The 143,513-nt window shown below is 45.6% G+C and overlaps 3 protein-coding genes and 1 pseudogene across 9 annotated transcripts; 1 reads left to right on the forward strand and 3 right to left on the reverse strand.

Moving 5' to 3' along the window:
- Positions 1–524: 524 nt before the first annotated feature.
- On the reverse strand, positions 525–55,177 carry UBE3B (ubiquitin protein ligase E3B). Of its 5 annotated transcripts, none has more exons than XM_081037817.1 (28): positions 55,033–55,177; positions 51,469–51,559; positions 50,006–50,187; positions 49,739–49,859; positions 48,237–48,296; positions 47,732–47,836; positions 45,348–45,444; positions 44,011–44,096; positions 43,047–43,129; positions 35,950–36,055; positions 35,544–35,664; positions 34,368–34,545; positions 32,648–32,811; positions 31,147–31,314; positions 27,635–27,806; positions 25,718–25,836; positions 24,966–25,080; positions 24,136–24,235; positions 19,421–19,540; positions 14,979–15,155; positions 14,742–14,852; positions 12,219–12,356; positions 11,835–11,900; positions 9,793–9,851; positions 7,233–7,415; positions 6,675–6,786; positions 3,728–3,820; positions 525–2,714 (listed from the first exon to the last, which is right to left on the reverse strand). In XM_081037817.1, exons 3-28 carry the CDS (start codon positions 50,164–50,166, stop codon positions 2,523–2,525), a joined length of 3,207 nt encoding a protein of 1,068 aa, XP_080893943.1. In that variant the 5' UTR covers positions 50,167–50,187; positions 51,469–51,559; positions 55,033–55,177; the 3' UTR covers positions 525–2,522. The 5 variants fall into 5 exon arrangements, with proteins under 5 accessions (XP_080893943.1, XP_080893944.1, XP_080893942.1 ...); XM_081037818.1 differs by having other exon boundaries at positions 51,457–51,559; positions 55,033–55,169; XM_081037816.1 differs by having other exon boundaries at positions 51,457–51,559; positions 55,018–55,169.
- Positions 55,178–55,444: 267 nt separating this feature from the next.
- On the forward strand, positions 55,445–80,809 carry KCTD10 (potassium channel tetramerization domain containing 10). 2 transcript variants are annotated; one of them, XM_081036550.1, is made up of 7 exons: positions 55,445–55,554; positions 61,322–61,535; positions 69,465–69,634; positions 71,621–71,710; positions 72,009–72,061; positions 73,334–73,529; positions 77,437–80,809. In XM_081036550.1, exons 1-7 carry the CDS (start codon positions 55,552–55,554, stop codon positions 77,659–77,661), a joined length of 951 nt encoding a protein of 316 aa, XP_080892676.1. In that variant the 5' UTR covers positions 55,445–55,551; the 3' UTR covers positions 77,662–80,809. The 2 variants fall into 2 exon arrangements, with proteins under 2 accessions (XP_080892676.1, XP_080892677.1); XM_081036551.1 differs by having other exon boundaries at positions 55,481–55,554; positions 71,624–71,710.
- MYO1H (myosin IH) lies at positions 79,831–118,513 on the reverse strand. The gene is made up of 21 exons (XM_081036549.1): positions 118,446–118,513; positions 117,672–117,791; positions 112,350–112,441; positions 111,668–111,762; positions 106,924–106,970; positions 104,000–104,080; positions 103,415–103,520; positions 102,574–102,691; positions 97,509–97,622; positions 90,813–90,889; positions 89,397–89,465; positions 87,943–88,027; positions 87,095–87,254; positions 86,432–86,515; positions 85,581–85,674; positions 85,326–85,381; positions 84,184–84,319; positions 83,722–83,792; positions 83,481–83,578; positions 82,321–82,420; positions 79,831–81,228 (listed from the first exon to the last, which is right to left on the reverse strand). The coding sequence occupies exons 2-21, from the start codon at positions 117,741–117,743 to the stop codon at positions 81,205–81,207; spliced, it is 1,779 nt and encodes a 592-aa protein (XP_080892675.1). The 5' UTR covers positions 117,744–117,791; positions 118,446–118,513; the 3' UTR covers positions 79,831–81,204.
- LOC308492424 (chromatin modification-related protein MEAF6-like) lies at positions 93,407–93,966 on the reverse strand (annotated as a pseudogene). The gene has a single exon. The product of its transcript is annotated as a chromatin modification-related protein MEAF6-like (transcript).
- Positions 118,514–143,513: the final 25,000 nt, after the last annotated feature.

Below are 143,513 nucleotides of genomic sequence, written 5' to 3' on the forward strand. Positions count from 1 at the left end.
CGCTGGAAAAATGAAGGGGTGTGAGATGCGTTTCTCTGCTGAGTGTAAAGCTGGGCTTGTTTAACAGAATGGCAGAGCTACGTCCTGCATCGCAGAGGGAGAAGAACTGAGTACGCCCAGACGTAGCTGTAGGATTTTGTTTCATATACTTCTGAATTGTCCGGATTCTTTTCAATGAGCACCTCTCACTTTCTACACTACTGTGTAATACACGTGATCCAGGGGAAGGCTGCCTCTGGGAAGCGGGTGAGATGGACGGGAGCATGGATGGCGCAGACGGTGACTTCGTTTTAGCTCAAATGTGTGACTTCTTAAGACAAAACCGGAAGCAACTATGACACACTGTCAACTGCTGTTAGCCCTGTGTAGGCACTGGGACTTGGGCGCCTGTTATATTATCCTCTAGCTGCTTTGCACTGTGGGAACCTATGTGCTTGAGCCCCAGCCGCCCCGTCCGGAGTGACCCAGGCACGTGGTCGGGAAAGGCTCCTTTGCAGGATGAAAAGCAGAACACAGCCCTCAGGTGCTGTAGTACAAATTTAATAAAGCCTTTGATCACGTTTTAATCCATAAGTTATCTATGAAAACAAAAAAAGCAACTTTGTAGAGCCATCAAGAGCCATTGAGGTGTCACTGAACACCAGCTATAAAAGTACAGATTTAGTGTTTTAAGATAGTGCAATATTTCCAGCTGTTGAAGAAAAAAATTTAAATGAAATTACAAACGACCCCTCCTCATCAAAAAAAAACAAAGTTGATGTCAGTGCTTAGAAGCCGCTCCTCCCCCAACCCCACACACACAGGCAATAAAAATCAGGATGGGAACAAACTTCTTTGGGCAGGTTGACAACTACGCAGGCCCTAGCATAGGTGCACGAGCCTGCTCAGCGTACACACACGTTCAGAAGAGATCGTCAAAGGGACTGAGCATTTGAAGAAGGTGGCAAATCCATAGAATCAGAGGTTACCAACAAACCTTAAGTCAGATCAAATTCCTGTCTCTCTTTAAATTCCTGGCCATCTTTCCATAAAAGTAAAACACACAGTCTGTTCTCCAGAAGCCAGGGGCTCTAACACAGCCAGGCTTGGACCCACACAGGACACTGGCATCCAGCAGAAACCCTCCGAAGGAAGCTAGACGACAGGTCTTGTCTGCTTTGCCGCTGGAAGGTGTTATGGTGCTTGGAAGAGAGCTGGAAGCCCTAAGCCACTCCACAAGCCGAGGAGGGACCCGACACTCCTGGCTTCGGTTCTGGCTTCAGTCTCAGTGGTGGGGACGCACGTGGGGCAGGACGGGGTGGGCGAGGGTGGATGGTTGTCAACACAGACTACCAAGGCCTTTGCCTCAATTCCCTGGTTCCAGCGGTAAAGTTCTCATGATAAAAGTCAAGGATGAAGACAGAAGAGCACAATGGGTTGGAAGAGAAAACAAACAACAAAAAACCCAACCACAAAGAAAACCAACCCAGAGGGTACATTAAGTGTCCTCAGCCTCCAGAGCTGAGTCAGTCAGTGCGAAGGGCTCCCGGGTGCCCTGTGCTCAGGAAGGAGGGGTGCAAGACCCAAGCTTCTTGGGATTTTACAACCTACGGGGTAAAGCCACTGCCCAGATGAGACAAGGACCTTCGGCTAGTGTTTGTTTCTTCCTAGACAGCAAGCGAGCCACACAAGCAGGGGAAAGGCAGCTGCTTCTAGGGAATCGGCAGGCTATGGTGACAGCCAGCGCCTTCTAGAAATGGAGCTGCTCTCAGGGTTAACAGGTTTTTTTCTCAGAAGCCCAGGATGGATGCCAAGGTGAATGCACAAGACAGAACAGCCCATAGGAGGCTCCTTGGCAGCTCGGCCTGCTGAGGACTCAGCATCGGAGGTGAGAGAGGGGAAGGGGGTCTGCTGCCGTGTGGAACGCGTGGCTTCCAGGTGGGAGCAGCGCCCCAAACTTCCTGTGCTCCGCGGCCTCCCGGCAGGCGCCTCTGCTTCCAGGGGGACCAGGTGGGCCTGGCTGGGTGGACTAGAGGCAGAGACTTTGTTGGGTGCATAGAGGCTTGGCAAGGCCTTACCTGAGTAGAGTTTTCAGAAATGGAAGGAGAGCGTTGCACGCGGAATAGGCTTCATGCACTCAGGCCCGTGTCGCGAAAACCACTCTGGAGCCTTGAGTGCCTGGCACAGTTCACTCAGAAAGTTAAGGAAAGAGAAGACTCACAAAAAGACCAGACTATCAAAAAGAGAAGCCCCTCTGCAATCACAGGCCTGGGCTTCAGGCCACTGGGAAGTGGGAAAACAGGACCAATGCTGGCGGAGCCTGGAGGTTTATTCCCAACGTCCCCTTCCCCTTCGTGTCACCTGGAGAATGTTGGGTAGCATCGTCTCGTACGTCCAAAGGTTTTGAGGCCACAGGGGAGTCTCATGGCTATAGTGGTTGGGGCTGCATGTCACCTGTCTGTCACCTGGAACGCTGCCCTCCTGGAGCCGAGGGTCCCGGCAGGCCAGTCCCTGAGGGCGGGCAGTCCCACCGGGGTCGGGAGCTAGGACAGCTCGAAGCCCGTGTTCATGCTGATGGCGTAGCGCAGCTTCTCCCGGAGGACGCTTTTCTTGCTGTAGTTGGGCAACTTGAGCAGGTTGAAGCAGGTGGAGGAGGTGGGCAGACGGCCGCCTGGCTCCCGCTTGCGGATGGTGAAAAAGCCTCGGAGAACGCTGCCCAGGGTGTCCCCCGTGTCCTGCGGGCACAGACCACGGCCTCGGCTCGGGGGGTGCCCGGCTCGGGAGCCGACAGGGACCAGAACAGGTGGCCCGGGAGAGGACCCGGCAGCCCCTGGGCGCTGGGCAGAGTGTGGCACGTGGCCCTGGCATGGCTGGGCCTGGGAGTGCGGGCACCGCTACCCGAGGCTGGCCCTCCAATGGAGGACAAGTGGCCTCGAGAGCTGAGTACACAGAAGCGACCCCCACTCCTTGAGCCCTGCATGGGAATCCTGTTAGCGCTCGGAAATGGGGCTTTCTGGTTAGCTGCCAATTACGGCTGGTTAACTACTTCTCAGAGCCAGGATACTGTAGAAATACTTTGGGTACCAAAGCATGTCTGGGCGCAGCCTAACACTGATTTCCTCCGACTGCCAGCCAGTGCTGTGGCTCGTGGCAGACTGTAACTTGGGGCAGCCTTCCTTAAACAAGGGGGCTAGTGTCAGACAAGGGCGGTTCGGAGCCCAGACTGTAGCATCCTGAAAGGCAGACACACTCAGAGGCCACTGGGGTATTTTCCGGGGGGCGGGGGAGACGCTTTTAACAGCAACCCTATTTGAGCAGCCCCTCCACCACCACGGAGCTCAGTAACAGCCCCTACACATTCATTCTGCCTTTGCAGAGGCGGAAATGAAGCAACCTTCCCAGATGTGCAGCCAGCAGTGGAGGAGCTGCCATGCCAGCCTGTGGCTGACCAGGCCTAGGCCCATGTCCCCACCCCTCTCCCACACGACCTCTCAGACCTGGAGCCGTGGCCAGTCCAGCAGCTACTAAAAAGTGCCCCCAGCTGCTGTTGTCTGAGGGGGTAAAGAGGAAGGGACTGGGAAAGCTGAGGCCCAGAGCAGCCCCAGTCCATCCACGGGCGCCCTGTGCAAGGCCAGCCTGCTCTCCAGCCCGAGACTGAGGCCCCTGCCCAGGTGGTGAGGAGCGCAGCTGCCTGCCCTGCGGTGGGCTCAGCAGGCAACGGGGCGGCCGACTCCCCCACTAGTGGTACCTGATCATCTGACACTTCGACACAGCGGATGGAGAAAGGCGGCTTGAGGTAGGCGAATCCCAGGAGTGGGGGCCTGGAGCAGCTGGTCACAAACTGCAACACAAGGCAGGGTCAGGGGACAGCGTGAGGATTGCGCCCCCTCAGAAATGTGCCCCTACAGTCAGCTGCGCTCTTCTGCCTTCTCCAGTCACTGTCTCATTAACTGCTGTTCAGCCAGCAGCACAGGTGACAGAGGGCGCATTTGGCCCAAGAACTGGGACACATCTCCCATCTCTCCTAAGGGTGCTGCTCCCTGGGGCTCAAACACATGAAATCCACACCAGCGGACACGACTGGCGGACACTGTGTGGCTGGAGTTCAGGGACAACCAACCTCCCCACCAGGGGCCGGGTGTCCGGCAGGACTGGCATGCAGGCAGTGGAGTCACTACGGAATGAGAGCCTTCCTTAGAGAGACGCTGTGCAATGAGGGCACCGGAGAGGAGGTGAGGGAGGAGCTCAGCGCGGCACAGACGAGAGGGCCGTGCCAAGGGCCGAGGGTCCTGGAGCCGGGCTGCAGGAAGCCACGGGGAGGATCACATGACAAGTGCCCAGGCCCGCTTTGCACCTGGCTTCCTGCTCGGCTTCTCAGCCATGCGGGGAGCATGTGCAGGCGCACTCACCTGAGCCCCCGGCCTGCTGGTTTGCAGAGCAGTCTGAGCCCGGCCCCTGGGGGCCCTGCTGTGACAGGCTAACCTGCTCTCAGCACACAGACAAAATTCAGGCCTCGGGGACAGAGGCGGAGGGGCAGACCAAGCACTGGGCACACCACAGAGGGCCTAAGGGCAGCCAGCCACACTCTCCTGCTACTCTCAGAATTCCCTGCATCTTCCAGATGGCAGCCCGTATCACTTCCCCAAATGTGCTGCTAGCTCGTGCCTGGGCAGAGACACTGAACTAACCTGGAAAGCCAAACGATAACTCGCGTAGGGAAGTCCTAAGAAACCATTCACTTCCTTTAGTTCAACATTGGCCCAAACTGCTCTTCCTTCTCTAGGGGATATAGGCACCTGCTACTTACACTACACCGCTGGCTTCAAAAATCTGTGGCAAGTTGCATGTTTGGGTCTTTAAAATACACACTGCTGTTTAAACGATGTGATAAAATGGTTGTGAGAGTCCTGAGACCATCCAAAAACATGTTATATCCAAAGCCATGCTTCAAAACCAGTTTTTACAAAGAGTATTGATGAGATGTATTACTCCCCTAATGGATTTTCTTCCCCACCATAAAAACCATCGCAGCACTTCCGATTTAGAAACTGCCGAGTTTCCACACTGTGCCGACTGCTCTGCGAACCCAAGCTCATCTCATCGCTCCACAGGGCTGAGTGACTGACCTGTTTTCAGGGTAAGGAGACAAACCCCGAGGCATCTGTGCACATCCCCCTTCAGCCTGCTCAGACCGCTGCCTGCTGCAAGCTGGGGCTGGTGCGAGGAGGGAAGGGGGCTCACACCGTCCTGGGGCAGGAGGAACGGAGGGCACGGGACGCCCCCAGATGCTCTGCTATCCTTCCACGTAAAGCAAGCACAGCCACATCCACTCCTGTACAACAGGTCTGTCTGTGGCTTCCACCTGGCCCTGGGGCCTGTCTGCAGCCACAGCCACAGGAAAGGGCAGGCCCATGGCAGGAACTGCAGGTTTGGGACAGGCTCTCCAAAGGCACGCGCGTGTCCACACACACGTGTGCACACACACTGCATGGGGCCAGGACTGCATGCTTAGGAGACACTGGCTTTCCTCTCTTTCTAGGAGAGGCAGGGGTGAGCAGTTGGTTTTACAGCTCACCAGAGACTGTTCTGCCTACAAAGACACTAACAGAAAATCTGACCTGACTTCCTGAAGAGCCAACAACTGGAATTACGTCCGCCTGCCCACCCCGAGCCCCCCGAGACGATGAGTGCGTGTCTGCATCTGTGGGCTGCAGCGAGGGCTCCCTCCAGGGGAACGGACCCTCCTCGGAACGGCAAACCAAGGGAAAAGAAAACCAAGCCCGCTGCCATTTCAACTGGTGGCGATACTGTCCCTGCTGCCTCAACAACTGAGGTCACATGAGACCATTCTAGAAACCCCAGCGTCCAAAGGAAAATATTTCAAGGCACTTAAATTTACCCCCAGAATAAGGCAAAATGTTCATGATGAAATATCAAATAGAACAGGGGGCAAAGCGATATTCCATTTTTATAAAAACATACACATCCTATTTAACACACAGACAAATGTGTGTCATCCAGGCTCCTGTAAAACACTCTGCCGATGTCAGTAAGAAAAAAACAACACAGCGGCATAGGGGGAGCATTTTGAACATTACAATTTTAAAGACACCAGTACTAGCGGACCTGGTTACTGTCAGCCACTCTGTTTGCAAAAAACATACGTGAAGATCCGCCTACTTGATCATGTGCATTCTATTGGGACGTTTTGTGTGTGTGTGTGTTCCTGCACGTTCACACTGCTGAGACAGGGTACACAGAGGCTGTCCGTGGGGAGTAGGAATGGAGGGTGTGCATATCCTACACTGTAGGAACAGAGATTGTTTTCAAGTTTGCCTGTCTATATTTTCTTAATAAACACCCTCACTTGGGTAACGAAAGGAAAGTTAAAAAACAAGATGTCAGCAAGGCCAGCACCGGCGAGGGGCAGATGGCGTGCCGAGCGCAATACGCACGCCTGCCCGCCCCACGGGCCTGTCCCTGCAGAGGGGACGCAGCAGGCTCACGGGCTTATCGGACGCGGCCCTGTCTCGTCTCGAGCCCCTTAGGTCATAGCCCTGCCTATGGGACAGGATGTGCTGACGACAGGAGGTCCTCTTGATAACTGTACTGGTTTCCAGTGTCAGCTGTTACATCTAGCTTTATGAGAACATCTACGTACATGTGAACGCAGGCATAGGTAACATAGGAAATACCTTCAGAAACATTGCTCTCTCGTCGGGCGTGAAGTCGGAGGCCAGAATGTCCCAGAGCCAGGTGATTACCCTGTGACTTCCATGAAAACCACCGTAGTACACCGTGTGCTTCCTGAAAACAACGCAGACAACAGGCTCAGCCACCCATTCTGCTGGGCGCCTACAGACACTGACAGGCAAGGAGCTTGGACGAGCGGCACTGACGACTGACTACTCTTTAAGCCACAAGCGCATGCCTTCACAAGCGCGTGTCCAGGAAACGAAATGGGCAGAGGTCAAGAGCTGGCCCTGCAGCTCCCAGGCAGAAGCCAACAGGAGATCCTGCAATACTATTTCCTGCGCCTCCAGAGAGCCCTGCAGTCCTCAAGACGTGCTTCCACTCCTTAGTCTCCAGGCAGACAGGGGCGGAGCTTTTACTCCAAAGCCATTCCCCCAGTGAGGAGGATGCACTCGGAGGTGGGCTCCTGAAACAACTCTCCACAAGGGACCCACCAAGGCAGCGGTGTGCTTTCTTGGAGGCCTAAGAATGTCACCCTCTCCCCGTCACTTGCTCCTTACTTTAAATCTTCCAGATCAATCTCAGCATTGTCCCCGGAAATGAGACGCTGTAGCTCAGGGGTTGAGAACATCCGGATCCAGTCGGGCTTGATAATGGAACGGAACCCGCTAATGAGGGCAGCTGTCTGGTTTTTGATTTGAGTGTGCATTCGAAAATGTGCCATCAGATGGATGTAGCTAATTCTGTTGCCAACAAAAGAAAACGATGGAAATTAACAGGGCAGGGCAGGCTGTTCCCAATGGACTGAGAGATGAGTCCAGTCATTTCTGAACCATTTTAACAAAAACAGAAATAGTACCAGAAGACTTCACCAGAACAACGGAGATGACGCCGATGACAGCTCTCCTGAATGGTACACTGTGTGCCACTGTGGGTGCGTTAAACATTCAAGGGCAGTACCTCATTCACTCCCAAACAAAAAACGATAAACAGAAACCAGTGGGTAATATACATCAGGAGGACACCCCACTGTGTCAAGAAGCCAAGTGAGACATTCTCCAGGTAGGAGAGGGCCCTTCTTGGTACAAAGGGTACTTTTTGGACTTGAATTTAATTTCATCCGTCTGGAATATACCAATTAGGATATAATTCAGTCCTCCAATAAGCTTTAAGGCATAGAGTAACTGTTTCATGTTGAAACTTCGATCAAACCCTTGCTCACCTGGACCGAGAGTCTAGGCCACGAAAAGGCAAGCCTGCAGCAAGTTTTAACCAAACACAGTCGGCTTATGTTTAGGTTCAACTGCGAAGTCAGAGCGCTGACAACAGTTTCGGGTAGAAACTGCTTCTATGAACACAGTGATCGTCTCTACAACTGTGGGATCTGAACAAGTGAAATAGGATCCGAGAGGCTTGCTAGCATCGCTGGTTTCTTAGCAAACCATTTACTCAGAGATGAAAAAACTTGAGCTCGGCCCAGATGCAACTGTTAAAATTCCCAATTAGTACTGTCCAAATACACCTGTGTAGCCCCACAATGCTCAGCTCTGAGTCACTGACCTTGAACAGATCCCTGTTTTTAAAAATTATCCAGCAGTGAACTTGCACATGAATACACTTAAATATGGCTTTTTCTATTATTGTTACTCCTTTCCTGTATTCTTTGAAACAAGTTACTAATACTGTTTCATTTTGCTGAGACACAGAGGAAGTGGGAGATCAAATCTTACTCCTAAGGAGGGGGAAACTGGCACTGCTAGGCCTTGGAAGGTAGTTTGCAGAACCGAACACCCCTGCCCTTGTACTGAAGTTTTACGCTAAGAGCACGTACAAGTTTGTGAAATACTTTCCACATAGGTGCTTTGCAGGCAGGGCAGGAATCACAGTCCCGACACACGCTGCACTGGGTCACGGCCTCTGGCAGTTGTACACACAGCTCCTACCATCACCCCTGCGCCATCAGCCTGGGGAAAACCCTTCCCCCGCCTGAAGGTGGCAAGCAGGATGTGACATGTGACATATCCGATGATGGTGACGATCACTGCTCTCATGTATTAAGGCCCCGCTTTGAGCCAGACATGCTGGAATGCATTATACATGTGTTATCTCACGTGAAGTCCTCTGAAAGGGTGGTGACAGGGCAGGAGGCGAGGAAGGAACAGGATCCACCCAGGTTCTCTGATGCCCCCGGGCAGTTACTCCCACCCTGTGTTCTGTTCTTTCTCAGTTGTCAAACTAACACCCCGTGGCCACGAGTCAAAGGGGTGTATTTCAATCACAATGAGAAGCGGGTCTGTTCTTCAGTCTAGATAAGAGCTCCCAAACGTGCAGGCTGACTGAACCACCCGAGTGCTCGGGAACACTGGGCTGGAACGGACAACTGGTCCGAATGACTCACCAGAAGGGACTGACCTCTCCCTTGTCACTGAAGAGTGACATTCAGATTAACAGTTCAGATGCTCAGCTGAGCCTGGCGGCAGGAGAAGACTGACCAACAAAAGGGTCAATATCCACTCTTCATGCCAGCTTTCCCCGTTAGGTGAGAACAGCACCGGGTGGAGACGGTGCATTCAGGGGTTTTGCTTCTAGGGAGCCAAGTTTGACATTTATGATAGATTCCTAAAAGCCTGTTATCTGTGACAAAAGATGCCGGGCCTCAAAATCTCCCCTGTCTGAGGACCTGTCTGCTGCATTTGAATTCATTACTGTGTGTTCTCAAGAACAGTGTTTTATCCAACTGCCACATGCTATCATTCCCAAATGATCTGCCCCTCCAACGTGTCTTTCCGCCTCTGTGCCCTCTGGCTTCAGGACCGCATGCCTGAATGGCTCAGAATCCATCTGTCTGAATATGGAGCCGTCATTAAATTCCTAGGAACGCCACGGCCTGGGTGCCTCTGACCTTAGAAGTGCTACTGCAAAAAATAAATTGTCAATTCTTATTTTGCAAATCGAATTTAATACGATTTTAGCCTATGAACTGTAACCAGTAAATTCCATTATGATATTTATGGCCTCTTTCTACTTCAATCTATCTTAATAAATTCTCAAAGTAAGCCGGGAGAGCCAGAATGAAGTCTTTTCAAGTGGTGACCTTAAAAATCGAATTGCTATACTCACTTATTTTCATTTGTAACAGGAATGGTCTTCCCTCCAGGAATCAGTTCATGGCAAACAAGCTGGGAGAGAAGATGGGGAGCAATTACTCGAGAGGATGCTAGTGGGGGAATAAAGCTTCCTGGAGATGAAAGGGCCTGACGCCAATGTCCATGATAATGGCAATTAAGATGAGACATGTTTGGAAACAATCCTTTTCACAAAAAGCCAGGGCTCAATTATCAGCAAGCAGATGCTGCATGATCAATATAAAAGGTTTCTTCTCATCTGATCCTTGTTCAAACATTTGTATTAAGGCTTCAGGATGTTGTGAAGGGGAATGTGTTAACATTTAAGAACACAATAGGATATTTACAAGCACACTCTGGAATACTATGCAGCTCTTTAAAAAATATATAATGAAAATTTATATCATGGACACCTGAAACCTATGTAATTTTCTTAACAATTGTCACCCCAACAACTTTAATGAAAAAAGAAAATTTATATTATTGAAAAGCAGGAGAAAAAGCATGCATAGTATGGTATGATTTCTACAAAAAAGAAAAACAAGTTACACGCATGCCCAGGGAGAAAAATCTTGAAGGACACAGGCCACCTGGTAACAGTGGCACTCTGCAGTCACCAGCGCTAGAGGTGGTTTTCATTTTCATGCTCCTTGTATGGATGAGTATTTGGTTAGGAGTGTGCATTATTTTTATAGTCGGGAGAGAAAATTAAGAAAGTCAGAAGGGAGATTCAAAATCTGATTAAAGATTTATTTGAAAACTATAGAATCAACTGCTTTCCTCAACTTCAAGAACTTCACTGTACACCTGAAACTTATATAAAGTAATACTGAATGTCAACTGGAACTGAAAAAAGAAAATAATGAAAAAAAGAACTTCTGTGGGTCACCTAAAATTCAAAGAATGCGTAATTTTAATAGAAATTCTATTAACGTAGAAAAAATTCTATTAACGTAGAAATTCTATTAACGTAGAAAGTTCGAAAAACAGTGACCGCTAGTCCCACTGCTGTCGGCATCTTGGGGCGCGCCAGAGATCTGAAAGCGCGAAGGGCCCTTGGGAATCATGGGCCTGATGTTTCCCATAAACGGCTCTAGGAAAACACCTTGTCTGTGAACCGTTATGTAGGGACTCATTCTGTGAGATGGCATTCTCTTTCTCTGAAAGAGGAGGTCTGTGATCAAATGAGTTGGGAAAAGTTGAGGTGAACATAAGCCAGGTTTCTTTCTCCCAGGCTTCTCGGACCCCTTACACACCAGAGTAGGTCTTCAAAGGGAGGGCAAGACATGCAGACGTTTACAGAGCGTCTGGTGACACGGGCCCAGCAAGGACTCATGTTTGGTCAATGGGACTTTTTTGAGATAAGGAAAGTGTAGCCTGGGGAGACCGTGTGAGCTCTCTGCGGCGACACAGGCAGGGCTCCTCCCAGAAGCCTGTCCGCAATACTAAGCTCATGGCATGGTTTCTGCACAGCAGCCCTCCAACGACGTGCAGAGAGAGGCTCATGCAGGTAGGGACACAGCTGGAAGGGACTGAGGGCAGTTCTGAGAAAAGCTGAAAGGAAAAACGTGGGGAGCAAACACCCGTGACCACGATTCCAAGGGTCTTTTCTTTCTGCTCTGCTCTTTATAGCGAGTGGGAACCAGGACAAGATTCTGTTAGAGGCACTTCGTCTCAGTGGCTTCTTCCTTCTCTCTAAGTCACAATCCTCCGTGTGTGACTGACAGCTAATCCTCACCATAGTAACGAAAAGCAATATTCCAGCAGGAATGACCCAGAGTGCCACCTCGGCAAAGTGAGGGGAGAGAAAGCAAAGGCCATGTCAACTGGGAATGGAAGGGGGAACGCCCTGACCTCACTCCTGCCTGGCAAGGTGGGAGAATGGAGATGGGCGAGGGGGACGGAGGAAGAGAGGCCGGCCAGCCAGGCAGCCCGCCAGGTTTGTGGACCTCCTGGGTGAAGCAGCAAGAGCAGGGCAGACCTCAGGAAGCCCACGGAGGGCGAGGAAGGAGAGCTCAGCCACACAGGCTGACTTACCTGACCCATGACGTCCTCATCGTATGACAGCGTCAGGCCCAGGTCAGCGATGTCCCCGTCATAACGCTAGTACAACAGAAAAGGGAAAAGTGTGGGGACCCAGGAGGGCCATCTCCTTGAAGACTCACACTCCTGTCCTACGAGGCCTGCTTGGGGAGTAATGGCTGTGGCTGCCGTGCAGCTTGACGCACAGGAAAAGGCCCCTCATCACCTCGAGGAAGGAGGCCGGGAGCATCAGGCCTGAGCGGCAGTGCCCCGAGGAAGCCACGCGGGGGCCTCTTTCCACAGCAGGACCTCTCATTCCACCACACACTCTGCTGGGCTTCCTTCCTCTCTGAGCTCACACCAGCGCTCAGCACAGCCCTCCCGCCTTTCCCCACTGACCTTAATGGAAGTGAGGTTTTTGTAGAACTCGGAGTCCAGCGACGGCAGTTCATCCACGGAGCTGTAGAAGACGCTGTGGTGGTGCCCGAGCAGCTGGCTCAGGAAGAAGGATGCGAAGGGCACGTCCACCACAATTCCCTGGGTGAGGGGACAGACAGAAGCTTGCCACCCATCCAGCCAGGATCCCGGGTCAGTGACCGCCATCAGAGGCCGCTCAGGCTGCCCGCCCCACCCCCGAGGGTGCCAAGGGCATTTCCAGGCACTTCCTAAAGTTTCAACCTAGAGAACAACACCTCCCCAGCACTTAACAATAGAGTGTCTCCTGGGGACATTACAGCACAGCGGTTAAGAGCATAGGCTTTGGAGCTGCACCGCTCAGGGATCAAATCCATGGGGCCTCAGCTTTTCCATCTGTAAATGGGGAACAGCACAGCCTGTCAGTTGTATATAAAGGAGCACAGTGTGGAGTAGCATGGCGGACAGGCTCTTACCTGGAGGCAGGATGGGGGAAACTTCCTGGAGGACAAAACATCTAAACTAGACCTAAGGAGCAAAGGCCTTCAGTGCAAGGCCCACAGGCAAGCTCCAGGGACAACACATCCGTGTGAGAGGGAAGGGAGGTGAGCAGCGAGGCCAGAGAGGCAGGCAGGGCCAGGTCAGGAAGGGCCGCAGAAGCCCAGGAGTCTAGATTCCACTGTGAGGGCAGCAGGGAGCGCTGGGAAGGCTCTAAGCAGGAAAGTGTCACATCGGTACTGTATGTGGGGAATGAACCAGAGGAGGCAGGCAGGAAGCCACTGCCTAATGCCAGGGAGAACTGCCGGCAGACTGGATTAGGGCAGGGGCTGAAGGATGGACAGTGGTGTGTCACACTCAGCAAGGGCCTGTCACGGAGGATCGGGGGACAGGGGGGTTACACGAGTCCATGAGTGCTGCTCCTCATACGGGGCCCACTATGTCCTAACTTCTTCCATCCATACTATTATTGTTGGGGACAGAGGAGACAAATGGGGCCCAGGAAACGGGAGGGCATTCAAAAAGCCAGGAGATCATGCTTTCCAGCGGGCCCAGACGCCTCTGGGTCTCATCACAGCTGAGTGCTTCAAGGGAAAACACAGCACATGCCTAGGTAGGTCCTCATGAGATTTTTTAAATGGGAATCAATTGAGAAGTCTCCATTTTGCAGATGTGAAAACAAGCAAAGAAAATGAGCCCAGGCTACCCAGCCAGTCCCGAGCAGGAGGACTGAAGGGTGTCTGGGCAGGGACTCAGACGGGGCTCCTGACTCCTGCGGCCAGGGACTGAGGCCGTGGACAGAGGCGGCCCACAGAGAGAATGATGGGTTACGTGGAGTCAGAGGATGTTGGCCCCACAGGGCCTCCTTCCCTCAACTTGCCCCAACTCTTCGCCTTTGGAAGGCATCCTGGCTCCTCTCAGGTCTGTGATGGCCTGTGAGAGGAGAGCTGCTCAGGTGCTTCATTCACTTCCTGGCTACCTGGGCCCGAGGGAGGTCCCCGGCTGCTCTTGAGCCTACTGTGACTGGGCTCCAGAGCTCCTGCTGCAGCTGTCCTTCCTTCCCGAGGAGCCGGACTTTCAGGGTATGGGGGGAGGGTCAAGTGCCACCAGGAGGGCGTTCTACCAGCTCAGCCCAGTGGAGAGGGACTGGAGCTACGTGGGCCTCACCGGAGCCTGCAGAAATCCACCTGGCCCTGACCCCACAGAGACTGAGAAGGGGAAGTTCAGACACCTTTCTTCTTAACAACAGTGAGGATGGCACTCCACTTCCCCCCTGAGCAGGTCCAGGCACCACTGGACGTGTTCCCCTATATTACCTCATTACCATCTGCAGTAACCAAATGACGTATTATCCCCACTTGACTGATGAGAACCTAAAGAAGGGACCTAAAGAAGGAAAGCGACTTCCACGCATAGTCACGTAGCTAGCCAGGGAGGACCAGTCTGGGTCAGTTGCTACGGCCTATGTCCAACCTTCATGTTCTAGTCTGCAGGCATCTCCCAGGCACCTCTGGCTCACTTCCAAGCACTTAGATAACAAAGGATTTTAAAACAACTGCAACTACTACCAAACCCCACAGAACGCCGCCCTCATACCACCTGGACTCCACTTGGAGATCTGGCTCTGGCACATTACCCCTCACCCCTCAGGAAAGCAGAAGGCTGGTTTGGGGCTCAGGCTGGCCTGCGGTCAAATTTGGATTCTACCCACTGAACTAGCAATGGGACTCCGGGTCCCATCATGACTTCTGGAAGCCTCAGTTCCCGCATCCTGACATACACAGCACAGCAGCAGCACCCCAGGATGACTGAGAGGATTAAATGAAACAGCACACGGACAGCACCGCGTGTTTTGTACAGTAATCTTGCTTCCTGTACCTCTTTCCGTGACTTGATCCTAGTAATAGTAGTTCACATGACTGGGCCTGATCGCGTACATGCATACGAAGCCCAGCGGTATTTCTCACATCTTATTTTCCATGCCAGTTCAAGGCTCTGGAACTCGCCTACCTCATATACAGCTTTCCCCAGCATCTTGCCCACAAACTCGAAGAGCTGCAGGTAATTCTCATGAATGTAAGATGTGGGCGAAGGGTAGAGCCTCTCATCCCCACTGGTTGTCTGCAAGGCAAAAAGACGGAGAGGTGGAGGTTAAAAGCCCTGTAATGAGCAAGCCCAGTCTGTCACCTTTCATTTGTCACCCCAAATCTGGCTACTGTCAGGCCCGCTCACGCTCCCCTTAAATACCTTGAACAGGTTGAGTGCTGGGTCAAATACCCTCTTGATGATCTCTTCCAAGAACTCCTTGAAAACACCGTCCTGATCAATTCCTGCCTCGTCCACCCCGAGGTCATTGACGAACTTCACACGGATCACGCCTTTCATGGCATGCTGGGAAAGCTGCCGCAGCTGCTCGTAGCCATCCTGCCAAGGGCAGAGTTACAGCCCATTAGGAACTCAAGGCCTTCTGCATAACTCAGAGCTCCCCTCAAGGCCCCTTCTCTCGTGAGCAGCTTTCCCAGTGTAAGAAACGTGCAAGTCAGGACGCATGGGTACATGAGAAGAGTCGTTCTCACCCGCTTCAAACGAGAGCCTGTTAAAAGGGAAATTCCTTTTGGGGGACGTGACTTTACCACTGTGTGGCAAGGGGGGGCTTCCCTCAAGAGGAAGCAGGGCAGCGAGACAGGCAATTAGATAAGATGAGTCAGACAAGCTCTTGGCCATCAGACAAAGGACAGAAGAAACCAAGACAAGATCGCACCTCTATTTTAATGCTAAGCGTATCTTTCAGCTTAGGTAAAAATCAATCGATCAATCAATCAATCAATCAATCAATCTTAGAGTGCTAGAAAATGAAAAATAAAAATACTCTCCACCCTCAATTCGTGGTATCTTTCCCCAGAACCTGAAAGGCGTTGTGAGTCATGCTGAACAATTTAAATTATATCCTGCAGGCAATGGGGAGCCACAGAAGACTTTAGGCAAGGAGCAACATGGCTGGCTTTCTGCTGGCAGCAGAGCAGACGGATGGCAGGGGACGGGGCAGAAAGCAGGAAGACGGGGCGCAGGAGTGATGCTGGGCCTGGACGAGGGCAGGAGCAGACAGAAGAAGCCTCAGCATGCTTCTGGCTCACATTCAGCTCCCTTAAGACGTGCAGCCGGTCAGCACGTCTCCCCTACCCAGAGCTCTCGGACACAACTTCTGAGTTCTCCCGCTAATCGTCCTCCGTAGTTTGCCTCTTGATTCTAATCTGGTGAGGTCTTCCTGGCTCCCGATTCTGTCTGTCATCTAAAGTATTTCTGGCATGTGGACACTGATAAGCAAGCTGCTAAGGTTTTTATTTCAGTGACTGTAAAACAGTGCAGAACAGGACAGGTCCCAGGCAGGAGGCCTTTGGGCTGCCACGATGCCCATTCGGCAGGGTGAAACCTACGTCTTTAGATACTGTCACATAACATCCTGCTGAAGCCACCCCACATCTGCCCCTCAGTCACAACTGCGGTGCTCTCAGATGTTTCGCTGACAGACACCATCTCCGTCGCATCCACCCATTTGCCACTCTGGCCCCTTGTCACAGAGCAAATGAGGCCAGTCTGGTAAGACCTGTTTTGGGAACCCTTGCTGCCCTGCTGTCACTCACATTTCCCTTGTGATCCAAAAAACTGTCTATGGTGGTTCCCAATCTTATTCAGAGTTAGGCTCTAGAGTTAGAGAGCATGGAAAAACGACATGTGCAGTCCAGTTAGTCAGCTGAAGGAACAGGAACTCCATTGTGAGAGCACAATCCTGAAAAGTGCTTTTATGCACATGAAGTTTGAGAATCCTTTCGTTGAAAACAAGGGAGAAACAGGAAGTCACCATGCAGCTGCTGTAGCATTTAAACCATTCTGCCTAAATTGAAGATAATTATCTTGGCACTGACTCGGGGGCCAGTGGAGAATACAAACGTGTTCCCGCTTGCCTGCAGGATTTCCTCCATGCTGCTTTAACAGGAGGCCTTCTGAATCGTAACCCATCAGCAAAGTGTTTGGGTTTCGCAGATTCCGTGAGAAGGTGTATGTGAAAGCACTTAGCACACAGCAGGCGCCCAGGAAAGTGTGTTGGACTCAAATCTCAACTTGGCTTCATCAGCCCCACATCAGCCTCTTCCTTGAAAAGTTGTAGAGACGTTGCCGCTGCCTCCTCTGGCATATTTCCTGTTGCGCTCTCCCCCCACCCCCACGGCACTCTGGACACTGGTGTCGTTACCGGAGGATTAGCTCTGTGCCCCTTACGAGGGTGAGCGGGAGGAGGGCACGCCTCTTCTCCACTGCATGGCAACGAGCAGACGCAGAACGCTGACCCAGGGACAGGAGAGCTGGCTTTGTTTCCAATGACTTCAAGACCCGATATCCAAGTGACCTGACTGAGGAGCTGAATTTGTTTGGCCTCAGGTCTGCCACTGACAGGGTGAGGGGCAAGGGTTAGGCAAGGGTGCGTGTAAGGTTCCTTCCAGTCCTGAAATGCCCGAGTTCCAGCCCCAGGTCACACCCTGTGAGGGCAAGTCCTCCTGCAGGAGAACACCCGGTCACCTGATACAGAAGCACTGCCTTCATTCAATACATGCTATTAAAAAGGAAACAGGAAAAAGAGCGTTGGATATCTAAGTCTAATATCAACTTTTTGATGCCCCCTTGTGTCCAAATCAAGCAAAGGCCACTGGACTCCCATGTTTTAATCAAACCACCAGATCATAACAACACTATGGTAACGGAATAAATGACCCTCTCCCTCTAATTCAATAGGGACACCAGTGATCAATTTCACAATGAGACATTTCTAGTGGGACGTAAAGAGGAAACAGACTTTGCCTAAAACTTAAGACAGATATCCCTCCTTTGACGTCCCTGAGCGATGTGTTTAAAACAGCTGGCTCGGGCAGCCAGGATGCCACGTGACTTTCCCATAAGCAACGACACTTGGGGAGGGAGTCGGCTGGGGACTCCATCCCTCTCAGGAGACAGCGGAGTCCCTGCCACCCCAGACTTCCTGTGAGTGTTGGTCACATCAGAGGGGGAGGATGGGTGGTGGGACGGAGGAATTTAAGAGACAAGAGAGGTGCAGCTGGGGAAAGTGCTGGAGAAGCGAGTATGGACAACACGACGGGGCTTTTTCCGCTTCGAGTCAAAGTGAAAGTCCCCAACCAGTGACCCATAGGTTGAATTTGGTGGGAAGACAGCAGTTACCTGACCTTCCAGGTACTTTACAAAATATCATTAGTTCCCAACATCAAAAGATCTGGGGAATTCACACAAAACCCTGAATGTAGCCTTCTCTTAAAAAAACGAGAGAATCCTGGAGCCCAAACCTCCGCTGAGTGCTTTGAGGGAGCACGTGTTCTCCACCTGCCCACTCTCTACTGCTCCCCGACACGAAAGCTCGATGTCAGTTGTCATGTACCGACTCACTTGTGGGGCTCTTTCTCTTAAGGAGATCACCTAGACTGAGGGCTGTGTTTGCAAAGCAGAGGAGAGCAGTGGAAGTGAGGGACATTTCTATCTGTTCAGTGTGTACACAAGGTGCCCCTGCGCTGCAGCCCTCTCAGCCAGCTTTCCTCACTCCCATGCCCTGCAAGGTCCCTGTGGGCACTTACGAGGCTTGTCCCTGCTTTTACCAATGTCAAAAAATATCATCATCTACCGCATGCTGCCTTTCCCGGCAGACCTCAGCGTCCATCACCAGCGGTCAGGGAAACTAAACGAGGGCTCCGGGAAGGAGTGTGAACGCCGCCAGGGAGAAACGTCAGCATGTAGGGAGGAAGCGCTGCAGCCACTGCTGTCTGCTGGTGGCTGGCTCTGTGGCCATGGCCTGTCCTGGGATGCCATGACTGCCCTGCGCGGCACGACCTACTAGGAAGGAACTGTGGCTGGAGCGTGATAACACGTCTGACGCGCAAGCGCGGGCAAATCAGTCAGGCCAAGGGTCTCCTGGGAATGGGTCCCTGGGGCTCAGTCACCAATCCCACCGCTGGCAGGACCTGCACATGCAGGCAGGCTGTGCACAGCACAACCGTGGGGGGGCGGGCCACGCACAGGCAGACATCGCAGGTACAGACACTTACGATGACAATGTCCAGCAGACAGCACTCAGGGTCTTGTTCCCACAAAATCAATGTCTACTGACATATGGAGGCAAAGTGTTCTGAGGACAGGCACTTATTTCGAACTCGCATGAAGTCGCCACACCGTGATAACCTGGGACACTGGCTTTGTTTGGCTAAGGTGGGCCACTTCCTTTTTATCTCCTAAGCTTCTGACTGCAAAGAACTGCCAGCTCTGTGACAAATGCCTTTCCCAGTAGGGCTCTGTGACACCTACATTCCAGCCTCCACAGTCACAGCTGGGCGTCTGGGCAAAGTGCCTGCCGGGAGATGTCTGCACGTGGCACTTCCTGTCCTCATTTCAAAGAGGCACGAAGTGTCTGATGCTCTAGCCCAGGGACCCTCGTGGAGCACCGCAGGTCTGAGGCACTGAGGACACATTTAATCAGGCAGCTCAGACCAGGAAACGAGACAAGTGGCCGCTCTCCTGCTCCCACAGCCTGGATGTCAGTGCCAGTAGGTCAAGGAGTGACAAGAAGAGTTCAGAGGCAACAGGTCATCCACTAAAACCCCACATTTCCCAGAGCACATTTCTTTGGGCTCTCTCACCTCCAGCATCCGGGAGCGGCGGATAGTAATGTGAGTGACGTGCGGGGAGGCGGAGCTGGTTTCCACGAGCCCCAGTTTCTCCTTCTCCTTGGTAACCATGTTTCGGAACAGGAGAACTCTCTGAAATGAGCAAAGGTGAGACCAAAACAGGGTCAACAACGGATGATTCCCTCAAACACACTGTACGAAAGGAACGAAATTTACGTCACATGAACTGCAACCAGAATGGGACACTTCGATACGTGCTGCAGGTTAGAAGAGACTTGGGGGACAGTAAACATTCCCCCAAACACTCTTGGGAATTAAAAATATAACCGAATACATGCCAAAGAATAAAGGTTCCAGAACGAGTCGTCTGGCTGCAGCTAGAGGCCAGCAAAGAACAGCCTAGGAGCAATCAGTCAATAATGCACCATGAAAACCTGGTGGCAAGACAAGTTTACAGAGGCGGCTTTACACAGCCGCGCCTGTTTTACAGGAAATCAATATTATAAATTTAAAAAACAGAAACATTTCTAGGGCAATCTTTTTCACTGTCAGAAATTTTTGAAATGATCCTACAGAATAAAGGTTCCTGACCTTTTATCTGCCTCCTGTGTGCCCTCCAGCACACCGTGGTCCCACTGGTAATATTTCTCAATTACTGTTTGAAAAGAACCTTCTCTCTCCTTTCTCAAGATTCTGATAAGCTCCTTTAGGCAAGCACTGACCCTTTCCCCCATGCTGGGTTTGAGCCTCACGGCTCTAATAAGTGCACTCAAATAACGTCAGCTGAATGAATACATAAATCCAACCACAGCAGTTTTTCTTTTTTTTAAAAAAAATGGGAATCCCCTCAAAAGTCAAGAGCTTTGTTAAACACAAATAAGAACAGTAACAAGAACAACAGTAATACTAAGGATTAACTATGTACAAAGAGAGAGTGCATTTCATTGGATCATCTGTGTTAACTTATGAAGGAAACATGCTTACAACAGAAAAAGCAACTGCCAACAGCTCCCTAAGGAGAGATGTGTTTGGTGTAAGGGCTACTTTCATCAAAGCAGCTCGATGTGGCTGGTTCATGAGTCTAGAAATAGGGCTGAAGTGCTCTGCAAAGCGCTTGGGGCTCCAGGGCCATGTGGACAGGACAGCGCAGAGGACGAGAGCGGAGGAAGAGAGAGGAGGCAGGCGACGTGGGAGGAGCGCACTCCCGCCTCTCCCTTCTATGGCGGGGGAACTGGAGGCAGTCAGAACAGGTATTTACCTTGTGTGGGGCCATGTAGCATGACGGTTTCCGGGGACCCCACATCGTTAGCATGACCAGCTGAACAGGGGGTGTCTTTTTATGGAACGTGAAGCAGAAGATGAGCTTCACATCCGGGTTCACCCAGTATGGGGCAGAGAGAGCATACACAAAAGCAGAGCTGCAGAGGTGCCCATGAGTATGTGCCCGTGTTTCCCCGAAAATAAGACTGGGTCTTATATTAATTTTCGCTCCAAAAGATGCATTAGGGCGTACTTTCAGGGGATGTCTTAGTTTTTCATGTACAACAATCTATGTTTATTCAAATAGTCATGTCATCTTCTTCTGGAACATCATCATCACGTACTAAATGCATCCATCTGGCTGATGATCTTAACTGGGGCTTATTTTCGGAATAGGTCTTATTTTTGGGGAAACACGGTAGCCTCGCAGGAATCAAGGAAAGACTGGATGGGGCTCTGGATTTCCAGGGTGCGTGGAAGGTGGTTAACTTAACCAGCTCTCAAGGGGCGGTAAGACCTCAGCAACAGCAGACGACATCTGGTTAAGGATCATTATCCCCATTTTGCAGATACAGAAAAGGACTCACCCAAGGTCACACAGCGGGTGGGCAGACTCAAACCCACAGCCCACGCACAGAACACCACACCACACAGCTGCTGCCCAGCCCACATGGCACTAAGCCTTCTAGGCCAAAACGAGAGAGAGAAGCTATAAGTCCCAATTGGGAGATGAATGTGTACAAGCGAAACGTAAGAAGAGTGCAGAGGAAGCAGTGTTGTGTGCGTGAACTCGGCAGAGTTGGGGCTTTGAAAAGTGTTAAGGAAAACGAGAAAGGCACCCGCTTGAGTGAGATCAAGAACAAGGGAGAGAGTCAGCCTTTAGGGACCGAGAGCAGAGTGGTAACAGGGAAGGAAGCAGGACTGGGGAGACCCTTTACCCTCCAGCACGAATGAATCATGGCAGAAGGTGGCACGCCCCCCGTGAAGCGCAGCCCGAGACAGGCGACAAGTGTGCCCTTGTGGCTCTAACGCATCAGACCTCAGACACCCTCCCCGACCTCCTGGTGCCATCACAGGGAGCAGGACGGGCCAGGAGACGAGGAAGGGCCCTATTTTCCCAAGGGAGGGACCAGAAAGATTTTATGAGCCAAGGACAGAAAGCCTTGATGGCAATCTTAAGCAAAAGGAAAAAATGGTGAGGGTTAGAATACACTCTGGACTCACAAATCATGCAAACTACTCTCCAGAGGTTCCCACTTTCCCATTCACAGTACCCCTAAAGGCTCAGCAGTATTTTCACGGCACTCCTTGGTCAAAAGCAATACTTAACAGTTCCATTTACTTGGTAGTTAGTTCCTAACAACGTAATAAGTATTTATGTGCTAAGAACGTAATAATCGTATTGTAAAAAAAATACATTGAAAAAAAGATTTTTAAATTTCATTTTTTAAAACCCAGCTTAGAAAATATGACATCATAAAAAAAAAAAAAAGCTGAAACTGTGAACCCTAGCTAGTAGTACTTTCATAACAGCATCCAACAGATTTCACTGTGTTCCCCTCAAAAACTCAAAATATCCCAAGGCACCCCAGCACACCGTTTGTGAGCTATGGATACACGGAGAGGAGATTCCAGACTATCACGATACGGGAATGCTACGGTCCAGGCTGAACTCATGGACACACAGGTCCAGGACGTGGCGCTGTGCTTTAAGTCAGACTCCACCAAACTGGACTAGACCCAAGGGACGAAGGGCTGGAAACCACCTCAATGAGGAATAGTTGGAGAAGGGAAGGTTGCTACCCTTAGAAACAGACTCAGAAGGCAAACGAGAGATGTCTGCAAATTTCAGATTAGAGATTCCATCTTCAGTGGCCAAAGGGCAGAAGTTACAGAGAAGTATAATAAATCAGCTTACGCCGAGCCAGAATTTCCATCATTGGGAAGAGTAAAGCAACGGAATGGCCTGTTTTGCAAAGCTGCGTGTTCTCTATCTGAGGCAAGGTCAGGGAGACAGCTGAAGGGGCTCCCTCAAGGAGGGCACGTGTGATGAAGTCATCTCCACGAGGCCCCTCATTTCTGAGCGGCTCTGCTGTCAAGTATAATAAGAATTTAAACAGCCATATCCATTTGCGAATCACTGCTGGAGGGTATAGAATGGCAATTTTAAGTATTAACGTCAAGGTCGAAACAAGATCAGAGAGCAGTGAGGGGGAGCAAGATCTCTGAAAAGTGAGATTTAATTTACAAACATGTGACTTACGCTTTTCTAGAAATGTCTATTTTGTCAAAAGACAAAAAGAAAGGAAAGGGCACATGTAGACCTATAAGAGCGTCTTCCCAAGGAGCACAGAATGGCCCCGGTACCGTGCTACAAACAGGGACGTGAGCTGTCTCTCATGTCCCTTGGATCTGTGACATAACGCCCTGCTGGTTTGCTCCCTCTGATGACTCCTTCTCTTCTTGCGCTGGCCCGTCAAGGGCCAGGTCCTGCAGGGTTCTGGCCTCGGTGCCCTGATCTTCTGACTCCGTCTGGTTCCCGGAGCACCTCATCCATGGCCATAAATGCAGTTAGGAGATTTAGGTCCCGTCTCCAGGACAGGCCTCTCTCCTGAGCCCCACAGCCACGCAGCCAATGGCCCCGAGGAGTTGCGGGCACCTCCCATGCTGGCTACTCAAAGCTGACCTCGCCAGCACTTCCCAGACCTGCTCTGGCCCTGCTCCTATGTCAGGGAATGGCTCTCCCAGGCACCTGGGCACCCAAGCCAGAAACATGAGCATCATCTGAATTCCTCCGAGTGTCATCTTTCTCCAAGGCCTGTTAGTGCCATCTCCTTAAAAGTCTCTTGACCTTATCATCTTTCTGCTTCCTTGACCCCACCCGAGACCAGGCCGGATGGCTGTGACACCTCTGCCTCTAGCCACTGCCCCACACTACAGCCAGAAGAACTTTCTCGAGTAGAGCTCTGACCAGGTGCCTCCAAAGCTGAAAGCTCTCCACTGGCTTTGGACAACATGCAAGGTCCTACCGTTGGTTGACAAGGTCCTTGCTGTTTCAACTCCTAAAACCTCCTCAGCTTCTTGACGTCTGCCTTCTAGTCTCTCCAGCCAAACGATACATCTAGCTCTCCAGTAGTACCCACTGCGATCTCTCACCCGAGGCCCTTAAACATGGCCCACTTTTGCCTACGCTCCTGGCCCCCTTCCCTGGGCTCCTATAGCTTCCACCCCTGTAGCATACATACACCCCGCTCTGTCAGAACTGCCCATTCATATTGTCTTCAATCTCTGTACCCCAACGCTTAGCTTACTACCCAACACAGGTAAGAGCCAATCACTGTTTGCATTGGCTGAATGAATGATCTCATGTCTTCATTTCCAATTGCTAGGACAGGGATGGAAAGTCAGGAACCACGTGGGGGAACAGAGACACACACACAAGGAGCCCAGCTCTGAGTGCGACTCACGTTTTTGTGAGGAATGACATGAGGGATGTACTGCAGGCTCAGCTGTGCCCGTTTTCTGTCCTTGTCCAGTTCCTGGAACAGCACACTAGGTTTGAGATCCCTTAAAAAAAAAGGACATGGGTTTGGGATAATGAAAACAAGAACACTACTGTCTAGTGCAGGGTTGGCAAACGATAGCCTGAGGGTCAAATCGTGCCTGCTGACTGTTTTTGTAAAGTTTCAATGGCCCACAACCACACTAAGTCATTACAAAGTGTCTCTGCTTTCACGCTACAACGGCAGAATCAAGTAGTTGCAACAGAGATCGTCCAGTCTGCAAAGCCTAAAATGTTTACCGTCTGGCCCATTACAGAGAAAGTCTGCCAGTCCCTACGCTAGTGCCATCACTTCAAGAGTTACATTAGAGTTGACATGTCACTGATAACAGAATTTGAACATGACCTTACGTTCAGTTGTTGCCGGACGATCCCCCCGACCCTATCTCTCAAAAAGACCTAGCTGTAGTTGTCATCCTAATTCTGCTGGTAGAAAACTGCCATTTATGTGTCATCATCTGTTCAGTACAGGTGCAAACTCTTCTTCCTGGCCTGGCCCAGAAACATTTGCTAAGTGTGACCTGGCTTTGTTGCCATGAGCTCTAAGCATCTTCCCGGTACGCCTATCTTAACAGGAGCGACTTAACAGGACACGTCCTGTCCTGACAGGGGCTTCGTGAACAGCAGCTTTCCTCAGGGGGATGAAAGGGGAGGAGGAAGGAGAGGGACGAACTCCTGTCCGCCGAGCACTCGGGCACCCCTGCTCCCAAAATGCCTTCCCAGCCCTGTGCTCACTTCCGCAGCCAGTGGTCCTCAGGGGCAAAGCGCCGCCGGCAGTCCCGCTCATACAGCACCATCAGCCACCCATGGACAGACTGGAACAGCTCCAGAGTCTCGCCCTTGGCATTCTCTGTGGGGTAAACACCGGAGAGTCACACGCATGGAGCTGACTAGAACTGGAGGAGAGCTCTTGTCTCTTCCCATCATCATCAAGTCCCAACAAGGTCTTCATGTCCCTCACTCTGAAGTTTACATGGAACCAACAGGACCGAAAGGCACCCTGGGTATGTTCTAAGTGTCTGTAGGAACTGAGAATCCCTCAGACACAGCCCCTCACGCTGCCTCCCCCTAGTACCTTATTTAAGGACCTTTAGATTCTAAGAAACTTGGTACTGAATCCACAACTGGAAACACTTCAGGGGGTGGCCTCTAATCTGAAGTGTGACCTGGCCCAGGCTTTATCTTCATGGAAATCAGCTCAAAGAATCAAAAGGAGATTCAGGGAGAAAGTAATCATCATGAATAACCTTTGACACATACATGTACAACTTGAAAAACACATGGGAGGACAAGACTTCTTTAAACATACCCCTAACTTAAAGAGGTCACAGATAGAAACTGAAGAAATAAAACTTCTACTTATGTGAAGAAATGTGCGTGTTCGGTGAATGCTGCCAGACAATAAGGCTAAGAATGAGTTGAGGGGATAGACCCTGGCTCCCCTGCTTGCAACATCAGTTGAACGATGGCTGCCATCTTTACCTTACCTACAATTCCATCCCAGATCATCTTAAACACGAAGGAATTCAGGAAAGAGGAGATGGTGACCAGCTCTTCCAGTTTGAATGAAATCTGTTCTTCATAAACTTCAATGTCATCAAGGATCCTAAATCAGACAGAAAATTGTACACAATTTCCCGATGAGAAAAGGGAAAGAAAGCGAGATCTGCACCTCTTACTAGACAAAATAAGGTTAAGGATAAGTGATATCTTTTAGATACTTACTGGAAAAGTTACAGATAAAATGCTATCATGTCTAGGATTTGCTTCAAAGAGATGAGTGCAGGTAGGGGGTTTAGATGAAGCAAGACTGGCTATGAGTTGATAACTGCTGAAGCTGGTGATGGGCATATTAGAGCTCATTATGCTGTATTCTCTCTACTTTCTATTGATTTGAAATTGTCCATAGTAAAAAGTAAAAAAATACAATTAAGGAAAGACCAGTAAGCGCTACTCTCCATTTTTCTCATTCATACGGATTTGTGACACTTTAGTTCATGCCTGAATCATGCCTGAGTATCAAGGGATCTTGACTGGCACTCTGCGTCTGCATCTACAACAGATACTAGTGGCACTTAGTAGGTGCTCGGCAAGTATTTATGAGTGAATGAATAATGTCTGGAAGAATATATGAATAAATGAACCATGTAAAATACGTCTGTACCTGAAAATCTCCTAAAAATGCTCCATTCACTTTAGAATATGACTCACTCTTGGGTTACCCTTGACCCAGAAATTCAGGGTCACACCCCTGCTCTTTCTTCTAACTGCTCACTGAGCTCTTCCCTCTGTGATTCTTACCCAATCTGCCACCTACATGTCCCCGATCTCCTCCTAACAATGTCGTCTGGCCTAAACATAACTGCCTGAGGTCCACTCTAATAATTCTTTACTGACCTTTTGGGAAAAATGTAGAATTAAAAGAATATCAAATACACAAGTAGACACATAAGCTACCGTGTTTCCCCGAAAATAAGACCTATCCTGAAAATAAGCCCCAGTTATGATTGTCAGCCAGACGGACGCAATTAGTACATTATAACGATGTTCCAGAAGACGACATGACTGTATTTGAATAAATGTAGATTGTTGTACACGAAAAAAATAACACATCCCCTGAAAATAAGCCCTAATGGAGCAAAACTTAACATAAGACCCGGTCTTATTTTTGGGGAAACACGGTGGAAGAACAAATAGACTGCATGGGACTAACATTTGTTAATTGGCACTGTTCTAAGCACTTGACATTCCGTTTCTCATTTACTTCCTATCAGATTGGTAATGTTACCTCTATGCTCCTAATGAGAACACTGATGCTCAGAGAGGTTAAGCAACTCGTCCGTAACCATGATAAAAGTAAGAGCCAGCACAGACCGAGCTCTTCCTATGTGCCAGAGGCTATGCCGGGCACTTTATGTGCATTACCTCATCCAATCCTTGCCATGTAGCGAAGAGGTAGGTGCTGTTGTTGTTCCCATCGATAGACAGATGAGGAAACAGGCTGAGAGGCAGAGCCTCTTGCCTCTGGCCCAGTGTCTCAGTAAGTGGCTAAGCCAGGTTTTGTACCCTGGCTCCCTGTCTCTGGAATTTTCTAGTACGAGCTAGCACAGTGCATAAAATGGCTGAGGTGATTTGAACCCAGCTCCAGGAGAGCCCAAAGCCCACATTCAGTGGTACTGACCCTAAAAGGATTCAGCTCCCCGAAAAGGACGGGAACTAACAATTGCTGAACCCCTACTATATGCTGCCCACTTTGTAAACGTTTTCTCGTCTAATTCTTCTAATGACCCTGCCCCACAGGACCAAACGTGAGCAGTAATCACATCAGCAATTGCTTCCTGACTGATATTATAGTCTGGTCTCCACCTCTAGCGAAGGCCTTCAGGCCACAGCAGCCGACCTACGTGATGAGGTGCCGGGAGCAGTCACAGAACAGCATCAGCATGGCCAAGAGCTGCTTAGACTCTTCAGTGTCATTGTTGAGGCATTCCAAGAAGAGCTTTAACCCTCCGTGGGGCCCCAGCTCACAGATAAACGCCCACAGTTTGGGCAGCAGGTCATCAAGGTAAGTGAGACCTGGAAAAGGATAGAGAAACCCAAGCTTCAGGTGGGGGCTCCATCTCGTCCCGATTCCCCTATCTGTTGGGAAAACAAAACACTTACACCTACTAGGGAACATTAGATGTGTGTGAAAGAAGGTATAGTTACTAAGACAATCATTATCAGCATGAGGACAAGAACAACAGCTAACATTTAATGGTGCTTACTATGTGCCAGACACTATTCTGAGTACTTCGCATGCATTTTCTCCTTTCCACCTTGCGAAACCCAATGTTATCTCCATCTTAGGAAAAGGAAACTAAAGACCAGAGACGTTAAGTGGCTCAAAGTCACACAGCCAGTAAGTGTAAGAGCCAAGAATAGAACTCAGGCCTGTCTGACTCAGCATTTATGGTTTAAATCAGAGATCAGCAAATTATTTCTGGAAAGGGCTAGAGAATTGGTATTTTTAGGCTTTGTGGTCCAATCTGTCACAACTACTCAATGCTACCATTGTAGCACAAAAGCAGCCATAGATAATATGTAAATGAATGGATGTGGCTTTCTTACCACAAAACTTTATTTGCAAAAGCAAGTGTTGGGCTGGATACAGGGCCGTATCCAAACCACGGGGCCGTAGTTTGTCATCCTGTACGTGAAACTATCTTGCAGGCTCACCCACATTTAGCAAAGCTTTTCTCTCATCTACTTCCATGATTCTATTTATGTTAAAAATGGGAAAGCAATGAGTGACTGTAGCAGATACTGTCCAGTACAAAAATTTAACCCTGCGCAAAGCAGAGGACATTCTGAGTCTGCTTCCTGGTGGCTACAAGGCTCAGACATACAGATTACATCACTATTTTAAGTCTATTAATGCAGCTCTTGGCTTAGAAAGCCTGGCTCTGAAGTTCCATGTGTCACTGAACATACGATACACTGTGTTCCTCAAATTATTCCTCAGAAAAGGGGGAGTCACCTTATATTTGATTCCCTATAATTCCTCTCATTTGATAGAATTACTTCATTTCGAACAAAGAACTGTTGGGGGAAGATGTATTAGCCTGGGATGGAGGCAGGATGACAGACTCAATCAAGGCTACTTAAGGATGCCGAGAGGCTGAACTGAAAAGAACTGTAAAGGGGGCAAAGAAATGTGTAACATCATTTAGTTAGCATCCCTAAAGGTTTCTGACCTCACATTTTCACGGGTGGAAGGATGTGGTTATAAAATACAGCAATTTCACAATTTAAATATGGGTTAAAAGAGAAACAAAAGGCAGTTACATTGTAGAGGTCTCAAATAAGCTCCCACGGGACGAAAGAAGAAAAGCGACTACCCTCACTCTATGAAAGGGCACTCACTGTGTGCACAGAAACACTCATTCAGGGCATCGTACTCATTCAGCCAGTTCAGTAAGGGCTGAAGCCAGAGCAGCTGAGAGAGCAATGACGATGTCACACTCTGGAGAGCTGTCAGAGGAGCGGCCCGGGGCTCCAGGACCGTCATGTACACATGAGGCACAGAAACAAGACGCTTTGTAAATTTTGAAAGTAGAAACAAACAGCAGTGTTTTAAAACTGAGTGTATTTTCTGTAATCTCATGTGTTCATAGCTAAACTGATTGGATAGGATACATACAGTTCAAGAGTAGTTTATCTTCCGTCTTAAAAGTATACACACTTTCAAGCTGGCCAACTAACTTCTTTTTGGGTTTTTTCATTGGGACAATGGGGGATGCTTACATTTGTGGTCAGCTTAAAAAGTTGGACACAGGGAAAAGCATCTCATTCAATGTGCTTCCCAAACCTTCCTGTTGGGTGCTGGGGCGCTGAGGCTTGGTATGGGCCCCTTCTCATCTCCCTCAGCACTCTCCTCAGGGAACCTGCTCTAGGCGAAGGTTTTGCACACCATCCCCCCTGATCAAGCCTCCCCAGTCTAGTCATGTGCCTGCTTGGCATCTCTGCTGCAGGTCCAGCAGGCACTTTACACTCATGACAGCCGGAACAGAACTCTCGATGCCCCACAAGCCCCGCCCCCCGCTGCTCAGCCCCAGCTCAGCAAATAGCACCACCATCCACACAGCGGCTTGGGCCAAAAATCTGGCATATCTTTGAAACGTTTAGGCCTCACTCCTCTAAATCCAATCTATTGGTGAGGCCTGTAAGACCCTACCTCTGAAACATATCTTAAATCCTCCTGCTTCCATCATGACACCAGCTCAACTGTTCTCAACCAGGAATGCTTCTGTCCCCCAGGGGCATTTGGCAATGTTTGGAGACATGTATGGCTGCCACAACTGGGGGAGAGAGGAAGGGGCTACTGGCATCTATAAGTACGGTGCCAGGGGCTACCAAACATCCTACAGTGGACAGGGCAGCTTTCACAACAAAGAACCATCTGGCCCAAAATGTCAACAGTGCTGAGGTTCAGAAACCCTGTTCTCGTCCAAGCCAACCTTGTCTCTCATTACGTTCACTGTCACAGTGCCCAATATTATGTTAAATATATTTTCCCCTTGCTTATTATTGGTCTCTCCACTACTAGAACACGATGCCCTTGGGAACATAGGCCTTGGCTGTCTTATTCACCTCTGTAGCCTCAGTGCCTGACACACATAAGTGCTCTGTGAATATGTGAAGATGAAAAAATAAGTGTGAAACAGAAAGGCAGCAGCAATTTATGATTTAAAAAAATATAAAATGCAGCACAGAAGTTCTTACTCCTCTACGTAGCACAGTTTCATGGCCTGCAGACTTCTTGTCCTCATAATTCCAATTCATACTAACAACTCCTGCACTGCAACTACACAGGCCCCGAAGCCCAATTCTCTGCTCAGAGGGGACTTTCTTCCTTGCTCAGCTAAAAAGGAAAATGTTGGGCGTACCCATGCAATGACATATGCAGACGACAAAAATGAGGTTTCTGAAGAATTTCTGACATGACAAAATGCTTATAAAGTGACCATGGAAAGGGCAGGAGAAAACTATGTATGTCAATCTAAACAGATACACGGAATACACTCAGGCGCAGGGAGTCGTGTCTGAGTTGTGGGACTAAGAGTGGTTGAAGTTTTCTTTTTTCCGCTTGTCTTTTTCAGTTTTCTACACAGTAAAAAAACACCCAGTGACTTTTTAAGGGCAAACCGTACTTCATAACGACAGTAAAAGCCAGGTCACAGGAACAAAGTAGAAGTGCTAGGATTGAGGTAAGCGTGAGCTGTTTAACTGAAGTGTAGCGACCTCAAAGAATGGCTCCAAAATACCCTCCTTCAAAACCTATTTTCCGAGTCAAGAAAGTCAGAGAAAAACCCAACTTGTTCCAAGAAAAACTGCCTGCCACGTGAGATGGAAGAAGAGGCCTCGGGACTCGAACCTGTGAGTATCTGCAGGCGGATCTGGGTCAGAGTGGTCAGCGAGGTCTGGTACAGGACACAGATGTTGCAAACCTTCTGGACCTCCGCAGAGTCCACGCGTTTACCCCCGACAGGCTTGAGGATGTTGCGCACCGACGCCGATTTCTGAAATGCACGCTTTAGGAGATCTGGCATGGAGAGAAGGAACGGTGAGCAGGAGGTCAGTCACTTGCCAAGTTCCACCCTGAGAAGGGAAGAGCACTTCAGTAAAGCTCCTAACTCAGAGCCAGAGCCAGACAGTGGGGCTGCTGCTTGGGGCCAGCCATCCCGTTGGGGTAAATTAGAAACACATGAACAATAGGTTTGCAGGTGAAACCCAAAGATGGCTTCAGAGTATCCGAAAATTTCTCAGAACAAGTCAGGCATACCCAATTCTTACCCGGGATCCTTTGTACACTTAACTTCAGAACCCAGAGGTAAAAATTCTGAGGACCGTATTAGGGAAAGAGAGGCAAAGGTGGAGAACTTGGTCGACTCCCAACTGCCTGTGCTTTTAGAAGTAGGGGTGTCAACCTCAAGTACTGATATTTGCCTTGGGGTTGTACACTAATTTTGTTTCAAACCTTTCCATTTATATCCTGCTGAAGTTACATTTGCTGAGCCCACGCACACTGACAGCCACCAGACAGAGCTTTGCAGCACACTGGGTAGCAGAGGGAAAGCCGCCCTGAACCTGGAACTCAGCCGTGGGCAGGTAACCCCACTGAATTATGTGTTAGCAGCAGTTCTTCAACTTTTATCAGAACGGGCGACAAGAAACCTTTCCAATGCGGACACTGCTAAGGTGCTAGTCTGGCCAGTGAGCCAGCGTCCCCGTTATCAGGAGCCCCACATGGGAGGTTTCTTTTACGATTACGAAGTCAGAAAAGCTCTACTTCATCTAAGAAACAGGTCTTCTTCCTGTTTATGAAAAGCAAGAAAGAGAGGCGGACGGATGGCTCAGTTGGTTAGAGCGCGAGTTCTCAACAACAAGGTTGCTGGTTCAACAAGGCTGAACATGGCAACTGGACTTGGAGCTGAGCTGCGCCCTCCACAGCTAGATTGAAGGACAACGACTTGGAGCTGATGGGCCCTGGAGAAAAACACTGTGCCCCAATATTCCCCAATAAAATTTACAAAAAGAAAAGTAAGAAAGAGTCCCAAACCCCTTTTAATTTTGGCTACTAGAAATTCAGAGCCAAAGGGAAGTTCAGAAGTGACTACAGCGGCTATCATGGACATTCTCTATACACGACCTTGATTTTGTTCATCTACTTCTTTTTCCCATATCCTTCTTTTCTATTCCTAAGGATTTTCTGTCACTGTTTTGTTAAGTGTAAACTTGATCCAAGTGGTCTCAAAATGTTTGTGGGAGAAGTTAGAGCATCACACGAACAGAGGGGGCAGGCACTCAGGAACACAGAGGAGCTGCACTCCAGCTCAGCAGCAGAGCCACGGGCCAGGCCTGCCCCAGCCACTCACTTTTCATGGGAAGCACGTTCTGTGGGGATGCCGGCTGCACGTGGGCCGGCTCCTGGTTCTCCAGCAGCTTCTTGCTCAGGATGTCACTGAAGAAGATCCGGATGAGAGGCACCCCCCACAGGAACTGCAGCTGTTTGGTGATCAAGGGCATTGACTCGTTAAGGCTAGGAGAGAGCAGAAGACCAGGCATGTCAGTTCCACCTGACGGACGGCTAGGGACAGCCCATCTGGCTCCCTCAGGGGCCTTCCACTCAACATAGTAAATAATAATGACAATAATAGGGATCCACAAATTGCTGCTGAGTCCTGGATGTGTAAGGCACTGTCCCTCTACCCAGACGTCCTGTACTACCAATAGCATTACTGCTCTTCCTGGGTCCCCGGGAGATGACATGTCAGTCATCTCCCAGACACCCTCTATCAGCTCATCATCCTAACTCCATCCTGTCTACCACTCAGTTGACAGAAGCCATCTCATGCCCAAGGTGTTGCCCTCCTCTTCACTGCCAGCCTGCAGGCCTGGCCCACGAATCTCGTTGATTCACCAGCCTCCTGAGTCTCCCTGCCTTCAAGCGCTCCTTTCTCTACTCCACGCCACACCCCCAGTATCAGAATCACACCCTGAAATCCGCCTTCATCACCTCGCTACTCGAGACCCTGTAATGGCTCCCACAGTCTTCTAGCATCAATCACAGTGCTAAGAGCCATCACCCCCTGGACATGGGCCAAGGCTGTGGCGGGCTCTGCCATTGCATTCCGTCCTTTGAGACAACCCCGGTCAGAGGGACTGTGAGAATTCTCTCCATGTTTCAGACGAGGAGAGCAAGGTGAAGCAAGGTCCGAGAAGAGGAGTGATGAGACCAGCCAATTCACCAAGCTATTCGGCCCCATCATCTTCCCACGACATCCCTCTGGACTCCCCCCGCCCCCTAACATACCTGCTCTGTCCTCCTCAGGCCGGGACAGGGCCTCAGCGGGCAACCTGCCTGTCTTTTTAACTGGATGTCACTCAGGTACAAGGTAAAGGGAGAAAATTAGGGATTTCCTTCCCTGACTCTCACTTTTCTGCCTCAAGGGTACCTGCCAAGGACCGCGGCCTCAGGCAGATATCTGAACGGGAAAAGAGCTGGGCGTCACAGCTGCCTGAGCTCCAGAGGGCTGCATCATCTCAGCCCAGGGTACATGTCTTTAAATTTGTCGTGCCATTTTACTTACTGTCTATCTTTTAGGCTAGTGTTCGCTTTTGAAAAATTTTGAGTTCTTAATTTAAAAATTTTAAGTTTATATCCCACCTCTTGAAAAGGATCTGGTCCTTTTCTGGTCCCTAGAATCATATTTTATTACCTCCAACATGTGGCAGTCCAGGCAACCAACAAAAAGTAACATTGAAGAAGAAAAGATCGTATTGATAGATAAGAGTTATAACTTACTAAAGGAAAAGAACAAAATACAAAATAATATGATCTCACTTTTGCAAGAAAAGGGAAAGGTAGGAAAAAGACTGAACGGACGTGCACACAGGTTGTCTTTGGGTAACAGTATTATGGGATGGTTTTTATTCCCTTTTGGTCTCATCGATATTTTACACATTGAATACGTGTTACTATTGCAATAAGAAAGAAAACGACCTAAGCTGGGAGAAAGAAAAAGGAAGAAGGGAGAGGACGTGCGAGAGAGGCAGGAGGAGGCAGGAAGCGCAGTGATTTGCCCCAGGACTCACCCATAGTCCACGGACTGGGAGAACCAGCCAAGCACAGGGTGCCAGTGGGTCAGGTTGGATTTCTTCTGCGACACATACTTCTGACAGTAGCACAGCATCTGGGTGAGCAGACCCACAAACCCATCCGTCTCGTCCTCTAGCACTCGGGGGCTGAGGGAGCCCAGCTGCAGGAGGTTACCTACGGAGAGAGAAGGCTGAGTGCGCTGAGCCCACACAGACGCGCTTTATCACCTCCCTCCCTGCTCTCTGCCTGGCGCTCAGGCAGCCACGTCTATCTGCAGGAAGAGGACCCACGTAGAGGGGCACCTGTCAGTGCGGGGGCTGCAGTGCGGTACTCGGCGAAGGCCGACCTGGCTTCCAATCCTGGCTGCCACGGACCAGCTGTGTGAACCCTACTCACCTTTCCCATCTGTCCCCTCATCTACAAGACTGGAATACTGTTCCCCACTCTTGACGTGGACCGTAGGAAGCAACATGTAAAATGTCTGGCACACAGAGGTATGTGATGTTTAGCTAGTATTATACTTTAATAGTATGCTAAGATTTTGAAACCAAGGGTCAATGTAAGAAAGGACCTTTTGAAGAACATCTGAAGGTCCTGGGAAATTACTGTTATTCAGTGTTCACCAAAGTTATTTAATGTGTCTTGTGTAAGGACTCTTACCATAAACTCCCTAAAACTTTAGCCCCAAGACCCCTTTTCTATGTAAAATAAAATAATTAGGCAATGAGAATTATGTGCCTCTGCTGTTTTCAAATGCTGCTACCCACAAACTCTTTCGTCTACAGTGAAAATGCAGTAAAACAGAAACAGATGATGCAGGCCCTGCCCTGCTCTAAGCCCTACCCAACTGCGCCCGCCCTCCTGTCTTGAGATGAGAATTATCCAGGCAACTCATCACATTTTCACTTTCCCTTGGCTGCCAAGAAGCTAAGGGCGGAAATTTAACATTCCTTTACAGACACTCAACTAGTCTGCCAGGTTGATATATTTTCTACGTGATTTTCCATTTTACGTGTCTGTTTTAATTGTCTTTCTGATGACACGTCTTTTATGATAAGCATTTCTAATTGTTACTAAAAACACCTCGTGATCTCCAGAATGGTGAAAAGCAAAAACACTGGGGCTTTTCCTGATGCCCAGAACACAATCAAATTCCAGCCACAGATACTCACCCATGAGACAAAGCGTATGGCATCCTTCTAAACTTTCACATACGTCACGGCATCGATCTTTATCTCTTAAAAATGTGATGAATTTACGAAGCATGTCATGAGATTCTAAAACAGTGAGGCGCTGCAAACAATTGCAGACTGTTAAAGCGGAAGCTGACCGGAAGAATTTCCCATTAGCCCGAACTTATCACCTGCAGGTCACCCCCTGGTAGCCACACATGCTACCGATTTCCGAGAAGAAAATGAACAAAGATGAGAACCAATTTCTCTGAGCTACTAACAAGTGTGTCTACAGTGGCTACTGATTTCGAACAAAAATCAGAAATAGAGATTAACAGAGAAAAGATTTTACATTCCAATTTCTAAGAAGAAAGGCAAAAATGGAATTGGGGGGAACTCAACTTACCTCAGGAGTCACTGTGCTGAGATGAGTCACAAGAGCAGGCACGGACATGATGTGGATGAGGAATGGCCGAATCAGATTGTCTGAAAACTGGGCAGTAACCACAGGGCTAGACACAGAAAGATCACCTTATTCAGGCAAGTTTGCATGTGAAGCTGGAACAAAAGAACAACCCTACCGACACCCCCAAATCCCTAGAAATTATGCTTCCCAGGACTTCTAGAAAAACTAAAGCCAGAAAGTGGAGCTATCCACTAGGGGGATGTTGATTCGATGACAAGTGCTATGAAAAACCTGTTTTCTAGTTTTACTCACATGAGAGAATGTTTAAGCTATAATAAACTTAAAGAAACAAAAAGGCAGAGTACGAAGCTATACACATGGGAGAGGACCGAGCGGGTAGTGACTGGGGGGGTTGAGGGGGACGGGGCATTTGGAATGCTGCTGTTCTATTTCTCAAATGGGGTGGAGTGTTTACTGTAACTCACCAATAACCTATACTTCAATTAAGCAATTCATTTTAAATACGAGTATATAGACAGTTGACAATGAACAATGTGGAGGTTGGGGCACTGAACTCCCACTCCTGCAGTTAAAAATCTGCATGTAACTTTTTTTAAATTAAAAAAATAATTTTAGTAATTTTTTTTTTACTTTTCATTCCAAAACAAAACAATCTCCAGCTACATAGTAAGTCACTTTTAAAATCCAAAGAACTTTGTCGTAAGAAAAGGTAATTGGGCAATAGTTGTCAGGAAAGTTGAATACAATAACAAAGTATGCAGGCAGCAGATACCACAGAAATCCGATATGATTTATAGCCGTTCAAGCAAACACAAGAAAACTCTGGTTCGGTTTTCTATAAACTATCAAAAGGATAACAAAAGGACCTTCTATCTCAAATTAATCAGGTTTTGAACGGCACCTTTTCAACATAATGCAGACACATAAAAAACAAAGACAAAATACGTCCTGTTTTAAAACATTTCTTTTTAGTCTATATGTACTTTGAATAATCATGTCGTATTAAGTTTTGCTGCAACTGTCAGTATTCAAAGTAAATCTATCCTGGCGAAGTTTCTAAGAAGTCCATAGCAGCAGCAGTATGGATATAATACTAGTCATTTCTAAATAATAATCATTTCACTATTTCCAGAGGAAATCTGTGCGTAACTTTTGACTCCCCAAAACTTCACTATAGTCATCCCCCAGAATCCGTGGGGATCGGTTCCAGGACTCCCTGCAGACACCAAAATCCATGGATGCTAAAGCCCCTTATATAAAATGGTGTAGAACAATGTGTACATAGAACAATACATATGGGCATTTCCAAATGCGGATTAAAAACATGTTGTTTTGGATCTGCAGTTGGTTAAATCCACAGATACAAAATCTGCGGATATGGAAAGCCAACTGCATTTACTGAAAACAACTGGGACAAAGTTTGTCTGGGTGCGGTGTGGATTTCTAGTCGTCTCTCCTGTGATGAGTCAATCTTCCTTGATTGATGAAACTCTGGGGGGAGGGGATTCACGACAGTAGAGCTCCTTTTGGAAGTTGTCTTTAGGCCGATGAGGGGAGTTCAGAGAAAGCCTCTCTGCATATGCTGTTTTCCAAGTGCCTTCAGCTCAAAATAATCCTTATGCCAAAGAGGTCTATTTTAGGGTGGCATATTCTGCCCCCCTCCAACACTGGCTTTATGAGAAAGAAGGCCAAGAAGAAGAAAGTTTTGAAAACCTGAAATTCTGAAAATGTCTTCATTCTTCATACTTAATTAAGTATTTGAGAAATTCCTAGGTCAAAAATATATTTTCCTCACAATGTTGAAGTATTACTATTTCTTGAAGCTTCAGAATGTGTGTGGGGTTTGTCAAGACCTCATCATAAGGGTAGGGAACCTCAAAAGTTCAGAATCTGGAGGTGTTTTCTCTTGGCTGATCTGTGTTTTCTAGAGAAGCGTCCAGGGTCTTCTTTGGCTGAAGGGGAGAAGATGACTAAAGAATCTCATTATTCAACATTTAATGTCAGTGAATCCCTCTGTTGAGTGTAGATTCTCACCCTTCCTATCAGCGGTGCCTGGTATCCTAGAGCTCATACCCACCATGTTTCAATGTTTTCAGAAGGTAAACATTTGCCTTATGCCAAGGAGGTTACATGGGCTGGGAGGGACACCAGGGAGTCTAGGAAGCCTAACTGTTGTTGATGTAAATTTCAATGACTCGGCCAATTTCCAGCTTTACTCAGTGTTTCGGGTTCCCCGTATTTTCAGGGCCGGGACAAAGAACTGGCTTGCTACTATCCCTGCACGCTATTTGCTTCCAGCCTCCGCTGGCCTGTTAGATCAATTAACATTCATGTGCTTTAGTTTCCAAAACGTCTTCTCTCTACTGCTAATGCTCTTTTACGTTTTCCATGATGTTGTGAGATTTTGAAAATCTATTTATTCCCTATTGTCATTTTAGTTGAGTTTTCAGGAGTTTAACATGCACATTGAGAGTATCATTTAAATTGCAACTTCTCATCAACTACTTGAATGACATTTCTGCCTTTTTGTCTCTCTGCTAAAATATTTCTGTTCCTGAAATTGCAAATATCAATAATAGTACAAAAATTCTGATCAACTATGGTAGAGTGAAGGTTTTGATTTTATTTAAAAGCAGTCCTAAAAACTGGAAATGACATACCAAAAAACCATACACACAGAAAATCAGACACCAGTTTGAATGAAAATGGAATTAGCCACAACTCCCAAAAGAATACTGTAAAGAATAGCTCAGGAAAAAAAAAAAGGGAAATAATCCATGTATGAGTGGACCCACATAGTTCAAATCCATGTTGTTCAAGGCGCAACTGTATTATAATATTAGTGTTTAAATATGTATATATAAACACATAAATGTGTATAAATTTTAAAAAGACCACAACAGTTAAAAAATGTTAACAATGTTATCTCTGGGTTGTAGAATCATGAGAAACATTTTTGTGCCTTATACTTTTGTTTTTTCCAGGTTTTCTACAATAAGCATGTACTGCTTCCATAATCCAAAAAAGAGATAAACATTAATTAAATAAGATAATGACCCCTACTTCACACCGTAGTGAAAAATTAACTCAAAATTGATCACAGACCTAAACGCTCGTTTCATAACTAAAACTGTAAAACTCTTAGAAGAAAACACAGGAGAAAACACAGGAATGCAGGGGAAAAAAAGGTGGAACAACTTATAGGAGGAAAATGGTCTCTTCTAGCTAATGTGCTCTAATAGCAATGTGATTAGTATTTAGACGATCAGAATTTATATTATAAACTTTTATTTTCAAGAGTACTATTCCTGGGGCAAGAAAATTTTAATAAGGTTGACATGCTCAAAATATCAGTGCCATCATCAACAACTTGGCTAGAGAGGAGGCTGGCCAATCAAGCTAAACTCACTGAGTTGAGCTGGACAAAAGAATTCTCTGAAAAAGAATTATTTTCTGCAGGTTGGGAAGAGGTTTAAATCGGGAATATACAATTCTCTAGACAAAGGAAGAGCACACCACAACAGAAGCCACTGAAATTGTAGCTCATCACTTCCCATTTCCAAGGGGACAACTCCATCATCATAGGGTTTTCTCTGGGGGCTCTCACAGGAACCCAAGGATTCCACCCTGAGCCATACCCGCAAACAACACAGCTTGACCAATTGGAATGGGGCACTGGACGATGCCACAGGATGCAGGGTTGCCTTGCAGGGCCAGTCTTAACAGACCACACATACACACCAAATACTGTTCCCTCAATTTCTTAGTATCTATTTCCCAAGCATGAGGTCATCAAAATCTTTCTTTAGCCGATGTGTAGTGGTGGCACTAAACCTCCTCGGGTGACAAATTCTACAAACACACTGCTAGTTGTACATTCAATAGGGCACAAATCCACTCTCAAACACAGCAGGGGGACGGATGTAAAAGAAAGGTTTAATGTATAGTCCCAGCTTCCAGAGAGCTCATCCTGCAACTAGGGAGCTGACGAGCACAAAGGGAAAAACAGAAACTGGGGCTGGCAGGTACATGTACCTGGGCAAACAAGGGGCCCAGAAAATAAACGGAACAGGGCAAGTGTGGGAAAGTTCCCATGTGCCATTAATTTAAAAAATATAGAATGTTCTTAGAATACAAAAAGGTGTCCAATATGTGAAGCAAGTATAAAGAATGAGGAGTAACAACTGTGGACTCTGGAGTCAGATGGCCTGGGTTTAATTCCTGGTCCTGCCACTCTCTGCTGTGTGACCAAGGACAAGAGGCTTAACCTCTCTGGGCTTTAGTTTCCTCTTCTATAAAATGGAGAGAGGTAAGAGAATGTGGTGAGGGGTCAGTTAATGCATGTAGAAGTCTTAAAATGTGTGGCCATGAATGTTAGCCATTTGTAGGATTTGGTGACCATGTCTAAATGTATCACTTGTGATTTTATACACTTTTAATAGTATATCTGTGTGACAAAGCCACTTAATGTCTTGTTTTAAAAGGTCTGGTCATGTTCAATTACATACAAATATTCAGAGGCAGGGAAAGGGGCACTGTTTAAGGAAAAGACTTTAGAACAACCTGGCCGTAAGTGAGTCAATGGATTCTACATATATAGAGGAAAAAAACCTGTAACAATGGATGCTGTTATATTCTTAAAGGAGAAGAAATGTGGTAGAAATGATCAGATGTGACCCTCTTGGTGAATCACACTGAATTACAACCACATCACGGCAGGGAAGGGGTGCTGGAACGGAAAAAAAGACTTGTGTTCTCAGGCAACGAGGAGGAGGCAGAGCTGCTCTTGTGCTGCAGAGCTTAAGCATCTGCGTGTGGACCGTTCCTTGGCTCTGACAGAGGAGAGTGGGCAATGCTGCTGGAATAAGCAGGAACAAGCAGGTGACTCAGGAAAGGGAGATTCAGTAAACCTGCTACGAGGAAAACCCATTTGTACCCAGATGTTATGACTCATTAAATACACCTCTATGTAACTTCTCTCAAAGTGTGAAACGAAGGTACGATTGTTTACTAACTTGTTCTCCTATAGCTAATTACTGCGTAACTGGTTGGATCCTACTCCTCTGTGATGAGGGTCTATCCTTCAGAGGTTCGCTGTCCAATACAGTAGCCACTGGCCACGTATGGCTTCTCAGCCCTTAAAATGTGGCTAGTCCAAATTCAGATACGCTGTGTGAAAATATATACCAATTCTTGAAGACTCAGTATCAAAAGTGAATTAATAAATTTAAAAAATTTTAATTAAAATAATCATTTAATTGATTACATGTAAACATGATAAATATTTTCAATATATTGGTTTAAATAAAATGTTAAACTTAATTTTCCCTTTCTTTCAATTTTCCCCCCCTTCTTCCACCTCGCACCCCCCTCCCCACTCTGGTTCAAGCCGTTGTCTCTCAGTCTAGTTGTGTAGGATACAGCTCCCTGGCCCATGCTGGTATTATGAGCTTGGGCTCCCCCCCCCGGCTGTGAGTTGGTCACCTGTCGTTGGTCGGCAGCTCACGGCAGCTCTCACCAGCTGCCGGCCACTCCCAGTGGCTGCCGGCTGCTTCTGGCAGCACACAGCAGCCCATGGAGGTTCACGCCAACCTCCGGGTGCTCACGGCAGCCCAGCTCCAGGGAGAGCCGTTGTTCACAATCTGAGCTGTAGAGGGTGCAGCTCACTGGCCCATGTGGGAATCGAACCAGCGACCTCGGCATTAGGAGCAACTGCCTGAGCCACGGGGCCAACCCTTCTTCTAACTTTTTCGTGTAGGTCTCATTATATTTCTATTGAACAATGCTGCGCTAGACCAGCCTTGTCCAACGGAACCTTCTGTGATGATGGAAACATTCCATATTTTCAATCCAACACAGTTGCCATTAATCACGTGTGGCCCCTAAGCACTTGAAACGCGGCTAATGCAACCAAGGAACTGAATTCTTAATTTTACTTAATTTTAATACATTTCTGTTTAAACAGCCCCATGTGGCCAGTGGCTAATCAAAAGCACAGTTTAGACCAGGGGCTGGCAAACTGGCCCACAGGCCAAATTCTGGCCACTGTCAATTTTTATAAATAAAATTTCACTGCAACACAGCCCGACTCATTTGTGTATTGTCTATGGCTGCTTTGTGCTGCGATGGCAGGGTAGTTGTGACAGAAAGCTGCAGGGCCCACGGAACTGAAAATATTAGCCAGCTGGCCCTTCACTGAAAAAGTCTGCCAATCCATGCTCTAGACCGTCATTTTCCAAACTGGTATTCCACAGAAAGCGATTCCATGGGCTATGAAGAGATGTGCCCCACCATCTAAACATGGACGAAGGTATTCCATGTTCCGATGTGTCTGAGCCCATATCAGGTTACACAGACCCCAAGGGTCTTGCTACTGAGGGACTTGCCCGAGCTTTCCGCCGTGAGGTGCTCTGTGGATTAGCGGGAGAGGGCAGAGCAGGGAGCTTTACCCAGCTGACAGTGACTCTCCTTCTTTCCCATTATTATTCTCTTGGAGATGAAGATTATCAAGTTATCCTATTAACATTTCCCCGAGTGTTCCTCTCAACAACTGAAGAATGTTCTGGACCCATTAACAAGCATAGCTTTTTATATTTGGTGACTTTCAGAATTGCGGGTATAATTTCTATTAGGAAATATTTAGCTTCTTATGTACATCTCTTACTGATGGCAGATACCACATCTTTTCTGGTCTTCCACATACACCCATGTTCATAACACTAGTCCGTCCTTTTACCTTGCCCTTTGCTAGCCCTCCGCCAGCTCTTGGGTTTCCTTTATTTTATCAACTAAAAGCTCAAAAGGAGAAAGGATCTGATCTTGGACCTTGGCTGACTGAAAGCAAATCATTTTGAATAGCTTCCCTCACTTCATGATGCAAAAATATCCAGGGGTACAGACGGAAGATGGGACAAAGAACAGTCACAGATGAGTCCCTTTCCCCAAGAACACCACTTGCTGTAAATTCTGACCAAGTGGGCAAACCCATACCCAACGTGAATAACAAAAGGAAAGACAAGCAAGAGGAGGAAGCCCTCAGAAGCATGCCAACCTCTCAACTATGGTCTCCGACTTACCGCAACGCGAGAGAAAAGGCTGCAGTTAAAGTGCCTTTGGACAGACAGGGCCGGGGTCTCGCCAGGCCACGGGTTAACAGAACCTGAAAAGAACATTTTACCTGTCAGGGAACGATGCCAACTTTTTATTCATTGGTATGTTAAAAAAAAAAAAAAGAGTGCTTCAGATAAAAAACTGCATTGGAATGTTTTATAAAACGACAGGAGAGAAAGTAATGGGCACAGAGATTCATTTTACCACTCTCTCTCTGCTTTACATGGTACATTTAATGTTTTAAAATGATAAAACAGTTTAAAAGATGAGCAGCTGATAAAAATACCAGACTTAAAATTTCAAGACAGCCTATTATTTTAAAAAGAGTTAGGGCCTCGGGCAGAAGCTTCCTCACTGTGATGAGCTGTTGACAACAGCACCTTTGGCTGTCACGCCACCTCCCAGGGTTGTTGTGTGGAGAAAACAAAGCCCAATCAGGAAAGAACCCATCTCAGTGCCAGGCAGAAAAGAGGGCTAAATCAATGTTAACTTCTCAAATTTAAGAATTCTAAAGTACTTTGAAACTGCTTCTGACCATTCCGGGGCTGTGTGACCTGGCACAAAAGGTGCACCGTGGACGGAAGGCAGTCTGAGGACAGAGCTAGACAGAGAATTCCAGACACCAACCAAGAAGGAACCTGAGGGAACAAACCCTGAGGCCTCCTTCCCGAGTTTAAAGTTCAAGAGACTGGATTATACCTGTAGCCAAAACTACAGCACATTAAAGGGACCCCAGTGCCACTGTCCTCCCCTTACACAAACCGCAAGTGACCCGAGGCAAAGAAAGGGAGGAGAGGACACGAAGCATCAAACTTTTCCTGCGAACACTGTTTCTGTGAGGAGGGCACAAAATATCCCAACACCGAACATGCAAATCCAAGTTCAGATATGGAGAAATGAGGTCATGTGTTAGGGGTTGGGGTCACAGACCTGTAGCACCGAATAGAACCCATGCTGGTTGAGATGTCCCATTATATTTGCACAAATGTGGTTCATGGCTGGTCGAAGACTCTCACCTAAACGAAGAAAAAGTCTGAGAAAAACAGGATCTCTGGCCAGAACATGACTGGCTGAGGTGGAACAGAAAATCATGCCCCAGGCCCAAGGCCCCAGGAAACGAGATCCTCTCTGGCTTGACTTCCTGCTCTCCTCAGCTCTGGTAGCAGAGTGCGGGGAGGTGCTGCATATCCTGAGTTCTATCTCTCCTGGAAGGCCCGGCTCAAGTGTCACCTCTCAGGTGACGGGCCCTATCGTTCCCCTGGCCAGAAGTAACATCCCCGGCCTCTGAGCTCCTGAGCACCTTAGCCAACCCCCTCTGAGGGCCTGGCACTTTCTATTCTCTGCCGCTGCCTCCTCTTCCCACAGGGACACAAGCTCCCTAGCAGGGCTCAGAACTTCTCACGGTTTAAATCCTCCCCGAGTCCAGGATAAGGTCTTCAAACCTCCTTCCTGTCCTGGAACCTTTGCACATGTAGTTTCCTCTGCTTTCAAAGTTTTGTCCCTCGTCATCAGTCTGTGAACTCTTACCCTCCCTCCAACTGAGCTCAGACATCACTTCTTCAGGAAGGCCTGAGCCCCAGACGGAGCAAGGCCATACCCACCCCCACTGAACACTCTCATTTCTCTTGTTCTCTTCCTTCCGAGCACCGGATACTGGAGACTTCTCTTTAATGTCTGTCTCCCACACCAGACTGAGTTCTGTGAGGAAGGGCAGGCACGTCACAGTAGTTCAGCACGTAAAGACCCTGGAGGGCAGTGACCTTTTCTGTATCTCCAATGCCTGCACATATCTGGCACACAGTAGGCTGCTTGTTAAATGGATGTAGTGAATATATGACGAGCATAAGGCTAAGTACAACACTCCGGGAAGGAGGTAGCCTTACAATACAAATTTTATGGCCAAAATAGAATTCTTTTCTGCCTAATGATTTGCCAAATGAAATGACAAGACTTAATAAGCAAATAGTATGACTCGGAGCTGAGGGGCTATGGGAGTTACAAAAATGAGCTCAGAGGAACTGTGCCTTGAAACATAAATTCCAAGACGAGAGAGAGTATAATATAACACAGAATACTGAATATATTCTGGACACTGAATATATTCTGGACACTACAGTGCCATCTGATGGGAAGTGCCAAGGGCACCTTCATTTGTGTGGTCTCAGGGCATTCCCAGAGGCTTGTGGTAGCAAACATGCTTCTTAAAAAGGCAAAAAGATCCCCAAGCTCTGCTACTTAGGGAAGACTCTGAAGCAAGTCCCACAGACCTTTTCCCCGGAGAATTTTCCATGTTGAAGTGTCTGTGAAGGTGACCAGCATTGTGAGGTACAATGTGACGAGTTTGGAGTCTTGTAAGATTTCAGGCTGGAAACAAAGAAGACAGTAAGAGTAAGACACACACCCTCCAGTCGCAGACACTGAAGCAACCACTTCCTAACTTTTCTGCGTTCACTCAGGCTCAAACACATGAGTCAGGGTTATAAGTAAGTCCCTGTTCTTTTTCTCTTGGGGAATGACCCCTGCAGGAGTTAAATGACAGGGACTTCTGCACACTAGTAACTGACCATGGCTTCTGCAATACTGCGCCTGTAGACTTGAGAATTCCTGGAAAACAAGACGGCCAGCACTGGCTTGCTGGTTTTATCTGCATTTATGAATATATGCATGGACATACACTGGAGCCCTAGTGGAGCATACCAGGGACTCTGGGCTCAGACTTCCGGCTTTAACCACTTACTACCGTGTTTCCCCCAAAATAAGACCAGGTCTTATAATAGTTTTTGCTCCAAAAGATGCATTCAGGCTTATGTTCAGATGTCCTCCTGAAAAATCTGCTAGGACCTATTTTCCGGGTAGGGCTTATTTTCAGGGAAACATGGTAGCTGTGTGATCTTGGGTAAGTTTCTTAACGTCTGTACCTAAGTGTCCTCACCTGTTGACTAGGGATAGAAACACTGTTTTCTTCACAGGGTTGTGGTGAGGAACAAACAGACTCGTGTATATAAAGCACTAAGAACAGTGCCTGGCACACAGGAAGTCTATGTAATACTGACTATTGTGATCACGGTTATTGGTCGTTGCACAAGGGCAGGTTGGGAAAAGGCCTGACTCCTCTCTAGGCTCAGACACCTTCTCGCACATACACCTGGAAGGGACCCTGGAGGCCACCTTGTTCAAATCCCTAAGCTCACAGAGAATAAGAGAGGGGAAGGGACTTGTCCAAGGCCACATGGGAAATCAGCCGCAAAATCGGGACTAAATTCCTATCTTCCAGGCTCCAGATCCAGTGTTCTTTTCTCTTAATGTGTGTTTCTTCATATAAAATTAAAATGTAATTTTGTTTTCAAAGTAGGACAGTCTCTTCTCAAAGAGAAACCTGCTGTGAAATGCAGATACAGAGAGCAGGTAAAAGAGGCTCTGTCTGGCTGAAGAGAAGGTAGGGGAAGAACCTGCCCATCTGCCCTGAGGCATTTTGGTGGAACCCCAGCGCTCCAAACACCGGGTGAGAAGATCGCCTTTCTGTGGCACATGCCCCACCTGACAAGCTGGGCATGGCTTGCTGCCTCACCAGCACTTCCAGCCATGGCTGGGAATGGATCGCAGGCAGCTCTGCTGGTACTCACTCCACTGCTCAGCTGCTACCGTGTGTCCCTGAAAATAAGACCTAGCCGGACAATCAGCTCTAATGTGTCTTTTGGAGCAAAAATTAATGAGACCCAGTTTTATATTACATTATATTAAATAAGACCGGGTCTTATGTTATAGAACAATAAGACCAGGTCTCATATTAATTTTTGCTCCAAAAGATGCATTAGAGCTGATCGTCCGGCTAGGTCTTATTTTTAGGGAAAGAGTACCTGAGTCCTTACCAAGCCTCTGCCCCTGAAACTTCTCTTTCCCTATGTGTGAAGTGGGAGTGGCTGCTGTTTGCATCTCCTCACGCCTCTGCCCACCTTCTCATAAAACAAGGGTGGGCACAGGACCAGGTTGGGCCAGTGGCAATACACCATCCATCCCTCTCCCCACTGTGACCAGTTAAGGGTTGAGACCAGGATCCCACTGGGCCTTTGTGAGTCCCTTCAGATTTCTGAACTAGTTGGGGAGCCCTCTCTTTACTCTGTGGTCAAAACAGAGTAAGGATGTGAGGCCAGAACCGCTGGCTGCCATGACTACAGCAGAAGAGGATGAGGTGACTTGAAAAGGCACTAGAGATGAGAGAAAAGAATGACGGGGACAATCTAGAAGCCCGTGGCTCTAGTCATCCCAAGCTGCCATGTTCCAGAATACGTTCTATGACAAAATAGTCTCTTTCTTGCTTACCTTGTATTACTAACTACACTCATGTTGGGTTTCTGTACTTATAAAAGGAGGCCTGATGGTATAATGACATAAACTATAAGGTATCCCTAACATAAGTATGGGAGGGAAGACACCAGCTTCCCTGTCATTGAGATTATGGCAAGCACAGGTCAATGTTCAAAATTGTAAATCAAAGTATGTCACTCTATCTCTCACAGAATAGGGGCCCTAATAACTCTTTATTAAACTCTGACTGATAGATCTCCGAAGGTATAACCTATGAGGGGATCATGAGGCCTCTGAAAACATATACTACAGTGCCCAAATGGAAAGGGTGTATTTGTTTGTTTACCTTGAGCTGCTCGAGAAACTCACAGCAATACCACAGAATGTCCTTGATCTGTTTAATCCATAAGAGGGTGAGGTCCTTGGAAAGAGCCAGGGACACGTACCACACCTACAAGGAGAGAGAGAGAGAAATACAATGGGCAGTTATGGGGCTCAAGTTACATATGTTCTAGCTACTGGAATGGGGCCAATGAGCTAGGCCCAGTACCAGGTAAGGCAGTGAGGACGAATGGATGAACAAGCAGCCGACAGGGCTTATTTTAACACCAAACCCAAAGATGAAGTAGCCTACGAAGGAAATTTACCACCAAGTAACAGGCAAGGGCAGAACATAGCTTCTTGGGTAATGAAGAAACTAGGCAATCCGTTGTACTTGTTCATGTTTTCGATCTATTACTTATTTCCATGTGTGTGTGAATTAACAAAGTCGCAGCATTCAACAGGAACTTTCAGAGCCAAATAGGTGGGTTTGGAGCATGTGGGAGACTTCCAGCTCCCATCTCACATACCTTAGGTTCATTCTCAGCATCCATGCTGCTAAGGATACAGCGACACAACTTCTCAAATCTCTGCAAAGAGGTAGAATGGGGGTTATAAATTCCCACAAAACAGGAAAGAAGCAAAATGTTTGGTGGGCACCATATGTAGGCATTACACCAGGGAGACTCAAATGTTTAATCATTTTAAATTCCTCTTACAGATGTGGAAACAGAGGATCAGACAAGCTAAAAAAAAAGGCTCTCAAACTGGTGGCCCACAGGCTGGATGAGCCCTACAGATGTTTTCAGAAACTGGTATATTTCATATAAAAGTCCAGATTGGGGTTCCTTTTGAAAAACAAAATCGATCTGGCAAACTGAGCTTGGATTCCTGGGGACTAGCAGTTGTCTCCTAAATCATGCTCTTCTATTTCCCACTTTGGAAGCATCAGGGATGCTGACTTTTGCCTCACAGGCCATGGAATCATCCCTTTTATCTTGAAATACAAAAGGAAGAAAAGTAGAAGCTGGAAACCAGGTTATACTCTGGCAATATGGACCCTTTAAAATCCACCCTATAAAGGCAATATCCACCTTTAAAAGGGGTGTGGCCCTGGGCGCCTGCAGCTCTCATCTATAAATCCACCCTACAAAGGCAACATCCACCTTTAAAAGGGGTGTGGCCCTGGGCACCTGCCCCATCTTTGGAGCTGCAGTTTCCTCCTCTGTAAGCAGGGGTCACCTCACCAAACCTGCCCACCCTCATCTCTGTGACCGTGTGTTCACTGCCAGTGTACTCCTCCCTCTCCTGCTAGGCTCCGAGCTCTCCTGCGTGGAGACCCTACCCATCTTGTTTCCTTCTGGGTCCTCAGTGCCCTGCAGAGGGTCTGGCACAGCATAAAATTTGACAAACACTTAACCCCTGATCACCCGGCACTCCTCAATGGTACTGTCTGTACCATTACAGATAACTAGCTGCTTCCCAGAATTGTATTTTCTGGGCTAATCATTCTCATCCCCAAAGTACAATCAGCATGTTTTGTTTGGTTTTCAGGATTTAAAAGAAAGGTCAAATTAGATAACCAACTTTTACAAATTAGAAAACCGAGCATAAAGATCTCTAGCATCTCTTTAAAAAACACCACCACTGGCCGAACGTGAGTGGAGGTCACTGGCTTTGGATGGGCACGCCAGACCCCATCACTCCCGGATGTCCTCGCCACGGCTGTCAGTTATGACTGGTATTAAGTTTTGTCTCATAAATGGCTTCTTTCACTCATTTACTTAAACTGCCTGGCTTTTGTATACATCTGAGTCCAATATCATAGTTGATGTGAAAAGAATCATGCGCATGCCCAGAAGCACTGGGCATACTCCCTACAAAACAGGCCCTAAGGAGACAAAAGGGGCAGGATGTGGGAGAACCTATCTCAGAGATGCTGTAAGGACTAAATGACTGAATGTTTATAAAATACTTATAAAAAGACCTGGCAGACAGTAAGTACAATGTATGTTTGTCATTATTATTTTACCTCATTATCCTCCTTAATTCTGAACAAGAACAGCAGTTTCCTGGCAATCTTAAAAATACAAAGTGCACTTCTTTTACTGGACCCAGAGTCGTCTGCTTTAAAAAACTCATCGATCTCTCTCCTGGAGAGGGAAGGGTAAAAAAAGACATTATATTAGGAGCTCCCAGCAGCTGGAAAGCTTTTTAAGAACTGCAAAAGAAAACACTATCTTTTCTTGCTATGAATTGGAAGCAAGAGAAAATGTGCTGAGGCGTTCCTGGCACCCACCTGATTTCTCTCTGCAGTCGACTCCGACAGAGGAAACTCCGGACACGGGCCTGAATCCCAATGGCTGCCCGCTCCCGTTCCTTCTGCACCAGCCTTTCCTCTCGAGCCTGACGGGCCCTGTCGATGAACCATGCTCTCGAGGTCTGAGAGACGGTGAACATGTTTGCAAACTTGCATAAACCCTGCAAGGAAAATGGCGGGTAGCTGGTATAGATCATTATATGAAAAACACACACACAAAGGGGCTCAAGAGCAAAGGCGGGGACGTGGGCGGCAGCAGAGAGCTACTCAGGGCCCTCCAGCACCTTCCAAAGTGCTAATAGCTCTCCTGGCACAAGTCCCAACTTCCTATCAGCTCTTTCCATGCGACTCACCCAGACCAGTGATGCTGTTTCCTGTATTAAATAATTACATTTTCTTCAGAGAAAGAACACACCGCCTGGCATAGGGTACGGGTTCTGTAATTGTTTAATGAATGAACAAAGCATGACTCGATCCCATCCATAAAGCTGTAATGTAAGCCAGGCATCCTCTGAGTCAAAGGTTCTAGATATTTGAATTTTCTGGAGCAGTCCACAATCTTTAGGAAGCCTACACCAAGCAGGCCATTTTTATTTTGCCAACTAAAGACTTAAGGGAAAAAACCAAACATGAACATCTACCGTCACTGTTATTTTACTCATTCGTTCACTCGACAAATATTTACTAGCACCTACCTTTGCCAGCACAAAAAAAGCTTTCCATTTTTTAAAGAGTCATTTTAACACTAAAAAAGGCACAGGTCCATGATTCCTGAATGCAAGACGATCCATTAAATAAATACATTTGGTTTTACGTGTAACTGATTCCGTGGTCCTTACTGTTTCCACCCCACCAAGGACCGATGACGATTTTAGGGCAGAACTGCTCCCAGCCATTGTCTGGCACTTTTTGGACGCAGGCTCTAAATTATCCATCACATTTTATCACCAGTACATGTCTTTTCCCAAAGGGATGGCTTTGGCTAGCGGCCTAGAGTGCACAGTACTGGTTCATGGAATCTTCCCTTCTGAGATGATTTCTTCAGATGCCTGATAACTTTGTCCTTCTAGCCAAAACACATAGGCAGCCTAGCTGACAAAAGCACTGAAATGAATTATTCATCCATCCAGACTTCTGGAAAACAATCTCTTTACTAGGTTACTTCACTCAAAGCAGCACCCATATGGAAACATCATGCGGGCTCTTCCCATTTTGACATATTGAGGGATCTCTGTGGCCCCTTTTCCACACTGCTTCACATCGACTAAACACAAGGCTTTTTCCATCAAGTGGGTCTCTCATCAATAATTCTCGAAACAAATTATCAAAGTCCACCTGACAACAGGAGGGAAAGATGACTGAAGGGGAAAAGGTAGCAGTCTTCTGAATCATTCACTCTTTCTGCCCCAGCAGAAGTCCAGAGAGCTCACCTGAGGACCTACCTATGCCACAGAAATGCCAGGTAATCATTAATGATCTTGCACAGGACTCATGGCCAAGGGCAGCTTTTTGCTTCAGAGGAGTTTGTCTTTTCTGGCAAAAGCAGAAGAAAAAAAAAATCCAGATTTAGGGTTAAGTTTTATAGGTAGAACATCATATATCTTCCTGAGTAAAAGCAATAAATACAGTGTCTCTGGCTTTAAAAAGACAGCACTGGGTCTCTTTAGTTACTGTCTGGTCTAAGTGTTAGACTCGATCTCCCCAGCCCACACGGTTTAAAGGGAATAGGTTGAAAATACAGGGGACCCTTGAACAACACAGGTTTGATCTCTGTGGGTCCACTTATACACAGATTTTTTTCAACGAATACTGTAAATGTATCTTCTCTTCTTTACGATTTTCTTAACATTTTCTTTTCTCTAGCTTACTTTATTGTAAGATCTCAGTATATTATGTGTAATATACAAAATGTGTGTTAATTGTTTACATTATCAGTAAAGCCTCCAGTCAACAGTAGGCTATTAGTAGTTAAGTTTTTGGGGAATCAAAAGTTATACGTGGATTTTCAACTGCACAATGGGGGTGGTGCCCCTAACCCCCATGCTGTTCAAGAGTCAACTGTAATCCTAAAGACATTATTGAATGAAAGTTTTACATGCTTTGTGATGGTAAGCAAGAATAACAGACAAGGTGAAACGTTAAGCCACTGAAAATAATGGTTGACATTTTTAACAATATGGAAAAATATTTACACCTAAGAAAGGAAAAAAGGGCTGGCTATGAACCAATATGATCCCAATTACATAATGAAAATGAAAAATGCATATGCACACATAGATACAAAACTGCAAAAAAAAAAAAATACACCAACATGTTAAGTAAGAGTAGTTGTTTTAAGAGAGTGGAATTGTGGGAAACTTTGTTTCTCTAACTGGTGGTCTCACAGTGGCCCATGCGAGGATGGAACCGGCTCCCTTGGTCTTATTAGCACCACGCTCTAATCAGTGAGCAACCAGCCGCCCCTCTAACTGGTGGTCTCTATCTTCTAAGTTTTTCACAGAAAGCACCCGGAGAGGCAACATGGTTCTTAGAGGCACTTGTGCTCTGGAACCAGTACCCAGCTCTGCCACGTACTGTAGGCTCTCTGAGCCTTTCTGTCTTCTTGTTAATTGGCTCAGAGGATGGTTATGAGGACGAAATGAGATAATGTGCATCAAGTACCTACTGAGGTGGCTGGCAGAGCACACAGTCAGTAAGTCTGAGGTGTTATTTTTCTAGACACAAGGATTTTATTTTTAAAGTCTTTGGCAGAGGTTCCTATCCGCACAGCCACTAAGGTTCTATAGGTAGGAAAAAATGTGGGGACCCTTATATTCCTTACCCATTAGCTTTTTTTTCCCTATCCCTAAAGACACTAAGATTCACCAGTCCTGTCACTTGGGCTATGAACCCCTGGCTCTGTTCAGATTGGATAATAGCTTCAAGCTCCTGAGAACTGCAAAAGAGCGGGGCCCCAAGCCACGTACACAATGCTATGCTCTTTCTTTAACAAGTAGACGGTCCCTCATTTATGGGGATGGAGAAGAGGGAGCCTATTCTCAGTGGAAAAATAAGAGGCTGCACGTAAACGGTGACTAAGTACCTGTAAGAATTAGACTATAGTGAGTCCTCAGTTAACACTGTCTATAGGTTCTTGGAACTGGGGCAAAATGACATATAAGGAAACCAGTTTTACCACAGGCTAATTGAGTTAAGTTCCCATGGCATCTCATCAATGTTATAATGAAATGATTTTGAACAAAGTGTTATTCAAGAAGCTGCTGTATCTCAAACTTTCACTTCTCCCAGGTGGCCTCTCAGGATAAGATCCTTCCTTGAGATTACCATCCCCTCAGCGATGCTATGTGTTGGCTTCTGTTTCCACCATATGATAGTCTATACTTTGCAGTTTTTCTAACTCTTTCTTAGTCACTGTCTCCACCTGTACTGTGTTTACTACAATCCATCAATAAAACAAAACACATCGTGAAGTATTTACTAAGTGCTTACTCTGCTAAATGCCATGGAGAATCAAAAAAAAAAAAAAAGGCTGTTATGTAACAGACAAAGCCTTGGATCAGACAACGTAGTCCTTGGTTCTTTTCAGTTCTGATTCTACCTCATTTGGCCAAGTTACTTACCCTCTCTAGACCTCAGTTTCCTTATCTGTAATGTACCTCCCTCCTAGGAATTCTAAAAGGAGCACATGAAACATTTGCTCTCATATCTCAATTAAGTCCTCATGGCACTAATTTGCATTAAATGGGAAAATCCTAATAAGGAGGATCTGAAAACGCAAAGCACATAAGTGAGCTTTACTGTACTGTCCTTAAGAAGCTTACAATCATTAGGGGAAACACAGTGACATACGTGGGAAGGACAGGAAACAAGGGATCCGTGATAACCAAGATCATATGAAAAGCCAAACGAAAACACGTTGTTTGAGTGCCCACTATGGGCCGGGTCCTTTCTAAATGATCTCCTCTAACAAGAACAGCAACCCTGTGAGATTATTTAGGCTCTCCCACAGCCCAGGTAGACCATTAGCAAGCGTCAGGGGCAAGGGTTCCACACCAAGAGACAGGGCTCAGACTCGCCTCCACTTCTACATTCGCCTGAGACCTGCTCAAAATCAGCCTTTTCTGGAGAAGGCCGACTCCACGGAGAACGATGAAAGAGCAAGAGAATCCAAAAAGCATCGTTCAAAGGTGAAGTACCATAAATACCGAGCCCCCGAGGATTCTCCCTACAGGTGGGAACAGCTGGCAGCTAGGTTTCATGACCACCACCCTCTAGGAGCGTGTTATGACCAACCCCACCTTCCGAGGGGGAAAATGAGAGGGAGAGACGGGACACGACTTGTCAGAGGTCGCCAGGCTCCCGACTTTGAACTCAGTTCTGATTCCAAAGCTATTATTTATTTGTAAGTGAAACACACAAGACCCAGAGACTCCCTCACTCACAAACAGCAAAGAAAAGCTGCGAAGGCAAGGCGGCCGTGGGGCTAAGTTAGAGCCAAACGATAAAAAAAAGCCTTTCTTTAGTTGTGTCATCAACACCAGAGGCCCTGACTGAGCTGGGTCAAGCACGGGACTGAACCTTGGCATTACACAACACACTCTGCGAGCCGGGCTAATGACTCCACTTTACAGACGAGGAAACTGAGGCTGAGAGGTGAGGGAGCCCATCCGAGGTCTCACAGCCAGAACGCAGGATTCCAACCCCGGCTTCGCGGATTCCTAAGACCCCGCCTCTTTCCTCGGCATCAACAATAACAAATCTTTTCCACCCCAGCGTTAGTCTGTTTATAAAGGCCCCAGAGAGGAAAAGAGACGGAAAACGCTACGGAGAGACACCCTTCCCCCCGCACCCCTCCCCGAAACGCGAAAGCCAGACGCCACTGAAGCAGCCCCTCCGACCAGGGGAAGCAGCGACCCGGCCCCAAGGCCACCTCCCTTAAAGTCCCCGGCCCCACCACTCGGTGAACCCACGACCCTGTTCCCACTCGCTACCCGCAGGCCGTAGACCTTTATCCGCTCGAGGCCCCCGCGCTCGGGGTCGGAGCCGCAGCTATTGTCGTCTCAGCCCAATACCTCTGAGCTCTGCCAGAGCCGGGGCAGCGATAGAGACCCGACCGCCATCTTGCCCCGGGGTGTTCGTTCTCAGCGCTCCGCCGGGAAGCAACTATCCAGTTCCGGGCACCGATAGTTCCCCAGAGCTTCTCCACCCGGGAACGACAATATCCCTGTAGCTTGTCGTCCTCTCTGGAAGCTGAAAAAGCGGAGCATTCAGGAGCGGGATAAACGCCTGCTCCAGCAGAGAGGAGATGCAACCCACTCCAGCCAAGCCGGTTGGAAGGGATGCGCCGACGTCTAGCAGTACAACGGATCTTTTAGGAAGGCGCCCTCTGCGGGGCGGAAGTGGGGTAGGGACAGAGGAAGTTCCTGCCCCGGCCCCGCCCCCGCCCCCCCACTGGCTCACGCGAGCTGGGTGTTTCCTGCCTCCGTCAGTCCGGGTTTGGAGACTCCAGCGTCCTCCGACTTTTCATGGTAAGGAGGGCGGTGCCCACCGATGGGGGCTTTGGGCGGCGGAGAGAGCGGGGCAGAGGCAGAGTAGAGGGGGAAGGGACCGACCGGAGGGGGTGCGATCGGGGCTGTCGCGATAGACGATAGGCGGTTGGGGGATTGGATGGGGGCGAGGCCGGGGTGGGGGTAGGGCTGTGGGGGGAGACTTGCGGGGTCCCTGGCTGTCGGGCACAGAGGCAGAGGCCTTTGGGTTTGGGGAGTAGGTAGGTGTGTGGGTGGCAGCGGGGTGTCCCTGTGTCGGACATGGGAATTGGGAATTGGGAAGAGAACAAAGAGATGTCACTGAAGACGGACGTTTGGGGTGGAAAATGAGATGGGGGGGAGCTGTGCAGGAGGAGAGGTAGGTCACGAGAGAGCCGAGTGGCATTCCTCGGGACGGAAAGTTTGGGAAGCTGTTGCAGAAGTCGCCGGATTTCGGGGAAGTGGCGCAGGGGGCCCCCCAGGTGGGTCGGCACCCACGGGCGCGTGGAGGAAGAGCAGAGCGAGTGGGCAGGCGGGTGCGCGTGGCCTGCTTGGGGCTCCCCGAAGGCAGGGATGCCAGAGGCCTGAGTTCGGGGCCTTGCGCCGCGGAGCCCCGCGTCTTCCCTGGCGCCTTGGTACCTGCCTATATGGTCACTTCCGTCGCGGCTGGAGGTGGCCACACCTTAGGAGCTGGGGATGGCTCACCTGCAGTCTCCTAGCTGGGGGAAGTTACTGTGCGCCTGGGATCCTTCATGGGTCTGTGTCTTGAACTTTGTCCTGGGGTGGGAATGAGCAACGTTCAGCCCAGACCCTCTTTTTTTTTTTTTTTTTTTTTTTTTTTTAAACTAGTTTGCCCATGTCTCTTCCCTGGAAAGTGCAATCTCAAAGGAAGATCAGTCCCAAGGACACTCCTGAAGAAAAATGAGTCAGCCAGTGCCTGACTTTGGTCTGCTCCATTTTGTGTAAAATACGGACCACCAGTGGTTCTCAGATTCGGGTCCCCAGACCTTGTGAGAAATGGCCAAATGCTCAGCCCCTACCACAGACTGCTGAGTCAGCAATCTGTTTTAACAAGCCCTGCCGGGGATTGGAGCCGTGATTTCTTGATTTTTGTCTATGTGATGGAAAGGGCATGAGCTTGGGAGTCAGAATGCCCAAATAGTTCTGATTCTTAATTTTCTCCCCTAAAAAGTGGGATTGGTGACGTTTTCCTCACTAGACCATTGAGAGAAATAGGTCAATCGTGTGCTAAACACAGGAAGAGAATGTAATTTGGTAGGACACTTGGCTATCGCCGTACTAGTCCTCTAGGTTTTGCGTGCAAAATCATGCTACACTTATGTGGATAATTGAATTTAGTTTGATTGAAATGGACTGGCAGACTTTTTTATAATTAGCCTCAAGGCAGTGACTCTTAGATCTAACTGGTTAAAGAAACAGCTTTGTGGCTTTCAGCGCTGGCCACACATTAGAATCATTTGAAGAACTTTTCAAACAGTAGTTTCGGAGCTGCCACGCCTCTCTCTCCCCCTCCCCAAATTTGATTACTGGTTCTGGGGTGAAGCCCAGGCATTAGTACTTTTCAGACATGCCCAGATGATTCTAGTACAGCCAAGGCTGGAGAATCTTGGTCTTAAGGAAAGCTTGAGGAGCAGAAGGCAACCTACACTAAGAACCAGGTGCCAAGTACTGTAACATTCATTCCCTGGGGGTTATTATGAAGATCGTGACTTTACCTTCGTTTTGCAAGTTAGGAAACTGAGACTGGGTTAAATCACTAGTGTGAGCATCACACAGGAAGTAGTGGAACTGAACTGTAGTCCAGGTTTGCCAAACTCAATCGAACATTCCACGCACATATTTCCCCCACTACACACACAACGGAGACAGTTCCACAGAGTTGTATAGAAAACATCTAGGGGTGAGGGATTTGGTACCTTTCTTCCTATTGTACTTGTCTGGGTCTCCTTTCAAGTCAACAGTTTTCCCCCATCGGCTGACTTTTATTTTTTAAGCGTATATATAGTTGCTTCCTGTCTGTGGCTTGGAAGCTGTGAAGTAGAGGCTTGCTTTTGTTTGTGGTGCTGTGGTTTGTTTTTCATGTTTTTCATGTATGGTCCGGAATCCACTGCGCCAATAGAGCAAGAAGTGAGGGAGCGTCTCCAAGACCATGAAGTTAATTCCATGTTTCCCTGAAAATAAGACCTACCGGGACAATCAGCTTTAATGCATCTTTTGGAGCAAAAATTAATATAAGACCCAGTCTTATTTTACTATAACATAAGACCGGGTATAATATAATATAATATAACATAATATAATGTAATATAATACCGGCTATAATATAATGTAATATAATATAGGACTGGGTCTTATGTTAATTTTTGCTCTAAAAGACGTATTAGAGCTGATTGTCTGGCTAGGTCTTATTTTCGGGGAAACACGGTTGTAGCCTAATAAAAGCACACAGAACTCTTTAGAACAGTGGGTTGCAATTCTGGCTGCGCGTTGGAATTACTTGGAGGAATTTTTAAAATTCTGTTGCCCATGCCACACCCCCAGACCAGTTATGTGAAAATGTCCATGGGTAGGAGAACCCCGGCATCAGTATTATTTTAAGCTCTCCAGGGAATTTGATGTGCCACCAATTGGAGAGCCACTGTTTAGAATCAGCAACAGTATACTCAGGGGAGATGGAAAAGAGAGATGCCTTGCTTATCCATCTAACTAGAATAAACTTCTTTTCTGATTGAATGGAATCGGTAACCAATACCTCCAGTATTAATTACCTTACTGTTTCTTGTCACCAATTTCGTTCGCTCCTACCTCTCCTCCCCAACCGCATTAAAAATTAAATCAAACCTTTGAAACAAGCTAAAAAGCAGGATCCCTGTAGCGATGGCTGGAGCACCCTCTGTAGAGAGGTTTGCTGTGAGAGGCTTATTGTCTTCTGCTTTGTGTCCTCAGCTCACTGTAACTTGGGCTCCGGGACACGAACACAGCCAGAACCTTTTTTTCAAGGGCCTCTGAGTATTAATATGACTGACCTTTGGAGGAGTGGGCTCCGGAGAGGATCAGAGCTTTCTTTGTCTATTCTGGAGTCTCTAGCTAGATTAGGATGGTTTCTGCCTTTCTCTCTTAGTAATGCAGTCAGAAGTCTAGAGAGCTGGAAGCAGTCTCCAAAGAGAAGATGCTTTGAGACTTTGAGCGCATTCACAAGTAGTCATCGTTTGAGTGTCTCATGCTTGAGTGTTTGCTCTGAGCCAGGGGCTGTGCTCAGTGCTCTGTGGCATCCCTGGAGGGTGTGGGGAGACACCACCATTGTCCCCATTTGATAGGCTGGACTGGACTCAGAATGACGACTCACCCAGGCTCCCACAGCTGATACATGGCAAGGCTGGGGGCCTCAATTCAGGCCTGCGGTCCAAACCCAAGCCCATAACCACGCATTGCCTTCCATCTTTTTTCAGAGTTTTTTTTTTTGTACTTAAAGAAAGCAGTGGGGTCCTCCTTTCTCAATGTATATGTCATAGCTCTGTATATGCTAAGCATGACCACTGATAAAATCAGGGGCTCAAGACCCAGCAGGACTTGGCCACGCCCTTCAACTTGCTCTGTCACCGAGCCACGTCTGTCACAAACCCACTTGGGGAAGTGCCTGAACTATGAGCCACGGTATCTGAATGCACAAAATAGAAATCATGATGGTTGTCTTCCAGCGTTGTCTGGATTTGCAGTGGTTGTGGATGGTAGTAGAAATGAAAGCAGCAGTGTCTTTTTGGAGGGAGGACTGGGAAAGGGGCATGGAGGAACTTCCTAGAGCCACAGAAATAGTCTCTCTCGGATTGGAGTGGGGGGCTACAAAGATGCATCTATTGACCAAAACTCAGACAGTACACAGAAAATACACCTTATTGTACGCAAATTATCTTTTCAAAGGCATGGGAGAGCAAAAAAAGTACGTGAAGTATCCTTGATGACTTGTTTTGCCTGTGTTATCGTAAGCACCTTACGAAATGTAAGAGCATTTTCCCAAAGCATTTATTTTGGTATAAATTTAGATCTGAAAAGAATGCTTAAAAGGGGATTTCCATTTTGGAACAAAATTCCTTAATGAACTCCTTGCGCCCCTCTTCCCCCCCCTTCAAAGTTTTTAGAAGCTCTCTATTCCCATAAACTACTTCTGTCATCCCATGAATGGAGTTTTTCTGAGGGGAATGGTTGGTGATAATTGTTGGTGTCTGGTCTCTGGGGACTGATTTCAGAGGAAAGCAAGAAGGGAGGGGTCACCACTTCCTCTGAGCCTCTTACATGTTTGGCATCAGGCACAGAGACTCCAGGTGAGCTCAGCCTGAGCTTTTGAAAACTTACCTTCTTGTGCCTTTTTTTTTTTTTTACTGGATGAGGCAGAGACCCCTGGTCTTCTCAGGAGGCCATTCTTTCTCTGTTACTCTACAAGGCTCTAACGTGAGACTCCCAGTGGGTGATCTCCAGGCCACACTCTTTTGGGGCCACTGAGATCAAGAGGGTTGCCCATTGCCTCTGCTCTTATGGACTGAAGGTAGGTTGCCACCCATTAGTCCCTTATCCCATTGAAAAAACTAACGTGTGTTTTAACAACTATAGATGTAAGACGTAGTCATTGTGGAGATCTAGAAAAGACTTTTGTGCTGTCACTGCCCTCCAGCCAGAACCACCAGTCAGACAAAGCTGGGTGTTTTTCCTTGATGCCTTAAGGGAGAACTGTGGGGCCTCTCAGAGCATTTGAGCTGCTGTCTCACATTCAATAAAGATTCAGCCCACTATTGGGCATCTTCTCCAGCTGTAGAAATCTGCCTATTCATTCAAGAAATGTTTTCTTGGGGGTGGCGGTTAGCTCAGTTGGTTAGAGCGTGGTGCTCATAACACCAAGGTTGCCGGTTCGATCCCCGCATGGGCCACTGTGAGCTGCGCCCTCCTTAAAAAAAGAAAAAATGTTTTCTTTGAGTGCACATATGCCAGGTGCTAGTCTCCTTTCCTGCGCCTGTTTAAATCACACTACATCCATTCCTTTGATATGTATATGAGAGTTAGCTGCTACCAGGACTGTCATCAGATCTTGCCCTTTAGGGTAGCGCTAATACAGAAGTCTCTAGTTTTACTCTAATTGCTGCCAAGAGTTTTTATGTTTGTTGTTTAGTTCTCAGAATACTTTCTATGGGAAGTATTAGGAGAGGTAGTTAGGAATCCTACTTAACTTCATAAAAGCTTATTTCGTCTGTAATTCAGCGGAAAGGTGGCACATTTAGCTGTCCTATGGTACAGGACAATAAGGAAACAGACCTGGGGGCAGTGCCTTAGGCTGCTTTAGGATATAACCAGGGCGTTCGTTTGCACAGGTAGTGGGCATACTGGAAGTCCTCGTAACACAGGAGTTAGTGGCAAACTTGTACCCACAGGGTCAGCAGGAGAGGTCAGTATATGAGGCTATCTGGGTGGTTTGGGCTAGATTGGTGAATACATACGTGCGCCTCACCAGACACCCTGGCTTTCACCAGTCGTGGCCCTGCTGGCCAAGTTGTCCTCTGATTTTAAGAGAAGCCAGAAATCCAGATTTTTCTGTGAACTCTCCTGAGTTGTCAACGTTGGGAGTGAAGTTTTTTTTTTAAATGCAGTATATGCTTGACCTAAGCAAAACACATCTGAAAGCTAGATTCAGCCCAGTGGCAGAAAGCAGTAAACCAGACCTGGTGCTGTGACCCCAGTGACCTTGTGTCTTTTCCACTGGCAGGAAGAGATGTCAGGAGAAAGTGTGGTGAGCTCAGCGGTGCCAGCGGCTGCTACCCGCACCACGTCCTTCAAGGGCACGAGCCCCAGCTCCAAGTACGTGAAGCTGAATGTGGGCGGTGCCCTCTACTACACCACCATGCAGACACTGACCAAGCAGGACACCATGCTGAAAGCCATGTTCAGCGGGCGCATGGAGGTGCTCACCGACAGTGAAGGTAAGGTCACCCTCCAGGCACAGGGCACATGCTGGTGGTCGACAGCTTCATTCTGATGCACGAGACCAACACAGAATGTGCACTGGCCACACAGCTACAGATTTCTGGTTGTTCTCAGTGCCATCATTGTGTGTAGGGAACCCTGAGAGTGAGTAACAGGGAGGCTGGATCTAGTAGTCAAGGAGAGCTTCCTGGAGGAAGTGACATTTAAGCTGAGACCTGAAGACAAGTGGGAATCAGGCTGGACAGGGACTCACAGTCCTGACTTAGTTGTAGATTTGCTGTGTGACTTTGAGAAAGTCACTTCCCCACTCCAAACCTCAGCTCTGTAAGATGGAGGCGAGACTAGCTACCCTAGCTGATTCCCTTCCTGTTCTTGTAGTGATAATTCTATGACTTCATAGTGATAATTCTGACTCAAGTGTGAGTCAGAAGTGCTTTCTCTGGACCCTCGTCCTGGGATGGGGTCCTGACAAAGACGCACAGCCCTGGATTTGAGTCACAGCTCTCCCTTTAGTAGCTGGTGATCCTAATCAAGTTGTTTAAGCTGTTGAGAACTCATATTCCCCATCTGGTGAAACGGGCGTAGTGATACCTGCCTCGTGGGGCTTGTTGGCACGTAGTAGGTATTCAATATATGTATATTTAGTGCATTTTTCTTCTTTATGGAAAGTCATGTTAGTAAAAGGCAAAGAATTGTTTAAATTATCTTACTTTCCATAACTACTTCCTACCCACCTGGAACAGTCAGAGTACCTGGCAAGGGGGAACGTCTTTACCTGGCTAGGTTTGCCGGGCAGGTCACATGAGGTTTAAAAACAGCCTCATCCTTCATTCCTTGGCCTGAGATTGCTTAAGACCAGGTCAGACCACAGCCTGGCTTGATCCTATGTACCTGTTTCTGAGGCGGGCCTCTGCTAATGTCCCTGCCATTCCAGGGACAGTGGTTCCTGAGAAAATGGGCACTTTTTGACACAGCAGGTGGGTTTGGAGGCCCTAAGCCTGGTGGTCCTAAGAGGGCCAAAGCTTGTGCTGTCACTAGTTGGGGTGCCTGACTCTGTGTCCTGGAGATGGCTGGGCTATAGGGCTGCAGTTCTGCTTCTCTGGGCTTCCCGTGATCGCGGCCTTCCAGAACTGCCGTCTGTGCCTTACTCAGAAAAAAAACCCAAGATTTTTACGAGTGGGAGGAGCCCCTTTGCTGTGCCACACCCAGCCTTGCCTGGAGTATTTGTGGAAATGAGACAATAGCACCCCAGCTGCAGAAGGAAACAGACTTTATCTGAGAACCCAGGATTGTTGTGGCTTTTCTTCTGCCCTCCCCAGCCTCTGGTGGGGCTCAGGAAAAGCGCTGAGTTGCTTCAAACGCAAAGAGGAAGCCTCGTCTCCTTGGAAGCCCTCGCCTTGGTGGCCTAATGCTCCTCAAGTTCCCCCGTCACCCAAGTGGGGGACACATGAGAGTGGCACCAGGGGGCCTGCTGAGGACTCTGAACTCTGCTGGCGGATGTCCTTCCCCAGGGCTTCCTGGAAAACCCAGCATCTCCGAGGAAGCTGTGCTGTCGCTGACACTCCAAACCTCGCTGTTTTCATTTCCCGGGAGCTCCAGCCCTGTCCACGTCCTTATGAAAGGCTCACCATATGGCATTTTATGGGTGTTATTTCATTTCTGCCTCACCTGAACTCTTTGAGGGGTGAGTGCTGTCCCGTGGTTACAGTTTGATAAGTGAGAAATCCACATCCCGTGTGAGATGCTTTTTCAACAGCTATTGCACCCAGGACTTGCTGGCTCTTAACGTCTGCTGTCCGTGGTGTGATGCGGGCCGAGCCCCCAGGCCAGGCCGCCTGAGTGTGGCAGCCTTAGAGACCAACCACTGGCTTCGTGCTGAAGCCCCTGTGAGGGCCCGGGCTGCCAGCCTGGCTGTCTGGTCGTCCAGCCAGCGCCGCGCCGGGCAGAGCCACCTTATTGGTGAGCACTCTGCATGGCCTGACCTGTGGCCTCCATGAGGTGTATAAATTGGGACAGTTTCCTGCATCTCACAGCTTCACCCAGGGCCTCAGGCCAGAAGGCTGTCAACTGCAGAGAAGTTTGCCACAAACAGGTGGAAACACCAGGTGTGGCTCAACCAGGAGAGTGAATGTAGCAGCAGAGCCTGCTGGCTTAAGAACAGTGTGTGTATTCTGTTGCTAGAAGTCGCTAAAGGTCACCTGAGAAACTGGTTGTTTCTGGGGAGGGGGCCAGAGGTCCGGGGTGGCTGGTTGACTCTTACACTCCATACCGTTTTGCCCATTTGAGTTTTGTACCGGGTGCATGGAATTCCTACACAGAGGAGGACTTGGGCATCGGAGTGAGATGGGCCCGGCTTTGAGTCCTGCTCTGTCACATGGTAACCGTCACAGCTAACATTTGTGGAGCGATTTCTATATATTGAGCCTTGTGCTAATTGCCACTTATTTGCTGGTCACTGGTAATGTGACAATGTGTGAGCGGCCTTTTTTCCTCTGAGCCTGTTTCCTCCCTTCAAAGTTGGGCACACTAACGCTCTCCAGGGTTGTCTGGGGATTAAATGAGGCCGTTAGAAAGCACTGGGTAGAGTGTCTGACACTTTGGGAGACTCAGGAAATGGGGGCTGTTCCCTGTGGCCTGTGTTCCTGCCTGGGGTGAGGTGTGGAGGTGGAGGGCTGAGCACTGGGGGGAGCCACAGAGAGGCAGGTCTTAGCAGCGGGAGGGGAGAGACGTGGCCTTGAGGGAGGAGTGTGCTGCGCTTCCACAGTGCGCCCAGAGGGGTGGGGGGTATGGGGGGCTGTTCTGAGAAGCCGAGGACACGGTGGCAGTGAGCAGGCCTTGGCCAGGCTCCTTCCCAGCAACGTTCAGTTCCTACACTGCTGGGATTTTCACGTGAGCCCTTGTCACGTTGCCGTTGTCGACATTGGCCGTGGCGTTAGGGGCACCTTTCTGAGTAAGTTCTGTGGGGCCCTCGTTGGTCGTTGCTGCATCACCCTGTTGCTTGCTGTGGTATCCCACCCCCCAGCCCCACCCCCAGTGATGCCTGGTCTCTTGCTAATGTTTTTGGAATGAGAGTGTGTAAACCAGATGAAAGGAGTGAGCCGTTTATCTTCTTATCAGCACATTTCCTAGAAAACCAGTGGGGAAGTCAGGGTAATATGTGGGAAAATTGCAGTAGCCAGGGGTTTCTCTGAGATGTCTGGGCCTCCTGCCTGTTGTAAAAGTCTGAAATACATTAGGAGCTTTAAAATTGTGGTACTGTAACAAACTCCCCTGCACCCCCCTCAGACAAGGAATAGAACATCACCCTGGACTGCCGGGTCCTCTCTCTACCTTCTCTGTTTGCTGCTCTCTGTTCCAGAGGTAAGCCCTGCACTGACTTTGGGGGCACGAGGTGGATTTCAACCTTGGTGGCACCGAGTCCCCCACGGAGCTAAATCCTGGGGCCTGCCCCACCCGCCGCCCCCAGCCAGTGCACTCGGGCAGATGTACGTGGGGCGTTTGGCCTTGTAAGAGCTCTCCGGGGGATTCTGATGTGCACTCATGGTGGAGAACCACTGGTTTGGGTCTTTCCGTAAATTACTACAGCTGCCGATAGCGCTAAACAATGTATTGTTGGTGTGTTTTTAAGCATTATATAAATGGCGTTGTAGCGTCCGTAGCCTTTTTGGTTTTGCTTTACTTAGCATTATGCTGGTGAGATCAAGCCGTGAATAAATAGCTGTAGCTCAAACAGTTCCCTGCTCTGGAGTGTTCCATTCTAGGAATATCCTGCAGTGTTTGGCTCCATAGTCTGTCGATAGTTCTGTCGATGGCTCCACTGTCGACCGTCAGGGATGGCATCATCCTTGAATACGCTCCCTGGCATGCGTGAGCTCCTGGAGCGCAGCACGTGTCGGCCTTTGTCACTTCACGGCACACGCCAGAGAGGAGTGACTAGATACTAGCATTTCTGCCCGTTTTCACTCCCCTCAGAGGTCTGAATTTTTGCTGGCACTGGGTGCTGTCAAACCTTTTTAATTATTGCCAGTTTGGTGGGTGTGGTGTGGTCCTCTGTTTTTTATTTAACATTTACTGGTTCCTAGTGCATTGAGCGTCTGTTTGTGTTCATTGGTCATTTGTGTTTTTATCATTTCGCTGCCTGATTGCATCTTTCTTCCATCTTTTCCCATTTCCCCTTTTGCTTTGTAGAAAGATGTATTCTGGATCCAATTTCTTTATGGTTTTGTGTTGTAAACATAAGCAACAGAAGTCTGACCTGTCCCAGGTTTTTCAGTGATGTCGTAATACCTCAATTTTTACGTTGTTTTCCATTTTGGTCAGTGATCTACCTCCGTGGTATTCAACCAGGGGACATTTGGCATTCTCCAGAGACATTTCTGGTTATCATGATTTGGGGGTGGGAGTGCTACTGGTGTCTAGTGGGGAGGGGCCAGGAATGCTTCTAAATGACCTACAACGCCCAGGACAGGCCGCCATAGTAAAGAATTATCCAGTCCAAAACGTCAGTAGTGCCGAGGCTTAGACACCCTGCCCCAGAGATTCTGATTCGGAATGAAGCAGCTTAAGCACCTCGGGTGATTTATGATCAGGCAAGTTTGAGAACCTCAGAAATGTAAATACCTCAGTATGGAGAAGACAGGGCAGTGAAAGCTCCCTGGAAGTGGGGGAGGGAAAGGAGAGAGGAAGTAAGTACATGTTATGCTGGAGGGGCGGGGAGAAGGTGAACCTGGCGGCCTAGACCCCCAACCCCAAAGGGAAGCCTCTGAGGTACCCTGAAAGTCTCACAAGCTCCCACCTGGGGGCTGGAACATGCTGCTGCTGTGTTCTCAGAGAATGGTGATGAAATGTGCAAAGCGCTCATGGTCAGGGACCTGATGAGAGCGGCCAGTAGACCCAGTGTTCTGCTACCATGTTTCCCCGAAAATAAGACCTGGCCAGACCATCAGCTCTAATGCGTCTTTTGGAGCAAAAATTAATATAAGACCTGGTCTTATGTAAGTAAAATAAGACTTACAGTAAGTTTTGCTCCAAAAGATGCATTAGAGCTGATGGTCCGGCTAGGTCCTATTTTCAGGGAGGCACGGGATGTGCTTCCCGTACATTCTCTCATCAGAATGTATGCCTTCACTGTGAAGCACCCTTTTTAGAGAGGAAACGGCTGTACAGAGAGCTTAAGTGAAACACTAACATCCTCCAGCAAGAACACAGAGCTGGGTTTCGAACACAGGCCCACGCTCTTCACCCTGTGCCAGGCTGTGTCTCCAGTCGTCCCAGAGCCCCCTGTCTGTGCCCCACCTGTTCTCTCCAGCCTTGTAGAATGGACTGCGGACCCCAGGCTATTCTGACTTGTACAGCCTTCCTAAGGAGCCCGTGTGCTCTGTGGCTGCAGGAAAGACGCCACACCAGCGAGCAAGCGGCTGCTTGACTTCCATTTGCTTTTGTACTTGCGAGGCATTTGAGCTGTTTCAAAGGGAGAGATTCCTGCTTTGAAAGCAACGAAAATATTTCAAAGTCAAAATGCTAATTGAAGCCTCATGGAGAGTGCGCCTGGCTCCTTTGCCCTTATTTGTCCAAAGTATGATTCCTTCGCCACAAGCATTTCCTGACGGCAGGCATTCTTGAGCTGGAGCCCAGTGTCACGGTCCAGTCCGCCTATTCGTTTATGGAAACTCTGGGCTGTCACTTGGGTAATTGATTTCAGGGGCTTTCGCTCTTTCCAAACAGCTGAAATGTCCATGTGTCAAAGGTAGAAGAATGTGGATGGTTTCTTCCCAGAGCAGCGAGGTTGAATTGATTGCCATTTCTGTTAAAGACTGAAGTTCTTCTACTTGTCTTCTCAATCCCAGCGAAAAGAGTTTTCCTAAGTTTCTTCTTTGTGGTCTAGTCCTGCCTCCCCAACTTTCGGAATGTCACTGAGCTTCTCTGAGCCTCGTGTTCATCTGGGGAAAATGCAGGGGAGTGTGCCTCCCTCCAAAAGAACTGGCGGAAACATAACACTGTCTTTCTTTCCACACCTTGTCAGCTCGTTGGAAGAAAAGCACTAGTTCCAGGGTAGCACAGAGGTTGCAAACTGGTGACCTGTGGGCCCAATGCAGCCTGCAGATGTGTTTTGGTTGCCCTATGGTGGGATAATAACCGGTTTTTTAAAAAATTAGTTTACCATTCTTTAAAAATCAGGAGATTTCACAAAGAAATCTGCATTTTGGGCTTTGCTTACAATGTCAGAGGCTCATGCGGCCCCGGGCCCACATCCCTGCCTGGCCACTCTTGGCCGGAGAAGGGAGACCCCTCACCCCCAGCCCACAGCGGGTAGGGCACAGTTCTCTGGTCAGCCCTCAGCCCTGCCCACTTGTACTTGTTTGTCCTGCCTGCTCAAAGCCTCCCGTAGGCATCTGGGCTGCGTTACAGATCCTGAGTCCATCCTTTGTTGTCTCAGATGTAGAAAGAAGCAGTGGGACAATGTCCAGCAGTCACTGTCAGGGGATATGATTTACCTCTTCCTTTCCTGAAAGCAAGGTTTGACTGCAGGCTGCCGCATGGAAATAGCCTAGTTATCCCCTCTCCTGGTGAACGTTGCAAAGAATCCCAACTAGTTCACTAAAACCGAGAGAGAGCTCTTGGCAGGGCGGGATTTGGGGGACGAAGGGGTTTGGGGAAGTGAGCTGACTGGTGACTCTGGATCCGAAAAAGGTATGTTCCCCGCTCTTGGTTTTTGTTGACTTCCGCTGTTGATCCAAGGCCTGGAGTGCTGAGGAGGACATGGGGCAGGGCATGGGGGTGTTAGCAGCGGAAACGTGGGCCCCTTCTCCCTGAACTGGGAGCAAAGGAAGCGAGACAGCAGGGGCATAAGATGACGGATTCCTGTTTAATCCTCCTCACTTGCCCGCGCTGCTGTTCTCCCACCTGGCATGTTGGACGGGAGACTGGACAAGCCCCTTGCCCGCGGATGCCCTACTGGCGAGGACGGCCGGGACTTCATGTCTCTCTGGCTTCTTTCTTAGCGCTTCCCGTTTTCTATCCAGACATACTTGGTCTTCGTCCCACTCCTACTTCCCTTTTCGGTCCCATCTTCTCTGCCCAGGCTCCAGTCCTGTTTCCTCCCCCAAATACCACTGCCAGGGACATTTGCGTTTCAGTAGAGGAATTTTGAAAACCCATCCCACCTCTAATGGTGGCATAGCAGGCAAGTGCCGACACTGGAAAGGACCCTGAGACGTGGAGGGCTTGTCTTCCTGGCCCCACCCCCAAGAATTTTTCTCGGTGCCTGGTTCTGGTCCGCAGTTGGGCATTTTTCCATATGGGTATTTTTAATAAAAGCAAGTTCCATTTCCCCATGTTACCCTGAACTGCTTGAGGGCAGGGTCTGTCTCCTTCACCATGTTATCTCTGATCGCTGCCAGTAAGTGCCTGTTAGGGGACTGACTGTGGCGGGAACTTCCTGTGGTGCTGGTGAGTGTCTGGGGTCACCCCCTGGAGACAGGTCTCAGTCTGCGGGGGTGAGCCTTCTGCTTCCTTAGAAATGGCTCTGTTTTGAGAGTCTGAACAAAACCTTGTAGAAAGAGGGGGTAGGTATTTTCACTCCAGAGGCCTTTTCCCATCGTTGGGGTCATTTAGACACAATTAATCCAGGTCCGGTGCTCTAAGGCCACTTGGGATGTTCTCGCCTAAGGGATTTTTGAGGGTTCTCTAGAAACATGCTGTTAGGTCTCAAGGGCCTTGGAATCCAAAAGAGCCTGAGACTAGTGAGTCTGGGGTGTGGTGGTCTCCAGCCAGCAGGGCCTGGAGGTCGTGACAGGGCTGCTGGAGGCTCTCTCTGTGGTTCCTGCTCTTCCCGGGAGGTGGAGGGAGCCTGGAGACTCCCCAGGTCCTCTCAGCGCCTTCCAAGAGGGCAGTGCCCATGTATCTCCCCCTCCCTTCTTCTACAGGCTGGATCCTAATCGACCGCTGTGGGAAGCACTTTGGTACGATCCTCAACTACCTTCGTGATGGGGCCGTCCCCTTGCCCGAGAGCCGCCGGGAGATCGAGGAGCTGCTGGCAGAAGCCAAGTACTATCTGGTCCAGGGCCTGGTGGAAGAGTGCCAGGCAGCCCTACAAGTAGGCACCACCCTTTCTTCCCACAGCGCAGTGAGGCCCCAGACCTACCTGCCTCCCTCCGTTTCCCCCTCTGCAAAAGTGGGTGCAGTTCCTACCTCACCGAGCTCTTGGGAGAGTTAATGAGTTCACTGTGGAGCTTGTCCCCTTTGGACCGAGGGACCCCTAAGAGGCTTTTCTGTAATGCTTAGGACACCCAGCTGCCCTCAGGCTCATCTCAGCCTCCATGATGTTGGGTCATCTCTTGTACATTGAACCCCTTTATAGTGATCTGGATTCTGGACCCATCTGGGGCCTTACTTTCACCCCATGAGTTATCACTAGGAGCCTAGCTTTGGTCTCTGCAGACACAGACACCCCTCCCTCTCCAGCCACTAGCAAACTTACGTATTTATACATTCCTTCTCCTGGCCTCCCAACATAGGTGACCACAGTTTGGGTTAGATGGATATTCTGAGTTTACACTGAGATGTCTATATTGGTAACATTTGAGCCCCAGTATGCAATGACTTATTTTCTTTCTTGTGTGACTTCTCAGTTTGCCAGACAGAGTTGGTGATTGCTTCCTTGTTTTGTTTGCTTGGTTTTCTAAGTTCATATCCCTAATTCAGCCCTAAATTCTGAGAAAGATCAGTGTCCTGTTGGTACGTTCAGACACATCAGTGAACTTCTGTTTCCTCTTTGTCTTGGAGATTTGCCTTCTGGGTTCCCTTTCTGTGGTTTCTGTTAGCCTGAGGAGCTGACATCCTCCCAGTTTTTAATCCCAATTATCTTCTTGTTCTACTTTCTCAGAGGTTTTTTTTTTCAGTTTTACCTTTTCAACCCTTCTATTGAATATTTCACTTCTGCTATCACATTTCTAGTCTCCAAGAGCCTTTCCTTTTTTTTATATAGCACACTGATCTTCTTTCATAGGGTGCAATATCTGCTCTCATCTGTCTGATGATACTAGTATTTGAAGTTTCTTTTTCTGCTGCCTTCATCATCTAACTGGTTCCCTTACTTTTTCTCTCTTTGTTTTGGTCTCAAGTTTGAGAGACTTTCTATGTATAATCTGATGACCTTTGGCCTATTGAAATTTAGAAGTAAGGCTCTGGAAAGCTGTACGTGTGGGGGTGGTCCTTGTTCTCCGGTAGGCTTCAGCGGTAGGTGATAAGGCTGACATTTCAGTGGGAACCCCCAATGTCAGAATCTGTGAGCCTTTTTTTGGACAGGTCAGTTACCGGGGAGGTATCCTCCACTCTCTTGCCTGACTGACTGCCTTCTGAGATCTGAGTGGGGGAAGGGGCCAGTTTACCTTCTAGTGTGTAGACTGTTCACGGTTTCAGAATAGCAACTCAGTCCTGCCCTGTACAAACCACTCCAAGAAAATGGATATTTCTTCTGCCGGGCTGGGGAAGGGGAACCATCAGGGGGTCTCCCTGGTGCTCCTGCCAACTGCCTGGTGCAAGCTCTGACCTTGGTCTGTGGGCACCAGCCTTCAGAGGTGTTCTTTGACAATCTCTAGGACTGTCTCCTATCTGCTGACTTAGGTTCCAGCGTTCTTCTCCTCCTTGGTTGTTACTCGTCTGTGACTGGCCCTCCAGCTTCGAAGTCTTGATATCTTTTGTCTGCTAAGCTCACTTCTCTCATTCTCTTTCTCTTTCTGAGCTTATACTTTTTTTTATTCTTTATAGTCTTCTGTAGTCACTGTCGTGGGGTTTTAGAAGCTTCGACACAATCATATTTCATCTACTAGGTTTAGGATTTATTTTTGAGTGGCTCCCTAGGCGGTGGAAATGTGTCATTGTTGTTAGTACTTATTGAGCACCTGGCATATAACAGCCCTGGCCAAAGAGCAGACTTCCTGGAGAACTCAACTTCTGGTTGCCCCCCATTCACTGGTGGTGAGAATCCTCCTCTCTTCCCGCCCTATCTCCCCTCGCCAGGCCAGCTTAAATAATCCGGTGCAGGGCAGGCCTCCTAGGCTGAAAGCATGTTTTGTTCCAGCAGAACAAAGATACTTATGAGCCTTTCTGCAAAGTTCCTGTGATCACCTCATCCAAAGAAGAACAGAAACTTATAGCAACTTCAAATAAGGTATGTTGGAGGCAGCCTTGTGGCATTTCTTTTGCTCCCAGACGTGATGGAGGCCCTTGTGAATACGTTTTGAAATGACAGTGTGTGCAGTTGCCTGGGCAAGACCTGAGAAGGGGTTACGAATGGGAACCTGCAGCTCATCTTGTGTCCCCCACTATTGGGTCATGCCACGTCCCTCTCGAGCCAGCTATGCTGTCTGCCTCTCTGGCCTGGTGGCAGGGCCCAGCCCCAGGGGAAACCAGTGGTTCATTGCACCGGCACGCCAAGTAACTCTCTTCTTTTTCAAAACAACCCGCAGCCAGCCGTGAAGTTGCTGTACAACAGAAGTAACAACAAGTACTCATATACCAGGTAAGGCATCAGCCAGACAAGACTTGTGCACACGCCAGGAAAGTCTCCATTCGCACCAGACAGACCGAGCTCCTCCTGTTGCCTCCCGATAAAGGTGGCACTCCTGTACCTCGAGGATGCCCAGATAGGTAGATACAAAGAGAGACAGGTGATAGACAGGAGATGTAGTCCGCGCATACCATAAAATTTGCCTTTCAAAGTATATAACTAGTCTATTTACAGAGCTGTGCAACCATCACCACTTACCCTAATTTTCATCACCCCCAAAAGAAACCCTAGACCCATAGCTGTCACCCTTCATTTTTCTCCCAATTCCCCCTCCCTTCCGGGCCTGGGCAACCACTATTTTGCTTTTTGTCTCTGTGGGTTTGCCTCCTCGGGACATTCTTATCACTGGAATCATACAATATGTGGCCTTTCATGACTTAGCATTTTTCACTTAGCATCATGTTTTCAAGGTGCAGCCATGTTGTATGATCAATACTTCATTTCTTTGTATGAATAAATAAAAATCCATTGTATGGACAGACTACATATTATTTACCCATGTAGCAGTTGATGGGCAATTCGGATCATTTCCACTTTTTGGGCATTATCAGTAATGCTGCTATGAACATTCGTGTACACGATTCTGTGTGGACATGTTTTTATTTCTTTGGGGTATATATCTAGGAGTGGAATTGCTGGCTCATATGTTAACTTAGGTTTAGTCATTTGAGGAACTACCAAACAGTTTTCCAAAGTGGCTGCACCATTTTACATTCCCACCAGCAGTCTAAGTGGGCTTATAGAATGCCCGGTGGCCCTTGGGAACATGTGACTTTAAATCAGAAACTTGAGGGATGTCGGGGGGTTTGATGAGGTTAGTCAAGCAAGACCCATAAACTGACCCAGGATAAAACGTCCCCCTTGGGCAGTCCTGCTCTGCCGCTCCTGTGATTCAGTGGGGCTCCACGGTCCCCCACCTGTGCCCTCTGCCCACAGGCTCCGTGTGTTCAGCTTTCACCGCTGGCTGTTGCAGAACACGGGCTGAGTGTCTAGAGCTGTCTTTTTTGAGGCCTGGCTCTGCCATTTATTAGTTTGGGGCCTCAGGCAATTACCTGATTTCTCTATCCCTCACTTTCCCTTTTCGAGCAGTGGGGACTGGTTGCCATGGGATTATTGCGAGGTTGGAATGGGATAGTGCAGATACGTGCCCAACATGTGGAAACACAACCAATGGTGGCCGTCATTGCCAGCTGGGGTCACCTTATCTCAAATGTTCTTTTGCAGCAATTCTGACGACAATATGTTGAAAAACATTGAACTCTTTGATAAGCTCTCTCTGCGCTTTAACGGAAGGGTCCTCTTCATAAAGGATGTCATTGGGGACGAAATCTGCTGCTGGTCCTTTTATGGTCAGGGCCGCAAGATTGCTGAAGTCTGTTGTACGTCCATCGTCTATGCCACTGAGAAGAAGCAGACCAAGGTAAGGGCTGCGAGGGGACAGGGTTGACTGGCTGCTCTGACGTTTGCCCTCATACAACTTCCCTTTGCACTTGAGCAAAAGAAACTGAAAGAGAAAAGCTTTCAAAGGGTTTTCCTTGACTCATGACTGCTCATTGTTCACAATAGTCATGATCTTTCGGGCCCTGCTTAGATCCAAATGTAGGTTTGGAGAGTCAGATGGCATTTCCTTTCTGACGCTCAGCACGCATCTAAGCTCCTTTGCCATCAGTGCTGATCCGGACATATCCTGGTACCTGTGGGTACCCCCCTGCCGGCACTTGCTCCTCCACCTTCAGGGATCTCATGTTGCCTGTGCAGTTTTTCGCCCTCCAGCACCACATTGTTTCCCACCAGCATGGCTCCATCCCATTTGATCATCAGAGGAACGGTGCCACCTTCAAGATTTTGACCTTAGCTTTCTAGTCATGACCGACTGCTCCTACCACCTGTCTGTCCTCCTCTTACCCACTGACCTAGAGTGGCCATCCACCCTCCATTCAGCATTCCCTGGCTCCCGACCTCGTACAGAACTCCGTGTGGGTCCATTTTTATATCATCCTCCACACGAAGAGCCCGGAGTTCTCCCTTGGCGCTGTCTCTGTGCCGTTCTGCAAAGCTAGACCCCACCGCCAGGTACCGTGAGAGCTCTGGTCATTGACCTTCTCTCCCGTTATGTCTTCTGCTGCCCTGCCCTCCTTGAGCTATGCAACTGGGTCTTTCTTTTCCTTTCCTTTTCTTTCTTTTGTAAAGATATTACAGTATATTCTGTCATTTCTTTCTCAGTCTATCTAAGGGAGCCTTGGTGAGCGGGGACATGCAGTAGCTCTGCCACGGTAGATTTTCATGACTCTAGTCACCTTCGTGCAAGTGTGTAGGTCACCTACTCAGGGTATCACCGTTACCAGCTCCAGGAGCGTGCCGTTCTGTGGGATTCTAGAGCTGGCATCAAGCAAACGCAAATGAGAGAAAAGCAGACCTCAAAGTAGAAACCAGAGTTGTCCTTTTTTAACTTAAACATTTTAATCATTAGTATTCAAATTGTATCCTAAAAGATGTCTACTGTTATAAGGGAGCCAATGAGGGAAGAGGCTCTTCTTTTCTCTTTCAAAGATGGGTGGGGTTCAGAATCCACTTGCTCCTCTTATCCCATTAGCAAGACACATGCCTCTTTGCTCCCATGAACTTTTTTTTCCCTTAGGGCTGTGAAGTCCATCTCTAACTAGACTCTCCATTTTGTCGTAGTTTGGATTGCCTCTGCCCTTGGCTATTAAAGGGATAATCATATTAAGCTCTAAAATCTTGACTTTCCATTTTTAGAGCTTCACAGGGAGCAAAAAGATTTAGAGACCACGTGAACTGATCCCAACCGTTTATATAATAGATCAGTGGGCAGGCTGAGCGAGCCTGTGCTTGTGTCTGAAGCTTGTTAGTGGCAGGGCCAGGATGGGAGGCCAGGGCCCCTCTCCACGGCTCCTTTGTTCTGCCATCCTGTCCCTGAGGGCTTCTTCCTTTATCCAAGGGAAGCATGTGGCTTTGGCTTTCCAGGGAGGTGGTTTTGGAGTCGGCTGCCCCCGCAGGAACAGGTTCCTCCTTCTAGCCCAAACCTCCGGAGCTATGCTTTGGAGCAAACATTCATGTTCTGTTGTCTTCAGTAACTATGTTCCATTGGGCTTCTTGCATAATTGTATCTTATCTTCCTGGGTACAACATTCCAAGTGCTGCACTAATTATTTTAATCACCACTTAACTCTCTTGTAGTTAAGGTGGAAATGGGGTGGCTTGCTGACATGAAGTGTAAGCAGATGTTTAATACAGACATTGTCCATTTGGTTCTTAATTCTGACTCACTAGGTGATAATTAAGCACGGAATCCTACCTTTATTAGTCTTTTTGGTTCTGTTGTTCAGCCTCATTTCTGTTGATCTGTCTTCAAGTTCACTGCCACTCCTGTCATCTCCATTCTGTTATGAAGCCCTTCCAGTGGGTTGGTCTTTTTTCTCTTGGTTATTGTATTTTTTCAGTTCTAAAGTTTTCATTTGGTTCTTTCTATCACCCTCCTGAGACTTCTCTATGTTTGCATTTGGTTTTAGAGCATTCGCCTTTACTTGTGGTAACATTTTTATAATAGCTGCTTCTAGGTCCTTGTCAGAGAATTCTGACATCTGGTGGCATTTTGGCTTTGACATCTGTTGATTATCTTTTTCCTCAGGAGTTCAGATTTCTCTGGTTTTTCATATATATGCTGAGAACTTTTGAGTTGTATCCTGGGCAGTTTGGAAAGTTTTAGGGCTATAGGTCTTGTTTAAATCCCAGAGAGAACATTGATGTTTTTGTTTAGCAGGCAGTCAGCTCAGCTGGGTTCATGCCACAGTGCCCACCAGCCTTCTGGGGGTTGTAGTTCCAATGACAGTGGAGTTTTCAAAGCCTGCAGATCTGTGCCACCTCGGGGCCAGTCTGTGTCCTGGGCAGCGGTCTGTCCCATTGCTCATTTCTTCAAGTCTACACACGCTATTGAGGGTCAGGTCGGCAGAGGGGGGTGAGCCTGGAGTTCACACACAAACTGAAGAAGCCACTTTTCCAGCTCCCCTCCTTCACAGACTCCTTGAAACTTTCTGCTTCCTTGGGACTCCCCCTTTCTCAGTCATTGGCCAGGAATCTGGGGCTTTCGTTACCCGCTCTGCCACACGCTGCCAATGACTTTGCCTGTGTCTAGAGCCAAGCAGCAAGAAGATAGAGAAAAACAACAGTCAGGATTCTCCCTGTCCTGCTGAGACCACAGCTCTTCTAATCAGAAGGGAAGGTTCCCTACCTCAGAATTTTGGCTCCCACAGGCTCTCATTGCCACCACAAGATTTCTTGGGGGCTGAGGTGCAAGAAAATGGAGAAAAGAAAAAAGAAAGAAAACCAGGGAACTCCCCCCCCTTCTCTAGGTGTTGGAGACTGGTGGCTCCTCTGGCCACCAGAGACCTTCTCCCGGAGTTCCCTCTGTCCTGGTTGGTGCCTGTTTCGGGGTGACAGGCTGCTTTGCACTCAGGCTGGGGGGATGCTGGCACATACTGTTTTTACTGGCAAAAACAGTAAACTAACAGATGGTTTGTTATTACTTCAAACTCTGGTCTTTCCCTCAATTTCTCTGCCAGTATTTATGTCCCCGTCGTTAGTTAGCTGCTGTGTACGCTCTCTCCTGGTTTTATAGCCTCAATGGGAAAGATGGGGTGGATTGTGCTCCATTCCCCCAGAAACCAGAACCTCAGCTCAGAATCCTGCCCTCAAAAGCAGAGTCTCTACTCTGAGTCAAGTGCCCGGGACCCAGCCTGGGTCCCACTTATGCAGCTCACCTCTTGTTCATAGCGCCTTAATCCCAAAGGGGAATAAGCCAATACAGCACTTTACCTAGGAGAGATCGGTGTCCATTTCATGAGGGAGCTCAGGCTTCAACCAGTTAATTGCATTGTCCAATTCTTTGTAATTCCCTGATGTGGAATGATCTCCAAGTTAGGGCAAAGCAGTGGTAGAAGAGCCTGTGTAGGGGGCCACCTTTTGTGTGTTTTAACGTGTGTGAATATTATGTAACATGTATATTTATATGTACTGGATCCCTGCGGGGGGGGGGGTGTAAAATGATGAGAGGCATTGTCTTCAGGCAGGGAAACTAGGGGGCAGAGAAGACGTGGAGACCTATTTCACTGTCTCCCGTTTGTCTCTTGAATTCAGCGCTCTAAGTCTTGCCTACTGAAAATAACTACTTTAAAAACAATAACAGGGGTCTTCAATGGAATCCCTGGGGCCTGGTTTAGCCCAACGGAAGTACTGGGGGTTGGGCGGCACAGGTGGTGGGGGCGGGAGGTGACGCTAACTTGCCTGCCCTGTATTTTGTGGGGGCGCAGGTGGAGTTCCCTGAAGCCCGCATTTATGAGGAGACCCTGAATATTTTGCTGTACGAGGCCCAGGACGGCCGGGGACCTGACAATGCCCTCCTGGAGGCCACAGGGGGGGCGGCCGGCCGCTCCCACCATTTGGACGAGGACGAGGAGCGCGAACGCGAGCGGATTGAGCGCGTGCGTCGGATCCACATCAAGCGGCCGGACGACCGCACCCACCTGCACCAGTGAGGCCCGGCCGCGTCCCGCCCTCTCCCCTCCCCGCTCCACACTAGCCCTACACAGGCTTCCAGGCTCCTCCCGCTTCTCCTGGAGCCTGCAGACACTTTTGTAACAAGCCAGATGATTATTTTGGTATTTCTCGACAAGGTGAATTTGATATTTTTACCCAGGTGAATGGGCCCTGTTGTTGACAAGCTGCCCAAGGGCTCTACTTTCTGGGAGACTCTGAGGAGCCTTGGAGCCAGGCTTGCTGGGTTCTCGAAGGAAAAGTATGAATGGGTATGACATGCACCTGAGAACTTTTGTTTGCAGTATTTATTTTTGTGGATGTGGACTACCTGAGTTTCTTGGGTGGCGTTCCCTTTGGGTTCAGTTTGACAGCTCTGAGAGGGACCCTGCAGCTGGTGGCCACAGAGGTGTCTCCCAGCTCCCTAGTTCGTAACCTTCCAGCCCAGCGCCCTGGCTCTGCTCCCTGTGTGTTAGGCGGGGCAGTCTCCAGACCGGCTTTGCTAGAAGCCCATTTTGCCACAGGATTTCCTGCCCACGGCTTACTGGTAAATCATTGCAGCTCGGAGCAGTGGTGATGGGGCCTGCTGTGCTTCCTGCTTCTAAATTGTTGTTCCTCACGTCGCCCTGTTTAGGGGGCAGGCCTGTTGCCACCTTGGCTGGTCTGTGGCCCTGTGCTGTTGGCCCTCCTCTCCCCTGCCCGCACATCTGGCTAAGGGCAGAGCTGTCCTTGGCAGTGAGTGCTCGGCTCTGTTCCTGGCTCCTTCCCTGGCTCCTGCCCTTCCCCCTGGCCCCCCCTTTGTTGACCCACTCCATTCCAGGAAGGCCGGCTGGCCTGGTTATGGGGGTAGCTCAAACCCGGGGAGCCATCCCCTCTCCCTCGGTCTCCTTCCTTGTTTCGCTGGGCTTACGGCCGCTAGTAGATGCTTAGAAATTTAGTGTGGCCCCAGACTCTGTCCTCCTGGCCTGACGTCCAGGCGGGACCACCACTCACCAGCAGTCTCAGGGCAGTTTGCCTGCTGTAAACGCAGCCATCACCTGGAGAGCCCCTCGGGGTCTTTGCCTGTGATTCTGACACAGTGTGGAATAGCCATCAGTGAGAGGATGTGCAGATCCTTTTGGGTCCAGTAAGTCGGTGTTCGTGTTTGTTTATGGGACGTGTGCGACTGTAGACGGGGATGTGTGCTTGTGAGGCGCTGGAGCCCGGCGCTCGTGTGGGACGGACGTTCTCGATTACCTACCTCCCAGTCTCCGCCTGTCAAGGGACGGAAGTGAGTTGTGACTAATGTGGGTGGTTGAGACTAGACTAGGTAGAGTAGTTACAAGGTAATGCGAATGTGTGTAAGGTAATGGATGGGTTTTGTCTGCTTTTCAAGGGAAACGTTACTGTTTTATACCAAAGGTATTAATATGGACAGCCTCTGACACAACGTATTCCAAAAAAACGAGTTTATATTTTGAAATGGTTTATACCGCTTCGACTTTGTACGTACTTCCCGAGTTGCGACAGTTGTATGCCTTTATTTTGTATCCAGCAGCAACGTGTACAATAAACCTTTAAAACAATCATGACTGAACCTAAACATCAAGTATTGGGTAGATGCTTTTTAAAACTGCTGTGAGGGAAACTTTCATATTAAGCCATTTGAATTTTAAGTGCTAAGGAAAGGGGGGGGCTAAAATTAATGTTTCGTAAATATTTTATACTGTTTGAGTTTTAAACACCAACCCTGCTGTTTGGGTTGAGCTTTTTTAGAAAGTTAAAGTGAATGTCAGTTCTGATGTTTTCTGTAGGAATGAAAAAGCCATCATACAATTGTTTTTTAAATGTTTACTTGAAGAGTACGTGTGGTACAATCTGATTTGTTTGGGCGTCTACACCTTATGACATAATGTTTCTGGCCGTCTCTCTACTTTCACTTTTCCTCCAACTTTGCACTTGTAGGTTTGAGTCTTGGCTTCCCTGGGTTGGGAACAGATCCATAAAACATTCCGTTGTTAATACCACTGTGAGCTGCATATGGCCATGACCTGACAAAGCATTGGCTGGTCCAGCTCTGTTACCAAATCTGTCCTACAAAGAACTGAGTTTTCTTCTGTTGGCACTAAACGCAAACAAAAGTCAATATTTATACCTAAGAACCATCCAAGTAAAACACTAGTCTACGATTTGGTAAAGAGTCAAGTTTTATTACATTGCAGTAGCTTACAATTGAAAACAGTGGAACAGCTTTTGGTCCTTGGTCGTCAAGTTGTTTTTTCAAATAAGCCATCTGATTGTGGTGGCTGGGGGCCTGTGCCTGAGACAATTCCTGGCATAGCCTCTTCTGCTGCCCTCCTGCAATGGCTTAACAGGTTGGTTGCTGTACGAGTACCCCACTTTCTGTTTAGGGGTGTTTGTATCTTACAGCAGCTATTCAGGGCTCAAGTGTGAACAGCAGTCAGCCCTGACTCTTAGAATATGTCTTTACACATCTCTGTGTCACTACCCTTTGTGCTATGAAAAAAAATGCTAATAAGCTTTAGAAGTATGTTGTACAAGCATTTGTGGACCTAGGTAAAAATAAAAGTTATATATAATGCTTCTACTTAAATCTGTTTTCTGGGTCTTTTCAGAACCACCCAGCGCAGTGAAGCTGAAAACTGAAGCGCAGTTTTCAGCGAAGAGAACAAGACACAGAATAGCATCTTCTATTCTGTCTGTCACCTTAACTCTTTCGCTGCGTTGATTGATTTCAAGTTTGGTTTTGGTTTTCTTTTCAAAACGCGTCAAATCCACAAAAAACAAAAAGTTGGTATTTTGACTCTTTTACGCAGTTCATAACAATTTGAGCTGCTTTGTATAGAAATGACATTTTTATGTATAAAAATTTCGGATATATCCGACCGTCGCGGCAAAAGAGTTGAAGTTGCTTAGGGTGGAAAAGAGGAGTCGTTTTATCTGTAGTGATTGAATTTAAACACTGGAAGGAAATTTTGAGCAGAAATATGCGGGACTTCTGAAAAAGCTGAATGAATCAGCCGGTGTTGCCAGCGCTTTAACACTGGGGTGGTAGGGTCGGAGGGGCCACAGCTCACCATCTGGAACCGAGGGAGCCCATTTGATGTTAAGGAAGTGGGTCCAGTTCTAAGTTCCATTTATGTAAAGCACAGTTCAAATTCCACAGCTTTGTGAAATGTCATTTACTTACTCTGACCAGATAGAGTACTTCATTGTGCCTTGGAGGCAGTCTGACAAAGGTAGAGAGAATCTGTTGCCTGCCTTAGAATGACAGGTTTACGTGCCCGAGTGTAGGTCCTGGTCCTGTTGGGAACGTTTAAAACCACCACCTCCTTGGGTGATTTGAGGTTGGCTCCCTGAAGAAGACCCTTTTTGCCACAGGGCACCTGGGACGCTGGAATAGGGCTCTGGCAGAAGGTGCCACTCCGTTTCTTCAAAGGTGATGATTCTTTCCTTAGAGCTGCCATAACCTTTCCTGGAAGGTGTAGCTAACCGGCTCAAATTCCTGCTTCCTGGGTACTGTCTCAGTCAGACGTCATCCTCTCTCAGGACTTCATGCGGGCCGCCACCTGGGAGAGAGTCCACACTTAGGTGTGGAGGCTGCTCACCTCAGAAGGAAGCAGTTATCACCCCAACCATCAGCATCCTCAGGTAGGTGTGGACAGCTGCAGGAAGCCAGCGCCACCACCCACACCATCTCTCTTGCCCCGCCTCCCACAAGAGGAGCCACGTTTAGAAATTGGGCTCACTGAGGGCTTTAGCAGCATCAGCCTGAGCCAGTCAGGCGGGAAGATTGGCTGTGTGACTCCCAGAGGTACTCCATCTTAGGTGTGGAAGTTTGAAGAGCATATAAACCGAAAAATCACCTTCTATTTTACATTGAAAATCATGTTTAAATAGTCTAACTTGTCCCTGAGGTGTTAATTGTGTGTAGGGGCAGTTACGTTATAAAAGACACTTTTGTGTACTCTTTACGTCCACAAAACACTGTTCTCTTTAAATGTTTGTGAACTTAAATGCATGAGATACTCCATGTTGATAGACCATTTTCTAATTAATTTGTATCAAATAATGACTAATACGTGGTATATATACAAAATACGTCTTAAAGATGCAGCCCTTTCGGCTTTTAATATGTAAAAATTAACATAGTACCTGGCAAAATTGGATCAAAACAAGCTCAGTGTACTGCTTGCCTGTGAGGGCTGGTGGGATCAGCACATGTGACTTCTCACTGAGACAGCAGTGGTTCCAAAGCCCAATTACATCGCAGTGTCCGGGGGTGAGATACAAACCCTGGAATTTTTTGAAGCTCGCCAGGAAATTCAAATGTGGAGTTTGAGAACCACTGTGATAAAAGCATAAGGCCTTCCCCATCCAGTGAAACGTTGGGCTTTGTCAGTTAAAACTGAGAAGAACCAGCCCAATTTTGGTTCACTGACAACTAAACATGGTAGGGAAACTTCTTTCCCTTTTCCTTCAGTTTGGAATCTATACCTCTAGCATCCATTCCTTCCTGTTTTTCAGATGCAGAATCGGAAATAAAGAGATGAACTAGCTTAGGATTCCACTCAGTCTGTAGAAGGACAGAAATTGGTGGCCTTTTCATCTTTATCCTCATCTAAAACCATTTACCTCCCTCCTCCCCCAACAGCACTCACCACTGTTAACTGTCCATTTTTATCTTTATAGATTCGTTCTTCTGGTCCAGTTTTGAAAACTATTGTGTCTTCTCTTCCAGGACTAATATAAAACTGTAATCTTAACATAGACAAAACAGTGGATTAGTGACATACTGAGGTACTTTTCCCCCTTCAGCCTTTGGTTTGCAGAAGAAATTTACTTACGCAGTTTTACTAGTTTCAAGATCGAATTCCTGTTTTTTTACAGAGCTTTACTGCATACTTGAATAATCAAAAGAAGAAACCCATTTCCACAACTGGGAACCTTACCACCTATTTCTGTAGTTATCCGCAAATCAATCTAGCACATTCAGTTCAAGGGGCCAATTTGAGGTCTGAAGAACCATTTCTACATCTTCATGCTGCAGCTCTCATAGTGGGCGAGGTCATCCCTCAGAGGTCCAGTAAAACAAATACCGCTGTCCAAGGGACCCAACTCTCTTTCCCCATTCCACACATGAATTAGCTCATCAGGGCTAAGGGTGCTGTGCCTGATGCAGTCAGAATGAGAACCAAGCCTGGCCTTGGGAAACCGCCCATCATCCCTGACCAGCTAGGTGACATGTGGCATGCTGGGTCACCACGTTGTGCCTGGGAAATGCAGAAGGTAGCACCTACTGCAGAGTTGTTGAGAGAATTAAGTACTCTATGTGTCAGGTATTTTTCCCTGACGTCCTAGAGACTTCAGCACATGTCCCTTAGTCAGTCTGGAAGCAGCCTGCAAAGCTGAGGCCCACTGCGTTCAACCAAGTGTCCAAAAAAACAGGTTTCAGCAGCGAAGGTGTGGCTGTCACCTGCTCTGGCCCAGAGTCCCAGCCTTCAGTTTATGACAGCTTCCCTCAGGAACATAAGCACCTCCTTTCAACATTGGACGTTAAGACCACTCACTGTTGGCTTACGTCAGTGAGTGATCACTGACATCTTCATTTGCCCGGAGCCCAACCCATAGAAGGCAAGGAAGGACGTTCTTTGTATCAGAGAGGGCCTGGGTACCCCACTAGAGGCTTCTTTCCCCCCTGCTCTGGCAGGCAATGCTCATTTTACGGGAAGAGGCAGGCTACAATTCAATTCTTCCCTGATCCGTGAATAAACATTTTAACATTGCATTACTTCCGGAGCTGAAGGTGGAACCAACCTACCTTCCTTGAACAACGTTTACAATGTTCTCCTTTTTAACCAGCATGGCGAGTTTAGTAACCACTTCAAATACGTGTTCACACTGTAGGATGGCATCCCCCTGAGGTGGAGAGGAGACGACACAGCTGTGTCAGGAGTAGCAGCTTAAAGAAAAACACTGTCCCCTACAGGGATTGCACCGTGTCAACATTTCGGCAGTGTATGCGGCGGTCTCCTTAGCAGAGACTGGTGGTCTTCAATTACCTTTTGCTTGTTGACTTCTGGCGAAACATGAAGGACTAAGATTCCATCACTCAGGTTGCTAGTGGAGACACCTTAGGACAGATCCAAAATTAGGAACCAGGAACGAGAGGACTTGGCGTTAATACAGAAAAGGCACGCCTAGGGTCTCCCTAACCACCCCTCCCCCCACACACACAATTTCTCCCTCCGAGCTGGGCCCGGAGGAAGGATCTGTTCAGACAGCATGCTATTGGGCTGTAAAGAGAGAGGCGCTGAATAAAACAGGTCACTGGGGAAGGTGACTGCCGTCCAGCCTGGTTACTTGAGGGAAAAGGGTATCCCTGATATTTGTGCCAGAATAAAGAGACCCAGGCTGGGCCTGGACAGCCCCCCTACACTGAGGCCTTCGGATTGAAGGCTCCTTCATGACTCATGTGCCCAGGAGCCAGGCAATCCAATGAGTTAAGATTGCCGGCTTCTTACCTTTGAGTGTTGAGTACTCTATTTTCTGCTTGATTTTGGCAAGTTCCACCACGTAAGCCGCTTTCTGAGTAAGAATGAGTTGCCGCTGTCGTGCCTTGAAGCCTTTCCTGTCATATTTAATGACTGGGATACCATACTGCAAGGAGACCTACCATCACTACGAGGGGAAGGTACTTCATGGAAGGGAGGGGGCAGCGGGCTAAGGTCCTTGTTACTCAGACTCTGGCCACGTTACTCCAAGCGCTCACACACACACACAGGCTCAACCAGATCTTGCATAAACGTGTTTTCTACCCTGGCTCTGCTCGGTAGATGTTTCCTGGCTCTGCCTAGGGCATTGCCCTTGTGAGGAAGTCAAGGTTATGGCCACCTGCTCCCAGGTTTGCTCTGAGATCAACAGAGATGACCTTTCCAACGCTGTGTGGAAGTGAAAGCCCTCACATCCAGAGGATAATCCACTCCAGCCTCACAGGTTTCTCTTCCCCAGGGGACCAAAAGGGACAGAGCAGCCATGAGAGCCATCAAGAGCTTACATAACCAGGTGGGGATCGCACAGCAGCTAAGTCAAGAAGCCCACATCAGCGCCCAGGCACCTTGCCATACTGCTCACCAAGAGGGGATGTTTAAAGATCAGGTTCATGGCTATCCCGGGGGTGCCAAAAAAATGTAGACAAGTGGACATTTTGGTCAACGTGGCTCAAGCAGTAGTTTGCCGTAATCAGAAGTGTCTGGACGCTGTAGGTAACCACTTTGAGCACCTCTTGTCATTGCAGGAGTCAAACGTGACTTGTATTCATCTTCTGTTTTCGGTGTATATTGAGTATTACAATTTTAATACAGTTTTTTCCTTTCTTAAAATGTGTCTACATTTTTTGGGGCACCCTCTGTATTCAATTTCATAGAAAACCAAACACAGCTCCTGAGGTGACGGATAAGGTCCATAAGAACAGCAACAGGTATGTCTAATAGTCACCTAGTCCCCACAGCCTTAGTTGTTACCCAGAGCATGACAGGTGAGAGTCCGGCCACCCACATACCCTCCATTCACACAGTGCTTCCGGACACACTCCATGTAGGAAACAGACCCTGGTCTCAGACCCCACACGGGAGTCCTGTTTGAGGCCAGGCCCACGCTTCCTTACCTGGATTTTCTCATTGCTAATAAGTTGAAGCACTTTGGGATTAATATCTCCTTCATCTAGGGAAGGAACCAGAACACAGTGAATCGTCACTAAATACCACCCTGTGCAAAAGCCACTGGCATCTGCTGGTTTTATGTTCCTCTGTGACCAAGACCTCCATTGGGGAATAGGCGTCAGCAAATGCTATGGAGCCGAGCCTCTTCCTTTGACTTTTTTTAAAACGGAAAGAGTACATACACGGAAAGGTGTACTTACCGAGCCGACTGTCGGCAAAGGGTTGGTTTAAAGTTTTTGCGTAGCCTTCTTTCTTTCCCCCGAAGATTGCACTGGTAACTACCTTTTGCTGCATCTGGTAACACAGAATTGAAAAGTAAAAAAATGGTGGCCACGGAGCTCTTTGGGACAGAGAAGATTTAAGGTCCACGGTATCACTTTCTTGGATAAGCTGTAGGAGCCTTGTCATGTACTTCTGCATAGAAATCAGAACACATTCCTGGCTTTGGCCAAAATGCCCTAAAAATTATACTGCCAGAAGTTGAAACTTACAGAATTTCAGAGAGCAGTTCCTTTCTTCTAGGTCAGAGATGGGCACACTACAGCCTGCGAGCCCAATCCAGCCTCCTGCGTGGTTTTATTAGTCAATTTTATTGGGGCACAATCCTGCCATCCAGATATGTATTGTCTCGAGCTGCTTGCGGGCTACTATGGCAGAGTGGGGTCATTGCAACGCAGGTTGTCTGGCCCGCAAAGCCTAAATATTCTCTCTAGCCCTTTATGGGAAAGGTCTGCTGACCTGCAGATAAGCATGAACAAAACCAGACCTCCAGCAGAAAAGGGTCCTGCATTTGCAGGGCAAGGGCCATCTGGGTTACTTTCCCATGGTAACTGACGCTGATAACAGCTGCCATTTAATGAGGGTTCTGCTACGTGGTCTACATGCGTTTAATTTTCAATGTGTATGAGGCCTGGGCCTAGTGTGACCCTTGGCTTACAGGTGAATTGGTGGGTGGGGACTGTTAAGTCTGATCATCCAGCCGTAGGGCCAGCCGCTGCCTCTCTACCAGTCCACTGTCTCACACACATGCATACATACACCGCGTCCCTACCAGTGCCTTCCTCTCGGCTGTGATCCCGCGGCAGTACTTCCGAACCAGGTTTCTTCTGCACAGTTTCTGGAGCAGATAGGATGCCTATGTGGAGAACACACTTCTTTTGCACCTGCCTCAGTCACACCCTTTCTTGGGCTGTGGCTTTGACAGCACAGCTGAGTTCAGTTCAACTTAAAGTACAACGTTAATCTTTTATAGTCAAAGCAGTTAATCTTCCAATCCTGCACTAACTTCACTACTGCTAAGCTAGGGGTTCTTAAACGTGAATGTATTTGAGTCACCTGAGGAGTTGACTAAAAGGAAATTCCTAGAAATGCCGACTCACTGGGTCCAGATTGGAACCCGGGAATCTTACTATAGCCCCCACTCTGCACTCCAGACACAGAGGGTCCTCAGGTCATCTTTAGAGAAACCCTGTGGTAGGTGACAGTCACCGAACCCATTTGGAAGGCTCCATCAAGGACTGACACCATTTAAAAGTACTCTGTAAACAGACCTCCCATGGCTTTATACTTCCAGTAAGAATATTACGATTTCTTGTGCAATACCCTTGCAAAGAACTGCTTTGCTAAGGCCAGGGGAGACAGCACAAAGAAACAGAAAAGTTAAGCTCCATCGGTGCCCGAGTCATTTGCAACATGGGTCCCAGTGGAGCCTTACATTTTCCAAGATACCAGGAGGCATCAGCCAATTCTTATCCAGGACATTCGTTGGGACGTAGTAGCGAAGGTTCAAGATGTATTTCTTCCGCACAAACACGACAAACTCCTCATTGTCAGGACAAAGAGGCCTGTGTCGATGGATGAATCCCTTTATGAACCTAAACAGGAAAGGATTTTGTTGGTTTTTCTGTCCCATTTCTTCACCGAGACTTGCATTCTCTCCCCATTTGTTTGATTCAGAGGGAGCCAACTGGTAGAGATTCTTTAGATGGTCCCATAGGCCAGAGCCAGTAATGTAGCCCACAGGCCAGATCTGCCCCCTAATTTATGTTCTGTTTCACCCACACTATTTTCTGTTTCTTTTTTAGTAGCTTGAATTAGTTGCCAACAACAAAAAAAATTGGGAGGTATTACATGAAAGCCAGATTTCCAGTGTTCCTTGAAAACAATCGAAAGAGTTGGCAATGCTGGCCTGGCATTTCTCCACGGCAGTGGTCGGCTGAGATGGAAAGCTTTCCAGTTTGCTGCCACACCTTATTGTCCCCACCACACCTTATTGTCTTATCCCAGTTCATGAGAATCACTTGACCTGCCTGGCATCAGAGGGCACTTGACTTTGTGACTTTTGAACTAGACTCTTAAGAGAGACTACAAACGTACTGAGCTATAATCACCCCCAAGTTAGGGAGCTCAGAGGGAAGAGATGGGACTGGATTGGTAAGAGTTGGCATCCCAAAAGGAAGATTACCTTTCTACACAAATCCGAAAAACCAAGTCTAGGGCCACCCTCTTCCAAGCACCAGCATTGAGTAGGGCCTCTCTTCCCTCCTATACCCCAGAACTTACTTCCTTATAATCTGCACAGCCCACTTTCTCCTTTTCATCTCCTTCCGAGCCAGGACTCCACGCCAGTGGGTTTCCAGTTTGATGGCTGAAAGAGTTCACTGCTGGCATTAGAAGGTGAGTACAATCATATTTAAATACAAAAGGCTTTTTCAGAATTGGTCATCCATACCACAAACATCTACAAGCCCACCACAGCACTTTGCTAGCCCAGAGATGGAACGTCCTGGGGGTGCTCAGACGAAGGCTGAAGTAGGGAGACAGAGGAACCCCGGGATGCTCTGGGAAGCTTCAAGGGAAGCCGCGAAATTATGCGAGGGGACCAGAGTTTCCCAAGGTCGTTTCTGGGGACGAGCGGTGCTTGTGACAGCATATCCAGTTGTCTTACCACTCCTTGATTTGTTTCATCATGTTTAATTGTCTACATTTAAAAATTGGGGTATATAAACAAATTGGGACACAAAATTTAGATTTCTGGCTCCTCTCCCACTTTTGGAATGCTTTTCTGATTTTTCTCAGTTACTCAGATTTTTTAAATGCTTTTATTCCTCATAACTGGTACAAAAACAACCAACTGGCAGCAACCCCAATGCCCATCAACAGAATGGCTAACTTGGGAAATACTCATATAGCACAGGGGTCAGTGAACGACAGCCCTCGGGCCAGCCTCCTGTTTTTGTAAATAAAATTTAATTGCAACATCACTGTGATCATCCATTTCTGTATTTGCCTAAAGCTACTGTCATTCTACAACAGCAGAGTAGAGTAACTTCAACAGAAACCATATGACCTACAGGCCTAAAAAATTTACTGTCTGGTCCTTTAAGAAAAAGAATGCCGACCTCTAATACAGTGGAATACTATGCAGCTATGAAAATGAATAACTAAATCTACACACAGTTACTGGTTGACTTTCAAAAACAACTTAAGAGTGTAAAAATGTTGCAAAAACTACAAGCAGTATAATTTATTAAGTTCAAAACATGCCAGCCTAGAACTAGTGTTAAGTGATGAATGCATCCATAGATGGTAAAACGATATTTAAAAAAACAAAACCCCAAGGGAATTATAAATGCAAAAATCAGAAGAGTGGTGTGTGTGTTGGGGGCGGGGGGGGGGGGGCGCTGACTGAGAAGTGATTGGGGACAGAAAAGATCCAAGGGTACTCCTGGTGTTGGTAACTTTTTTAAAAAATTATTCTTTAATCATGCATACGTTATGGATCAAATAAAACATGGAACAAATATAGGTTATATGTTATCATCTCTGGTCAACAGAGTAAAAATGAGAGGAGGCACCAGAACTGGGCCCCAAGGCCACCCCATATCAAGGTTTCAAGGACAGGCAGGGAGAGAGGATGAGCAAAGGGAGCCTGTGCTTCCAGGAGGTGGGTAGATGATTGGAAAACAGTGGGGTTCTGGCCCATCGCAAACTGGAAATGTCTGTTGAATGCTTACCTGCTTGTCTCTTTTTCACATAGACTCTCCTTTCTAGGCAGCCTTTGTACGTGGCTTGAATTTTCGCAACTTAAAATAAAACAAAAGTTTTGGTGAAATGGCTCTCGTTCTTGCATCTTGGTGGTTGTGACCTTCAGAGGGGACGTGAGAAGTGGCCCTTGGGGTGTGCGGTTTGGAGCAGACAGAGGAAACCCATGCAGCAGGGCAGAAATGAGAGTGGGCAGGTTATCGTAAGCCTGGCGGTCAGAAGCTGTCCAATGACGAGCTTCCTTTCTTCCTTCCCCTTGCCTTCCTTCCCCCAGGGTAAAGAACCGAGCTACCATCTAAAGGGACTGTGGGGCCCTGGTTTCCTGTGAGGCGTTATATTTCATCCTCACACCCTACCTTGCAAGGCCGACATCAGCACATTTTAATTATGGGCGTGCAGGCTTGCTCACTAAGGAAACTTGCTGGCTGCTAGGCAACGCAGCTGCAGGGCTGGGGACCCCACACGCTCTACCTCTTCCTCCCAGTGCCTGAGGTCCCACCCCAGGCCAAGCTCCTCCAGGAGGGTCCCACAGACCAGCAGTGTCACACCCCTGGGAGCTGGTTAGAAATGCTGACTCAGGCCCCCACAGCCAGCTGCTGCCCATTAACTAGACTCAGCTGATCGCTACCCACTGGGGTCAAAAAATGAAACCATGCAGCACAGTGGTTAGGAGTCCAGGCCTTGAAGCCAAAGAGACCCACGTTCAAAGCCCAGCTCTGCTGCTGACTAGCTGTGTGGCCTCCAGCAAGTTACCCACATCTCTGGGCCCATTTTCCTGAATATGAAGTGGAGGTAATGTCACTCCATAGGTTTGTTCTGACGATACAATGAGATCATGAGTACCAAGGAGTGGGTATGCACCGGCACACAGCAAACACGCAGATTACTCAAGCTGAGTCCTCAACAGACCAGTTTTACTTTCAAGGGAGACCCGCCACTGCCCCAGTAGTTGTTTATTGTTTCCATTCTCCACCCTCCTTCACCCCCCATCTCACTTTTCTCCATTACCATTCGCAACAAACACCCTGGCTGTAGGCTTTGAAGCTATACCTTCGGAAAACGGATACTCATACAAACCAAGTTTCTAAAACCTTCATTTAAGGGCGACGGACTCCCATGGGTTTAGGTCCTCGTGTAGCACAACAGAGTTGGGTCCAAACTAAAACTGGGGCAGCCCTGCAGTCGTGAAGCCTCGGTGTGCCCCCACGAGGACCTCCAAACACCCATTAAAGGCATACAATCACATGTATCTTACCACTTTCTCATATCTTGTTCCTGGTTTCCAAAGCCAGGAACGTTATATCAAACACCATGTTTAAGATGTTTCCCAAGCTAAACGTGTTCATTTCACATTCTATTGAAATCAGGGCAGGAAAAAAAAATCATACCTAATTGATGTTTCCTAAATTCAAAGGCCTCTTCAGTAGCAAATAGAGCTCTGGGGTAACGAATGAATATTTTGGTTCTAGAAGTAAAAAAGAAAAAAAGAGAGAGAGAATGTCTTATGTTTATTTTTCCTACAGAAAGTTTATCTGAGAACAAGAGTGAAAGCTTTTGCACATTTGACAAGGTAAAATTGTTTTGATAATAGACTCCATCCATATTCAACTCTACCCCCAGTATCACAAATGGAACATATTTTTTCTAACAAAGATCTGGAAGTTAAAGATCTTTAACTTTAGAAGTTAAAGGCTGTGATTACAGTCCAACGAAAGGTGAAGCCCCGAATGTCATCCTTTAGACTGATTTACAACATAGGATTTAAATCACACTGTCCTGTTTCCTAATGCAAGGGATCCCCACTTGGCTTCCTTCCTATCAGAATTCCAGGGACTCATTGAAAGGATATCCCCATAACTAGATTGTACTCTAGTCAAGAGTGTCTGGGGATGGGACCCAAGCATCCGTATTTTTTTAAGCTTTCCAGGTGATTCCAATGTGCAGACAAGGTACGTGACCATTGCTTCAGCGGCAGGTAACAATGATCAGAGTTCCTCGGCCCATCACCCCTATAGGAAGGGGGATCTGTTGGATACTGATGGCTCTCTTTGATCCTATCTTTCACTCTACTCAAGAACTCCATATATTATCAGCTTTGGGTACAATTTGGAGCCTTTCTGTATGCCTTCATGATTTCAAGAGCGATATTTAATTAGGCAAATAGCAGAGAGAGAAAAGATGGAAAAATAAATTTTCATTAGGCATGATACAGATAAATAAAAAAATGGAAAAAAAACCCACTCAGGTTTAAAAGTAAAGCAATGAAAAGTCAAAGCCTGTGAAATTTTATTCATACAAAAGAAGAAAAATCGATTTTAAAAGGACTGATTTAAACGTGTCGTGCAGGGGACCCTACTCGCTGCACCATGTGTCGTGCGGGGCGTCCGGCGGGGTCTCTGCTCCCACTCACCACATAACAACGCAGGACATAGTGAGGCCAAAAAGGAACACCCACGGAGCCATAAATAGGGGAGTCAAAGCACTATATTCTCACTGGTGGCTAGGCTGGGGACACAGGAAGCAGGATCTACATAATCTGCAACCCGCCATCCTAACAGCAGTCTGCGCTTGCCAGCCACCATCTTCTTGTTAGCCCCCATTCTCCCTGCTAGCGTAGCCACAGCAGTTATATTAGTGGCCAATGGCTTACGGGTTACAGCTGACGGCCAACTAGCCACAGCTGATGGCCATCTGATTACAGTTGATGGCCATTTACTACCCGAGCCAGCACCTTTTTACGTGAGGCCGAGAGCCTGGAAACTGCTTTTCGGGGCTTTGTCCCCACAACATGTTTTTCAACTTTTCCTATTCCTTGAACAAGAAACTGCTTCCAACTAAGAAAGATTTAAGATAGGTAAGTATTAAATAAACACTCTGTAACTTTCCCCTGCAAAAAAAAAAAAAAAGAGAGCCAAATTCCCCACTTTTTTTATGGTAAACCCAATTACTTTCAGTTAAAAATATTGGCAACTCCACGAAACATGATCAGATATGTCAGCAGGAAGGTACCAGCTGTACCAAGGGCATTACAAAAAGGCCCAAAAGAAAACAAGATGGTAAAAACAACAGCGGAAAAATGATGAAACACAAACAAAATACAAAAATGCTGGCATATTTACTGCCTCCCTCTGAAATGTGACCTGTTCTACTTTCAGCATGAAACAAAAGTAGAGACCTTTTCTCAATGGATATTGTCACGCAGGGGACCCTGCTCGCTGCGCCATTTGTCATTCAGGGCGTCCGGTGGGGTCTCTGCTCCCGCTCCCCACATAAGAACGCAGGACATGGTAAGGCCAGAAAGGAACACCCACAAAGCCATAGATAGGGGAGTCAAATCACTATATTCTCACTGGCGGCTGGTCTGGAGATACAAGAAGCGGGATCTACATAATCTGCAACCCGCCATCCTAACAGCAGTCTACGCTTGCCAGCCACCATCTTCTTGCTAGCCCCCATTCTTTTTCTGCTAGCGTAGCCACAGCCGTTATATTAGTGGCCAATGGCTCACTGGTTACAGCTGACGGTCAACTAGCCACAGCTGATGGCCATCTGATTACAGTTGATGGCCATTTACTACCCGAGCCAGCACCTTTCTACGTGAGGCCGAGAGCCTGGAAACTGCTTTTTGGGGCTTTGTCCCCACAGATATCACAGATGAAACTGATGCCAGCCAGTTTGCAGGGGTGGGGTGGGGGGGAGGACATTCAATCTAAGAAGAGAGAGATTCAGTTAGCAACTTGCTGGGATTATAACCCCATTCTTGGTGTTCCTACTAAAAATGACACGAAGTCAATGATCCGATGTGGTCTGACTGAAATGACTTGTCACCTTTCAGAACTACTCAGTCACAGGCACTGGGTCTGGGAACACAGAGGTGGGTGGTGACACACTCAGGTGAGAGATGTTTATCTTTATGAAGTCAGAGGAGGGAGGCAGGACTCTCCAGCCTGGAAGCTTCAGCACTAATGAGTCTTCTAATAGCTTATGGGGGCGGGGGGGTGGGCGGTTGTTGGTTTAACTTCAGATCAATCCTGTGCTTTTTCATTCTTTCATTTTTTTATGACAGCTGTAATGACTCCCTGAGGAAGTCAAAGCAGCAGCCTTCTGAGGTTTCACTCCCTGCACAGAACCATCCAAACCCTCAGGGTCCTCCTGGCTGGGCTCCTTTTCCTGATTGTGGAAGTCTGGGGAAGTATCACTTTCTGTCCCACTTCCTGGTTCCCTCTTTTTAATGAGCTGCTCCTGAACTCCTGCCAAGGCACTTACTGCAGCTGTTGAAGTAATACTTCCCTTAAACTTCTGATTCCTTTGTGGTTTTTGCTATTGGAGTTTTTTTGGTTGTTCACACACCTATCCCAGCCACGAATAGTATTGCCAGACATCTGCATGTCTTCCAAGTAGCTTTCCTTCAAAAACATCGATTTGTCCCTCCAAGTTTGCCCGTGTTTCTGCCAGCTCCTGCTGCCGCTTCACAAGCTCCACCAGCTCCGGCGGGGACCTGGGGTCTGCAGTGTTACCACCTTGTTGTACTGGTATCACCATGTTGGGCTGAGACAGGCAGCCAAGAGTGTTTTCACTATTAGTTGGTTCAGTTACTATCTTATAATGGGTTGAATAGTGTTCCCCGAAAATTCATGTCCACTCAGAACTTGAGAAAGTGATTTTATTTGGAAATAAGGTCTTTGCAGATGTAATCAAGGTAAGGATGGAGATGAGCTCATTAGGGTGGACCCTGAATCCAAGCCTGTCCTGATAAGAGACAGAAAAGAACGCACAGAGACATAGGGGAGAAGACAGTGTGAAGACGGAGGCAGGGGTTGGAGTGATGTGGCCACAAGCTGGGGAATGCCAGGAGCCACTGGGAGCTGAAAAAGCAAGGAAGGATCCTCCCACAGAGCCTTTAGAGGAAGCGTGGTCCTTTCAACACCTTGACTTTGGATTTCTAGCCTCTAGAACTGGAAGAGAATACATTTCTGTTGGTTTAAGCCAGCTAGTTTGTGGCAATTTGTTATACAGCCCTAGAAAACAAATACACCATCCTAACCTGAAGTTATTTCCCTGGGCTTTAAGAAGAGATGACACAGAAGTGAAATAAGTCAGACTGAGAAAGACAAATACCACATGATCTCACTTATATGTGGAATCTAAAGAACAAAATAAACCCACCAAAAAACCACACAACAGAAACAGAAACAGACTCAGATACAGAGAGCAAACTGATGGTCGCCAGAGGGGAGGGAGGTCGGGGAACCGGGTGAAAAAGGGGAAGGGATGAAGAAGTACAAATTGGTAGTTACAAAAAAATCACGGGATGTAAAGTACAGCGTAGAGAATATAGTCACCAATGTTGCAGGGTGATCACTGCATAAATTATATAAATATCTAACCACTATGCTGTACATCTAAAACTAATGTAAAATAATATTGAATGTCGACTGTAACTGTAAAACAAATCATTTTTAAAAAGTGATGAGAAAGACTATGAGTCTAGTTTTAAAAGAAGATCCCCTCAATTAGCAGAGCTAAATTATAAATACTGCTGTCCATTGCCTGCCCCACCCACCCACCCTTTGAGGGAAACTTCCCAGGACGGAAGGGGGGGAAAAGGGGGTTATAGCGGGGGTGGGGGTGGGGGGGTGGGGGGGGTTATAGCGGTGTTATGCCACATGATCCCACTTCCTCATCAGAAGTTGTGGAACGGGGAAAGGACCCCCCTCTAACCTCCATGGCCTAGCCTCCGACAGGAAGTTCTAAGCAGGATTCCCCCCTGGAGAAGGGCCTAGAATAGAAGCATAGAGATGGAGATGGGGCAGAGCGGCCACAGACGGCCAGGTCCAAGTGGGACTTAGGAGTTGGCAGCTCAAGTCCACTGACAGATTCAAAGGCAGAGAGATCCCTGAAGTTGGAATCTGAGTCATGGTAACGAATCCTCTTCATGTTTGGGCACCAGGCCTTATAACCAAATGAACCCTGATCAAAATGACTAATAGACTAAAATCTTCCTGCTTCACCCTGATGAAGTTTTGCCTCCACGCCTTCAATGTGCGTGAAAGTTCACTCACAACTACAACTCTATAGTAATGCTACTCCGAGTTCTAGACCAGCACTTTCCAGGATGGTAGAGGAGCTTTCACATCACTGTCGCACGGGGCGGCAGGCGGGGTCTCTGCTCCCACTCCCCACATAAGAACGCAGGACATGGTGAGGCCAAAAAGGAACACCCACGGAGCCATAGATAGGGGAGTCATATCACTATATTCTCGCCGGCGGCATCCGCCTCTCTGCAATCTGCTCTTGCTAGCCCCCAATCTTCTTCTAGCGTAGCCACAGCCGTTATATTAGTGGCTAATGGCTTACGGGTTACAGCTGACGGCCAACTAGCCACAGCTGTTGGCCATCTGATCACAGTTGATGGCCATTTACTACCCGAGCCAGCACCTTTCTATGTGAGGCCGAGAGCCTGGAAACTGTTTTTTGGGGCTTTGTCCCCACAATCACGTAAGTCCTAATATCTCCTCTAAGAAATCCTGGTACGTTTGAACCATGGAAGAGGCTAGGCACAGAGGTTAGGGGAGCCACCCTAGTCCCCTCATTTTTCAAGCCAAGAGGCTCATTCTAGCCCTCCGCCACCCATCAGGCATAGAACACAGGCCTGTTTATAACTTAATCTTCTCCAACAGGCAGCAAAATTGCCCTTCTAACCATTTAGAGCTTGTCATATTGTGATTTATAATGAGAAATAGATATTTGGCCTTTGTTGTGTTTCAGTGTCACAGCCCACAAAACCCTTGTAATTTACTAAGTGATTAGAGCACTAGGGGCTTTGATTATATTTGGCTTTTGTTTCTGAAATAGCTTCAAAGTGACAATGGTGAAATGGGTGTCTTATTATTTATAATTATAACAAAACCCTCTTGATCACACCACACTTGAGTTTATGCTGATGAAATGATATTTGGAAAGCCTCTAGGTAACCGTGGGGACAGAGCCCCAGACAGCAGTTTCCAGGCTCTCGGCCTCACGTGGAAAAGTGCTGGCTCAGGTAGTAAATGGCCATCAACTGTGATCGGATGGCCATCAGCTGTGGCTAGTTGGCCGTCAGCTGTAACCAGTGAGCCACTGGCCACTAATATAACTGCCGTGGCTATGCTAGCAGAAAAATGGGGGCTAGTAAGAGCGGATTGCAGAGAGGCGGATGCTGCCGGCAAGAATATAGTGATATGACTCCCCTACCTATGGCTCCTTGGGTGTTCCTTTTTGGCCTCACCAGATCCTGCGTTCTTATGTGGGGAGCGGGAGCAGAGATCCCCCAGGCTGCCCTGCATGACAGTAACCTAACGATGGGGGCTGGTTGCCAGGGGAACCAACCACATGATTAGAAGGTTGGAACATTCAGCCTCACTTCCCGGGAAGGGAGAGGGGCTGGAGGTTAAACTAATCACCAGTGGTCAATGACTTTATCAATCACACCTCTGTAATGAAGCCTCTATAAAACCCCAAAAGGACATGGTTTGGAGTTTCTGGGTGCACCTGGAGAGGGTGTGGAAGCCCCGCCCCTTCCCGCGCATGCCTTGCCCTTTGGATCCCTTTCATCTGGCTGTTCCTGAGTTATAAGCCTTTGTAATACATCAGTAATCTAAGTAAAATGTTTTCCTGAGTTCTGTGAGCTGCTCTAGCAAATTAATTGGACCCAAGGAGGGGGTTGTGGGAAGCTCCGGTTTATAGCCAATCAGTCAGAAGCACAGGTAACAACCTGGCCGTGGCACCGGCGTCTGCTGTGGGCGCCTTCACCTGCAGTATCTGACGCTACCTCCAGGTGGGCAGTGTCAGAATGGGGGTAAATTGCAGGACATCCAGCTGGTGTCAGAAGTGTTGTGCAATGGAGAGTTGTGCGTGTGGGTGAAGAATTGAGAGTGAAAGAGACACACAGGAGAGGTGTTTCTTTAAAGAGATGCATTTAAATGGAGTGGATGAAAGTATCTGCTTGGAAATCTACGTCAACTCCTGAAAAATGCATCTCCAGGCTCTAGATGGATATGGATAAATGCCCAAAACATTTCGACGGCAACTTCCCAGCCACTTACCTCCCTAATTTGTAGTCCTCGGGTTTATAGCCAATGTACTTGATCAGCCGCTCTACGCCCTCTGCTGGAGGCCCCTGCCAGTGCGGCCAAGTGTCTGGGCACAAGGATTTGTACCTAAGGGAGAGAGGAGAGGCACACCTGGAAAGCCATCAGATCTGGCACTGGCCCCCCACCAGGAGTAGGCTTCTTTCTGCTGCTGGCATACCAGCCGCTCAGCATACTATAGTAGACTCACTACTTGCTTGAACTCAACTTCTTTGAATTCAACACCATATACGTGGCAAGAAAGAGAGAGAAACTGTTTTGGTGGGACAGGCCTGTTTTCACAGAACAATGACCTCACCAGAAAACAATTCCCTTCCTAGGTATAGACCCACGAGACATGAAAACATATGTCCATGTGAAAACCTTATACATGAATGTTCACAGATTCATTGATCATAATAGACAAAAGGTAGAAACACACAAAGGTCCATCAACGGACAAATGCATGGACGCCAGATGTGAACCAGCATGGGAAGAACACGTGCCATGCCTGGTAGGGGACCAGGGATTTTTCAAGGGTAATTTGGGATCCAGTGTTGACGTAAGAACTTGATTTCAGCATAGGACGCAACGCCCTTTTAATATACAGTCACTAGAAAGACAACGGTGATGTCTATAAATAATACGTGAATGCAGAATTCCAAAGTGTCTGCCTGGAACCACACGGCCTGGGTTTGAGCTCGGCTCAGGGGCTGGACAAGTCACTTCATCTCCTCACTTACGCAACGCGAACGAGAACAGGACGTTCCTCACGGGATCATCCAGAAGATTGAAACGAGGAATCCACAGAAAGTATCTGGCACGGTCCAAGACTTCCCATACAATAGCCGTGGCATACCTATTAAGTATCTTCCTAATGTCGTTATATGGTATTATTTTAAAATCAAAATTTAAACTGTTAAAAACATGGTTATTTTCCTGGGGCTGTATTTTATGAGCAAGTCCATTAAAGGCATTTGCAATGAACTGAATGTTTGTGAACCTTCTCCCCCAAATTCACATGTTGAAAAATCCTAACCCCCCCAAGGTGATGGTTGTTAGGAGGTGGAGCCCTTGGGTGGTGATTAGGTCCTGAGGGAAGCGTCCTCATGAATGGGATCAATGTCCTTATAAAGGGACCGCAGAGACCTCCCTGACCCTCTTTCCAACGTGTGAGGACATGTGAGAAGATGGCAGTCTGCAACCCAGAAGAGGGCGCAAAGCAGAACCTCACTGTGCTAGCATTCTGACCTCCGATTTCCAGCCTGCAGACTGTGAGAAATCAACTTCTTTTGTTTATAAACCACCAACGTCATGGTAGTTGGTTATAGCAGTCTGAACAAAGACAGGCATTAAGTGTCACCTGCTCTTCCCTGACTACCTCGCCCTGTCCAGCCACAGGCACAATGGCATGGATGAATGCCCACCCCAGGGAGCATGCACACCCCTACTCCCGTCCTTCCGGCTCTCACCCATCACTAGCACACGCCATCCGGTCTGCCCAGACATGGGCCAGACAGATGCAGAGGTGATGGGGAGGTGACTTCAATGCCTGCAGGGTGGGGGGACTACTAACTTCTGTCCTTTTCAGCCCTGAGATGCAGTTGCGTCCTGACCACGAGAGGCGGTGCCTGGCCAGGTGCACAGATAGGGCGTCTCCAACCCAATCCCTTGAACGTCTCCTGCTTCTATGCCCAGGCCACTGCCCTGCAGCCACGCCTGCCCTTTAGCTGGTCCTCGAGCCTGCCCAGTTCCCAACGCTAGGCTCTTTCCTGGACTGCTGTTCCCAATATCCTTAGGGCTCCCTCCCTCACTTGGAGAGGCCCTCCTGGGCCACTTTACCTAAGGAGGGAGCCTGCCACTCTTCCCCCTTACCCACATTCATTTTCCTTCTAAGAATGTACCCCCACCCCCACAACTGGCTATATCTTCGTGTTATCACTGGTCTCTCCCACCAGAAAGTAAACTCCATGTGGCAGGGATGGAGTTTGTCCTGTTACCCAGCACCTAGGACAGAGCTGGTACAGAGCAGTGCTCACTGGTATTATGGAAAGAAGAAACCAGCCTCAGACAGCAGCAGACTAGGGAAAAGGGGTATGAAGTTCAAAAAATCCCAGGAAGATGGGAAGGTCAAGTATGTGTGTGGTGGTGGGGGTGGGGTGGGCAGTGACTGCTACTTCCTGCCACCTTCACCAGAAGTCAACTTCAGAAAGATGGATGAGATAAGGGCGAATGAATGACAGGTAGCTGATGAGCAAAAAGGGGTACAACCCCCCCCCCAAAAAAAAACACCTGGCAAATTGTGTGGTGGTTTCCCAATTATACATTATCATCTGACCCAGTAATTTATTCCAAGGTATATGCACAAAGAAATGAAAATAGATGCCCACACAAAAACTCGTACATGAATTGTCCTAACAGTATTATTCATAATCACCAAAGAGTGGAAACAACCCAAATGCCTATCAACAGATGAATGGATAAGTAAAATCTGGTCTATGCACACAACGGAGTATTGTTCTGCCACGAAAAGGAATGAAATATAATCCAAGCTACAATACGGATGAATCTCGCAAACATTATGTTAAGTGCAAGCCTCCAGACACAAAAGCCTAAATGCTACACAAATGACTCCATTTGTATGAAATGTCCAGCATAGGGAAATCTACAAAGACAAAGTAGATTAGTGGTTGCTTAGGGCTGGGGGTGGTAAGGAGATAGGGGGTTTACAGCTAAAGGGTACAGAGTTTGTGAGGTGATGAAAATGTCCTAAAATTGAACACCCCAAATCACTGACACGGACGTGGGTGAATCGCGTGGTATGCGAATTATATCTCGATAAAGCTATTTAAAAAGACAAGAGACCATGGCTATGCATTGGGAGTGTGGTCCAGAAATGGTGACAGATGAAAGAAAAAAGGAGAGGGGACAAAGAGGAAAGGGATGTGACAACGAGCCTCCAACATTAGACTGCTTGAAGATCCTTTGTTTCCTTCAGACCTGCCTTCTACACACGCCTCCATGGGTGTTTTATGGTTCCATGGAGTTGAGGATTGGGGACGAAAACGCCTCTCCAAATGTACCTACGGTATAGAACAAAGCTGTCCCCAAGCTGGGGCCTGGGCCTCCCCTTGGGAGCCTTCAAAGATGGCATTTGGGGCAGGATTGTCTGTAACTCTTCTCACTGTTTCTAAAACCCAAAGAGTTACGCCATTTCTCAAGATTAAGTGTGACGCATGTCGGTAAAATCCTGTGTGTGTTCAGCCGAAATTGTATCATTAGCTGATGATGCTAATCAGAAGTTCAGATCAGCAGGTAGATAAATCATTAAAATAACAGTGAGGAAAGAGACTATTACTTAATAAATACATGTAAGTGCATATCAATGATCAAGACACAAGGCTGATGGGAGAAGAACAAACATGATCCTTGGTAGAGAAAAAACTCTGGAATCACAAAATTAGGGGCTAAAAATAAGAACACATGAAAATGCTAAAGTTTCAGAGCTCAGGATCTTGGGGTGTAAGTAGCAAAATGCAAGTTGTTAGATTTAAAAATGGAAGCTCACGCATGTGTTTTTTATGATGATAAAATCATACTTCAAAAAAAGCCTAATTTCAGTTGAAGTATAAAATTGCTGATATTCAACCAGGGGGACCTACAAAAATGACCATTTCACTATGCTTCTGTGGAGAGTGTGAGAGCGTATTGCTATTTTGGCAAGAAATTCACATGCAGCTTACCACCAATGAAATATTAGCCAGCAAATTTGGGCCATAGTAGTGGTACTGGTGGAGCATATTATTCAATTCTTATAAACTCCTTGAGAGCAGGCAATTTAATCCCCATGTGACACCCAAGGAACTAGGTCACAGGTGGAAGAGATAGAATGGGGATTCCCACCCAAGTCTGTGTGGCTTCAATGCCTGTGTTCCCACCACCACACCCGCTTCTCTTGACAGCCCGCGAGGCCGAGAGGAGTGACCCCAGACTGACAGCGCCAAACCAGGACCTGTGGTCCCCTTAGGAAGGGTTTGCCCTAGACAAGTACAGACCCAAGGGAAGCACCACCCATATCTGCCCTGGGGTCTCTGCACTCAGTTCCAAGAAGATAGGGGCTTTGTGAAATGAAGTGGCAGGTGGTGAACTGAGTCAGCTTCCTAGCCTCCAAAATGTTAGTGTTTCATCACTGTCACAGCTACAGCAGGTAGAAAAAACTGAGTTCCCCGAGGGACGCCCTTTTATTCATCGCCTCACCCAAAGACTCACACTGAGAACAGTCGTCCCCCCCCTTATCTATCACTCCACTGTCTGCAGTTTGTGTTACCCACAGTCAACTGTGGTCTGAAAGCATTACATGGAAAATTTCAGAAATAAATAATTCACACGTTTTACACCGCATGCTGTTCTGAGTAGCGCGATGAAAACGCGAGCCATCCCGCTTTGTCCCACCCTGGACATGACTCCTCCCTTTGTCCTGTGTCTCCACACTGTGTACGCTGCCCACCCACCCATCAGTCACTCAGGAGCCATCTCAGTGACCAGATGGACTGTTGGGATATCATGCTGCTTGTGTTCGAGTCACCCTTCTCCTACTTCATCATGGCCCCAAAGCACAAGAGTGGTGAGGCTGGCAATTCAGAGATGCCAAAGGGAAGTTTACAGGGCTTCCTTTCAGTGAAAAGGTGAAAGTTCTCAATTTAAGGAATTTTTATCTTCTCACGTCATCACAAGAAGGGTGAGGACAATACAGTAAGATATTTTGAGAGAGAGACTACATTCACATAACTTTTATTACAGAATGCCGTTGAAATGGTTCTATTTTATTACTGATTGTCGTCCATCTAGTACTGTGCCTAACTGATTGATACACTAACCTTTATCATAGGTATGTATGCATAGGAAAAAATGTAGCATATATAGGGTTGGGTGCTATCCACGGTTTCAGGCATCCCTTGGGGGTCTTGGAACGTATTCTCTGCAGATAAGAACGACTATAGGTGTTTGACTTTACTGGCTTCATCAATAAAATAAACTTTACCTGTGTAAGAAATGCTCGTATTTCCGACGGTATGCAAAGCCAGCCCGTCTCACCCGCAGATGTTCCATCAGCCCCAGGTACTTGACCTGATGCCGTACGAGGAAGTCATCAAACCTGCCTTTGGAAACACAGAAGGGAAAGTGACAATTAAGGACACTTTGGCTCTCTTTCAACCTAGACCGACCAGAGACGACCAGCTGACCATCTGTGAGTTGCATTTGGCCCCAAATATGTTTCCTTAGGCCCTAATTGTGTTTCATTTATGGGAGCATCTTACAGGAACATCCGGATTTCAGTTTCTCTTGAAAAACCATGACATCTGGTCATTCTGGGCTTAGAGTCTCACATGACAACAACAGCTGGAAGGGAGTAGTGCTTTAGACAGGGTGTGCCCTCTCCAGTTTGCCGCAGTGCCCTCCACTGCCCAGTCTGCTTCACTCATTTGCTCTTCCTGCCTGGCCTCTGGAAGTCTTTGACTATCTGACTTTATTAGAGACCATGGCACGAGTTTAGAAAAGACCCATGTCATAGACCATCTTGGAAGATTGCTCACTGGCTGAAAAGAAGCAACCTCACTTCCCCTCACCTCTGATAACTGCCTGGCTCAACTGCGTTGCTCCTGAAATGGGACAAAGTCTGAGCAATGTTCACTCAGGACCACCCAAGGAACACCCCTTGCCCCTACTTATTTACCTTCTATTATTAAAAATGAAAACAATTCACGTCCAGAGGATAAGAAGCAAGCCTGTGGTGGTTTTCAGGATTTTAACCCACCACCATCTTGGTTTTCCCCCCAACCTCATTTCCCTGAGCTATCTGTTCAGAACGATTCACAACTCACTGGGTTCTTTCCACTCATTGGGCTTGATGCAACGGATGTATGAAGGTTCCTTGGAGATGAGAATTTCCAGAAGGCTGCTCAGGCTGTTTTTAAACTGAGTCCCCACCTGCAGGGAGAGAGAATGAGCTAAATAGACATCGCTACTCCCAGTTAATACCGAGAAGACTAGTTGGGGCACAAGTACGCAGTGAACGCCTGTAGGAGCCAGCATCACCTCTGAGCCCATCCCCCACCACTTTCCCCTGTTAACAAACTTCCTTTATGATTCTCATACTATTGTAAGTTCTTTCTTTATTCGATGGCATTTTCCTATACCATCTCCCACTAGATCGTATGTCCCATGAGCTCAGGGACCTTGACTGTTTTATTCTTGCTAAATCCACAGTCGGTGCTCAGTGAATGTCTGTAAATGACCGCACTGCTTGCTAACCTTGGAAAGTATATATTTAGAAGACCAGGTTAGAAAGCGATACTTCCAGAAAAAGGGGAGGAAAGACTTAAAAAGTGTAGATAGCCAGAGGTAATCGCACTCTCTGAGTGATTTTTGCTGCCTTTCAATTTTGCACGGGCATTTTCCCCACTCACTGTTGGTGACCTTCTCCGGTTTTGTAACTCGGCCACCAGGAAGCATTCTTTCATGATGCTGTTTTTGGACATGCACAGTACCTGTAAATAAAGGGAAATGACAACCACTTTCGCTACTTAGGAAATCAATAAGGGGTCTTGAGGGCAGCTCACGTCAGTGTGCACAACAGACCAGAGTCATCCGCTTCGGGAGTACTTGAAGAAGAGGGAGAAAACCACAAACAAGTGTGGAAGGAAGTGTTCATATATGATATCCACTGCTATATCTAGTTGATGAGGCCATCTAGGCGTTTTTCCTCTGACATGATGAAGCCATAATGGCTTCCAGTCCAGCCCAGACACTACAGGATAAGCGGGTTCCTTAAGAATGACCTCCAGGGGCTGGCCCGGTGGCTCAGGTGGTTGGAGTGCCGTGCTCCTAACGCAGAGGTCGCCAGTGTGATTCCCACATGCGGCTCTCCCTGGAGCTGACCTGCCATGTGCTGCCAGGAGCAGCCGCGCGGAAGAAGAGGAAAAATAAAAATAAAACATTAAAAAAAAAAGAATGACCTCCAAAGACATACAGTTGGCTAATTGACATATGAAAAGATGCCCAACGTCATTAGCTATAAGGAAAATGCAAATCAAAACCACCATGCAAATCACACCTGATAGAATGGGTATGATAAACAAGATAAGTCATGGGGATGTAATGTGCAGCATAGAGAATATAGTCAATATTATTGTGATAGCGTGGGACGGTGTCAGATGGTTGCTGGACTTATCACGGTGATCACTTCTTTATGTATATAAATGTTGAATAACCGTGGTGTATACCTAAATCTAATATAATATTGTATGTTAGCTATGTTTTAATAAAAATCTTCAACAACAAAAAATAGTGAAAGAGGCTATGATAAAAATAGAAAAAGGGTGACATTTGAGACATTCTGGGGACGCCATGGTACACTCCTCTGGTGACCCCGTAGGCAGAACCAATCCAACTATAAAAAGTGGCTCAGTGTGTTAACCCGTTGCTCAGATAGAATCATCCTGGAAAATTCCAAGTTTTATACAGAAGGTGCCAACAAAATGTATACAAATTTTAAGAAAGGAAAAAACTGTATTAAAATTGTAATACTCAATATATACACCGATAACAAAAGATGAATACAAGCTATGATTGACTTCTGCAATGACAAGAGGTGCTCAATGTGGTTCCCATCAGCATAATTTAAATACAGTTTTTTCCTTTCTTAAAATGTGCACACATTTCTTTGGCACCCTCTGTATATCTTACTGATAATCTGTACTGCAGTTCCAAATAACTCCAGCCTGCCTGAAATTCCATCCTGCTCCCGTTCACTAGATATGGTGACTCTGCTTCCATGGAAATGGTGTAAAAAAAAGTAGGCAGATGGTGAAGCCGATCAAACTCGAGTGTTAAGTTTTAGAAGTTTTATAACCACTGTGATGATCAGTTTGTATCTGTTATTTAAGGAGTTTGAAGTGTTTAAGAGAATCTAACAAATTAGCCTTATGATTTTATTTTGAAATGATACATTGGTATTCGATTTGTGATTTTCATTTGAAAGTTGTAAAATAATTGAATATGTCCATTAATAGTGTTTGAATGTGTAAGAGAACCCAAGTTACTACATGTATATGTTAGTTTTATTAGATTTGTAAGAGTTCATTGAGATGTAGAAAGATTTTACTTCATAGGTTTATAGTTTTGTCCCATTAGGCATTTGAAATGTTTCAGAAAATCAAATATACTAATTTGTAAGAGTAGTTGAAAAATAGTTTAGGAAACTTACATGTGTAAAGGTAATCAATTGTGTGAGGAAATGTAATCGTTTTAAATTTATGAGTTAATTAAATACGAATCAAACAAAACAGCAATTGTTTTCAATTTTAAATAAAAATCACTAGTTTTACAAATAGAATAAGGTTATGTTTGAAGACTTCTAAAAACAAAAATAAAATGTTCAACTTAAAAAACAATTTAACTCAACACTAAAAACATTTTCTCTTGTATCCATACAATGGAATATTCTTCAGCCTTAAAAAGAAAGGAAATTCTGACACTTCCTATAGCACGGATGAAACTTGAGGACATTAGGCTGAGAGAAGTCAGTCACAAAAACACAAACGTTGGATGATTCCACTTATATGAAGTACCTAGAGTAGTCAAACTCATAGAAACAGAAAGTAGAATGTTGGTTGCCAGGGGATATGTGACCTTGAGCAAGTCCCAACCTCTGTGGGTCTCAGCTTCCTCAGCCTCAGTTTATGTCACCTCAGTACATCCCCATGGCACCAGAACAAAATCTCTACTCCTTCCTGGGGACCTCAGCCTTCTGAGCTCTCAGCCCCCTCTCCTAACACTACCCCTCACTGAACACACACACTGAGCTCCTCTGGTGCACACGATGGTCTTTCTATCTGGAATAACCCTGATATTTCCAAGGCCAGAATCATTCTCATTCAGGTTTCAGCTCAGTCATCTCCACAGGGGTGTTTTCCCTGATCCTCTACACTAAATTTAAAATGTCTCCCTCAACCACAGTGCCTTATTTTCTTCATAGCACTTTTCACTGAGGTGAGGGATAACTTATTTGTGTACGTTTATATTTATTCTTGGCCACTATTCTCCCTCCACCCTGCACACCACACAATGGAAAGCCCCATGTTCACCTCTGAAACTCCAGAGCTAGCCCAGTGTCTGGCACACGGGAGGGGCACCACATACACTTGAATGGGTTTATTGAGTGAAAGGTTCCTACAGATGATCTTAAATGGCTGTTCCGGCCATGACATGCTGGAATTCTAACATAACTCAGATAAGAGAAAAATCCAGAAGGCCAATCTACCCTAAAATCAGTGTCATGGGTGATATCTTATACTCATCAGAAACACATGTAGCTAAGTTTCAGACTTACCTCTTTCAGATGTCTGTAGAGGATATCGTTGTTTTTTTCCAAGAATCCTACAAAACATCAAGTAAAAAAATTGTGTATCAATGGCTTTGCTTTAAAAATGCAATTCCATCCCAATGGATAGCAAAGGGAAATCCTAAAAATCATCTCTTAGTATTAGATGGGAATTCTCAGCCTTGGCACTACGACATTTGGGACTGGATAATTCTTTGTTGTGGGACCGGTAGCACCTTCTCCAGTTGTGACAATCATATACGTGCTCTGACAATTAAGTTCACTAACTTGTTGCAACGATGTTGCTAACCTTTTTTGATACCAAAGGGATTATTCATTATGAATTTGTACCAACTGGACAAACAGTTCACCAAGTTTACTATTTGGAAGTGTTGAAAAGGCTGCGTGAAAAAGTTAGACGACCTGAACTTTTCACCAACAATTCATGGTTCTTGCATCACGACAATGCCCCAGCTCACACGGCACTGTCTGTGAGGGAGTTTTTAGCCAGGAAACAAACTGGTAGTGAGGGTATTGGAACACCCTCACTACTCCTGATCTGGCCCCCAATGACTCCTTTCTTTACCCAAAGCTAAAGGAAATATCAAAAGGAAGACATTTTGATGACATTCAGGACATCAAGGGTAATACGACGACAGCTCTGATGGCCATTCCAGAAAAAGAGTTCCAAAATTGCTTTGAAGGGTGGACTAGGCATTGGCGTCAGTGCATAGCTTCCCAAGGGGAATCCTTCAAAGATGACCATAGTGATATTCAGCAATGAGGTATGTAGCACTTTTTCTAGGATGAGTTCACAAACTTAATTATCTGACCTCAAATGTTTCTAGACATTGCCAGTATCCCTGGGGGGTAACCCCATCTCTGATTGAGAACCAGATCCTCAGAACCAAGCTTATGACACACACAGTATATTCTAAATCCCAATAAGCTACCATATGAATACACAGCCTTTACACTGAGTATTGTACAGGGGCCTAGTCCAGTAGCAAAGAACTACACATACAATGAAAGACATCAAAACAATGGATAGGGCACTGAACTCAAGGGCCACCAGGTGAGACCATGCAGACAGAGGAGAAAATCAGGCCCATCATTAAGAAAATCAAATTCGAATACCAGGATTTGTGGTACCCTATGGCATCTTCATACAAAGGAACACATGTCAATTCCAATGTTAAAACTTGGTTTAAAGTTCTCACTTAAAACCTAATCAGTTAGTTAAATTAACAACTAAATGGCATGATAAAGTCAAAACCAGCTAAAAAAGACATGCATCAATGATGTTTAAGATACAACCTTTCTAGATGACAATTTTGAGCTATCAAAACTTTCTTTTTTTTAAAAGGAGGGTGCAACTCACAGTGGCCCATGTGGGGATCAAACCGGCAACCTTGGTGCCATCAGCACCACACTCCCACCAACTGAGCTAACTGGCCACCTCCCCAAACATTTTTATTGGGGTATAATGTACATAATATAAAATTTACCTTTTTAACTATTTTTAAGTATATAGTTCGGTGGCATTAAGTGAATTCAACATTACTGTGTGACCATCACCACTACCCATCTTCAGAACACTTATCTTCCCAGGCTGAAACTCCGTACCCCTTAAACACTAACTCTCCATCCCCCAGCAGCCCCTAAACATCACTACTTTCTGTCTCTATAAATATGACTACTCTAGGCACTTCTTATAAGTGAAATGGTACAGTATTTATCCTTTATGTGCCTGGCTTATTTCACTTAGCATAATGTTTTCACGGTTCATTCATGTTGTAGCACGTGTTAGCACTTCCCTCCTTTTCATGGCTGAAAAATGTTCTATTTTTTTTAACACACATTTTGTTTATCCATTCATCTATCAATGGAAACCTGGGTTGCTTTCACATTTTGGCTGTTGTGAATCATGCCGCTAAATACATGGGTGTACAAATACCTGTTCGTGCCCCTGCTTTCCATTCTTTGGGGTATACACCCAGAAGTGATCAAAACTAACTTTAACAGAACATTTCACCCAACAATGCCACTTCTGGGAATTTATCCTATGTATATAATGTGCACATATTGGCCAAGTGAAATATACAAAGATGTCAAATGTAGCAGTGTTTATAAGAGACAAAGTTGGAAACGAGTGGCTATCAAATAGATGACTATGGGGAGTGCCTGTAGCTTTTCAAAAGAAATGTGGTAGCATCTGCATTCCCTGGAGAGCTGGCGTAGATCTGGAAGCAAAAGACCTGAGTTGGCACCCCAGCTCTGCCCCTTACTAGCTGTGTGAACTTGGGCAAGTTACTCAACTTCTCTGAGCTCAGTTGCCTCATAGATTAAAAGGGGGATAATAATGCTCTCCACCTCAGCAGGTTTTGTGAGGTTGTAGTGAACAGCAGAGAGAGCTAAAGCACTTGGGACAGTGCCTGGCCCAGATAAGTGCTCAATTAATGTTATTTGGAATCCAAATGATCTCCAATATTCATTCATTTAAAAAAAGCAAAATACAAAACACAAAATAACAAGACATTGTTGGTTCTTGTGGTTACTTCAGAGGAGACTAAGAGTGCAAAGGGCTTTTAATTTTCTTTTTGTGCTATTCTCTACTGTCAGCAATTTTTAACCTTACACGTGTATTACTTTTATCTTTAAACAAAAATCAATAGATTATATGACTAGAAAGATTTGTCCTGTTTAAAATTTTTCTGTTTTATACCCCTCTTTTTTTAAGGGAAAAAACATAATATTATAACGTTATATTTCTTTTTAAAGATTCTTAGAGACATAAACTGATTTCTAAATAAGAACCTAAATCAGAAGTGACAAAGAAAATGTTTTTAAAATATTTTGAAAGAAAATGCTCACAGCAGCATTCTTCATAGTAGCCAAAATGTGTAAACTACCCAAATGCCTATCAATTAATGAATGGATAGATAAAATGTGATGTATCCAGGCAATGGAATACTACTTGGTAATAAAACAGAGTAACAACAGGCATGAACCTTGAAAACACTATATTAAGTAGAAAAAGGTAAAGTAAACTTCATAAAAATTAAGAAATTCTATGCTTCAAAGGAAACCATCAAGAAAGAGAAAAGACAAACCACAGATTGGTGAAAATATTTGCAAATCATATAGCTAATAAGGGACTTATATCCAGAATTTATGAAGAACTCTTACAACTCAATAAAAAAAATTTTTTTAATGGGCATAGGATCTGAGTAGACGATTCTCCAAGGAAGATATGAAAAGGCCAATAAACACATGAAAAGATGTTCAGCATTATTAGTTATTAGGGAAATGCAGATCAAAATACCACTTCAGACCCACTAGGATGGCTGGAATCAATAGACAATAAGAAGGATGTAGAGAAGCTGGAAATCTCATCCACTGCTGGTGGGAATGTAAAATGGTACAACCGCTTTGGAAATAATCTGTCAGATTCTCAAGAGGTTCAGCATAGAGTTACCCTACAACCAGCAATTCCACAAGAGAAATGGAAACATCCACGGTATGACAATTAAGTTGGCGAACTCATCCTAGAAAAGTGCTACACACCTCATTACTGAATATCAGCACAGTCACCTTCCAAGTACCCCCCTTGGGAAGCTATGCACTGACACCAGCACCTAGTCCACCCTTCAAAGCAATTTTGGAACTCTTTTGCTGGAATGGCCATCAGAGCTGTTGTCATATTACCCTTGATGTCCTGAATGTCATCAAAATGTCTTCCTTTCAATATTTCCTTTATCTTCGGGTAAAGAAAGAAGTCATTGGGGCCAGATCAGGTGAGCAGGGAGGGTGTTCCAATACAGTTATTTGTTTACTGGCTAAAAACTCCCTCACAGACAGTGCTGTGTGAGCTGGTGCATTGTCGTGTTGTGAGAGCCATGAATTGTTGGTGAAAAGTTCAGGTCGTCTAACTTTTTCACGCAGCCTTTTCATTACTTCCAAATAGTAAAATTGGTTAACTGTTTGTCCAGTTGGTCTGAAGTGGTATTTTATACCATTTATTTATACAAATTCATAATGAATGATCCCTCTGATTTCAAAAAAGGTTAGGAACATTGTCACAACAAGTTCATGAACTTACTTGTCAAACCTTGTATGTCCCACATAAAAACATACACAGGCACATTCATAGCAGCATTATTCATAACAGCCAAAACGTGTCAACAACCTCAATGCCCATCAACTGATGAGTGGATAAACACAAGCGGTCTATCCACACAGTGGAATATTATTTGGCAATAAAAAGGAAAGACACCATGCATGAATCTTGAAAACAGGCAAAGTGAAAGAAGTCAGACACAAAAGGTCACATACTGTATGTTTCCATTTATAAAGACTATCCAGAATAGGCAAATCTATAGAGACAAAGTAGATTGGTTTGTTGCCTAGGGCTGTTAGGGGATGAGGTTGGAAGAAAATGGGGAGTGACTGCTAACGTGTATAGGGTTTCTCTTTGGGGTGATGAAAATGTCTAAAATTGACTGTGGTGATGATTGCACAACTATATAGTGAATATACTAAAAACTGTTGAATTGTACACTTTAAATGGGTGAAATATATGTGAATTGTCTCAAAGGGATACTCACACACACACAGTAAATACATTTAAAAAGACCTTTCAGATGGCACGCTTGCATGTGGAGCTAGGGAACGTCGGAGATGGACGTGCAGCATTTTTTCAGTGGACACAGAGGCTCCTGCATGGTGAGACCTGTGCCCCCAGGGCACTCACCTTTGGTGCAGTATGTGACCACTCCCGCATAGTGGAAGAGTTGGAACTCCATCAAGCCAATCCTCTTTCGGCCCTTTGGACCCGCCAGCCTCCGGCTACAGAAAGACAAAAAATAGACATGAGCTGAACCTTTCTACTTTACAGTAACAAAATGCACTGATATATAAAACCAAAAGAGAGAGATTTTGGACAAGGTGTTTAAGACCATGATAATCTACTGAAGGCCAGCACTGAAATCTAACCACATACAGCAGCTCCCAGGAAGCAGTGCTGCCTATTTCATCTGACGATAGGTCAAGGTCTCCCTCAAGTTACACCCTTCCTTCTCCTAAGCTCCGAGGAATAAAAATGCACGTGAACCACAGAATCACATTTATTTGTACAACGAAGTAATTTCCATTTTTCTAGGTGATAACTAAGAAATAATTTTACTACTTTATATCCTTATGACGTTGAGACTAAAATACTCATTAAATATTTTTCAGATTCTAGTGATTCATAATTTTCAAGAGTTAAGCTCCTATACCATCTTATCAATGATATAACAAAATGACATTATTCGAGGATTTGCTGATATGATTTGGTGCCTCATAATGTACTCTTGGGGAGCTCTGCCCCAAGAAAATGGATGAATATACAGTGATCTTCCTCCATGCAACAACTTGTCAAATGAGATATATACGTGCGGAAGTGTGCGTGCTTGCCCACTTTCTCTTCCAATTTCTCAAGGAAACTCAAGTCTGTAGCAGGACCAGGACGAATGCATTCTTCATCCTTGAAAAGAAAAAGAGATGTGTACTGTATAGGAAATAGAGTCAATGGAACGGTAACAGCTACACACACTATCAGAGGGGTAGTAGACTGGGGGAGGGAGTTATCATTTTGTGAGGGGTGTAAATGTCTAACTGTCACATTGCTTTGTACACCTGACACTGAGAGAGATAGAGAGAGAGAGACACAGAGAGAGAAACAAAAAGAAAAAGGGAAGCCTCAATCCCTAGCACCACACTCCATCAATTCCAAGTTTAAATGCTTTCACCACCTGTGGCAGAATGTATTGGACTAAAATACCGTCATCTCATACAAGTTCAGGTGAACATTTCAGGGTACGGTGACTAATCCATCACATGTGCTCAGCTTTTCAGATTTGATAAGAGGACCATGGAACCAGAGAGATTCTGGTGAATCTCTCTATGAAAAGTCAATTCTCCCATCCATCTGACGCACATTGCCAAAGTCTTCTCAAGGACACTCCACAGCTTCCATGAGCAGCCAATGTAAAACTAGACCTCATTTTTTCTTAACTACTCGTTGCTGGCCAAGAACAAATGCCCTTTTACTAGGAACAAAGCTTTCATGGAAAGCAACTTATAAAACCACTTGAGTCTAACCTTTCATATTCCTCAAGCTGTGCCTTTCTATTTCCTACTGTGGGTCTTTGACAGTGACAACATTTAATTGACCATCTTAATTAAGGATGAATCAATCAACACTGTAGCTTTTATTAAAGCAAAAGCAACAACTTCATGGACTGTAGATGCCTGCCCACTATGCTCTATACCTAAGCTGAAGTTGAATAATATTGAATGTCAACTACAATTAAGTATACATATATATGTGTGTATATATATATATTCAAAAACAACAACAAAAACAAAAAACCTGGGTTAAGATTGGTGAGACAACTCCTATAAAGTAGCATTTCTATGATTTCTGGTCTCATCTACGGAAAACCAAATGGAGACAAGTATTTATTACCAAAATATTTAAAAATACTGGTCTAGCAACTCACATGAACATTGAATGTGTATGTGCCAGCTTAATGTCAATCCTTGCTCCCTGGAACGCAATTCCCCAATGTCCACAAGGCCTGTGACTTCACCTCCTTCAGGTCATTGCTCAAATGTCACTTTCTCAGTGAGTCCTTCCTAGACCATCTTACCTAAAATCGAGCCCCCCTCCCCAGCACATCTAATCTTCTCTTTTTCCTCCATTGCACAACCAACATATTTTGCCCATTAACCTCTGTTGTCAGTCTCTTCATGCTAGAGTTTCAAATCTCTGAGTGCAGGGGTTTTGATCTGTTTTGTCCATTGCTTTGTCCCAAAGCATAGGGCACAGTCCTGACATTCGATGAGTATTTGTTGAATGAATAGAGTCTGAATATTTACCATGGAATAGGCATCGCTATAAGCCCTCTGCATGTCTTATCTCACTTAATTTGACCTTATAGCTCCTCTCCGAGGTAAGTGCTATTATTGCTGTACCCATTTAAAGATAAAAAAAATTGGAACTCAGAGAGGTTAAGATCCCTGTCTAAGGTTGCACAGCTAGCAAGCAATGAGGCTGGGCTTTGAAATCAGGTGCTATCCATGTTCCTGGCAACTATAGTCACCTGTAGTTGACTGGCTGTGCTTTAGCATGCTGGGTTCACAGCAGTTAGGTGGGGTGGTTGGGGCAGGGCAGGAGAAAAAAAGGGACCAGTTATTTTCATTTAGGAGGCAAACCGTGGTGCAGATGATCCCAAATGAAAAGCAAGGCAAGGAAACCATTTCTCATTTGGCCCTTAGGGTTTACTTTAAAAATTGATATTTGAATTGGAACAACTGTGGATTCAGGACATTAGTGTTCTTAGAAGTCACGACAGTTCAAAACAAGGCCACAGGCCCACCCCAAGGAGCCTCAATTCAGACTCAGTGGATGTATTTTGGAAGGCCTTCCTTTATGTTTTTTGGTTTCCTGCTCGGTGGCAAGCATGAAAGCAGCTCCTCCCCAAACACCTGCCTAAACCAGGTCCCCAATTTTCTGGCTCATCCTTCCACGTCTATGGAAGATATATATGTATGCTCTCATTTCAAAGGTCTTTCCTTGCTATCTCCGAATGGACTATAATTTAGGTCTGTGGATTGAGATGAGAGGGGAAAAGCTCAGTCAAAGCTCTGAGCAAGAATTCAGCAAAAAACCTCAACTTGTATGTTTCAATCAGCTGGTGGATTCCACTCTTGAGCCTTGTAAGCTGGGGGGAAGTTCTTCCATGTTTTGTAAACATGGTGTGAGGAGGCTCTAGGTCAATATTAACTTTCTCACCAGAATGGAAATGATTCCTTTGTGTCTCTCTTCTACCAAATCACAGATGATCTTGTTGTTGAAATAGCGAATTGGTTCCCACTGAAATGACAAAGAGGAAAGAATTCTCCAAGGATTTACGAAGTGAGATCAAAAAACACGGTGAATGTTTAAATTTAAAAAAGAAACACACCTATTGCAGTAAAAGACACATTGCCATTAATCCCCCTCAAAGTACTCCTCATTGCTTCAAACACACTCATCTCATCGTTCTTGCCACTTTCTGAAGCAGTTTTGGAAGTCCTCTTTCGTGAATGTCTTTAGTTGCGCTGTCATGGCTGCCTCGATGTCCTGAATCGTTTTGACTTTGGGGAGGAGTCAGAAGTCTCACGGTGCCAGATCCGGTGAATAAGGTGGATGAGAACACACTGTAATGTTTTTATTTGACAGAAATGCCCTACCAGAAGCAATGTGTGACACGAAGACTTTCTGTTGTGATCAACAAATATGGTGAATGCTGCTGCTGCATGCCATCCAACAGAAAGACAGGGATCTTCAATACAGGGAAGCAGTGCATCGAACCTTAGTAACTGTGTGACAAGCTTCAACTTGTTTGGTGCAGTCAGTCGGGTGTCAGCTACGGTTGAGAGAAGGTGTGTTTCAAAGTGTGCCATAAATCATCCTCCATCATGACAATGCTCTGTGTCACACATCACTTCAGGTATACGTCACTTTCTGTCAAATAAAATCATTACAGTATGTCCTCATCCACCTTATTCACTGGATCTGGCACCGTGTGACTCCTGGCTCTGCCGCAAAGTCAAAATGATTCAGGAAAGGGAGGCAGCCTGATTCAGGACATCGAGGCAGCCACGACAGCACAACTAAAGACACTCACGAAAGAAGACTTCCAGAACTGCTTCAGAAAGTGGCAAGAATGATGGGATAAGTGTGTTTGAAGTGAGGGGGAGTATTTTGAGGGGCATTAATGGCAATGTGTCTTTTATTGTAATAAACTTTTTTATTTAAACATTCATCATATCGTTTGATCACTCCTCATAATGAGTATAAAACAGATTTCTTTTTAATTGACTTTCCAACATTTTTTTTCAAGACCTGTTTATCTCTGACATTAACAAAATAATACTTTCTGAATATTAAAATAATTTCCCAGGAAATAAGCAGAGAAGGAGGGAAAAATAATTCTTAGTATTAATCAGGAAAAACTATCAACGTTTCTCAAGTGAACGTCTTTCGCTATATTAAGAAATCAAATGAGGAGAAAACATTAAAATGTTTACCTCTATACCTTCCATTTCATATTCTGCCTGTTCCGCTTTTAGGGTGCTCTCAATTAACAGTTGCTGGAGTTTTTCATTGCAGTAATTTATACAGAACTGTTCAAAACTAGAGATGCAAAAGATTTAAGTAACTAAAGCTATGCGAGTAGACCAATTTTTAAAAAAATTATATTTACTGTTTTCAAAGATGGTTTTTAATATAGAAAAAGCGAAGTCCTCATTAATCAAATAATTTACAAAATAGATCACATGAATCAAGCTAAAAGACATTTGCATTTTTTTTATGGTTATTCCAATTCTAGGACAATCGATGAATTAGGGGCTATGCAAATCTGGAGAATTTCTGAGGACAGGAAAATCAATTCCAATAACATCAGAGATGCCTTAAACCTGACTGAGACCTTAAAGAAGAACAAGGGTTAACAGATAATGACAAACGGACAAACTCACCCATTCTTGTCAAACACTTCAAAGCCATAGATATCCAGCAATCCAATCACAGTTTTCTTGGTGAACTCCTAGTCAAAATAACACACGCTGCTCACTGTTAGCTCTTTTACTGTGTGACACTCAAAACCCAGTAGCTGCCCCAAATCTGGGACGTGGCTAGAAAGCTCATGCCTTCTCTTTCCAACAATGGCTCACAGAAGAAACAACGTCCCCAGCGCAGTCCTCCTGCCTGCAGCTTTCACATATCCCAGCCATGCCAGCTTTCACCTCCATCACCTGAGCAGTGAGACTGTCCCCTTCTGATTCACTTCCTTACTTCAACCTTCCTCAGCTTCCCAAGCCCATATTCAATCCAAAGAAGAAGAAGAAGAAGAAAAAAGACCTATAGATGGTCAAGGAGATGTTTATCCGGGAGGGAAGACAGGTGGTAATGGACTTTAAATAGAAGACCAAGTACTGTCAGGCAAGGATGGCTATTCACAGAGAATATACCTCTTTTTTAAAAAGGGGACACAATTGAATATCCTGAGTGGTGTACAAACACACCTTGTTTTATTGTGCTTTGCTTTATTACGCCTCACAGGTGTTGCATTTTTACAAATGGAAGGCAAGGTCCTCCGCCAGCCAAAAGAGTATGGATGCGCTTTACTGCGGTTGTCTGGAACCAAACCTGCCACATCTCTGAGGGATTCCTGCACTGCGTTAATGCCTCCCGAAGCTGTCCAGTGCTTCCTACCTCCAGGAGTTTCACCACCTCCACATACCTCGCCCCTTCATGTCATTTCCTTAATTTCTACCTTTGAATAAATTCCCTTTTTTATTGAAATAATTCCACTTCCCAAGGAAATGTGACCATAGGGTGAGTTCAAAGGAGTCGTTGTATTTTTTCTGATACACACGAAACATCTACTACTGTTAAAATAAAAAAAAATTTCTGCGTACACTTAGAGCCATCTGGCATCCTTGGAATGCTGTGCGTCCCCGACTTTGGGACACACTGCGAAAATCGCCAGCATGCCTTTTTGTGAGCCTACTATGTGCGGGGTGCTGGAAACATCCATGTGCAAAGAACGGTCCCTGCCCAGCAGGCGCTTACCGTCAATTCTCACACATTGTTTCGAGTCTGGATGCTGATTCTACAATATGACCATGTTAGTGAGAGCAAGTCATCCAAGATGTGGACTAACCTTATTCACGATGGAGGAATTAATTTTGTTGACCAGCCAAGTGAATGTGCGTCCATAAATAGCCTTCGCCATTGCATCTCTAGCGAAGACAGAGAGTTCTAGCGTCAATGGGCATAGCACCTGAGAAGAAGGACGGGGCATCATTACAGAGGTTTAAAAATAAAAGCCCCAAGTTTTCAAATGAGCCTTTAGTGATGACCAGTGAAGGGTACGTGCTGCGGGAAGACGCTACCCGCACCTGTACACGGGCACGGAGTAGCTATTCTTGAGTACCAGGCACTGGGGTGGGCTTAATGAGATACAGCCAGGAGCAAACAAACAGTTCCAGTCTTTTGTGGGCTGGGCTCACACTTGGGGGCGGGGGGGCGGCAGGACATTCAATAAGTCACGGAAAGAAGAATCATGTTGTCAAGCTGAGAGTGACACATGCTGTAAGGAGGTACGTATGGTACTGTAGGGTAGGGTTGGGGGGAGCAGGGAAGGTTCCTTGAGGAAGTGCCCCTGGGAACTGAGGAGGCGTCAACTAGATGGAACAGAGGGAAGAGTCTCAGCAGAGGGAAACAAAGACCGTGTGGAGGGAAGGCATGGTTCGTGTGAGGCATGGAAAGCTGGTGATGGCGTGGGATGGGGAAGTGAAAGCAGGAGATGCTGGCAGGAGCTGGATTATGCAGGGCCCGGTGGGCAGGGTTCAGGGATTTTCCCACGCCCCTGGGGGCCGCCATCCTGCTGGCACAAGCAGTGGGGGGCAGGCACATTTCCACTAGGTCCATTTACCTCTTCAGTTTGGGTTTCAATCTTTCTATGGGTGAGAGCTTCCAGAAGGACCGATGGTGGGACCCCCAGGAGCTAAATAAATGGAAACCAAAATGCCATTCAGCAATCTGATGTTACTCACTAGCTTATAAAGAGTTCGTAGAGTTTTCAGGCCCAGGGTTCTCTGCCCTGTGCTTTTATGCCAAACAGACCACATTAGCTCTTTCAACCAAATGGCTTTTACCCATGCCCTCACCCGGCCCTACACTCGTTACGCCTCCTAACCAGTACCAGGCACGGTGTCAGCCATCTGGGACGTGGGCACCCAGCTGCCTCGCTCCCCTCTCCCGCCTTTCCACCTCTGAAGGTGAACATCACCTTGGCGATCCATTTGATCTCGTGGGTGACTGGTATGGTGGCACAGCCCTGGTGGTTCACTCCAAAACAAATGTTCCCCAGGTGTAGGACACTGGCAATAATTCCAAAGAGATTCTAGGAACGTGGGAAGTGGTGAGGACAGGGAGAGAAGACGGCAGCTGCCTAATCGGTCAATGTCATCAGAGGAGACCCCCGAAGGAAAACCACCCTCTTCTTCCCTAAGCTTACAGAACCGAACTGTCATCCTTTCCCAGAAATGGGCCTCTTGTCCACTTCAAGTATTAAAGGAAAGGGGGAGGAAGAGCCTCCGCAGAAAGTGGGGAGAAGCCTTACTGGAGCTCCAGGACAGGATACTTCTATTTTTATACCCCCCCCCACCCAATAAGCCATTTAATGTTCAAATGCCATAGTCCCAGATACATGTATTTGAATTATATTCTGGTCCTTGAAAGATCAATAGTTTAACAATCAAAATGAAAAGACAAAAAGATGTAAAAACAATGTTTATAAACACTACAATTCATGCCAGGCTGTTCAAAAACAGAAGTGAGAATAAATAACAATTCTATGAGAATTCATTATCCATAAGATCCTATGAGATCTGAATATTTGACAGTGGACTTGATTGGGAAGAAGAAACATCACCTCCTCCTTCCACACAACGCTGGGAAAAGTTAGAGATGCCAGAAAAAATGCAGAGGGCCCAGTTAACACTTTCAAGTAATCGATGACTGATTTTTTTAGTGTAAGTTAGTCCTGTGCAATGTTGGGACGTGCTTATGCTAAAAAATTAGTCATTGCTTATCTGAAATTAAAATGCGAGCATGTGTCCTGTGTTTTTATTTGCTGAAGCTGGTAACCCTAGTATGCAACCACCAAGAAAGCAGGATTGTCGTCTGGATCCCAGACCTTATGGGCAGTTCTGCCCTCAGGGCCCGTACCTCAAGGTCACGTTCAGTAAAATCGATGGCAGCAAAGGCATTGGAAATGGTTTTCCAGTCATTCTTGTCATTGATAGAAGACTCATTGGCACAATGACCCTGTTGACACAGAATTGGGTCACTTAATGACATTTTCATAAGGACAGTTAGCATGTGAATACCTATTGCTAAACCAAAATGGTTTTCTCTACAAGCATGCAAGAGCTAGTTCTACAATGTTCAGAATTATGAAAACACAAGTTTTACTCTAATCATCGAGCATATGATGATTTGCCAACCGCTGCTTTATTCAAATTTATTTGGAATTTTATTTAAAAATCTCTGTTCTAGGAAACCTTTCAGAGTTACATATTAATGCTACATCATTTTGTGTCTGTTTTTAAAAAACGTTTTTCTTACCATTTTTGCTAAATAAACGGAAGACAACTCATCTCTATGTATACCTGCTGAAACATGCAGGGAAATGATAGTGCTTAAATTCAGAAAAGTCTCGACACACTTTAGTAACCACCAGCAAGACCTTCCCTGCAGAACTAGATGGAAGGAGACTCTCATTTAAGTAAATAAAAGTTTGGCATTTAGAGAAACACAGAGAGATGATGGCTAGGGTTGCGCTAAGACTTTTCCCACTAACTCTTGAAGTTGTCTTTTAAAAAGTAACAGATGGGAGGTGGCTGGTTAGCTCAGTTGGTTAGAGTGTGGGGTTGATAACACCAAGGTTGCCGGTTCAATCCCTGTAAGGGCCACTGTGAGTTGCGCCCTCCTTAAAAAAAAAAAAAAGTAACCAATGTCACAATTTAAAGAGAAAACATTCTAGATGAGGGTTTATTGTTATTATTATTATTTTGCTTTTGGCATACAGGGGATTCTTAGTTTCCTGGTTATCTAAAGATTTGTCATCTTAAGAGATTTCCTTGTTGCATAGATAAACGAAAGGTGTCATACCATGAAAATGTTCACCCGTGAAGTGGTATGGGTTAAATCTACAGCCTTCCAACTATCCATTTTCCCACACAACCAGCAGCATCTGCTCCTGCTTCCCAAGGTCAGGGCTTATGCAAGTCAGTCCTTCAAATACATCTAGAGATTTAGAAGCAGTGCAAATACACTGCAAAGTAAAGCCACATAGTTTGCCAAAGTTAAGGAGATCATGAAATCAATCAAAAGAATCCAAATTCTTGAACAGAGCCATTGTGGCATGAGGATCTGGCCAAATTCACCTGGGCGGAAAAAATTTACAAGGCTGAAGATATGATACATTCCAAAAGAAAATGATTTAATTATCAAAGAGTGGGAGAAGCCCTGGGGAAAATAGATGAAGCCCTCAGATGTTTTTACATCTTGATCCTTCCTGATCATGCCTTGAAAAGACAAATGTGATGTTACTGTCCAGCTTTACTGGAAAAATTAGGTCCTCAAAAAGGAAAAAAAAAATCAAATTTGATTTATCGTTTGTTCTAAGACTTAGTACAAAGTTTGTTAAATATTAAATGAGATTATGAGATTTATCTTCATTCTTTAGCTTCATTTTTCAAGAAAAACTTCAGTCATGTCTGTTTTGGTGTGTTTTTTTTTCATGACTTACTACGAAATGTGGATCCTTGTTTTACAAGATTCACTTTAGAAGACCGTGTTCTCTTTTCCACTATGTTTCCTCTTGCACTCTTTCAGTGACCTCTGTTTGAAGTCAGACCCAGTGAGAGGAGAAAAATCTTGGGTCAAAAAAGTGCTAGTGACATCACATACTGAGAAATGCTATACAGTCTGGGCATTCTATAACCCCAGTGCGGGCTGCAGAAAAATCAGTGCTGGGAAGTTAAATTCTGAAAGTCAATTTCACAATACTAAATCTCAGGAGTACTTATAGGAATAGCCTAACTGATTTTTGTGAGGGAGTATGTTCATTTTGCAGCTAACAGTTCTCAGAATGGAAGGCAGGAAGGTGCAAAAAGCCCTTTCCAAACTAGGTTTTTAAAAATATGATTACTATTAAATGTATTGGGGTGACAATGGCTAGTAAAATTATATAGGTTTCAAGGGCACATTTCTAGAATACATCGTCTATATATTGCATTGTGTGTTCATCACCCAGTCAGTTTTCCTTCCATAAAGTAGCATAAGTTATAGATACAGATGGCCAGTGAGTTCCTATCCCGCCTAGACCAGCAGTTCTCACCTCGCTGTGCATTAGAATCATCCGGGGATTCATTTAATTACCTTGACGATCACAGGGATGTGTTTATAACAACACCCATGTTCAGGTTCCATTCTAGACCAATTAAATCTGAATCTCTGGAGGGTAGAGCCCAGGTATTTATAAATTTTAAAAGCTCCTCAGGTGATTCTAATTTCAGCCAAGGCTGAGCACCCCTCCCCTAGATATTGGTGACTTTGCCAAGTTGATATACCTGCTAGGCATAAAAGGAGGGGTTTTGATAAGTGTCAAGAAACCAGTTGGTAAGATACCTCCAGCTTGGTAATGAGAAAGTTCCCGGACATCCCACAGAATTCCCCTCAAACACCACTGATCCCTCCCTCCAAAAGGCCACCAGAGCCAGGTGCTGGCTCTTCAAACCTGTGAGAGGTATTTATACAGACGGGGGTCTCGCTCCAGTCCCAGGTAAGCGAGGAGCTCCTCTTCACCACCCTCCAGCAGCTGGTAGAAGATGTGGAAATTCCGCTCACCCTGGTTGTGATAGACGACACGAGACTTTTCTATTAGGTAACTGATGATATGCCCACCTACGGGAATGCCCTTTGAAACAAGACCAAAATACATACATAAATAAAAATGCAGCAAATAAAAAAAATGCAGGAATGACATCAATCACCAAGCCACTCTTACTGGTGTCTCCTGAGGAACAAAAAGGCTAAATTTGAATGAAGTCTGATCTATCACTCTTCTGTGATTAGCGTTTCCTGGGCTATGTGTGAAAAGATTTTTGCCTACATCATCAGGGTCAAAGGACTGACATACCAAACGTTGACAAAGATGTGATGTGTCTGGAACTGTCATTAATTATTGTCACATTGCGGGTGAGAACCCAGCAATGCCACATCCGGGTATATGCCCAACATAAGTGAATGAGTGTATCTAGTAAAAGACGTGTACAGGGATGCTGAGAACACTACTTGCAACAGCCCCAAATTGGAAGCACAAATGTCCACCAACAGGAAGATAAATGTTGACAAAGTCAATCAAAAAGCGAACTGCTAATACATGTAATAACATGAATGAATCTCATACATATGTTGAAGCCAGTCACAAAAATGTAACATGTTGTAAAATTCCATTCATATGAAGTTCAAGAACCAGCAAAATTAATCTGTGATTGCAGAGGTCAGAATAGTGGTAATCTTTGGGAAAGGGGGATCTTGTCAGAGAAGGAGGAAAGAATCTTCTACGTGCTAGACATTCTTACATATTGACCCAAGTAGTGGTTACACAGAGACATATGTAAAAATTCACTGAGTTGTATAAATGATTTGTATCCTTTCTAAGATGTGTGTTGAATTGCAATAAAAAGTTTAGGGAGGGGGGTTATCACTGTGTGAGGGATATAAATGATAAATGTCTAACTATTATATTGTTTTGTACACCTGAAACTAATAAAAATAATAATGAAAAGAATTGAAATCAAATTCCTGTGAATATAATAAAGATTTCCTAAAAAAAAGTTTATATATATATATATAGCGATTTCTTCCCCCCCCCCAAAAAAAAAATCTATGCACACACCTCCAGACGTCCATGCATCCAGTCTCTGGGAAACCCTGAGAAACCCTGAGCCAGTCTGTCTTCATCACTACACTCAATGTTCAGCTGGATACTCTCCAGTCTAAGTGTCACTTTTGTCACTCGGAATTACATACCCTTGAGCACTTGTCTACCCTTCCCACTTGCATTGGCCCCATTTAAATTCTGGGCACAAAACACAACCACACTCATTCATTATTGTCTCTGGCTACTTTCATGCTACAGCAGAGTTGAGTAGTTGGGACAGAGTCTGTATGGCCCACGAATCCTAAAATATTTACTATCTGGCCAAAAAGTTTGCTGACCCGTGCCCTATAATTATGTATGCCTAAATAATATGTTGTTCGCTTGTGATTGTTTTCAAGCTTTATAAGCAAGAGCCTCACACCGACACCGTACACGTTCCCAAGACCTGTCCATGTTACGTGTAGCTGTCATTCATTTGCTCTCACCGCCATACAACCCCTCATTGTGGGAACACCCCACCATTTAACCAGCCAGTCTCCTGCAGATGGACATTCCGTCCTCTCCAGATGTGTTGGCTGTCTCCAGTCCTTTTACCATCATGAACAGTGATATTCTAGGCATGCTTGCACATCTGTAGGAAAATCTCCAGGAGTAGAACGTCTCCACCTGAGATTTCAAGTTCACAAGATAACATATTGTTTTCCAAAAGGGTTGTGCCAATGTACCCACCCACCTCCACCAATGTGTAACAGTTCCTAATGATCCACATCTTTACCAGCACCTGGTATCGTCAGACTTCTTAATTTCTGCCCATCTAGAAGGTATAGCATGGTGTCTCCTTGTGGTCTTTATTCGCATTTCCGAAAAGTAGTACTAATCCTGGATTTTTCAGTTATTTGAGTCAACAAATGCCCTTCCTCCCTTAAGGTGCCTTGGGTTGGGTTTCTGTCGCTGGCAAGTTAAGGGGTCCCCGTGAACCAGTAACGGGAACTTCAACGTACCTGAAAGTCAAACTGTATGTCCATGTATTTTCCAAATCGGCTGGAGTTGTCATTCCGGCACGTTTTGGCATTTCCAAAAGCCTTGGGATACAAAGGAGGGGAGAGACGGAACCAAATTGTCATTCACTGTCATTGAAGCTCACTGTGCTCATCAAATTCCCGACCCAAAATGCCATGCATATGGTGAAAATGGTGGAGGGCGGGGAGGCCAGTGTGGAGGGCCTGACGCCAAATACTGGGGTTGGACAGCAAGAATATCTTCTCCCTGGACTCCAATCCAGGAATAGATTTAAAATGGCCCAAGGAGAGGTATTTAGGATCCTAGGCCCTTGCTGTTCTAGAAGGCACAGTTGATGGCCCCCATCACCAGACCCCTTCTTTTATCAAAGAGGTAAATTGGTCAGCTCAAAGGTCCATCAGGAAAATCCCTTCAACCATAAACATTTTTTACACAAAGGGCAATGAAGACACGGAGAAAAATAACTTGTTCAGAATCCTTCAGCAAGTCAGTGAGTTGCAAGAGTAGAAATAATCATTAAAATAAATAAAATAAATTAATAATTTTAATGCTAAATATTAATAAGTAATCAAGCGTTATTTTAGTGCTTACTAATTCCGCTGCGTGCTTTTTATGCATTCATCTCGTTTAATCCTCAACACTTTTTAAGAGGTAGGTACTACTCATCTGTGAGTAGACCCATTCCACAGATGGAAAAATAGACTCTGGGATGTGAAGTGATTTGCTGAAGCGTGCTGGTGCTTGGCTGCCCTGGGATTAGTATCGATGCCTGCTGGATGGGAGATCCCTCTTCTTAACTCCCAGACAGTGACCTACCCATTTTGACTGAGGAGTCTTCTTACTTAGTGACCTTCCTGGAACTCCCCTTTATAGGTCCTCAAAGATCGCTTACCTCCAGCACTGGGTTGGAGAGCAGCAGTCTGTCACGGGCTAGTTGTAGTGAGTCGGTCATTGGGCAGATCATTGCAAAATACTGGAGAATCTTCTTGGAGGCTTCCGTTTTCCCTGCCCCACTCTCTCCAGAAATGAGGATGAGGTGGTTAGTTAGCTCAGAGCACATCATGCGGTAAGCGTTATCAGCTATGGCATAGCTGGAGAAGAAGGGGGACAGAAACGGCAAGAGCGGGGAGTGGCTATAATACTACTTCCTTGGCTCTGACGCCCACCAGAGCAGAAAAGCAAAGTACCCTGTCCCCAGAAGCCACATATGGACTGTGGTATAAGTGTATTGAGCTCAGAGAGAGATCAAACCCCTACCACAACCCACTGGCTGACCACACACAAAGTGTACTAGAAACCAAAGCTCAAAGAGCACAAGAGATAAAACGAAGAATTTGAGCAGTAATGAAAATAATTTTTAATTTAACAATTTTTTAAAAAAATTATCAACATTTCTGATAAGAATAAGCCAGATATTAAATTACATCCCCAAGAGATGTCTTAGTCATTACAGGTGTTAATAACATCTTGTCTGAGTATTAAGTAATTCAATAGATATAATAAGATCTCACATTTTCTCTTTCCCTTAAAACCTAGAGTATTCAGAGTATAGAGACAGGAAACCACAAAGATTTTAAACCTCTGTGATAGCTCTTGTCCTAAAGAGGTCATAAGGGCTTTATCTCTGAGATCAAAAACCAAAGCATGAAGGTCTCCCAAGAATATAATCTTTGCACGTGGCCGAGTTTGAAAGCTGGTTATTTCAGAAATAGCTGGTGGTAGCAATGCAGGAATATTTCTAAATGCCTTGGGAGGTGAATAGCGTTGCCAAGAAAAATGGAGGGAGAACCTAAATATAAGCCCAACAAGAAATCCAACAAGGAGAACTGGGAAATTCAGCAAAGCCCCAGATCACATGGAGATTACCCAGGACATTGCTTGACTTTGGGATCTGCAGCCCTCGTAAGTTTCTACCAATGGGCATGCTCCTTCACTGCCATGATACTCAGGCACGAGTAGATGGAACGGTAGTAGTAACCCACTTCCTAGAGAAGACACCTCTCTAATCATACCCAGGCTTCTCAGCAGTTACAAATGATTGCACCTCTCGTCATATTTAAGCTGAGACTTCGACAGTGACCTACTGATGTTTTCTACTGTGTTGACAGATTTATTTCACAAGAAGACAGCCATTTAAATGAGATACAAAATTTAATGAGAATGTATCAAGGATTTGGATAGATGCATGGATGATGAGTGGATGGAAGGGTGGATGGAGAGATGGATAAATGAACGGTGGAAGGGTGGATTGAAAGGAGGGAGAGAGGGAGGGAAAAAAGAGAGAGAGAAAGGAAATCGAAAAATACATCCATGGATGCCCTGATGAGTGCTACTTACAGATGTGGTGGCAGTTCAAAGAAATTGACCTTTTCATAAAGCTCCATCTGGCTCAGGGTGTAGATTCCAAGGTCCTGGTATGGATTTACAGACACAAGGAGGGTGCCGATATACGTCTAGAGGAATGGAGCAAAGCACTAGTAAGGAATTGCGAGGTGCAAATAGCTACAGCCAAAGACCGTTACCATGCTCTGAGCCCCATGCGTTCATTCAGTGCTGGGAACATAACACGATAAATAAGACAGGTGAGCCCTCTGCTACCATAGAACTTACATGGGGGCAGGGGAGGACAAACCACCAAGGGATGGAGGCTGCTTCCAGTAATGTTAAGAAAGGTATAAATAAGGTAAGAAGAGAGCAAAAGACTAAAGAAGGTCACCTTAGCTAGTGGGCTTAGGAAAGGTTTCTTTAAGGAAGTGACATCTGAGCTGAGACTTGAAAGATAAAGAGCCAGTCATGAAGAAAGTTAGCAGAAAGGGCATTTCAGGCTGAGGGAACAAGTGTGGCAGGCTGGCTGCACTGGAGGCCAGTGAGGGAAGAGAGAATGGAAAATAGTAAAAGAGGATGCCAGAGAGGGAGTGAGTTCAGATCACACAGGGTGTGAGGAATTTGGGGGTTTACTCCAAAAGTAATGGACGGTGGAGACACCATTCCCTATTGAAATGAAATACCTACCCTGGATTGTTATGCAAAATAGATGGCTTTAAGGGGGGAACACCATACTGATTTATGTTTCACAAAGCCCTCTCTGGCCATTAGGTAAAAGCAAGGCGAGTATACGTATTAGCCATCTAACATTGGGCAAACACTCCTCCTACTGGTAATTAATATCCTTGATTTCAACAGTGGATTCTATTAATATTCATGTTTTTGAAGTACTTATATTTGTAATATAACTACTAATATACAACGTCTTGGCATACAATTGAGAATAAACAAAGCTCTAAGCTAATACAGAAAAACAGAAATATTTGGCCTTCTTTGAACACACATCTGGTGCTTTCAGATTCTGAGTTGTTTGTTGTTGCTTTTCATGTCAAGGTCTTGACTACTGGAGGTATTTGAGCCTACATCAAATTATGCTAAAGTCATTCCAACTATTGTTTCCAATCTCTAGGACCAAGTCAAGCAGAGAACCCAAACAGGGAAGAGTATTTTCACTAAAATTCCGCATTGCTTCAATCAGTAGAAAATTTCCAGGGTAGAACGTAGTTTCTGAAATTTATCTGTTCAAATCGAAAACATTTAGTTTACTCATGGTGATCCTATCGTCCCACTTACACTTCTCCACATAGTGCTATTTCTCTTTTGTGTATGCATAAAATCAATTTATATATAAATTCGATACGTAAAATAAAATTATATATAAAAAAATATGGGCTCTAAGAAGCACCTTGCTTATGGCTTCCGGGAACCTTGGTTTCAACATGTAGCTTAAGTCACAGGTACCATTACAAACAAAATAACTACGAGACAAAAATTTTTAATTTTTAAATGTTTTTAAACTGCTTCTGATGATCTAATTTACTCTTCACGAAAGCTAGCAAAATCTCAATAAAATTAAATAAACTTAACAACAGCCCCCCCCATCTGCCCCTCCCCCCACACACACACACTGCCGAGTATACCCTAGGAGAATTTACCTAAAAATTGACCAATCAAATCAGGATGGGGTGATAAATTGAGATCTTAATAACAACTGGCCACCACTAGAAGCAACAAGACTAACTTGAGGAGGTCTCTTGACTCTTGAAGATTCAGGGAACGTGGTGGACATCTCTGATTTTGCCTGCTCGGCATCTACTCCCCTTTCTTCCAGCGGATTCCTTAGGCGAACCCTCTTCTCCAGCTGTCAGTCAATATCATATGGTCACAAGGGGTATGAGCCTTACCCCTCATCTCCAGGGGTGGGCTTGGATATAGTCTGTCCAATCAGAATAGTCTTCATTCCTAGCTGTGAGGATTGGTTCAGAGATAGGCACCTGACCCGAGATGGGCCAATCAGAGCCAACCAGTGTGCATCTCTGGGAAGACTTGCTCTCTTCTCCGTAGCAACTCTAAGCTGATGACAGGTCAGCCCGGTTCCACTGGCAGCCATCTTGCCACCTTGTAGCGAGGCTGCCCCGGAAGGAAACTGATGCGAAAGCAAGCAGAGAGGTGGGAAAGAGCCCTCAAGATGGATGAAGAGTCCTCAAGACATCCCTTGAGACGCTAGATCTATCATAGACCCTACAGTTACGTAGGTTGATGGATTGCCCTTTGGGGCTTAATAGGCCACTTTAAGCTGGGTCTCTGTCACTGGCAGCCATAAAGGCCTTAACTCAAAGGATCAAAGTGCATCTGATAGTGCTACCCGCACACCTCCCTTTACTGGGTGATAATTTCACAATCATCAAAGCTGTGAAGGCAGGGAGGGAACCACCACTGTAGGAATACAGGTGAAAAATGGGTTACATTACATAGATGAGGTTCTGGCTGAAACGCTTGCGAAGATTGTCCAAAAAAGCAGATTCGCTGGTGTATGCATCCAACAGCACAAAATCCTGCACCCCGACCTTGTCCCGGGCGGTCAGCGTACTTTCCATGTGCAGACGGATGTGCTTTCTCCTCACCTCTTCTTTCTGCAGGAAACAGAACGTGCCTCAGCAGCTCATTTAGTCCGTAATTTCTATTGCACATCTAATGTGGAAATAAACAGCCAGGTGCTAAGGCCTGGGGACAGTAGAGAGCCGGGATTAAATGATGCTGCCTTCATGAAGAGTGTACATCCCGTGAGGGATACAAGAGGATGATGACAAAAGCAATGACGAGTCACGGCAGCAGCTAACAGGAACTGAGTATTTCCTGGGTTAGGCACTACTCTAAATGCTTGATATGTATTATCTCCTTCAATCCTCATTCTGACCCTTTGAAGTAAATACTATGATCATGCCCATTTTACAGATGAGGAAACTGAGGACAGAGAGGTTATACTATATGCCCAAGACATGCCAAAAGGCAGAACCAGGATATAAACCTAGGAAGCCTGGCCCCACAGCCTGCTTTCCTGACCATCCAATGTATTCAGTGAATGTTAGTTGCCTAAACTCACTATGTAATTCCTAGACAAACGATGAATAGGTTGGTCAGAAAGAGAAATTCTTGTTATAGAAGAGTTTTCAAGGAAGGACCAAGTTGAAGGGTCCCCTCCTCAAGGCTGGACTTCAGACCTCCCTGAAGAAGGTGTGGTTGCAGCCGAATGGATGGCAGAGAATCTCACTGGGTTACCAGGGCCAGAGCTGGTCCACAGTCCCAGGCATCAGAACACCCCTCCTGGGCACAGGGGAGCAAACGGATTCAGACGTGGTGCTACACCGTTTGAGTCAGGAGAGTCACAGGAAATGGCTCCCCAGGGCTCAGGCAAGCTGAGGCTGGAGGGTGTGCAGAGGGAGTGGAAGTGCAGCTGTAACTGGAGGCCTGCAGTGTGGTCCTCAGACTCGGGACGGGGCTAAGAGGTCACCGAGAGACTCTGTGCTCTGGGCACACAGTTAGCGCAAATCCCACCCGCATACCACTGTGCAGCTGACCGTGCAGCTGAAAAGCAAGAAAAAGTAAGACATAGCAAAGGGAGCCAGGAAGAGAAACCTCCTTCTAGTGCAATGTCCCTCTAGCGCCGTCTGCTGACAAAGATTAACATCATGCTCACTTCAAGGAGAAATGCTTAAGGTAAACAATTCATTACCAAAGTGCGGGTAATAAAGAGCGAGCTTTGATCTGAAAGGCGATAAATTGACAACTGGCACACAGGGATGTGCAAAGGTCCTAGAAGAGTGGAAACAACCTTGAAAAAAGGAAAGCAAAGCTAGAGGACTCACACTCCTTCACTGTAAGTTATCAACACTGTGTCAATTGATTTTTGAAAAAGGTACGAAAACTATTCAGTACAGAAAAGGAATATCTTTTCAACCAAAAGTACAGGAATACTTAGATATCCGTAGGGAAAGTTTTCATTTCATTTCAACCCCTATCACATATATATTTGATTTTACATATATATTCAAATATATTTTAATAATATATTATACGTTATAATAATGTTAATACATGTTTATTATGTATATGAATGTATTACATACACACATATATGTGTATATATGAATTAGATAGGGGTTGAAACGAAATTTTTTATTATGGATCTCTAGTTGTTTCTGCACTATTGGTTGAAAAGATTTTTCTTTTCTGCATTGAATGGTGTTAATCAAATGAATGCTAGCACCATTCATTGTATTACAATTTTAATACAGTTTTTTCCTTTCTTAAAATGTGTATACATTTTTGGCACACTCTGTATATAATGATTTCTATATATAAAATTGTATATATACTTATATATATAAAATCATATATATATGAACTTGAGCTGGGTCTTAAATCTACACGTAAATGCAAAATGTATCAAGCTACTAGGAGAAAACAGGGGAATACAGAGGAAGGCAAAGTTTTCTTAGACAGGACACAGGAAGAAACAATTATAAAACAAACAAAAAATGAAATTAGACTTCATCCAATATATAACTTCTTATCAGAAGACACTGTTAAGAAAAACGAATAGACAAACCACAGGCTGGCAGAAAATAGTCACAACGTATATACTTGCAAAGGATTTGTATCCAGAATAAAAGACCCAACAGCTCCATAATAAAAAGTCAAACCCAATACAAATGGGGCAAAAGATTTGAATGGACACTTCACAAAGGACTACAGACAAATGGTCAAGCGGCACACAGAAAAGTGTTCAACGTAGTTAGTCATCAGGGAAACGCACGTGAAAACCACAATGAAATACCACCCAAATAGTTAGAATAAAAACGACTGACGACATCTAATATTAGCGAGGGTGTGGAGCAGACAGAACTCTCATACATTGCTGGTAGGAATATAAACTGATAGGGTCACTTTGGGAGAAGGTCTGGCAGTATCTAATGAAGTTAACCGTTGAGCCAGCAATTCCATTCCTAAGTATTTACATAAGAGAAATGTAAACATATGCCCACAAAAAGACTGGAACATGAAGGTTTACATCACCTTTATTCATAATGGCCCCAAACTGGAAACAGTCCAAGTTTCCATCAACTGGAGAATGGATGGGGACCATCTATACAATAGAATGGGTACAACGATAAAAGAGAAATGACGGGTGTACCCAACAACACGCATGACTCTCACGGACATTATGCAGAGTGAAAGAACTCAGACACAAAAGAGTGCGTGCCGTATGATTCCATTTATATGAAATTCTAGGACAAGCAAAACGAATCAATAGTGAAAATCAGAACAATTGTTGCCTAGTTAGAGGGGATTGTCTGGCAAAGGACATTTTTGGAGTGATGGAAACGTTTTCTAACTGGATAGGGCTGGGAGTTACATGGGTGTATCTATTTGTCAAGATACAGTGTTAAGATTTTGTACATTCTGAGACACGTAATTTTTATTTTAAAAGTTACCCTTAAAATAATTAAGTGGGGAGGGATGGAGAGTGGATGGAAGTATAAATGAAAACAGAATGGCAGAATGTGTTTAATTGGTAAAGCTGGGTATAGGAGGGATTTATTAGACTATTCTGTTTACTTTGTATGTTTTTAAATTTCCCATAAGAAGTTTAAAAAAACAGAATGGCCACGAGGTGTCTCCCTACACTAGCCAACTGGGGCTAGAATAAACAATCATCTGCTCGATGAGGATGTAAACAATGCATTTAGATCAAACAAGATTTTGGTGATTCCAAATTCTTATTTGAAAGTTTTGTTTTATTTTTCTAAGACAGGCAGTATAGCATGGTGATTAAACACCGAGGACTTTGAACTGAGTCTGTCCAGGTTCAAATCCTCTCTCTCTCTCTTCCTGGCAGTACAACCTGGGAAATTCTCTTACTCTCTCCGAGGCTGGTCTCTGCTTCATGTCTGTAAAATGGACTCAATTGTACCCACTGCACAGGGTTGCTGGTTTGAACAGAATCATGGAAAACACTTGAACAGTGCCAGACACAATATCAGCTCAGTGGGGACTTCCTTCGGTCCTCATTAGTATTAATAATATGATCATTGGAAACAAGAACATAGTAAAACAAAAAAATCTGTTGGGGGTTAGTAGTCAACGAGTCTCTCTGAAACTGGAAGTGGGCTGGAGTCTGAAATAGCATTTGGGGGCTACACCCACAAATATTACCGTAGTCAGAGCTCGGCAGGTAGAGTGTGTAGAGATGAACAGAGCTTTTTTTAAAATCTCATTTCTAGAGATGGGAGGGTGGTGTACTTATGAGGGTGAGCCCTGCGGTCAGCCCAGCACCTTATGCAACTTGCAGCCCAAAGAGATTTGACAAAATCTCCTAGATTCAGGAGTGCAACCATGAAATCATAAAAAAACCTAACTATATAAAATTAAGGAAGGCAGAGGCTTTTTGATTCAAGGAAAGGTGAAAGTCTCACTGGTTGCCCATGTTCATATGGGAGCGAGTCTGGGGACCCTCAGGACAAAGAGTTTGCAAACCCTTACGTATCCCCTGAATCATGTTCCCCAAGCTTCAGGATTTGAGTATCCCTTACGTTTATAATCCATTACATTTATAATCATATCTGTGCACCACCCGTACTATTTTTTCACTTCATGCATTTCTTTAAATCACTTTTTTCCTGTAAATATACACAGTGAAGTCTTTTATTATGAAAAATATTCATACACAAAAGTATCAAAGGCACAACAAATCGAATGTACCCATTACTCAGCTTCAATAAATACCAACTTACAGGCTCTTATTTCAGCTCTTCTCCCCACACTGGATTCTTTCAAGGTAAGTCACAAACATATCATTTTATCTATTAATATTTCAATATCTTCTAAAAGACAAGACTTTTCAATATATGTACACAACACCATTATCATAAAGAACTTCCCATTTCTTTAATAGTAATTGTCATACCCAATCAATCATCTTATGTGATATTTTTTTACAATTGGCTTGCTCAAATCAGGACCCAAACAAGGTCCCTCATCGCGTTTAGCTGATGAGTCTCCCAAATCTCTTTGGTTCTACAGGTTCCCTACCCCTTTCTTTGTTCTTGTAATTTATTGAAGAAATTGGACATGTTGTCCTGTAGAATTTCCCCCATTCTGGAATTTGTTGATTGTATTCCTATGGGGTGAACATGTTCTTCCACTGAATTTCTTGAAAAAAAATGGCAATTTTATCTAGAGACCTGATCAGATACAGGATTGACTTGTTTTGGCAAAAACAAACACTTCCTAGGCAGTGTACTGTACTGCACCTTAATGGTCTTTTATAGCCTACTTACTTATCAGGATGCCAAGCTTTCTCAGGCTTATCTTACGTATTCTCAACCTAGACCTTGAATCTGCACAATGAGCTTTGGTTTCTTAACTAACCCAAGTATAACATTGTACACAACAATTGCAGAGTCTATATTTTGTTTCAAAAGCACACAGAACATTTATAAAAACTGACCACAGCCTGAGCCATAAAGAAAATCTCAAAGGATTTAAATCCTAAAAAGATGAATTCAAGATTCTAGGCCAGCATTCCAATAAGACCTTCTGAGATAATAAGTGGTCTGTAGCTTCACTGTCCAATACAACAGCCACTAGCCACATAAAGTGACTTCTGAGCACTTGAAATATGATGAATGAGACCAAGGAACTGAACTTTCAATTTGATTAATTTAAATTTAAATAGCCAAAGGTGTCTAGTGACTAGTGTTTAGACAGCATAGGTCTAGATCTAACTTCTAATTCAAGGGATAACAAAGAATGAAAAACACATTAAACAAGGCTGCACCATACAATTCGCTAAATCCAGACTGGGAAACTCTACAGGACAAATTACCCAGTTTCTTCAGTATTTGTTGAAGAAAACTGCAAGTGAACCTCTATGTATGAAAAGAGATGAAAGAGAAAAATGCCAAGTCAAACCCACAAGGAGATACCATTTCATACTCACAGGGATAGCTGCGATCAAAATGTCAGATAATAGCAAGTGCTGATGAGGAAGTGGAAAAATTGGAACCCTCACACACTGTTGAATGTAAAATGGAACGTAAAATGGTGCAGCCACTTTGGAAAACAGTCTGGCAGTTCCTCAAAAGGTTAAATATAGACTTACTATTAATATATGATCCAGCAATTCTACTCTTAAATATAAACCGAAGAGAAATGGAAACACACACCTACACAATGGTTGGAGACATAGGGGTGTTTAATATTCTTTAGGTTGTGCATAGATTATACATGCTCTTCTCTAGGTATCACCTTGTATTAAAAAATATTTTTAAAACTAGACCTCACTTAAGTATATCAATATTAAAGTCTTCAATAAGTGATTAGCAAACTGAATCCCACAGACAAATAAAAGGAATAGTAAAAGATGACCAAGTGGGATTTAATCCCAGGAAGTCAATATTAGATATTCTATTAATGAAATAGATTAGTCTAGAAATTCAGTATTAGAAATATATTAATAATCATATCATAGATCAAGAGTCTAAAATTACATATATCCAGAGATACTGAAAAAGCATTTGACAAAATTCCACTTTCTTTCATGATAATTATATTTATTAAAAACAATAACTACTTATTTAACATCATAAAAAATGTTAAAGCTAGCACCATACTTAACAGTAATCATAGAAATATACCTATTAAAGTCAGGAACAAGATATGGATATCTTTAATCATCCCATTTACCATTGTTCTGGAGGTACTAGCCAATGCAATTAGGCAGGAGGAAGGAAACCAGAAATAGAAATGTTGGAGAAAAAGAGATAAAAATATGTGCAGATTGTCTGAGTGCTTACCTGGAAAATCCAAGAAAGTTAACCAAAAATCATGGATGATATATAAATTCAGGCCAAATAAACTTACTAATCAGAAATCAATAGCTTTAACATAAGCAAATAATTAGCTAGAAAATGTAATAGAAGAAGGAACTCTACTTAAAATAACACAAAAGAAATATAGGAATAATCTTATCAACAAATGTGTCAGGTCTATATAAAAATAATTTTAATATACTCCTGAAGACCACAAAAGATTTTAACTAATGGGAAAAAAAACACCATGTTCTTGGATAGAAAGATTCAATATCATAAAGATGTCAATTCAACTAAGTTCATCTATAAAGTAAGTAAATCTCATTTAAAATGTGCCATGATTTTTTGCGTACTAAATAGAGTCTAAAGTTCATCTTGGAAAAATAAATAAGAATGTGCAGGAAATTTCTGAAAGAAATACCAGCCTTAGCAGATATTAAAACCTAAAGCCACATTTATTCAACAATGTATGCTCGCACATGAAGAGACAGGCAAGTCAGTGTTACTGAAGAGAGGAGCTAGAGCCTGTCCCAAACATATAGGTGAATTAAATAATTAAGCATTTCAAATTTGTGGTAAGAAAATGAATTATTCAATAAATGCCATTATACAATTCTTAAAACTCAGAATTGCTCATCTAAAGGGGTGAATTTAGTGTATGTAAATTACATCTTTATTAACCTAACTTCCAGAATTAGTGTTGGATACTGGATAGTTCTATTTTTAAAAGTTGTACACCTACCTCATACTTTACACCAAAACAAATTCCAGATGAAGAAAAACTTCAAACATTAAAAAATAAAATTATTAAAGACTAAAATAAAATACAATTGAAACAAAGAATACTTTTCTAAGTATACAAAAGTCAGATGCCACAAAAGTCAGATGCCACAAAAAAACTGATCAATTCAACTACATAGAAAAAATTTTCTACCTAGAAGAAAATACTGTAAGCATATAAAATTTCTACCTAGAAGAAAATATTGTAAGCAAAGGACACAGCAATTTTGGAAAAAATATTTATAACTCACATCCCAGACTAGTGATTAGTTTCCTTCATATGTAAAAAGCTTCCATAAATCAATAAGAAAAAAGTCCAACCCCCCGCCCCCACATACATACACACCAAAAGTAGACAAAGGCTATAAACGATTCACAGAAAATTTATCTTTTAAACATAAAAAGATACTCAACTTCACTCCAAAGAGAAAAGCTACCAAAATATATTAAAATACCATTTTTTATTTTTGACAACTTGATAGGTAAAGTTTGAGAACACTTGGTGAGAGTGTGGCAAAAAAGTACTGGCAGCTATTACAGGTGAGAGGGTATGTGTATTTAGAAACTATGAAAAATTGATATCATATATTTAAAATTAAGTACATATTCTTTGAAGCAGCAATTTCCTTTCTAGATATTTACCCTATAGCTAGGCTCTCACATAGACAAAATCTAAATATCCATTAATAGGGAACAGGTAAATTAAATTACGGTACATGCAATATAATGGAATACTATAGAGGTACAGAATCTCCTGAATAGATTGCTACCATTTTTAAGAAAAAATATATACATACACATTCATATATGCTTACAAAATCATGACATCTCCCTGAAAAAAATGACCAAGATACTGGCAACAATGGTTGCTTCTGGAAAAGGAAGTTTACATTTTTCTGTATACTTGTTTGTGGCTTTTGAATTTTGTACCTTGTATTTGTATTATCTATGCAAAAAAAAAAAATTCCCAATGAGTAAATCGCCCTATTATTCTATATCTCCTCACCCTATTTGTTTCTTATAGCACTTTCTACGATTTACAATTATTTTAAATAATTGATTTCTTGATCTTAGCTTGACCCCTTCTAGAAAACTCTCAAGGGTAAATCTTGTTCATTCTTGTGTCCTCAGCTTCTAGCTCAGGTGTTGCCACAAAATACACGCTCAGTAAATTTGTCAAGTGAGTGAATTACAATTTTATTCCAATTCTGTACCTTGCATCGATTACTAACTATCTAGAACGTTTTAAAAGGAGGCATTACAGCTCAAGTCATAGATCTGAAAGAAAGCACAAGTTAAAAATATTCAACATTGGTTTACCCAGATGTATTCCTCCTGCCAATAAAATATACTACTAAAATGGGTAATATCCATTTCTACTTTTTGACTTTGTACTATGCACAGGGCATGGTAACTGGACAGTTTACAAATGGAATGACCACATCACGTAGGTGGTCTTTTCCCCACTTTGTGAAAGTAGAAACAGAGTAAGTGACAGGGGAGGCTGCGGAAAGGTCTGAAGATTTGGATGGGTCCAAAGGCCAGCCCCGCTGCTGAGTAGCTGTGTGACTTTAACCAATGCCACTGCTCCCTTTGAGCCTCAGCATGGCACAAGTGCCAGAAGTTGCCTCCCCATCAACACCCCCTCCACGGGAATCTGCCCTTTCCTCACTCCTGCTGAAGAGGTGTGTCAAACCGGTCACACGTAGTCCAGGGCAAGACCCTGCCCTGGCCACAACTGGGATGGGGAACAGGCCTGACCTGGGTCAGACAAGATTGGGCCTGGGAATCTGGATTAGGGAGTCCGTAAGGCTTGATTCATTTTGTCATGGAAAAGTGAATTTCAAGGTCATGAACACAGTGCTTCTGGCCAAGCTAGCCCACGTGGTTGCAAAGACATCAATTGGCAGTCCTCGAGCTAGAAAGACAAACACACAGACAGATACTGTCTGATAACCTTTTGGTGCCCAGTAGATCTGGCCATACTTTTGGCAACATGGTGTGTGCATGCACATGAAGGATGATGGAAGGAAGAGAGGCTTTCAAAAACTAATATAATTAATACCTGTACAATTTTAAAATGGCAAAGAGTCCAAAAAGAAATAAGCGAAAGTTTCTCTCATCACTTTAAACCTCGGTCCTTCTCCCCAAAGGTTTACTTCTGTTTGGTGTGTATCCATCCTGAAAACGTATGCATATATAGCATTTGATTTTTGTATTTACATAGACAGGACCACGTAATACACAGCATACTGCATCGTGTTTTCTTACTTCACAATATATCCTAGGTATCTTTTTTATCAGCAAGAACGACCTTATTCTTTTTAATAACTACATACTATCTCATTGCTTATTGCTTTCAATTATCCAGCATTCATTGAGCTCTTTTTTATGTGTCAGCCCCTGTTCTAGGCACTTTGCTTAGAATGCACCTGTGAACAAGCCAGAAAAATATCCCTGTCCTTGAGGAGTGACATTCCTGCAGATGGATACGTAGGTTATTTTTCGTATCACAGACCATTTGTAATGGGCATCCTATCCTCCTACTTGAAACTCAGCTTCTTTTGCCAGAGAACCAGTAGGGAGCATTTGCCATGCAGAAACTGCTTTATCAAAAGAAACTTAAAAAAGCCAGCTTAGCAAACACGCCTCTAAAAGATCGCTTCAACTTTCCTTCCAACAAACAGTATGAAAAGGCCGCTTCCTCCCAAGTTACAGGTCTTTTTAACAATGTTTTGTTAAATCTACTAGGGCAACATTGGTTAGTAAAATCATACAGGTTTCAAGTGTACAGTTCTACACTACATCATCCATATATTGCATTGTGTATTCTCCACACAGTTCTCCTCCCATCCCTGTATATTTGACCCCTTTACCCTTAATTCTCACCAGTCACAGAGCTGGAGATGGGAACATTTTGTGAACCGCAAGCAGGAAGGAGCGTCTTTTTGATTTTTTTATATGTGTATTTTTATTGGGCTTTTGTATTTCTTTTTCTATGATCTGTCCACTGATATCCTTTCTTGGATTCTAACAGACAGCTTATGTTTGCCTTTTATTTGAACAACCTCTTGTAAAGTTAATCAATTATCCTTTTGCCATGTGCTGAGACTATTTTTCCCAGTTTGCCATTTGTCTCTTGACTTTTTCTTGTGGACTTTTTCCTTCAGAGAAAGGGCTGATGCATTTTTCCTTTGTGGTGTGGACGACTCCAGGATTATTTGCCTCTTCTTGGAGCCCTTTGAGTTTCTTGTGACTCTAAAACAAAATAAACTTACTTGGCTGGGTTTTTGTTCCTTGAAACTGAAGAATATAATCCTCCAGTTCTCCCTTTAGAAAGTGAGGTCATGTCATATTTAACTGATTTGTTGCAAGGATCTGAGATGACGATAGATACAGCACCAAATAAAAAGTTGCCCCTCCCCCAGAAATAGTAGGTAATAAAATAATGACAGATGTAGTAAGAACAATGAGAAATGATTACGTTCCAATAGCCAGTAATGGACAGAGCTGGGATTCAACCCACATCTGTCACCCCAAACTACCCGTCTTTACCTACTCAATTTAGCCTCTTATGTAGCAAATGCAAGCGTTTTTTTTTTTAATGTCAGCTTCAATGCTCAATGTTGTACTGTGTCCCTTTGAATTTCTAAGTAGGTTTATCTGCATCTGAATGAGAACCACACATTGGTCGTCCATCCTGAGCTTCCAGTTCTGTGGCAAGGAAATTATTCTCGAATCTTGAATAGGTTGTTCATCTTACTTAAAACTCCCCACAAAATAAAACTCCCCAGCTGCAATGGTCTCAAGCCAGTTCTAGAGCTGTTTCAAGGATCCTTATGTGGTTAGCACTGAGGGGTATGGAAAGAGACCCCCAACTTCTCCAAGCCTTTTCCCGTCTTGGTTAAACTGTAGCCTTGGCTAAAAATTCACCACGGGACCCCTTTGCTTTGGGCTAAGGTTGTGGCGGGACACAGATTTAGGAAGTTTTGGCAAAAAAAAAAAAAGAGAGAGAGAGAGAGAGAGACACAGTCCAACAAGATACTCCCACCTCCTCTAGCCAAGAGGACGACAGAAGACACAGCTCGGACTTCCAGATTTCTCTCTTGAGGACTCAGACCTTGGTTGCAGCAGTGTAAAGACGGAAAATGGCTGTTGCCAACAGCTCTGTTTGGAGGACACTTCAGTGCCTCTTTCTAGGGAGTGAGTAAGCAAGGGAGATGTACCCAGGAGAATACGCTCACAGCATCGTGGAAAGATATTAAATGCATTATGAAGGAAAAAGAAATGTGCTTTTTAACTAACATGCAATGAACTCAGACGCAAAACAAAGCTATGTGGTGCACATGGGTACAGCCATATTTAAGGACCCACACCAAATGCACTGTGGTGAGAAAAGTCCCTAATTGGGGAGGTAAAAGTGAAGTGTGGGGAGCAGAGCATGAAAGGAGCAAAACAAATTGGGAGAGAGGCTTTAAAAAACCAAAATGACTGTGTGATGTGAGCCAGAGAACGCTACCTGCACCTAAGGTCAGAGGAAGAGAAACAAGTCATTCATTCCTTTTTGGAATAAGTTAGGGTTGTTTCTATGACTTGTAACCCATGACACAAAACATAACCTAACGGATAGAATTTTTAAATAATAAAATTATAAATTCAGGAGAAAAGAGATTATCTTTGACTCAAAGCAGAGCTCACACTGTAAAGCCATACATTGAATACAGGGATATGTCTCCTCAATAAGTCTCACAGCCGATGGAGCCCTACCCTACCTCAACAAAATAAGTTCACACACTTTACCCTGATGCTCCCCAACACTTATTTGCTCATACGCAGTTTTTAAGTAAAAGCTCTCACTTTTTCTGACAGATTACAAAGACTTTGGGGACTGAGCAATAAAATGTCATGGGACGTCTGCTTTCTCTTTGCAAACTTCAACAGAGAGCAATCAGCCCCAATCCAAAAGATGATTGTTAATGAATCCTATGGCTCCACATTTCAGTTCTGACTTTTGCAGTGTGCAGATCTCATATTTTCTATTATTTGACTCCTTTTTTCTTTTCTTTGCACTGATGCAGGATTAATCACAGGGCCTGCTTTCATCTTGTTCTAAGCGATAGTGTCTAAACAGTGATGCATTTGGGTTGGCTGGTTATGTTTTGTGAGATGTATTAAGATAAAACTACACTCATCTTTCTGCTGGTTAAAATTATCTTGATGCTTCCAGTTTGTGAAATCAAATGCTCAGCAAATGACTCAAAAAAAAGTCATGAAAAATCCAAAAATCTACTTTCCAATAGAAAATCCACTATCTTTAATGGGTACGAAGGGAATTGAATGAAAGAGGCACATGAGGGGTTTCTGGGTTGCTAGCATGTTCTGTCTTGACCCAAATGGTGATTATGTGGGTGGGTGTCTTATAATAATAATTCATTAAATTGCACATTTATGTTATGTACTTTTCAGTATATGGGTTGTATCCCACAATAAAAAGTCTTTTAAAAACATCATGTCATAATTGTCATGTTTCCTCTCATGGAAAAGAATATGGGACAGCAATCCCTGTGAGGAACTCCACACTTCCATTTTTTCACTTATTCTTTATAAATTATAGCTGGGGAAGCCAAGTTACTGAGAAGTCCTATTTCATTTGGAAAATTTGACTTGTGTAGATAGCAGGTAAATAGGATAAGCTAAAAGAGAACAAAGTGATAGATAGGGGTTGTTCATGTTGAAAAAGGAGAATATATCAGTTTTCTGTTGTACTTTTTCAAAAGGGTTGATCTTTGTTTCTATTTCTCCTCTAATACAGAATCCTGTGGTCGTGTAATGTATCAAGCTTCAAAAGCAACAGGAATTTCGGGCAGAGTCTTACAAGCAAGACCTACTTCTTTCGACATCTCTAATTCACAGGATGAGACATGTGTCTCTGTTTTTTTGTGTTGTTAGTACAATACTTCAATATGATCATTCCCCTGGAGAAAAAACACCTACAGTTCACACACCCTCCAGGAGGACCAAAGAGACTTTTTCCAGGCATCACACACATTTACCCTCTACTCCATGAAGGCAGATGACCTAAGAGTTTGGAAACCTGTGCTTTCCAGAAAAGTTTAGTCTGCAAGGATCAACAAACCACAGCTATTCTTGTCTCCAGATCCCTAACATTATTTAATAAAGTTCCAGAGGGAGAGAGAAGACCTTTGCTATGGCAGTTATCTAATTGGCAACAAAACAGCATTGAAACTCCAAAACTGACATCTCCACACTGATTCAAGAAGCTCAGAAACTCCCATTAGTTTTGTCATAAACCGATTAGAGCTGGCACACAAATCCAAGGGTTTCAGTCCTTAGAGCAAGATTGAATAGCCACTCCAACCCCAATAGTTTCCCTAGTATAACCCACCGGGAAATTCTTAAGTTCACAACATGGTGACATTTGAAATTCTCTGCAGTTTCATATTAATCTACACATATCCAGAAAAAAAATTTTAAAAGTGAAGTTTAAGCCAAGAGAAAGTGCCAACTGCCATTCCTGGGACCTCTTGATTATTTCAAAGAAATGGGTTCCAAGAGTCTTGTAAAGGCGACCATCCAGTCGCTGGAACAGAACAGAGGTGGGGGTGGGGGGAAAGCTGCTTCACTTTCCCAAATCAAAAGGGGGGAAAGTGAGAAAATCTCCCGAGTTCAAACATTCCTTTAAACCCCGCAACTTTAAATACTAAATGTGTTTCATGGCTGCCATCTTGAAAAACTGTTGGCCAGAGGCTCCCTTTGATTCCCATTGGGGATGGAAATGCTTGCAGATAATCCATTGAAACAGGTCTGGCACAAAGGCCTTTTTGCAACAATCCTGGTGCTTGTGAAGGACACCATTTTTGTGCGCCAAATAAAACATTTTAATGCGCTACAATCCATTACACATATAGTCCTCCATTTCCTTTCAGTAATTATTCATTAGAAAACATTTAACGTCACTGTGGATTTCACACTGGGTAGTCTGGACACAAAGAACAAGAGATGGCCCATTTATAAGGGGCTGGGGCCT

Source organism: Rhinolophus hipposideros (genome assembly GCF_964194185.1).
Source record: "Rhinolophus hipposideros genome assembly, chromosome: 24".
Lineage (NCBI taxonomy): Eukaryota > Metazoa > Chordata > Mammalia > Chiroptera > Rhinolophidae > Rhinolophus > Rhinolophus hipposideros.

Bases quoted from the DNA above. Each gene is read 5' to 3' on its own strand.
- UBE3B (XM_081037817.1), bottom strand. From the start codon at position 50,166: ATGTTCACCGTCTCTCAGACCTCGAGAGCATGGTTCATCGACAGGGCC. The intron at 27,807-31,146 runs GTTCGAGTCCCG...ATCCTTTTCCAG, and splicing joins CCGCCTGCAGATACTCACAG to GTCTCACTTACCTTGATGAC. The intron at 7,416-9,792 runs GTGAGTATAGCA...TGTTGGCAACAG, and splicing joins CCTGTTACAAATGAAAATAA to AATTAGCTACATCCATCTGA.
- KCTD10 (XM_081036550.1), top strand. The intron at 69,635-71,620 runs GTAGGCACCACC...GTTTTGTTCCAG, and splicing joins AGTGCCAGGCAGCCCTACAA to CAGAACAAAGATACTTATGA. The intron at 73,530-77,436 runs GTAAGGGCTGCG...GTGGGGGCGCAG, and splicing joins CTGAGAAGAAGCAGACCAAG to GTGGAGTTCCCTGAAGCCCG.
- MYO1H (XM_081036549.1), bottom strand. From the start codon at position 117,743: ATGGCGAAGGCTATTTATGGACGCACATTCACTTGGCTGGTCAACAAA. The intron at 88,028-89,396 runs GTAAGCATTCAA...GAACTCTTTCAG, and splicing joins TGTGAAAAAGAGACAAGCAG to CCATCAAACTGGAAACCCAC. The intron at 83,793-84,183 runs GTAAGAAGCCGG...ATCTGTCCTAAG, and splicing joins AGAGTACTCAACACTCAAAG to GTGTCTCCACTAGCAACCTG.